General features: G+C 40.5%; 3 protein-coding genes across 5 annotated transcripts; 1 reads left to right on the top strand and 2 right to left on the bottom strand.

The window, feature by feature from the left end:
• The first annotated feature begins 48,178 nt into the window (after positions 1-48,178).
• Positions 48,179-76,136, top strand: LOC139927298 (synaptic vesicle glycoprotein 2B-like). The gene is made up of 14 exons (XM_071919359.2): positions 48,179-48,414; positions 49,839-50,065; positions 57,684-57,864; positions 60,678-60,829; positions 65,158-65,291; positions 67,456-67,545; positions 68,484-68,597; positions 70,832-70,920; positions 71,131-71,206; positions 71,555-71,643; positions 72,456-72,589; positions 74,284-74,484; positions 74,597-74,756; positions 75,953-76,136. Exons 1-14 carry the CDS (start codon positions 48,179-48,181, stop codon positions 76,134-76,136), a joined length of 2,067 nt encoding a protein of 688 aa, XP_071775460.1.
• A 5,020-nt stretch (positions 76,137-81,156) lies between these two features.
• On the bottom strand, positions 81,157-95,756 carry LOC139927295 (aminopeptidase N-like). The gene is made up of 23 exons (XM_071919357.2): positions 95,611-95,756; positions 94,487-94,584; positions 93,189-93,305; positions 92,714-92,900; positions 92,384-92,526; positions 90,548-90,684; positions 89,496-89,622; positions 87,985-88,139; positions 87,786-87,899; positions 87,474-87,617; positions 87,193-87,258; positions 86,846-86,911; positions 86,569-86,741; positions 86,280-86,359; positions 85,115-85,245; positions 84,936-84,991; positions 83,249-83,396; positions 83,036-83,127; positions 82,247-82,357; positions 81,961-82,128; positions 81,626-81,766; positions 81,415-81,496; positions 81,157-81,321 (listed from the first exon to the last, which is right to left on the bottom strand). The coding sequence occupies exons 1-23, from the start codon at positions 95,754-95,756 to the stop codon at positions 81,157-81,159; spliced, it is 2,847 nt and encodes a 948-aa protein (XP_071775458.1).
• A 1,654-nt stretch (positions 95,757-97,410) lies between these two features.
• Positions 97,411-112,296, bottom strand: LOC139927299 (aminopeptidase N). Of its 3 annotated transcripts, XM_071919363.2 has the most exons (22): positions 111,972-112,296; positions 110,703-111,006; positions 110,017-110,159; positions 109,316-109,446; positions 109,158-109,166; positions 108,303-108,429; positions 106,149-106,303; positions 105,752-105,865; positions 105,446-105,589; positions 105,100-105,165; positions 103,953-104,018; positions 103,665-103,837; positions 102,856-102,932; positions 102,448-102,581; positions 102,232-102,287; positions 101,344-101,491; positions 101,118-101,209; positions 99,695-99,805; positions 99,080-99,247; positions 98,685-98,825; positions 97,865-97,946; positions 97,411-97,691 (listed from the first exon to the last, which is right to left on the bottom strand). In XM_071919363.2, the coding sequence occupies exons 1-22, from the start codon at positions 112,294-112,296 to the stop codon at positions 97,536-97,538; spliced, it is 2,922 nt and encodes a 973-aa protein (XP_071775464.1). In that variant the 3' UTR covers positions 97,411-97,535. The 3 variants fall into 3 exon arrangements, with proteins under 3 accessions (XP_071775464.1, XP_071775463.1, XP_071775461.1); XM_071919362.2 differs by lacking the exon at positions 109,158-109,166 and having other exon boundaries at positions 109,310-109,446; XM_071919360.2 differs by lacking the exon at positions 109,158-109,166 and having other exon boundaries at positions 109,304-109,446.
• Between the last annotated feature and the right edge of the window lie 937 nt (positions 112,297-113,233).

A 113,233-nucleotide genomic window follows, 5' to 3' on the forward strand; every position in this document is an offset into this window, starting at 1 on the left:
GGGGGATGATGAAAAGGGAAAATCTGAAATCACCAAATGTTAAATCATCTCTTTTTCACAGTTTCATCACAGTTCTTCAGTTCACATTCATCACCTCCGAATCTTATCACTTTTTGCTAATCACACCCTTCTTTAGGCTAGAGGCTGCTCATCTTAAATGATAAATGCCAATTTTGTAGTCTGAATGGTAAATGTGAAATGATAAAGCCTGAAGATAAATGATGAAACATGGCTGTTTTCATCAGATCACCAGTATTTTAATCAGATTGTCTTTGGAACTATCAAATCACTTGGCAATTTATCACTCAATTTTTAATGCCTGATGATATTGATCACTTTTCTTTTCAACTCGCATTTCCATCATATCTATTCTGTTACTTCCACACCTCAAAGGCCAAGTAGTGCTGCATGTATTGTAGCTGGCAGCTGGCTGTATGCATAGCTCCTTATTAAAGTCATCAGTCAGTCTCTCACTCTCCCTGTCTGTCTTTAAACTCTCGGTGTGGCTTGCCTCTTTTTTTTAAATGAATCATACAGGCAGAAGCTTCTCTGTCTTGACTGGTTAATTCACAGTATGTAATGGAAGGTTGTTGGTGGACTAAGAGCAGATGTTTTTTGTGATCTCTTGGGTATTTTGTGGTTTGTAGCGGACATGTGCGGCATTTGCTTATAACTCAAGTGTTGGATTATGGTTAAATTATGTTGCTCTGATGTGTATGTGGTGTTCTTGTCTTGCCTGAGAGAACATTACTCTTCTTCTTGGACTTTAGTAAGAGGCATTTAACACTGCAGCTCTTGGAAAGCCTTTAACAGAGAGTGAGACTCTGGCACCACCTGCTGTTCTCTGTCTGCACCTTCAGCAGAATAAACTTGAGTCAGGAGGTGATTATGTTTGGAGGTTGTTGAGCTTCACATGTGCAGGACAAAAGTTCCGGTCCTTTGTTTTCAAAGATCGAACAGGAGAAAAACAAGACGAAGGAAAGGGAATACAGATTTGGTGGAGATCAAGTGCAGGAATCAAGAAAAGTACGAAGAGCTCAATGAGGGTATGGTGGTGTTTGTTTCCAACTAATTGGGCCTTAAGGGACAACAGTGGAGACTGACAAGATGTGACAAGACACCCAGAGTTCTTCCACAGTTCAGTCATCCATGCTTACAGTTTTTGAAATACCACCAAATCTACTTTTAAATGTGTTTTTTGGTCAAATTTTGTGGCACTCTTGGTCAGTAATGTCTAACATGTGGCTACATAGATTAACTAGTTTGAGGCCAGATCATCCATCTACTACAATGTTGATGACATCTAGTATAGTGATGCCAACAATGGCTTGGGTGAATATGTGAATGAGTGTCAAAAATGAGGCATAATTTGTGTGTGTTACATCATTTTGCCCAAAACTTGCCCAAAAAGCAGCAACATTGCAAGAAAAGAAAAAGAGAAACCTAAACTTCAATATCCCATAGCATTTTACATAATATTTCACAGTACCATACAGTGCATTCAGCTGAATACAGAGCAGTAATGTGCTGACAGAGGGTGGGTGTCCATGCAGTATACATTCAGATTGTGATGTAAGTTTCTTTCTGTCTGTCTGTGGTTGTGCGGTTGTCTCTTTTTTTTTGCTGGGTCTGTACCTACGGCTTGTCTGGCTGCCAGGCCATCTGTTTGTTTCTCTCTGAAATCGATGTATTTGTCTCTGTCTGCTTGTTTTGTTGCCGGTGTCTCTGCGCCTGCATGGGTACAGGCTTGACGCTGTCACGGTCCTAGGCATTGTTCAGTAGACTTTCAGCTTGATATTCAAATGTGCTCCTCCAGAGGATGGCATTGGGAAAAATGCGGTAAGGGCAACACTGAATGTACCATATTGCATCAGTAGAAAGTGTTTAAGTGGAAAACATGGTAGAGGAATATAATGGCTGAGTTGGGCGATGTCCCAAAATTATCATATACTGGGGTATTTAAAAAGTAACTAAACCCCAAACCCAAATCTGTGGTGAAGCCTGACATCTGATGGTGAAAAGTATGGTATTGAACTGGCAATCTGCCATTGGCTGATCTTTGGTGCCAGGTGATATCACTGCCTCTTGTACTGTATAGAAGGTGACATCACCTGGCACCAAGACCAGCCAATAGCAGAAGGTCAGTTCAGTACCCTACTTTTCACCTTTAGATGTCAGGCTTCACCACAGATTTGGGTTTGGGGTCTCTCTTTGAAAATGTTTGATGTGTCATATTAAATACATCATTTAGATTCTGTTTTCCATTTAAAAAAACCCATTATGCTTTATCTCCTCAGGCAAGTGTCAACTAGCTTTGAAACAGCCACTCAGAGGGGAAGCTGGCGAGGGGATTGAAAAAGAGGACTACTGCAGCTGTTTGGCAGTTTTTTGGTTTCAAGTCAAATTATATCAGAGAGACAGTTGATTTGGACCAAGCTTCAATGGAAATACAAATACAGAGCACTACCATTTGTTGTAGACAATATGGGAAATCCAATGCATTTTTGGAGATGTCTGGTTGTTGAGATTCCATCTACAAAGATTTATTCATGCTGCCCTATGTGTCTTGTTTCAGTAACTTGTGTCAGAATATCTGCAATGTCCTATGCGAAACCATCAACTCTTGTATACCTGTTTCTTGTTAGGTTTATATTTTCCTTCAAAAACAATAAAAATATATTTTAAAAAAAGAAAAAGATTTATTCATGCCATGTACATCCAGAATCACCTTCCACCAACAAGGACTAATAGGACAGTTGATCCTGCTCTGCAGTTCAGAAATTGTACCAACAGTCAGAAACTAATGTGACAGAAGACCCTTCAGGCTTGAAACTCACTCAGCAGTTCAGAAACTACACTACACCAGCAATCAGAGGCTAACAGCAGGCGCTCCTGGATGAAACATCACTCAACAGCTGCATTGTATACAGCAGACTTTATAGACTGTTCTGTAGCTGACCCAATGGTGATTAAAAATTGTTTGCCATTGTAGTGTAACACTAATCTATCAATTTCCAAAAGATTTTCACTGTTAATTTCTTTGTCCTAGTAAGAAGACCCAGCTTAATGTCATGCTGGTCTTGACAGCCGTTGGTTCTATGTGTAAAACAAATTGAGTGAAACACACTAGATTTTCTATCTATTTGATTTCTACTGTACATCTTATTCTCTATTTGTATGTGGGAGGGAGCCGTATGGACACAGCCTGCTGTTTCCATGTTCTTCGATTCATCTCTAAAAATAAGACAACAGCAGAAGGTTCAGACAAGCAATTTGAAGCCGTTATATTCAAGCCAAATATCAGACACCTATGTATTCTACTAGTCTGCTTTGGCAGCAGTAGGTAATATGGAAGAGTGGGGTAATCCTGGATCCTTTTCATCATCAAACACCTTACATCACTTGTAGTTCAAGTTTATGCTTCCATTCCACACACGCTGTTCAGTTACATTTCACACTTCCCTCCTAACTTGACAAGCCTCTCGATTTTCCCGGGAGACTCCTGATTTTCATGCCGCTCCCGGTGTTCATTTCTCCCGACTTCCTTTTGTAGTTTCATTAAAAAAAACACGTCATTTTCTTAAAATAAGTGGAAAAAATCTTCCAGTGGGGTTAGATAATTTTACTTGTGATCTGCCTTATTCTGACTTTTTTCAAGATATTGACACTCATTTCTAGAAAAGTGAAACTGCATTGGAAACAAGTGGAGTTATCGCACCTCACTGGCAGAATTGTTCTCTTGGTTTAAGAAAAGTAAGATTTGAAGGCTGAATATGAGACTAAATGACTCGTTAAGATGGACATTTTCTGAACACCCAGCAAAATGCATTACACCAACAATGTGGTTCTGTGGTGGTTGAGGCAAAATCCTTATACTGACTCAGAGCCAAAAGCACTTATAGCGCAAACAAGAAAAGGAGAGTTGGAAGAAAAAGAAAGATGTCTGCATGTTTCAGTCACCGTGGAAGGATTTCTTCAAGGTATTGAAAGATTTGAATGCGTTTTTGTAGTATATTTTTCCTTGTTATGCTATACATAAAAAGTCACCAGAATGCTGGGAATAGCTTGTCTGAATCTTAAAATGTGGTTGAGGACGACTCCCACACCCTGTGCTTTGGTATTGAAACCCTATTTCTCGACTCTCAAGGTTGGCAAGTATGCGCTCCTCGCTTTCCTCCCTGTCCTCCCACACTCTTTGCTCGGTTCCTCGTGCACAGAAAGGCACTCTGGGTGTAAGAAGAGGCTCGGCGCCCCTCCCCCCCCTGACAGGAGCACATAACTCCAGCCCTCCCCCAGGAATGAGGCTGAAAACTAATGTGGATCACTGCATGCTTCGACTAATGCATGGTGGCTTTACCACTCAAAAAGTCATATGTGGATTGTCTTTTGTATTTGTTTTCGGTACCTTTGATATTTCGCAGTATCTCTAATTTTGTTCCATGCATTGGTGGTTCAGTGGTAGAATTCTCGCCTGCCACGCGGGAGGCCCGGGTTCGATTCCCGGCCAATGCACAATACTGTTTTGGGGGTTGGGGGTACAAACACACATTAAAGAGAAGCATGAAGTCTTGGTTACTGGAATTACTGAGGATATGTGTGGCTGTGCAGCAGTATAGAGAGATATCAAGGACACAGTCTGAGAGTTTGAATCTAAAGTTTGAAAGGTAAAGCCCAGTTTTTAATCTTTGCAGAAGTGTGTACACACGTTTGAGATTCTGTGGTCGTAACACTTGAAATAAAACATCTGTCTTTGCAATTCCAGTTTGAATACTTGCGAGGAAATTTGGAATGCTTGTAATGTTTGCATTAGTCTGATTAATGGTTATAATGATATCAGAGCTGACGTTTCAGCAGTTCATTTTCACAGCTATGAATCCTGGGATTTCTGTCAGCGATGTGTCAGGGGAACAATTTGTGACTTCAGGTTTTGTCATATGCAGGTACTTCTCCCATTTCTGGAAGTTAATATATTTGCCTATACTATGTACCAGAGGAAAAGAAAGCCTCATATATTTTGCTAAGGAGGAGGTGTCACTCACCCAGAGACAGTGTGGGCAGATTTCCAATGTAAAGCAAGAAGCTTTCTTCGATACATGTAGAAGGAATTTGTTCGACCACACAGGGGCGTCATGCAAACTAAAGTATACTAGAGAGAGAGAGAGAGAGAGAGAGAGAGAGAGAGAGAAAGAGAGGGAAAGAGGGAAAGAGGAAGAAGAGAGGGAAAGAGAGGGAAAGAGAGGAAGCATAGTGGGAAAGAGAGGAAGAAGAGAGGGAAAGAGGAAGAGAGGGAAAGAGAGGAAGAATAGAGGAGAGGAAGAATAGAGAGGGAAAGAGAGGAAGAATAGAGAGGGAAAGAGAGGAAGAATAGAGGGAAAGAGAGGAAGAATAGAGAGGGAAAGAGAGAAAGAATAGAGAGGGAACGAGAGGAAGAATAGGGAGGAAAAGGAAGAGGTGCAATATAAATATTTACTTTCTTAAATCTGTTTTTGTTAATCAGTTATCTCCTAAATTAAGTAAATACTGTATATGTATTTGTAATATTGTGCTTTTTGCAAACCACGTTCACTTCCTCACTCATGTCTAGCTGTTTGATGTTCTCCTCCTCTGCTCTCCTCTATCTTCTCTTCAATTTCCCCTCAAAATTATTTCTTAGATAGTAGCCTATTCTGATAAATTTTTCTTACCCGACAGGATGGGCTGCCATAGTCTTTACCACCATGTATACAGGTAGCAGCCTATTCTGATACATTTTCCTAACCGAAACCGGGGGGAAAGGATTCACATACAATGCCAACGTTTCATTATTATTTCGATAGCTCATAAAAAAAAACCATACGAATTAATTTGTAATGTTGTAATTCGTAGCCTAAAATATATTTTAAGAAGGTCCAACTCAGAGGGAAAAAGAAAAAAATCCCTGCAGCTTTGGGGGTGCAGGTGCACCCCCAGGGTCTATGGGCATGATGCCACTATCATCAATATCAATATCATCAATATGGAGATATTTTGACATGCCCTTGATAGCAGCAAGAGGCCTAGCAATGGAGCTCACCGTTTCAACCGACAGCTGACTCTGGAGTCTTCTCTGCTGGTCCAAGTACTACAGGTGTGTAAGAGAGAAATTATATATAGGTCCAAAATCGCCAAACTTATCCTTTAAGGAAATCCAGGAATACAGTTTATAATATGATAAACCACTGCAACATATTTAATGTCACAGCGATACTTTTAAACTCTGCTTGCCATGCTAGCTAGCAAGCAAACTTCAGACTAGTCAGTTCAGTTACAAAGATGCTGTTTTAGCTAGTCAGTTCGGAAAATTGCCAAGGAAATGATAATGACAAGTTAAATTCACATGAAAATATTGTCTTATCGCTCACATTTGGACGAAAATACGACCGAGTGTCTAGTTTCTTTCTTTCTCGCCATTTTCACAACACAATTTGGCAGCTCCGTGGCTCAGATCAAACGTTCTGCGCTTGTCATTTGATTGTGCGTTTGTTTGCTGTGGGGCAGCTTCCCGGCTGGGTGGAGTTTTCCGTTTTTAAGCACTGTGATTGGCCCGAAGGTCCAAACACCGCCCACTCGGCAAACTTGGGGACTTAAAACGAACAGAACTAGTAGCGGGAAAACGGTAGGGACATGGCGATTAGGTTGTTCCGTCGTCAAATTCACTTCTGGAGCCGTTCCGGTGCTTGTATGTATGTAGGGGATAGTCTTTTCAAATGCTTGTTCAAACTCCAATATTGTTTGGCACTTATTTTTTCCTCTACTATCGAGGGACAAAATTTTAGTTTACCAACCCTTGGCAGGTGAGCCAAAAAGTTAATGGGACACTGGGTGAGGAGTCGGCTAAATTGAATGGAATGGATAAAGCTAAGAATTCTGCCTGACTAATGTTAGCTAGCTAGCTTGGCTTCATACAGTTTGCTGGTTGACAATGATGGTATCTATACAATTTAGGGGTAGTTTTATCAGTTTGTACCCAGCTACTAAATTTTACCATTGCTTTGCTCTTTTTAGCCCCGCTACGGTCTGTTCGCCACTTGATGTGTCACGTGCCCCGCAGAGACTCTCAACAGGAGACTCGAGTTCGATTCCCGGCAGAGACGCTTCCACAAAATTCAACATCACGGGGCTGTTAGTCTTGTTCCTACACTGTTAACAGGAGGAGCAGGGAGCAGCAGCTGATTCTGCTCAGGTGAGGAGTATCTACCGGGCCAGATACAGGATGAGATAACAGTGAATTTTATAGTCTGCTTGATATTTAGCTTGTTACAGACATAGATACACTTAAGTTTCATACAGCAATTTTGTCTTCACAGGTGCAGAATGGATTAGGTTTGGGGATGCTGTTTTAGTCCTGGCTGGTAGGGAAGCTGATTCATGACGATGGATGGACAACTCACCCCAACTTTATCCAGGTTTGCTAACTCTCTTTTATCAGTTGGGTTGAAACCAAAGAAATGCCAATTAGGCACAGTTACATATATCATTGAACAAGATTTAGATGTATTGTCATTTACCTGTTTGTTGTACCCACTTTCCCTCAACCTGCCTCGTCTACTTCTACTTTACTTAGTGATTTCCTACTTTTCCCAGAATGCCTTTCGACATTCCCCAGTGAGCTCGCCTGAACTTGTTGCATCCAGTCATTAGTTTTACATATAGGTGGAGATAACAGTAATGACAGCGATAGTAATGGCAAGAAAGTGAGAGAAAAGTCAGAGTCACTTGCCTTACTCAAAACACATGTCTTGTGGCTGCATTGCATTCTGGTCTATTGAGGCTACTGTTGGTGGAAAAACTGGTATCTCTTCCTTCTCTACAACGGATTTCTCCCTGTATGATTGTTGTGTGTCGGTGAAAAATGGCGGCTCTAGAAAGACGCTCATGGTCTAGTTAGCGGAAACATTTTTCTCCGATTACACTCCATTGTATTTCTTTTTATTTACTGGAATAAAATAAAAAAGTATACATGAAGTATGCAAACCACAAATCCACAAAAAAATACAACTTCATATACAGAAATGATGAAAGAAAAGAAGCGAGGGGATAGAGACAGACAAAAAGAGGAAAATCACTTTACATTAAACAAATACTTTATAAAGGTCACAGATGTTCATAGTCTTCACTTTCTTATTGTTTGAGGCAGAAATGGAGACAATGTATTGTTCACTCCTGTGCAAAGCATGTGCAGAGATTTGCAGAACTTAAAGTTTCTTAACATTATAGACACTATTGTTGCAAATTGATGTCTATTCAGCAAATATGTATGGCTCTCATCTTAGAGCACCTACTCTCAACACTACCAGTCAGCCGCTTTGCATCCAAATGTGTGCTCTTTCACTCCACCCTAAGTGTCCCGTTACACTTCTTCCCCCTCTCCTATGAAACTCCTCCCCTCCTGCCAACTCAGCAGCAGCCTGCAGCCTTCAGTTTCTGAGCAGAGGCCCCTGCAGTGCAACGCATGGATGCATTGGTGGTTCAGTGGTAGAATTCTCGCCTGCCACGCGGGAGGCCCGGGTTCGATTCCCGGCCAATGCACAATACTGTTTTGGGGGTTGGGGATACAAACACACATTAAAGAGAAGCATGAAGTCTTGGTTACTGGAATTACTGAGGATATGTGTGGCTGTGCAGCAGAATAGAGAGCAAAACAATGCTGTATTTCTTGAGACCAGTCTTAGTTTTAGTCTTATTTCAGTCTCCAACCTAATTGGTGGAGACTGAGATTGCTTGGAGATCGGTGATGCATGAATACATCTATTTTGCAGTGATTAAGGATGCACAATTCAAATCTTAGATGTATTTCTATGTCCATTAAATATAGAAACTTTTCATCAAAATAAAGTGTACTCACAAGAAAAAGAGAGATGAGACAAAACACGTTAAGATCATTTATACAGTAATACTGAGCATTTGTAGCATTGATGGAGAATTTATACGCAAAATATCTGGACGAATTCACAACTCTAAAAAGTTAGGCACTGAAACAAGTTTTTTCAGATCAGAACATTGTTAATAATCTGTTTCCATAAACTTTGGTTTGCATAGCAGCATTCTTGCCACCGTAATGTGGACAAACTTTGTTGCAGCAGACGCTATGCAAATCAGTGATTAAAACAACTTTGTCCTTTGAGACAAAGCAAATGTGGAGAAAACTCTGGTTATGCCTCTTTTGCAGCTAACAGCTCAGCACCTCCAAAGTACCAAACATTTTTACAATCTCAGTGATATTGATGTGATTCAGTCCGTACCTAATTACAAAAACCGCCTTGGATTTACTCAAGGGCACCACAATAACGCTTGTACATGGAGGGGAGGGGAGGGGGGGTCCTTAATACTGCTGAGGTAGGCATTGTAACAAGGTCTAATTTTCAGAAAGGAACATGCTGTCAATAACCATCAGCCATAATGTCCAGTACAGCCTTGGTCATCTGGAAATTTCGACATTATATGTTGGTAACATATTGAACTGAATTTACATTTACGAATGCATCATAAAGTTATGTTTCATGCTGGTTTTTGACAAACTGAAATTGAAAGGAAATCCCCCCCAAGACATAGCGGATGTAATAGCAGATACTTTTAAAATTTAAGTAATTGGAGCACTTGCAGTTTATAAATGAAGTGTCAACTTTAGGTGATTTTTAACCACATCAACTAGTAACTTGTCATATTTAGAAGCTAATATTCAATACACAGTTGACATCAGGTTTTCTAAGTAGGGGTCATTGATTCCCAACCTCTCCAGTTCCTCTCCAACCCACCATTCTGACACCTCTTTGTGGGACACATAGCAATTACTGACAAGCCCTTCTCCATGTAATTACCCTCTGTGTGTCCAGAACAATCACTTGATTCAGAGTTCATCTGGGGACAGACACAAGGGATAATCTGGAGAACACAAAAGACCGATATGAGAGAATGGTTGAATTTTAAAAATAATGAAAGATAAGTATGCGTGAACTGCTCCCCATTGGGTTTAAAAGTTTAAACCCTTCACACGAAAGCCTTCATGTAGTGTTTTTTCCGTGACATTAATTTACATTTGTAAATGCTGTTGTGTCCTCTTAATTGTTCAATAGGATTCTTCAACCCCCCATCCCATTCGAAACCCTCCACCACCGCTACTTTTCCACTGGAACCACTCCAAAAGCTGGGGAAGACCTGGATGTATTTGCTGCATTTCACCATGAGAGGTCAGTGTTTCATCATGAATGGTAGTTCACTGCTGCAAAAGAGGGTCGATGTTTGATTTTCCATGATGATGAATGATGAATGATTTTCCACCCAGTGTAATTAAGGTATAGTATAGTCGCACATCCCTCTGAGACACACGCACACACACACACACACACACACGCACACACACACACACACACACACACACAGGTACTCATTTCACAAGAGGGTTCAGAATGCATGGTCAGTGCAGGTAGGGGTTCAGTTTCTCTCACCAGCAGGCCGACCTGCCACCAAAAATACCCGTTTTGAATTAGTATTCATACTATTCTATGTCATTGTTGAATATTTATGAATATGTCTGCAGACCAAAGAAAGTCTATATTATTATAAATTCCGCCCCGAAGCAAAATCTAGACATCATTCCTGTGAGCCTCAGTTCAGTCTAGGTCTGTGAACAAACAAGTATCTCTCAAAACTAATTTGCACATTAATATTGAAGCCTTCTCAACACTTATGAATATTAATGAAGTCAGTAAGCCAAGGAGCATAACACAACCACAGAGAAGGGGAGATGAAATAGAAAAAAAACATGTTCTAATCCACTCCGTTCAAGAATAAGGCCCACCACATCTCAAAAATGTGTGTGTGTGTGTGTGTGTGTCTGTGTCTGTGTGTGTGTGTGTGTGTGTGTTATGTGTGTCGGTGAACTTCACTGCGCCTGCGCCCCACACAGCATGAAATATGAAAGACTGCAGCAGCACTACTGAGGAATAATGGATGATACTCCAGCTCTCAACGAGTGTGTGTGTGTGTGAGAGAGCTTTCATCCCTGTGCGTGTGTGTGCATGTCAATGTCTGCAATGTGTGTGAATATATGTGCCAGTACATGCAAATCTGCACCAGTGTGTGTGTGTGTGTGTATGTGTGTACCTGCAACATGCAGGCCTGCATCCGTGTGAGTGAGTGAGTGAGTGAGTGAGAGTGTGTGTGTGTGTGTGTGTGTGTGTGTGTGTGTCTGCCTGCCTGCCTGGGCAGTAATGTCTAGCAGCTGGCAAGCAGAGTGCAATGTAGCACCGTGTCCCTCTTACTGTTCACTACACACACACCACACACCACACACGCACAAGCACAGCATGGTGGACATTTTAGTGCATTAAGTGTCTTGATTAGTTATTGTTTTCACTGTATTCTATGCTACTATACTCTACAGTTCAATTCATTTTAATCCAATTCAATTCAGTTCCAGCTCCAGTTCTATTCCATTCAGCAGCAGAGAAGGAAACCTCATATATTTAGCTAGAGAGCTCAGGATGGTAGGACAATGGATACAAGTATTGCCTAATACCTGCTAAGTCTAAATCTTGAGGATGGCTGAGAGTGGAGAAAGGACAAATGATGACTATGACATTTAGGCTCAGAGACCAGAAAGTTGTTGCCTTGAATCCCACGACTGACTGAAATTTCTGTGGGGGAAGTAAATGAGGAATATTCTCTTCTCCTCTGTGCCCTTTAGCAAGGCAGTGAACCAGCAGCTGTTATAGTGGAGCTGCTCGGTGGTCAAGAGCAGAAGAGAGCGGCTGTACTGGGCAGCTCCCAGGTTTGGAACTGTATGGGGGCAAAGCAGAGTGTTGTTGGAAAAGCGCAAGTGGGTGCAGTAAATAAGTAAAAAAAATAAATAAAAATCAATCGGTTTCTATTTAATTTAGCTCAGTATAAATCCAAGGTACAGCAAGAGTAATTCACCTTAAAAAGCTAGAATAGATGAAGCTAAACACAGTTTTTTTTATTTTTATTTTGTTATAACTTCCATAGGTAATCATTATTTCAAGTTGTGTAAATGATGACAGTATCTAGAATCGCACAGTCAAATCATCTTGTTCCTGTAATACCAATAAGTAATTACCTATTTTTTCCAAATTTATCTGTAATATGCTGTGGGTTTTACAGTGACTGTAGCGGATCACAGTTAAACATATTTGTAAGCTTAATAGGTATAAGAATGTACCATTATGAAGCTAACAGTGGCGGCTGTTGCTTGCTCTTCTACTTGCACACCAGAAGTCAGTTAGTGGTCAGTATATCAACAGGACCAGGGGTGTTGAGGAAGGTAGTCTCACCAAAATCCTCTTTTCCACTGATTCTGGATACTGTAGACGAGAGCATGAGCTAAAATAGCATGAGTGAGTGGAGCAGCAGCCCAATTTTTTATTGTAGAAGAAATGCATTTGACCCACTGTCTAGCTCTGTTATAATGAATAAATAGAAGTGAAAAATATTTTAGAGTACGTTTTGAAAAACTTTTTTCAATGCAAGGCTGATTGGAGCGGCACTCCTCTGCTGGCCAGCTGCCAGTGGAGTCCACATACAGTATCTTCCTTGGATGGTGTGGTGGGGAGGAAAGACTCTTTAGATGACTGTGGGAGACCTGCAGAGTCTCAATCAGTGTCTTTTCCTTTTCCTTTCCTTTTTTTTTCTTTCTTTCTTTCTTTCTTTCTTCTTGCCCGTGTATGTCTGCTTGCTTGTCTCTCTCTCTGTTCTCTGATTAGCAGTACTGCTGACTTGCCAGGATGACAACTGTGTGTGTGTGAGAGAGAGAGAGAGAGAGAGAGAGAAAGAAAGAGTGTGAGTTCATACATTTATATGTGTATGTCTGCGTGTCTGCATGCCAAAAGCTGTATGCTGTGTTTGCCTGTGTGCGTGTGTGTGTGTGTGTGTGTGTGTGTGTGTGAGAGCATGTTGCTGCAGGGCTAACTAGCTATATGAAGGGGAGTCTGCACTACTCCACTGGGGGAAAGCCCAGTACACACACACACACATGCACGCACGCACGCACGCACACACAGCTGATAAGTATTCAGACCTTGCTCAGACTGCATCAAGAAACTTAACGTTCTCCTCTCTCTCTCTCCCTCTCTCTCTCTCTCGCTCTCTGCCTCCCTCCCCCCCCCTCTCTCTCTCCCTCTCTCTCTCTCTCGCTCTCTCAATCTCTCTCTCCCTCTCTCTCTCCCTCTCTCTCTCTCCCTCTCTGCCCCCCTCCCCCCCCCCCTCTCTCTCCCTCTCTCAATCTCTCTCCCCCTCTCTCCCTCTCTCTCTCTCTCGCTCTCTGCCTCTCCCCCTCTCTCTCTCTCTCTCTCTCTCTCTGCATCACTGCTTTGGGATCTCCAGTCTACAGAAAGGGAAAGAGAGCAGAGCAGGGAAATCCCGTCCGCCTTGCTCCGATCCAAGAGAAGATAAGGCAGGTAAATAGCCTTTCCATCTGTTTCATTGCTACTTCATAATCTTCATTATTTATCTTTACTTAAATGAGTGTCAATCATTAAGACTTGGTTCAGTTTTAATTGAGATATCGATATATCGATTTATCCTACTTCATATGAGAAGGCATGCATCACAACCAGAAAAAAGAGCGCTAAGGATTTGCAGTGATCATTTTAAACTACTAATTTCAGGGAAAAATGTGACTGTTTTAAATCAGCCAATTTGAAGCATATATATTAATTACAAAAAGCAGTGATTGTTTGGTTTGAAATTCTCAAAGAGTTAACCAAATGATTTAAAGAAAATTGAGGTAATTCACAGATGATAAATTACGATTCATATGAGGGAAATCAAGGCACAAACGTGAGTTTTTCCAACTCTCCATGATCAGTGATCTTCTGTCTCCCAGCTGTTACATAACCTGCCTCCTTGTGTACCAAAACTGAATACTAAGCAGCTATGGGCTGGGTTCACCCAAAAGACTATTAGCAGCTTCCCACCGACTTTAATTGCCTTGTAATAACTATAATAATGCGATTTTCTGATTATTTCTTGAAATTCTTGAAAAGTTCAATTTGCGGAGATAAGTAGTCACACAAGTTGCAGTGGCATTAAGTGAAACTGGGAGAATCGTTGCTGGTGTGATGATCAATAGTGGGCATTTGTATTCGATTCTATGCTGATCTAGTCTACAGTGTGATTCAATGGAGCTTTAGTGTCAGAGCATTTCATTAGTATCGGTTTCAATGGAGAGTTTTAGTGTCTGTTGCACTGCCTAAACGCTGTTTCCCACGGAGGCTAAGAAAAGACAGATCAAATCAATAAGTTTACACACACACACACACACACACACATGTAAAACACACGCACATATACACACTTACAATAAAACAGCCACTGCTACAGACAGCATACCATATATTTGTGACACTGAATGTAGGGAAATGGCAAAACTGCACCTTTACCAGCGGGACAGTAACTGCACACATTTCCCTCGGTTGATATGGTAAATATGAACCAGTCATTTTGCAGTGCAGTTTTTTTTAATAAACTACACTCTGCTTTCATTGAGAAAGGTTGGAGCTATGGTTAGACTAACATATTGGCCTTTTATCAAAAATTAGATCTGGTCCAGTCAGTATCGTCCACCTCTGATATGACGGACATGATGCAATTTGATTGATTATGTATTTATTGTAGAATTGATCAACACTACACTGGTTGTCTATGGGAAGACCTTAACTTATTCTTTTTTTTTTTGTCATCATCAGTAGTAGTAGTAGTAATATTGTCACCCTGGGTTTCAATGGAGAGTTTTAGTGTTGCATGATGGTCTAAATTTTGTTTCAGAGGCTTTTCCAACCTTACAAGAATACAATTCTTGGGGAAACACTGAATCCTTGTAATTTTTTTTAATTTTTTGGTATGAAAACAGTCCAGTTTAAAGATATTGAATACTGGCTATTGCATTGATGGAACCTCAGTAGTAATAGCTATCAGATGTGCTGAGCCTGAAGCTGAGCTGACCTGAGGTGTTGTACATTGGGCACTTGTAAATGTCAAGTTTCTATTCTACTATTTACAGTAAGTTTGAAACTAAGAAGAACAGAAAAAAAAGAAACTAAAATTGTTATTCTTCCAAGTTGTAGACGCTTGCGATTTTACATTTTGTTAACAGTGAAGACAGACAGATATCTAAAAATGAGCATAGCTGACATCATGAAAGGCAAAAACAAACGAATACTGTGTCATTCTGTGTGTTTGTCTCCCTCTCTCTCCTCCTCCCTCCTTCTCCCTCTAAACCTCTCTCTGTCTCTCTCCCTCCCACTTTCCCTGTCTCTGTCGACCTCCCTCTCTTCCCAAACCTCTATCTCTTTCTATTTCTTTCTCTTTCTCTCTCTCTCTCCTTCTCTCTCAGTATTCTGGTATCAGGTCTGTTCAGAGCAGCTCTCAGGTGAAGAGGTTAATTGTTATTTTGCTCTCTGTCTGCCGTTAACTCTGCTGAAGAGGGCCATATCTGCGGGTACTTGTGTGTGTGTGTGTGTGTGTGTGTGTGTGACAGAGAGAGAGATGCAAGCAGACACAAAGACAGACAAAGAATAATATGTATATATTGTGTATATCCAGTGTATATGCACTGTACATATACTGTATGCTTACTTGTATATACATACACTCTCTCTCCCACTTAATATATAAATAGATAGCAAGACATATAGTATAGGGATGGAACAATATGCTTATCTCATGATACGATTCAATACAGTATAGAGTAGATATAGACTTGTTCCACTCCTACTAATTCTTCAAACCTGGCAGGATTTTTTTTGTTTTTTGGGGGGAAAATTCACATTTTGTTCTTTTTTTCCACTGTGACACATGGAAAGGCCTGACACCAGCATAATAACTACCAATTTTAGTCTGCTGTATAACTTTCAATGGTGTCATTCAACTGCACTGTTCCCCTGTCAGCTGTGCAAAGAACAGCCAAATATAATCCGCGCACGCACACACACATACACATACACACACACACACACACAGAGGAATCTCTGTGTCTGCGTTGGTGGCGTGGTATTTGAATGTCAGGCTTTGTTCTGTATTATTCCACTGTCTGTGCTAAGAGGGATCCAGCTGACTCTGTCTCATAGCGGACGGACGCTGGTTCAGTGCCCACACATGGAGTATGATGCTGCATTTTTTTATACATTAGATTTGATTTGATTTTAGAGAAAGACATAGGGGGTACAAGAGAGAAAGGAGGGATGGGGCAACACAGCAACAACAGGCAACGTAGGAAGTGACAGTCATTATTATTGACCTTTCTTCACTACATGAATTCATCTGACAAGGAGATAAAAAAAATGTATGGCATACCTCCGCCAAATCTATGCAATTGTCAATATATGCCAGTTCCACATGTCAGATTTCCACCAAAAATTTATAATTTCTTACATGCCACATTATCAACTTGTTTCATTTTTATGTCTAAACCGGAAATGGACTCTCCAGTGTCCCCATGTTGTTTGATTGGGCCAATAATGGAGGGTTTGCCTCTTCTTCTGTCTGCTGATAGGCCACAAAGTTTGATGGTGTTACGTGAATCCGTTCAGGAGTTATATGCGGTTTTATGAGAAGCCACGCCCACCTTTGGCCAATCGGTGTGAAAAGTTAATCAGTAATTCTTTGCCCCATGACCAAACTTTCCACAAAGTTTCATGATGTTGCATGAATCCATTCGGAAGTTACATGCCTTTTTATGAGAAGCCACGCCCACTGCCACGTCCCCCTTTGGCCAATCGGTGTGAAAAGTTAATCTGTTCTTCCTTGCTCCATGACCAAACTTTCCACAAAAGTTTCATGCAAATCCGTTCATAACTTTTGGAGTTATCCTGCTGACAGACAGACAGACAGAACAGGGCGAAAACATAACCCTCTTCCAACTCTGTTGGTGAAGGTAATAAATAAGTAATCACAATATAAATATGTAAACACATGGATTAGACCATGCAGGTCCTGGTCAAAGTCTGGACACTGCTCGCTCCCTGTTAGGTCTAATAATATAATATACTAGGTCTAAAAAGTCCTTTATCCAATTGTCCATGGTGAAACAATTCGGCCCTTTAATTTTCCAATTCATCACTATCGTTTGTTAAGTAGAGAAGCAGGCTGATGCCACTATTCTCATCTGCTTTGTAAGTTATCATTACTGATGACCTGCAGTATTTCTGTGAGGGACACATCAGACCAAAATTATTTTATACATGGACAATCTCAAAGCATATGTATTAAGGTGCCAGTCTTTCCACAGCCATGCCAGCATAAATCAGAAGGAACTCGGGAATTCGAACTTAGAAACTCGGGGGTTTGACGATGGACAGTGTTGAAATGATCAGTCTCCAGCAAAACAGCACAGAAATGAACCATGTCTATTCCAAAGCATTGACAAGAAAAACAATCCTCAGTCATTGAACTGCCAACATAGCCGCCAGAGAGCATGTTACGCCCCCAAATTCCCCCAAAGCTACCGTACTAAAAATCTAATCTATACCATTCCATCCAACGCAACACAAAAACTCAGCGTCAGGAGGGAAAATTCAAACTCAGGTTTTATATGTTCGGGATATGTGTGAGGTGAGATACATAAATCAATACCCCCCCCCGTAAGGCTCCTACCCACCGGTACCGACTCTGCTGTTTACAGCGTCTGCATATCTAACTGCTGAGAGCCGAGCGTGTCTTCGGGGCTCAGGTAAAAATACTTCACCTTCAGCAAACGAGCATTGTTCGTCGTGAACAGTCTCGAGGCTGTAGCAGGAGTGATGACTAGCGCTTCTTCTCAATGTATCTACAGAGAAAAAATACATATTCAGCTCCTAAAACACCTTTGTACCACCGCTGGCCTAGAATTAAAGAATCTTCTCTCTCTGTCCCTATTAGCCGACACACTGGTTCACTAAATAAAAAAAAATACTTACAGGTGCTGAATGAATATGCTCCTTTTTAAAGTTGCTTTTGTGCAATAATGACTTAAAAATGTCAATTTTACGACTTTTTTCACTTGGTCTTTTTTCCCCAAGGCAGTTTTTGAATTCTGTTTGTACGTGTACGATTGCTGAAAATTGTGCGTCAAAGGACAGAACTGCAATGATCTTTTTATTGACTGCCACTGAAAAATGTGGCCTTGACGTCTGTCTGCCTACCTGTTTGTATTCAGGGAGATTCTGCGGATGCCTAGATAGGGTGCTGTGCTCATTTCATTCCAAAAAAACGAGATCTGAAAAATGTGACACCCACTTGGAGAACGTGACACCTGACAAAATGATTGCTGGCATGAAAGTAAAACTCTTTATGGAATATTTTAGATGATCATCTGCACTTCTGAGATATTCGGCAACTTGCATCTTCTTGTCTTGGCTCGACGAGTCTAAACTTGATTTCACTTTAGTGTTTCCCACGCATCTATATGTGTGTGTCTGCGTGTGTGTGTCTGCTTGTATGTGTATGTGTTGTGTGTGTCTGTATCTTGCCAGCAGCTGATCATTAGTGGCTAGCAGATGGCTGCTACAATGAAAACACCAAAACCGGTTTGTCTGGTGGCTTCACTACACTATAATAAAACCATTGCATGGTGTACTGTTACCATCCCATAATTGCATAGCATACTGAAGGGGTTCCCGACCTTTTGCAAGGTGATCCCATTGATTTATTGAGGGAATATCCTGTGACCCCAACATCTCCAGTTGGCATCACATGTCAGAAGGTCATTCTGTATTTCTTCATATTTATCTATTTTAGTACATTACATTTATGCACTACATTGCATTACATATGTCATCATATTATGGGCAGTTTTAGCCAAGCAGTGTTGTTGGTCAAAGCCATTCTCCAACTGTGCTCATAGTTCCCATAAAGCACAGCTATTGATTACCATGTCAGCTTTGAGTAATCAGGGAGCTAGTTAGTGCTTTTTCTTGTTTTCTCCTGTTTTTATTCCTGGAGAAAACTTGAGACAGTAAGGAAGTTTTCAGTGATATGTGCTGGTGCCATAATACCCTTGAAGACTTTCTATACTGGGATTATGGGCACTGTGGCGATGCCGATGGTAGAGTTAGATGTGCAGTTATTCAACATCTTCAAATTTAACTGTTTAAATTCCAAGTATTCAGCGTTTCCCCTGGAATTGTATTCTGAAGCAGCATTTAGACCATCATGGGACACTAAAACTCTCCATTGAAAGCCAGACTAATGAAATAGTTTTAGGTGGGTCAGCAGCTCCTTAAGGCAGAGTGAGGCAGGTTTCACTGCAGGTTTTACAGGCTGTTGAGTAAAATCCTCCCACACCACACTGGAATGATTTCTCTGCTCAGACATCTGAAATAAAAATAATAATAAAAACTCACTAGCTGTGGTCAGGGAGGAACGTCCATCATATCAGAGGTGCCAATATCCGATTTTTTAATAAAAGGCCAATATCGGCAAACAGCACATATTGGTGTAACCCAAGCCCGGCTGTACAAACATTTCTTGGAGGAGAGAGCTGCTCCGGAGGCAGAAACAATCTTTGAGTCGGGCCAGCAGGCAGCTGAAAATTCATACATTATCAGACTCAAACTACACATATACATGGTGTACTTCCCTCACTCCGCCGAGCCATAGAGCTCCCCGCTGCATTCATAAATTATCACTGAAACAAGCTGACAAGATGACAGACTGCAGCAGGGAAACAGAGGGAGACAGGGGGGAAGAGAAGGAGGGAGAGAGAGAGAGAGATGGACAGAGTGAGAGAGAGAGAGAGAGGGGGAGAGGTATTTGGGTTCTGCCTGATTTATGATAGAGTGGAGAAAAGTAGGGAGGGAGCAAAATAGGAGAGGGATGGAGAGAAGGAGGAGAGGAAGGCGGACGGCAGTTGGAAGGATGTGGGAAAGCAGCAAAAAGAGGGAAAAGGAAAGAATAGGGATGGAAAAGAGTGAAGGGAGAAGGAGAAGGAAGGGACAAGGAGGAGAAGGAGGGATGGATGCAGAGAGGAGAGGAATTGGGGAATTCACTCTCTGGTTTGTGGTTTTGTAATGTTGAATTGTTTCAGGCTGCGGGTGGTGTACTGCGAGAATGCATGCATGTAAATGGGGTGTGTGTGTTTGTGTGATTGATGGTGGCTCGGCCAAGAGAGATTTGATGACGCTCGCAGGGTCTTACTGTAAAAGTCCCTTAGAATGTCTATCAGATTCTCTGTCACGCATACACACACACACACACACATCTGATTAAAGGAGGACCCTCTGTCTGACAAAGCGTGATCCCTCTCTATCTATTCACAGAGGAGTAAGGGAGGGAGAGAGGGATGGCTTTTGGTTGACTCTCTCTCTCTCTCTCTCTCTCCACTCCCTTTCCCTCCCTAGTGATTGACAATCTCGTTAACCAGTTATTGAGCATAGAGGATGGTGGGCGGGGTTCGCAGAGGCAGAGAAACGGCTTCACTCAGGCTCAGAACACACACACACACACACACACACACGCCAATAATGTATGAATGCAGTTGAGCATTCCATAACACTCACTCTCTGCCTCTTTCTTTCCCTCTCTCTCTCTCTCTTTCTCTCTCTCTCTCCCTCTCTCTCTCTCACTCACACACACAGCAATCAGACATTGCAGTGGTTTTGTTCCGCATATAAATCGCTGTGAGCTGTTGAGCTATGCGGGCCAAGCAACTGGTTTCTGCTCAGATATTATTTATTTTTTACCTCGTTGCTCATGTTGCCACCATACCAGAATTTTGACAATCAATAATACAGTAATAACTTACAGTGAGAACAACTAAGAAAACATATGAAGAACTTGAAGAAAACTGATCAAAAGAAATGTTGTATAAGATGCTTTGCTAAGTTGCTTGTGTTACTTGACTTGGACAGCTTTGTAGAAACTTTGGCACCAGAGCTTCAATATGTTGGTTGAGTGTCTTTGTAAATAGTTCCATATTTGGCTCCTGGCACCAGTTTTGCCAACCAGTTGAGGTGAACTGGGATTCAGTTCAAGACATGGTGGACTGTTTGATGCTGTCAGCACATTTTCAGCTGTTTGACTCAGTTACATTTTGCATTGACTGCTGCAGTCAAGAGCCAGATTGCAGCTCTGTCTATTACAATCCTCCTTCGTCTTCTTCATCACCTTCTTGTTCTAACTATCCCACGTTTACAGCCTCTGGAGGAGACGTTACATCACTGATTACAATATTAAACTGTAGAGGCATACTGTATGTCTTAAAGGTAATGTTCTCAACCCCGCAGAGCATCTACAAGGTCATGATGAATACCAATTGACTTTTATATCATCCAAATGAAAGGATGTGGGAGGCAACTGGAAACTGCGGGTGTCAACACATTTGAGAAACCCTAGTCTGCGTGTGTTATTCAGATGGAGGAAAGCTTCCTACCAGCAGATTCAGCTCATTTATTCATCAAAATCCTTTTCAGTAATTAGTATTTGCTTTAGTCTGGTCTGAGTGTAAAATGGGCAGGCATTGCAATTTGGCAGTCCAATCCAATCCAATCCAATTTGCTGTGTCGTGCCAGACCAGGCAGATCAATCTCAGAAATGCAATTCATTTGGATCCGTGTCAAATAGTCATTTCCCGAGTCATCCATCCTGAGTTTTGTTATTTAAATTCGAGACCTTTTTTGTGTGTGCGTCTCTGTTGTTGCCTTGCTTTGCCGTGAAAGGAAATTGATACGTTTCCGAACGCACCGCGTCTGGTGTAATCAAAATGAAACACAGCGATTGCATGATGGGTGAATGAATACATGATTGATTATAATAATGTGATGCTTGGTCCTCCAGCTGAAGGATGGCCTCTCTGCTCACTGCACCACCCTGCTGCCTAGAAGCAAACCAGAAAGTTGAATAAGAAGGATCGGTGATTTCTGAATGATGGATGCATGTTCAATTTATGAATCGATGAGGAGGAATGAAAGAGAGATCAAAAGAACAGGGAGACATTCAAGTAAATTGACTTCACAGCTGGCCATGATGCTTGTTTCACAGATAAATCATATGTGACAAGCTGGGTGATTGAAAGACAAAGGGACTCAATGCATGGCTGACGGTAGTTTGCAGACTGGTTTGCTGACTGGTTGGTTGAATTACAGTTTTTCTCAGTCGCTTTGGTACATTTCTCAGATCAGAACTGAAATTCTCAAAACTACTTGTTCAACCTCCACATCATCTAGTCACTTCTGCACATCATAAAAGCAATTTATCATTCTTTTGAACAAATTGCAAATGCTTTGGCACATTCATGCAAATGATTATGTACAATTGTCTGCTGTTTCCTACATTATCAATTGCTTATGTCATGTTGATCAAAATGTATTATACTGGTTCTCTGTTGAATAGTCTTACCTCCCAAAACATCTAGGCATCAGTTCATTGCATAAGTCATTACATGCAAAATGGTTGAACCAGTTGTCATAATCTGTCAAGCATATTTTCTATACATTTCTATTAGACTTTTTTTGTAAATGTGTCCTGAATTGATGAATTGCTCTCAGGTGAATCTTGACTTTCACTAATGAAGGGGAATGTGTGAAGCATTAGATCAACCAATGATCAACCAGTTCTCTAAAATAGCTCAGAGGTGCATCTCATGAACCTTCAATTGGCAAGCATGTATAGACAGAGCACAACACAACACAGTGTTACAAGACAGGAACGTCAGGAGGTGTAGAAAGACTGCACTGTAATTCCCCATACAGCGCTGCATGTACAGTTCTGCCTAAGGGGTGTTTCCTATGTTTACATTTCTAATTTTGTATTTTTTTCCTTTGTGCTATGCAGTGCTGTAAAACAGTCTTGTCTTTTTCTTTTCTGTATCGCAATGACATGGTCTGTCAACAAATTACAGTACAAACAGTAAAAGCGTAAATGTGAATCCTGTCCAATCTCTTGCAATCAATCTCCCACATGCAGTAATATGTAACTTTGTACTGTTGAAATTGATATATGCCATACAGAAAAAGTGCAGCCTTGTGCATTTTCAATCATTGTCATTGTCTAATCACCTTAGCCATAGTTTACATCAGAAATACTTAGAGTACACTGTTATATTGACAACATGGCTAAGCATTTTGACTATCTTGTTTGTAAACAATGACACAAGGACTTGTCATTCTGATGGCACTGACATGTTCATTGACATAAATATTTACTTTTGAGAGATAGACTAAGGATTTTGAGCAAGTTATGGGCTTTTGCAGGTAATCCATTGTGTGGTGCTGTTTGTACGAATTGTTTCGAGAAATGCACTTACTGTTTTGCAAATGTTAAGGATAATTCGAGAAATGTACCAAAGCGACTGAGAAAAACTGTAACGACTGAATTAATGTCTGGTTGACCAGTTGACTAATCTAACTGACTGACTGACTGACTGACAGGTTAGCAGGCTGATTAACAGGCTGCTGACAGGCTGACTGACTGATTGGTTGACTGACTGTCTGACTGATTGACTGACTTACTGACTGGTTAACTCACCGGCTGATGATTTATTGACTGTCCATTTGACTGAATTATTTACTGATTTACTGATTGGTTAGCTCACTGGCTGACTGACTGACTGACTGACTGACTGATTAACTGGTTGACTGAATGTCTGACTGATTAACTAAACTATTTTCTTACTGACTGGCTGATTGACTGACTGAATGACTAACTGACTGACTGACTGGTTGACTGACTGACTGATTAACTGGTTGACTGAATGTCTGATTGATTAACTAAACTATTTACTGACTGACTAACTGACTGATTCACTGGCTGACTGATTGTGTGTGAAGTAATCCTCTGCCATCAGAATTATGCTGCATTTATAATGTATGCCATTGGGATTAAGAACCTGCCCCACCCCCTGTGTGTGTGCGTGTGTGTGTGTGCGTGTGTATGTGTGTGTGTGTGTGTGTTTTACATGCGGACAATCTACTGCTATCTACTTCCGATGATCTACTGACCGCGGATCATACCAACCGGTGTCGCTGCGAGGGGAGCGGAGGGGATTAAGGCCAGTCGGCCCGAACCATCTGTCCGTCTCTGTGGGGGCGGACTGTGACCAAATATGGAATGATGGACTTCTGTCATCCCAGCTAGACCTCATGTCCATATTACGAATAAAAGGATTTCATGTTGACGTATCAAGCAACACTAGTTGAGTTCTGTTAAATGATTCAAAGTGATGCATGGTGTTGTGTCAGCAGTTGTGAGCTCCATCCCTACTTGGGACGCTTATCCTAAAATCACACAGACACACACACACACACACACACAGAGCTGCGTGCGTTCCTGTATGAAAGTATCTGCATAGCATTATAATAAATACATTTTCCATTCATAAATCAGAGTCAGACAACACCTAGCAGGGCCTCATCCTATAAAGAAACATTTCACTTTCACTTAGTCTCTCAGATTTACATTCAAATACATAAAATAGGAAACTACATTCAGATTTAAAAGACTTATATAGGTCAGTGTTCAGCTGAGTGAACTTAACTTAACCATGCCGGAGCAAACGGCTCGTTCCACTGCAGTCAGCTGTCTGTAAAGTATTAAGAATTGATGACTTGGTAATGCTAACAGCCGTAATGAAGGGCTGGGTGTGGTTAGAAATGCCTGGATGGGGCAGATAGATAACAAGCGCTGAGGAAATATGGAAAACACAGTGGGTTATAAGGGACAAAAGTAGTAGCCTGTGTATTCTGGCCTAAAGGCAGCGCAACTTTCTGAGCAATATTGATGGGCAACCTTGTCCATTTAGTTGCTTCAGCATTTTCTCAGTGATTATGTATTGCCAACTCCAACTACACTACAGTTGGCTTGTAAGACTAATAATAAACATGAACTTGCTATTACTTTTTTAGAAAACGACTATTATTAATCTTTCTTCTTACGCCATGCCGTGGCAGCCTTAGGGCAAAGTAAACACCAGGTGTGTGTGTTGTGTGTGTGTACTGTGTACGTGTGCGTACTTGTGTGTAACATGACTGTCTCCCTCTGAGCCTGAACGTACTAATGAGCACACAATAGGTGTTCCATATGGCCAGCCCTGGGTGCTTTATACACACATACACACACACCACCTACAGTGCACACGCACACACAAAGACACTTTAGAGCAAGACTGAGACTACATTACACCTGAACTTGTGTCCAAAAGTACCAAGCTTCAAGAGACATTTTTTCCACGCTGAACCGAAACCTACAAAGAATTTGTAACATTGAAATTCGAAAACAGATATTCAGAAACTCCTATTATTATAATTATTATTATGTTAAATTATTCCATCTATTACTTGCTTACTTGCTTAAATATACGTCTATTATGCTTTGAACTGTGGACAACCATTGGAAACTGAGTAGTGACATTTACTTACATTTACTTGTAGTAGTAGCAGTAGTAGTAGTTGTGTAGCAGTAGTAGTAGTAATAGTAGTGGTAGCAGTGGCAGTAATAGTAGTAGCAGCAGTTGTAGTAGCAGTAGTAGTAGCAGTAGTACTAGTAGTAGTAGTAGTTGTGTAGTAGTGGTAGTAGTAGCAGCAGTAGTAGTAATAGTAGTTGTAGTAGTAGTAGTAGTAGTTGTGTATTAGTGGTAGTAGTAGCAGCAGTAGTAGTAGCAGTAATACTAGTAGTAGCAGTAGCAGTAGTAGTAGTTGTAGTAGTAGTAGTAGGCTAGGCTGCACACTGGTTCATAGGGGATTTAAATGTCTGTGATATAGCAGAGTCAGACTGTTAACTGTGCTTTAAAAGGTTACACACTCATCCCCTGCTTATAGACTCACATTTACCTTTAACAAACTCAAATTATTATTTTGCATAAATTTTTTTTGGCCTGCCATGATATTAGTCATGTTGACTTTCACCAATTCCTCTGTCTCCACTGAGAGAGAGCATCGTGTCTGTGTAAAAGCACAGGACTTGTCTGTCTGTCCATTGTACACAGAGCAGCTCAGCAGGCATCTCTGCTCTCACACTAAGTCAACACATCTGTCACTGGGACTGCAACCCCCTCCACCCCTCCACCCCACCCCTCCATCTATCTCTCCTTCCCTCCCTCCCTCCGTCCCCCACCCACCAGCCTCCCATCTGCCACTCTATCCTCCCTCTAACCCTCTCCCTCTCTCTCTCTCTCTCTCTCTCTCCCTCCCCAACAGTCGAAATGGTATGTTCTCACATATACTGCAGTACAGGGCAGGACTTCACCATTCTATATATGATGGGTGGGTGGCAGCAGTGAGGAGTACTGCAGAGAGAGAGAGAGAGAGAGGCCGGCACTATCCTTTCCCATCCTAATCCCTTCGTTGTCTCTCTCTGTGTTTGTGGGCTGCTTAGTCAAAGTGATGCTCCTATCTCCTGTCCTGTTCTAGGCCCGTGTGTCTAAACCCCGGACTAGAATTTCAAGTGCTTACTTTAAAAGATATTTGGTGTGAGGACGGGATGCTGTCGATTGGATGTTAACTTCACTTAACTGACTCCAATCTGGTAAGAGAAGTGATTTTCAATCTGATTTCCAGCTGTTTGTATTGAGTTGGCTTGGTTTGGATTTTAAAAAAAATCCACTATTTTATTTTACAGATCCAATTGTTTGATTGAGTTTTGTCCCAGAAAAGCATCTCAGACTTGATTTGTTGTTTCTTTTATTTTAGTTAGATTACAAAAGCATTGTTAGATCTTTCTTCATCTTATTTGACGATTATTTTTAGGTTTTTGTGGTTGTAACACAGTGACATCCAAGTGGGGAATTATTTATTATCTAGTAGTTTTTTGTTGTTGTTGTCTTTCGTTCTTCGTTTTCTTGAATTCAGTGCCATTCTTAGAGAAAATAACACCCTATATGTAGCGTATATTTTTATGTTTTATTGTACAGAACATTTGAATAGGTTTTTTCAAGTATGCAAATTTTAATGGAAAACTAGTGTTATTTTACATATGCTGGGTTACATGGAATGGCGCATTCAGCTGTTTTTTGATTTCACAGTGGAAATATTCTACATGTGAGATCAAATGCAGAGCGAGCTTCAGACTGAGCAATTTGAGCAGAGTAAATAATGCATCGCAACTCTTAAGAGCACAAGCACATCAAAGAGGCCAGCACTTTGTCTCCAGATGTAGATCCCCAGTTGTATGAAGGAAGCAATCTTTCATCAGTATGTGCAGGGAAGGGCTTGGTTTACAAACTTATGCGATTTATGTATTAAACCTATATCCAGATAAATGTTGCAGAAGTACCCAAAGTGAGCGCAGTGAGCGTCTGAGTAAATAACAAGGTGGAAAGTGAATGAGGACATGAGTGTATTAATAACGGGCAAGAAGCACAAAACCGTCCTATTCAGCAGGGATGGCTTGCCAGCGGCATTATGTAATCAATGCCCACATGCACACATCACACACACACATCTCATATTACGTTCTTTATCTTGCAATACATAGACACACTGCACATACACTCAATAGCATTGGAACAGTTAGCTAAAGTCGTCTTTGTTTGTTGCTGTTGACTCATCTGCAGCGCAACATGGATTTGACACTGAAAGATGAACATGGGGACGAAAGCAGAGACAAGCTTTTTGTTTCTGGATTTTATCGGCCTCCATGTTGAACTACGTTAAAGGGGCAGTGCAATGAGGATCGTATTTCCCAATCACATGGGCTTGTTACCCAAAATATTGTAACTGTCAGTGTTGTGGCCATTCCTCTAAAGCCCTTTGAGAAACTCTCCCTCTGGTTGTTAACAGAATCCCCCCGAAAAAATCCAGTTTACTTCCTGGTTTTTACTGACATCACCCATATTGAAAACATTAGCCACAAAGAAGAACTTAAGCTGCATTGACTCAGGCCTTAAAAGGATCAACTTTAACTCACAGTCCCAATATTTACAATTTTAGCTCACCGTTCCAATACTTTTAAAAGAGCAAATATGTCACAGGCTCAATATTTAGGCTTTTCATTCTGTTAGAACTGATAAAACAACATCAAAAACGCTTGAGGAAAATCTCTGCTATTGCAGAAAAACAACAACAAAAAAAAGTCAAATTCAGTTGTCTGCCCCTTCAAAACAGAAAAAAACATGATTTTTGGTCATCTGATTCCTTGTTTTAAAACCAGCTGGCCTCAGATTTGATGATGCTGCTGAACCATAGTGCAGCTTACTTCTGCTCCAGTTTGATACTGTAGACTGCACTGTACCCAGTGTGTGTGTGTGTGTGTGTGTGTGTGTGTGTGTGTGTGTATGTGTGTGTGTGTGTGTTGGAGGTCTCTTCCTGCTGTAGATAGGAACATGATGCATTATTAATCTTGTCTAAATGACTAGGCTGACTCTGTAGCTTTCTCTCCAGCGTTCCTTCTCCACATCTCTTGTGAGCCTGAGCAGGGCTTCTTTCCCTTTCCGTCCACACAATTCATGAAGTCGATTGGTTTGCAAATTCCAATACTGACAAATTACATGAACACAAAGGCTTTTTGCCAAATAAGCTCTTTGATCATCCTATAGAGAGCTAAGAAGTTTTTTTTTTTTTTTTTTTGGAACATAATTCTGCAGTATAACAAGCATCTACAGGGGATATATGGCAGAAACAGTATATGAATATGAATATGAAGTAGCTAATGAGGAGTAGAACAGCTTCTGTCTTCCTTGGAAGGCTGTCATCCACATCCTGACCTGCGTGTTGAAGCTGTAGTCTGGTGATGTTTAGCTACTGTCCTGTTAAGTATCAGTCTGTCCCCTGAGCTTCAACTTGCCACCGCTGTTCCCTGCTCCTCTTTAGCTTGTCTGTGTTTTGCATATGTTGCCAGGATTTTCCAGATTGTTCTCCTTACCACAATATATAATGTTGCATTTTTTTTGACTGATTCTCCTGCAGTTCAGGCACCAATCTTTGGAACTCTGTTTGTTGACACACACTGCTAATTGGCATTTAACTACATAAGACTCACCAGTGTAGCTTCCTTTGCCATTGTGATTTAGTGACTTCAAAGTGAAAGTTCTTTTTCATGTGGTGTTTCCATCCATCTGTATCTCACTAAGCCAAACACTGTTTCCATTTGGACTCTCTTATTGCACACCTATTGATGCAAACAGCAGTCTACCAATGAGGGATTACATCTATTAAATCTAATTCTATTCAACTTCACTGTTGACTCAATCAAAGCAGATGCCCAGGCTCTTTTTTAAGAGACTGGTAAGGAGCAGATTAGCTGTTGAAATGGTTCGAAATACTCATTGTGCAAAATGATGAAAGATGTTGAAAAACAGGTGCAAATTGTATTTAATTATATGACCCATCTATGCCAAGTATTTTTAATTTAGTGCACGGCACTTCTGTTTTAGGGAGAGCTGTGGTAGGTGTGGTGTTGGTTTATAACTATAGATACCAACTGTAGATAACATATAAAAGTTTTCAATTCATGGTCCAGATAAATCGGACTTTGACGTGGCAGGTGGCTTGACAACGTGTAACAAACCTCTCTGTTCATAAACTCTTAGTAAACACAGTTTAATGAACCTTTTCTGTTGTGTACTTCTGTTCTTATGTGTACACCCTAGGAATAGCATTTCCCAGTTCAATTACATGTCAGCACTAAGTGTTGGTTTCATACAATCAGTTACAGTTTTGGACAAGTCACTCCTGGCCATTTGAAAATTGGTCCAAAAAAAAAGGTCAAAAGTCATTCTAAAAAGAAGATGTTGAAGAACAGTGACTAAATGTTGAGCTGAAAATGGCTCAAGCTAGCCGTTTTATACAGTAGACAAACGGTACATCTTCCAAGTGTAAAGTTTCAGGGGACTGTGATTATTCTTGAGGTCTCAGTAGGTCAAACTGTTGTTGAGCTATTCAACAAGACCACTCACCTCATCACACAAAGACAACATGTAGTTTTGTACACTTGTATCTAGTATTGGGGATATTCAAAGGTAAAAACAAAAAGGTTTACCATGTGAAACATGTATCCTCTATGAGTTAACATCGAAGACACTGTTTCCAGCAAGTTATAGCATGTCTGTACTTCCTCAATATATCACTATATTGAGGAAATGGGTATATATATTCTAATAATTTAAACAGCTACGTTTAACCCATTTTCTGTTGAAGTAGTATGTCATGCTTATTTTTCTCACTTGTCACTCCAGTTTCAATATAGCTTTCTCTAGAGGGCTTGTTAGTCCCGTGGCTGCTGGTGGGTGCAGTGAACCGTCTAATTTGAAGTGTTTTCATTATGTATATTAAAAGTGCCTTCTGTACACGTTTGTCAGTGCATTACTTGAATGATGACCACTGCATCAGCATTTTTTAATCGAAGAGAGCTGTTGAAATGGTTCCAAGGCTGAGAGACAGGGAACCGAATTTAATCAATGAAACAAATATCTTTAAGTCTCAGGACGGTCTCATTTACAAGAGAAATGTCCCAAATGAAAAGCAGCCTATCAGTCAGCTGGACATGTTGAATAAAGAGGGTTGTTGAGTGGGATCCAAATAGAAATAGAGGGTGATGTAACACAACGTCTGGCGGCCATATTGGTGGTCCATATCTTTTGGGCAACAGTGGCTGTGAACAGCTGTTTGAGAAAACTGGAAGAGATGGAGGTAAAGAAAAGCAGAGGGTGGGGGGGAGTGAACAAAATGAACGAGAGAGAGAGAGATGTAAACTCCTGCTCATAACGAAAGGAGAGAGAGAAAGAGGAGAGAGGGAGGAGAGACAGAAAGAGGAAAGAGAGAGAGAAGACATCCCACTCTATGAATCTTTAATACACTGCTCTCATCTCTCACCTCGGCTCCACGTTTCTTTTTCTCTCCTCCCTTTCTGTTACTCTCTCTCTCTCTCTGTTTCTACCTCTCACTCGTCTCTTCCCTCTCTTCTTCTCTCTGTCTCCTTTAGTTATGAACAGAGCAGGGTTAGACCGATATATTGGTTTGTCGATACAGAGGGATGATATTGGCCTTTTATTAAAAATCAAATCTTGTCCAGTCATTGTTGTTTACCTCTGATATGATGGAGGTTCCTCCCTGATCACAGCTACTCAATATGTTTTATTGTTATTTATATATCAGAGAAATCATTCCAGTGTAAACCTGCCTCACTCTGCCTTAAGGAGCTGCTGACCCACCTAAAACTATTTCATTAGTCTGGCTTTCAGTGGAGAGTTTTAGTGTCCCATGATGCTCTAAATGCTGCTTCAGAGGATGGGGTTTGCATCTCTCTCTCTCTCTCTCTCTCTCTCTCTCTCTCTCTCTCTCTCTCTCTCTCTCTCTCTCACTCTCTCTCTCTCTCTAATGCAAAGCAACAACTTCGACTACACATGACAGAGACATGAAATTGGTGTTGGAAAATGAATCAGAGCAACCTCAGCAGATGAAGGATATTTCACATTATTTTTGACCAGTATAAGGAGAGAAGCAGTAAAGAGTGTTTTTGATTTGGACACAGAGTTCCTACTTTACTGACTCGGACTTTTCTGAGCTTTGTATGACAGAGTGACATTAAAGCCTTAATGTAAATATATACAGTATATGCCTTATTTCATATGAAGCCAACAGGAGCAGCAGCCTGGCTCAGGCTGAAGCTGCACAGAATCCATCCTGTTGATCTACTTAACAACATTTCAAGCAGTATTTCCAGGCTGTTCAGGCTGTGAGCTATATTAAATTCTTCATCTTGTTAACACACTTCCCAGGCGGATATTTAGAAAGTCTGAGTGTGCCTGTGTGTGATGGTGTGTGTTTAGACACAGTAGATAAATGAGGAGCAGCCTTAATGTGTGTGTGTGTGTGTGTGTGTGTGTGTGTGTGTGTGTGTGTGTGTGTGTGTGTGTGTGTGTGTGTTTTCGAGACATGGTAGATGAGACAGATGAGGTACTTCCAGTGAGTTCGTTAATATTATATAACCACTGTGACTTACAGCAGCAGAAGGATCCCGGTACTTAGACTACAGCTCCCATGATGCCGTTCATCTTCAGGCCTAGGATGGATGAGCGCCAGCAGCATTCTGTTTGTTTCTGTTGGCTGCTACAGCAAGTCATGCTGGTGTCACTGTTATGGAAAGGTCCAGTATGACACATGAATCATAACCATGGCTTCATACAGAAAGACGAGGCTAGGCTTAAAAAACACACTAGAGGAATACACACTTGCTCCCTGCGTGCACAATCCAACCAAATCTGTTTTGCAAAGGTGCACTGATCGGTGCTGATGCATCTCCCAAGTGCTCACACTCAGATCAGAAAATGAAGCTGTCCTGATATTGATACTTTAATGACCTGAGCTTCGGCGCAATATAAAACTTTTCCGCCGGGAGGAAAGATGTAAAATGCTGATATGTTCCTGCTCTGTTCTTTAGCCGTTAACCTATTCTGAATAAGCTGTTTTTGAGAGTCATCTATCTGGCATGACACACAAACACACACACACACACACACACACACACATACACACATATACTTACTCTCAGACTTTCTTAACAAGATGAAGAATTTAATAGCACACAGCTATTAACATCCTGGAAATACTGTTTGAAATGTCACCAAGATGGATTCTAGCTTCTTCTAGCTGTTTGGCCAGTGTAAAAAAACATAAACTTACTTTAAAACAAACTGTAAATGCAATGAAAAAGATCACTTTGTAATGCTAAAATACATAAAGAAACACTGGTAACAGTACTTGCCAGGCAGCTCCTCATTTATCAAAGATGTCTGTGTGCACACACTATCACACACACACACTCAGACTTTCTAAGTACCCTGCAATTACTCACATGGGCCATGTGTAAAATGACCGTGTATTGGGTCATGTGTAACTATATATACTGCAGAAAAGGCTTCAGTGTTCTGTTTAGCTGACTTGTACATTGGGTCCTGTGTAACTATATTTACTCTAGAAAGGTGTTTTGAGTGTGTTTACTTGACTGTGTATCTATATGTACTTATCTATACTTAGGTATCATGAGTTTTGTTTTGGTGACTGTCTGTGATACAGTTTGGATGAGGGTAATGCAGTAGTTGTTGAAACTCTACATTCTCTAATAGCAGGACTCAGTTGAGTCAAGTGAGATTTCGGATTTCAAAATCACATAAAAGAAAGAACAGGCTAAATCAATGTTAAAAACATCTGTGTAAGCACTTCAAAAGACACGAGTGCAACATTAAACCAACAGATTCATAGGGTCAAAACCTGTTTTATTCTTAACTAAGCAAAACCAAGATGGCTCCTTACTGAGTCTGCCACAAGATCAGTTTAAAGCCACCAAGAAAGACCAGCTGTTTAAATCATTATCAGCTTAAACTCACCAGACACCAGCTTTTTTTGAATAAATTTTCAATGATTTCCATGAAAGGGGAGCATTATACACAAAGGCACATATCCATGTACAGTATCCATGTTGAGTCATTTTTTTAATGCAACAACACATTTCCGTAAGTTTTAAGAACAAGAAGAATGGGCTTTGTCCCCTCTCCTGTTTGTGATGTCCATGGGCAGGATATCAAGACACAGCCGAGGCCTGGAGAGTGTCCATTTCGGTGACATTAGGGTTGCAGCTCTGCTGTTTGCAGATGATGTTGTCCTTGTGGCTTCATTGATCTCTGATGTACACTGGAGTACATAGAGTACGTAGTCCCTTTGTGTGATAGGATGAAGAGCCCAGCGATCAGAGAGGACCTTGGTATTGAGCCACTGCTTCTAGACGCTTAGAGGAGCCAGTTTAGGTGGTCCTTTTGAGGTGTTCCGGGCATGACCGACATGGGTACACCCAGGACATACTGGAGGGACTATATGTCCCAGAATAGCTGGAAACACCTGAGGATCCCCCAGGAGGAATAGGAGGAATTTGCTAGAGAAAAGGTCATCCGTGCTGCTCTGCTGCCACTGCGACCCTGACATAGATAATCGGCTAGAAAATGTTTGGATGAATGGAGAACAATAATAATAACTAGAAAAAGAATAATCACAATAATTAAGTCATCAGCTGGATATGATAAAAAATCCACTGCCTGAGTTGACCGATGTGAAAATGGTTTGAAGCTAGCACTGGTAAAAGAACAGCTAGCAACCAGCCAGGAAAAAACGAAAGTTTCATCTAATATTCATGATGTAACAAGCAGCACCTGCAACATTTATAACCAGGCACATTAGTGTGTGTGTGTGTGTGTGTGTGTTCGGTTGCCTCCATGCTTTAGCGTGTGTGGCTGATGATGTGTGTGGGTGTATGCTGCCTACTTAAGCTATTTGCATGTTCTTCGTCTGTTCTTGGCCTGTGTGTGTGTGTGTGTGGGTGTGGGTGAGTGCGTGTGTGTCCATGTCAGTGTGTATTACTAACCAAATGTAAAACCAGTCAACCATCAGATCTCAATCTGACCCAGCATCTGTCTGAGACAAGGCTCCTCTGCTACACCACTAATTATCCCTCTCTTTCACACACAAACTCAGAATAAGTAGGGAATAAAATAGGTGAGTGGAAGGAGAAGAGATATCGGATAGGGGGAGAAGGAGGGAATAGGAGAGGCGGTGGTGGTACGACAGCAGAATGACAACAGTGTGGACTTTGTGTTAAGATGCGTTCACACCAAGCATGTTTGGAGCGGTTCGGACTCTGGAGCGTTTACTCCTTTACTGTGGTTCATTTGGGCAGAGAGAGAACAATGCCATTCGATCTCAGGTGGCACCAAATAACCAAACTGAGATGCCTGAAAATGCAAATCTCAGTCCTCTTCCAAGAGAACTGTGGTGCGGTTTGTTAGGAGTGAGAATATAATCTAAACTAACTACAGGAAACAACTCCAAAACACAATGTTTTATGATTATAAGGAGACAGATGTTGACATCTGATAACCAGCAGTTCCTCATGCTTAGAAAGCCTCGCATAACAAAATTAGCTGAGGACAAATCACAGTCTGAACTGATGCTCATATTCAGCTATTTCTTCATGTGTTATTTAATGGTATGAACACCAGAGAAGAGACATTACAGCAAAGAGTGCAGACAAGTCCATTATGCTTTGCTTAAGTTAAAGGGACTGGATTTAGATTTCTTTTACCCCCCACCACCAAATCTCTAACCTGGTGGGATGACAGGTTACCAAAACTCTGTCCAATAAACAAGCTACTTGTGAGTCATGTGACTTTTGTTTACAAGCCCTGGTTCACTTCTAACTGGGCAGTGTGAACCTAAACTAACCAAATACAAAAATGCAACAAAGTAACTTCTTTTCCACTATGGTTCAGACCAAAGAAAAAAAACTGTATGTGTGGTCACACTTGTACTTGTCAAGTAGCGCCTGTCATATCCCACATCAGTAAATACGCAGTATGTATACATCTGTTATCAAACCATCACTGTGTCAGTAACATGATTGAGAAAATCAACACATAACACACAATATAATTAGCTTGCTGTTGCATCAGAGTCTGCCTATAGGATGAGTCTGGTTTTAGTTATTGATTGCCTTTTTGTTTTCTTGAATTGAAAATTTAGACCAAGTTGGTTTCATGACCCTTAGACCCACGAAATGCATGCAAACACAATGCAATTTTCAACAATACAAACAATGCTGAGGAATACTGCTGTTTCATTTTCATTCTGAATTGGACCTTAACGTCCCTCTAGTTGGCATCCAGCGGGTGAAAAAAAGGCTTAAATTCAACTTGCTGAAGCCTGCAGACACCCTGCTGGCTCTGCTATCAGATTAATTATGTGCTTTATTAGGAGAGAGACAGTCAATACCACCTGATAAAGCTGGTCTGGCCATGTGACAGAGCTGGACCAATGAGGATCAGAGTAACTCGGTCGGCCCAGATTTTAATTTCCTGTTGGCCAGTTATCGATAACAAAGTGACCTATCAGCATCGATAAAGAGCTGGACGACCGCCAATCAGCATTCAGCTGTCACTCAACAGGAATTTATCACTGCTGAGTCATATCACAGAGACGGTTCTTTCTTCTGTCTCTTTCTTTCTTTCTTTCTTTCTTTCTTTCTTTCTTTCTTTCTTTCTGCTATTTTTGTACCTCTTTCTGTATTCCTCTCTGAATCTGAAGCATCAATTTGCAGACCATTATTGTCGGGGCTCAGATATTAGTTTACATTGCTGATGCTCATAAGAAAGACAAACATGGCAGAAAACAACTAAAGATGATTCATATCGATTGCACTGCCATAGATAATGAATTGAAACGGCACATTACAACAACAGGACCAGGAATCATGTTTTTAAATCTCTTAAATCCCATTTTTAGAGACTTGCTTTTTCTAATATGTGATGGTTTTTATTTATATTATTTTATTACCATGTTGTCCATTGCTTTTTTTATTGTTTTGTTTTGTACTTTATCTTCCTGTTTTATGCATCCCCCCAACCCCTGACTAACTGCTAATTGGTATATTTGCTCTCAGCCTCATGAAATAACAGTTCATATCTACTTCAGAGTTTTAGAGTAGGGAGAAATATTCATCTCTGAGCAGTTCTGAGCTGAATAAATGAAGGCAAGAGCTGGAGAGTAAAGTGGAGTAGAATTTAGTAGTATGGAGGCAGTATAGTGTAAAAGTAGGGGAGAGTGGGGCTAGTTGTCACATGGGTAAGTCAAGTATTTTTTAAAGTCAGTAATATACCTTTTATTTAAGTATGTTTTTGCTGAAGTATTGTACTTAGCTACATTTTAAATCCTGCCAATTACAGACTACAAATTGTGTGTCTTTCCATAAGCAACAGAAACTGGATTGTAAATTGACAAATTGTGGAGCCATTCACAGTGAACGGTCAGTCACATTATTTTGTAATTTCCAAATTTTCCAATTAAAAGAATCTAGTTTTCACTCTGTCCTCTTGTCCTTTTAGACTTGCGTGGAAAAGATCACATCTAACAACTTTCTCTTTTCTAAAAAGTAACTCAATAACTTTTACTCTGAGCACATTTTAAATGAGCTACTTTTTACTTTTACTTCAGTAGATTTTTACACCAGTACTTTTACTTCTACTTTTACTAAAAAATATCAGCAAAGTAACAGTACTTCTACTTGAGTAGGACATTCTAAATATTCTTTCCACCACTGCTGAGAAATACACCGAGTAAAAAGTGTGACAACATGCCCCGGCCTCCCCTACCATGCAGTACCGTAGAAGCAGTAGAACAGAGTAGAACCTAGTGCAACAGCGGGGATTAGCGCGGGTCAGAGTAAAGCCGTACAAACAGTTGAACAAAGTGGTAAAACAAACAAAATCGAGGAGGACAGAGTGGAGCGATAGATCCAGTGAGAATCACCAAACCACTAATGGCGTCCTGCTCTTAGCCTAATGGAGTAATGGTCCACATTTGTCAAGAGCCTCACAGTTGGGAGAAACCACACAACCAGAGGGGATGGAGAGGACACTTCCTTATGTATCATGCTAATCTCCTTTAGTGCAGCTATGGCTTATAAACAAAGTGGGGGAATCCTCCTGCAGAGTGTCTTAGCTTTCAAACGATACACAAATTGAATTAAACAAAGAACAGATACAACAGTGATGTCCTGCAACTTTTGTCAGGTATCGCACAAAAATAATGCATCACCTTGGGATCTAGAAGAAGTCTAGTCCACCATGCAATTCCATAAATATACATTACCAGTCAAAAGTCTGGACCCACCTGATTGAATGCACTATGTTTTTCATTCTCTTAAAGCCATTTTGATCTAAAGGCTTCTGCTTAAATGCTTGAAATGTGTTTCTTAGACAAATATAAATAGTGAAGTTGATCCTATGTATGAATTTGATCCTATGTATGAATTTCTTTCCAAAGCCTTTGCCTTTCCATCAAGGCAAAGGGTGGCTACTTTAAAGAATCTAAAATATAAGATAGTTTTGATTTGTTTAACACTTTTGGCCGCTGCATAATTCCATTTGTGTCATTTCATAGTTTTGATGTCTTTACTATTATTCTAAAATGTGGAAAATAGTAAAAATAAAGAAAAATGTGTCCAAACTTTTGACTAGTACATAGATATTTAAACATCAAAATCCAACCAATTATGAACTAACATATGAACCATTGGATTATATTCATGAATGACTGTGAATTTTGTGGTAGAATCATAACAGAATGCTGCCCGGATTTTGCCACCATGATGCTAAACGTCTAAAGAGTAAATCTAAATGTGGTGGATCTATCACTGAAAGCACTAGTAGGGTGAAACAATTACAAAAATGTTTGTCGCACACCACAAAAACCTCCCAAATAGAAGCGGTGAGTGCTCATTTTCTTTTCTTTCTTTCTCTCTCCATCTCTTCCTCCCCCTGCCTCCGTCTCTCTGCATTAGTAGGGGCGTGGCCTTTCTGTTTGTGAGCTGTAAAAAATGGAGAGCAGGAGAAGTGGAACAGTTATTACACACACACACACACACAGAGATCTGTGTTGTCAATGAGAGTGGTTTGAGCTTTAATCCGCGTGATCAGGGATTACGGGGGTACAGTGAGGGCTTGAACACAGCACGACACACACTCTGTCACACACACAGTGAAATCAGGAGAGGGCTGTCTTTTAAAAGAATGGAAGGACTGTATTTTTGATAGACTGAATTGTAATGAACTGGATTTATCGAAAGAGAGAAAAGAAATGATTATCAGAGAAGAAAAGCTTCCAGGTCTCCATTGTTCTCTATCTAGTCAGTCTGAGCTTGGAGAACAGTATGTGCTGTACCTAACCCTGCAGAGCCTGGGCATGATGTTAATGTGACTCAAATCTTTATTGCCCCAGTAAATTTATCTTGCAGTAAGCGTTTAAAATAATAATCTGTGACATTTTCCTACAAATAAGAGTCCATCCGGGTAAAGCAAAATAGAAGAAAGACGCATTGTTGCTGTCTCTGGCCATCCATGCCTGTTCAATTATCGGAAGTTATTGAAGCCGTGATGCAAGGTGCGTGTGTGTTGGTGTGTGACAGAGAGAGAGAGAGAGAGAGAGAGAGAGAGAGTGGTGGTTGGATGGGTAAGATAAAATACCAAAAAACAGCTGTCAAAAGGATGCTCCCCTCAGCTGACTTCAAGATGATATTATTTTCAAGATATTTTAGTCCTCTTTCCACCTCTACCTGTTCTCGCCTATGAGTTGAACCCATGCAGTCAGAACAGATAGAAAAGACACTTCCTGGTGCATTTTGGACACTTTTGGACGCAACTCATTCAGTCCTTATACACCAGAAAAAGACACAAACTGTATTGAAGATCTCACCATTTCACTGAAGTGGTCAAAGCGGAATACCTGATCGATTCACCATTGAAGACAGTGATTTGAAAAGGAAAGCCTGTTCTATTCACTCTAGTTCTGACTGAGCCATCCACGAATGTCTGAGGAGTCTCGTATCACTCTCTGTTTTAATAATGAGAAGATCAGGCACTCATATTGCCGGATGCTCACCCTCTCATCATTTATCATCACATCCTCTCCCTCTCAGTCCCTGTTTAATTCAGATTCTCTTCCTCTCTCTCATTCTCTCTTTTTCTCATCTCACTCTCATCCACACTTCACACCCATCAGAAAGTGGGAATTTCATGGCCGCACCTTTAATTTTCCGAATAATGCCGCTGTTCAAGCTGTCGTGAATGGGAATGCCCGTTCTGTCGGCTGTTGTTCTGTGATCCGGTCTTCCATTAATGTCTGATGCATGCAGCTCCGGGAGCGCCTGTCCGCTCTCGCCTCCGTTTCATCGTGACAGGATCACAGACGCATTAATAGATAATCACACTACATAGCACACTCTCCTCCCCTGTCTCGCATATTTTCCTCCTTTCTGATCTCTAGCAGTCTGTCTTTCTTCTCTTTCTTCTCTTTCTTCTCTTTCAAGCTGTGACAAAGTGATGATTTAAAAGATAAACATTACAAAAAGTTAGACTGTTTAACAAAACATTCCCACTATATTAATAGATTGGGTATGCAGATTACAGCATCATCTATCTATCTATCTATAACGAAAGAAACAAAGAAAGACACCTCTGTGAGCTGTTGTGCGCACTAACAACACACCAGTGCCAAGCAGTAATTAACATGCAGGTTATTTACCAAACTAAATTTCCACTGAGTGTGTGTGTGTGTGTGTGTGTGTGAGAGAGAGAGAGAGAGAGGGAGAAAGAGAGAGAGAGAGAAAGAGCACTTGTCCACACAGCATGAAAGATCCCTCAAATGGCTGGAGAGTCATTTTGTGGAAATGGATTCTTTTATGGCCAGAGAGAGAGAGAGGGGGGGGGGGGGGGGGTAAAATGTAAAGACAATAAAATGAAGAGGAAGAAACATTGTTTGTGTGTGTGTGTGTGTGTGTGTGTGTGTGTGTAGAGAGAGAGAGAGAGGTAAAGTGTGTGTGTGGTTGGAGGGGTTGCAATCCCACAGGGTGTGTTATTTTTCAATAACCACATACCTCAGAGTGCATTATTCCTTACATGATGGTAGTTTAACATCTAAACAATATGTAGGACTCATAGGGACTCATGCAGGGAATATAAACAGACAGCCATATCCTCTTTTATTGTTGTACCTTATTGTATTGACTCAGTCTTGTTCCGATTGTATAGAGACAGTGTGTAAAACAGGCCGTGCCTATCGTGGGGGAAATCACTGCACCGCTCTCCATTCACCTTGCGTGACTGACTGTACAGCATTGTCGTTATTCCCAAAATGAAATGCTTAAAACAAACTTAAAAACCCTGAAATAAAGTTTTTTGTGCTCATGAGCAAAACAAGGGACCAGTTGAGATGAAAAATATGGATCCAGGCCATGAGGAGAGAGATTTTGCTCTGTATTGACAGTAATCTCACCCTGACTTGTTAGCTAACGTAAGATAGTTAACTTAGCAACAATCCACTTTAATAGCCAATGTCACGTCAGCATTGATTTCCTCCCGATTGGCGCTTTTGCCGGTTTGTTGGTGTTATTGTTTTCCCCCACGATAGGCGTGGCTTTCGAAGTATGACACGCCCCCCCAGTGTCCCTATAGAGGGTCTTCAGCTGATGTAACGCCCTCTAGCGGCCATGTTGGAGGTACTCAGCTCTTGGCCAACAGCGGCTGTAAACGGAAGATTGTGTTTCTAAACATATAACTTTGCCATCTCAATAGAACTGAGTTGACATGGTTAACATCTGTCGTGTTTTTGACTGGGAACTGATCATTTCACCACTGATAAATCTGATTGATTTTGTGTTTAGAAAATGTTAGCTTGTTAGCTAGCTAACTGTATAGTATCTGATCAGCTAACCATCACTGTCTTGATCTGATTTACAGTAGTTAGTAGAAGCTATAGTGCTAGTGGTCGCAAGTTACAGTAACATTAATATCAGTTGCTTTAGCCTGCTAGCTAGTTAGCTAGCTAACAAAGCAAAAAAGCATCTGTTCAGGTAAACTGAGCTGACTCTTCTCAAGCTACTAGTGGTGGGAACTTTTGACTAACTCGATCTTTCTGGCTGTCCAGCTATCCTTATAAGCACAAGCCAAATAGCCGATAGTCTAATCAGAACCGAATTTAGGCTGACCTACCTTTCTTTGCTGTTTCAAGTAGGCTAACCTTAGGTTTGGCCAAGTCCAGTGTCAAATAATGATACATTTGGTAGACTCTCGCTACCGCCATGAATTTGGACTGTACAGCTGTACAAACTCAACACCTTGGCAGACTGTCACGGTTCATTCAGTCCGATACAACAAATGAATGGTTCATTCAGTCCAAAAGAAAGATGTCGATTCAGCAACTGAGCTACTAACCCCACACACTAGCAACTGACTGAACTCCTTAGCATGTTGTTTGGGTGTCATGCAAAAATTACTGGAGTAGTGTCACAATAACCTACATTTTGAAACAAATCTACCTTATGTTTTAATGTTAGGTCTTAATGTTTTGTACTCAGTGTGCGGTCTCTCTCTCTTTTCCAGGGGAGAGCTGGGTTTTCGGTGTAAGTTGGCAGCGACGCCGATTGGCTTCCTGGCTGAGGAAGCATCCATATGGCGGATGTGACCCAGCCACCTCTGAGTCAACAGAAACAGGAAGGAATACAGAGAAAGAAAGCGAGAGGATGATAGAGAGGGGGAGATGCAGAAAGAAAGAAAGAAAGAAAGAGGGACATATAAAGGGATTTCAGCTTTCAGACCTTTTTTGACAGACCTTGTGCATTTAGTGACCATACTTAACACAAGGGAATCATTGCAAGGACAAACAACCAGATGCTCATTTTCTGTGTATGTATGCATTCACTGGCTTTCTGTTTGAGTAAGCCTGAAAAACCCAGTGTGCAGTTATGGTGACTCATGAAACGACTGCAGTGGGCAGGTCCTGGTTTCACTTCTGTTCCCACTATCAGCGTCAGTACCTCTCATTTTGATGGTTATTTCATGACGTATGGACAAATTGCACTTTAATTTCCCCATAAAGATTTGGGTGAGCAATATGTCTAACTGATGAATTCTCATTTTCAAGCAGCGAGAACAAATTTCCAGCCTTGAGGCACTGCTGCTGAATGCATGTATGGGAAACAGTGAACTATATTATACAGTCGAAAAAGTCTTGAATCACAGGAAAATCTCTCATTCCTTCACTTAATATACTCAACATGACCACCGGCAACTTCCAGACACACTGGCAAACTGAATGTCATGTTTATTTCTTGTCTGACAAAGTATATCCAGATTGACAGCTGCTTCCAAAGTGCTAGAGAACTAATGCACTACTACTATGATCGTATGTTTCTTAGTATGGACAAAGCATTTTGATCAATAGCTGCTACATACAGTGCTGGTTTTGTATTTCCACTTTCTATCCTTCAGGTAGCACCAGAAAGCAAAGTCGATATATTAATGGAGATGGCTCAATCTTGATCTGCAACAAGAAAAACATGTAGTGTTCCTTATCTCTATGATTCCAGGCTTTTCAGACAGCCAGTAGTAGAGTACAGATGTAGCCATCATAGAAGTCCTATTTTCACAGGTATCACTTGCTTTTTATTTGCTTGAGTTTTGACTTGATGCATGAAGAGAAGACTTGGGACTTGACTCTGACTTGTACTTTGATGACTTGAAAAGGTTTCTAAAGTCTTGTCTTGAGATCTTGTGTTTGTGTAAATGACTCAGATTGAAAGTGATGAGATTTGTTCCAGCAGACGACTGAATTTAAATTCTGTTTTCTGAATTTGTATGGAATGATTGAATTTATTGAAGTTGAAACTGATTATAGAAATCAAACTCATGATGCTCTTACCAAGTTTTTATCCTATTAAAACCATATTGCATTGAAAAGTCCTAGATATTTAGTTTTCCTTAAGATATTAAATTGATACTGGACTCTTGATTTGTTCTGACTGACTTGCTGTTCTACATTTAGACTTGAGACTTGACATTAATGACATGAACTTGACTTCGTAATCTACATTTAGACTTGGGACTTGACTTGAGACTTGTGCCTCAAGACTTGAGACTGACTTGGAAGTTGACATGCAAGAGTAAATTCCTACTGCACCTGGTGAGAGGGAAGGTTTGGAAAATACTGCACTGCCTCCTGCAGCCTGTTCCTTCTCCAATGCTCTTAAGTACAGCCAAACAGACATATTGTAACTCAAGCCTATAAAAACTTGCTTTACATCTGATGGCTGACAAAATGTGATGCTATAATTTACTTTCCTCGGGCGGTGTAGCAACAGTGCATCACTAATTCACCGTTACAGGCAGTGAAAGGTGGGATTTCTATAACAGAGCTCCTTAGAGTGATGTAGGATAGATTTATGTATATTCTGTCTTTAATAATTGTTAATACTGTTTTGTTCTTCATGGAGAGAATTTGCCAATAATATTCAAGATGTATGAGCTGGGCACAATCACATTTATCCAGTCAAAAATAGTTTGTAGGATGAAACCAAACAAGTTGCAAAACAGTTTCTTTACATGACACTATGAACATGACACATCAAGATGCTGAAAAAGTAGCGATAAATGTTCTTTTGTCCTCATAAAAAACACTTTTTTCTGGAGTATAAATGCAGCCTTGAAATGAAGCCAGGCAGTACAATAAATAATATAAATATATTGGAATTTAACAAACCTGAGACATACAGAACTGTAGTGCTTTATTTTGATTATCAGCAGTGTCTGTGTGTGTGTGTGTGTGTGTGTGTGTGTGTGTGTGTGTATTTCATAGAGACTTCCCCAGAGCGCAGGACTGGCCAGCTGGTGCTAACTATTGATCCAGATTGATCTCTTTCATTAGCATGTGGTGGAAATGGGAGGAGAGAGAGGGAGGGAGAGAGAGAGAGAGAGAAAGACAGAGTGAGAGAAAGTGAGAGAGAGAGAGAGAGAGAGCTCAGGCGGAATAGGCATCTATAGCACTATCTCATACCATATGCACAAGCCTAGCCCAAAGCACTTTTCAGAAGTGTGTGTGTGTGGTGTCATATTGTGTAGTGTTACGCTGCACTGTGTTGTGTGTGTTGTGTCAAACACCACAGGCCTGCAATCTGTCACAGCTATCAGCTTTCTCCTCTGTGATTTTCCAATCTAGCTCTCTGCCCCCCGTGTCTTTCTCTCTGTCTGTCTCTTCCTTTCTCACTTTCTTCAAGCCTTCTCTCTCTCTCTCTCTCTCATATTTTCATTCTTGTTCTCATTCTATGTGTTCTGTCTCTGCACCTTGCACCGTACCTTAGCTTATTACATTATTGATGCACTATGCCAACCTTGTGGTTAGGGTTGTATCTGTTCTTGTAAAAACAAGATCATACATACTGTATATATGCAGGCAACATAAATGCCTTATACTGTAAAGCTGGAGTCAGCCATGTGCCGTAACACTCAGGATTTAGCTGGCAGCAAAATGAAAAGTAATCGGTGTGTGTGTGTGTGTGTGTGTGTGTGTGTGTGTGTGTGAGTCAGATTATCTGCATTCCCAGGTACCTGTATTTTTCATGTAAATTTTTATTATGGTATATAGGGAAATTATATGAAAGGTTATGTGATTTAAGGCTTTGAGAGAGCGAGAGGGAGATTTTGAAAAAAATGTCTCAGCCATGGAGAAGCACATCAACATACAGTATGAAAACACACACACACACACACACACACACACGCACACACTGAAAGAGCCACGCCTGCTGAATAATCACAGCAAGTCCCTCGTTAGCAGATGATTAGAGGGCACAGTCATTAAGAATGTATGTGCGTGTATGTGTGTGCATATACTGTGTGTGTGTGTGTGTGTGTTTGTGTATCTGTTTTTAAAATATTGTATTGACTTAACTAGCCTGTGAGTGTGTTTGTGTGTGTGCATGTGTCATTATTGTCATTAAGACTGTCTGTCCCTGTAATCGCTGCTTTAATTAGCTTAAAGTGAAATTCAATTCATATCGGTGCGACAGCTCCCAGAGGCACAGGAGCCTCAGCAACATTCAAAGTAAGCTGACACCTTAGGGCGGCCTCGCACCTATACAGACAGTTTGTCTTTTCCCATTGGTTGCACATTTTATTGCATCCACATGTCTTTGATTGGCATGTCTCTTTTTCAGTCAGCATAAATTGATTGGAGCCTATAATGTGGTATGGAAATACATTTGTGAGAGGAACACTTGGTCGTCTGAGATTTAGAGTGCTATATGTGAACATTTGAAATTACTTAACACTACTGTAACCTCTGTGGAGGCATCGCTGCCATGTAATGAACCGTCAAGGGTTTGACTGATATGGGTTTTGGCTAAGAGCAGTGTTTTGGATAGAAGCTGCAGATAACCGATATTTTGTAGCAATATTCAATATATTATAAACTTGATCATTTTCATGCCCAGTAAATTCCAAATTATACAAGTATTCAGTGTTTTCCCGTTGGAATTGTATTCTTGTCAGGGTGAAACAGCATTTAGAGCATCATGGGACACTAAAACTCTCCATTGAAAGCCAGACTAATGAAATAGTTTTAGGTGGGTCAGCAGCTCCTTAAGGCAGAGTGAGGCAGGTTTCACTGCAGGTTTTACAGACTGTTGAGTATAATCCTCCCACTGATATAAAAATGATAATAATAAAACATATTGACTAGCCGTGATCAGGGAGAAACCTCCATTATATCAGAGGTAAACAACACTGACTGGACCATGATTTTTAATAAAAGGCCAACATTGGCCCCATCTAATAGTCTAACCACAGAACCATCTGTTGAGTCTAATATTAATAACAATAATAATAATAATACATTTTATTTTAAGCACCTTTCATTTGTACAGTCATGCACAAAATGAAAAACATTAATGGTACAATAAAAAACAAAATGTAAATGAAGTAATGGAGGAGGTGGCTCGGTGTTCCACAGCTTGGGGCCAACAACAGTAAACACTAAATTAACACCCATGGAGCGGAGCTTAGCAGGGGGGACAGAGAGGAGAAGACACCATGGAGGGACTTCAGGACGATCTTATACTGTAGGCAATATTGGACTGGAAGACAGTGTAAGTGCTGGAGGGTCAAAAAATTAGGAGACAACAAACAAACAGGAGAGTAGAGTCTGAAAAAACACCTTGAAGCAGTTGTTTGTTTCTTAAATTTCAGATGTTGAAAAAAATAATAATCATATCTTTCATCTGGACTCGTGTTTCATGGAAAGAGCAGATTTTTCTTTGCTCTGTGTGCAGCCATGGTGAACATTGAGCTGATTGTACTTAAAGACACGGTCCAGCGTTTTAATGCCTTGTTGGCACTGTTTTTCATACAGTCACTTGGCCTTTAGGGATGACAGGATAGGCGAGGGGAGAAAAAGGAGAGGAGAAAGGAAGAAAAGGAGGGATGCAGTAGAGGGTAAACCCAAAGACCCACCTAAATTTCGGTTTACCGACACTTCTATTTGCAGAATAGAGTTTACCCACCTTTATAGACCGCCAGAAAACGTAGTGTTATGTAATTTATCATATACATCATAGTAGTACCAAACAGATGTTTTTTTTAATACTTTTCTGAAAATATAAGTGATTTCTGTTCATATGAGTGGTTGCTGTTGCCTCATGATGAGCACAGACTGGAGGTCATAGTTTCCCCAACTTGTTATTTACCACTACATCACCAAAGGGAAGAACAGAGGAGAGGAGACACAGTAAAAGAGAAGAGGGGAGGGTGAGGGGAGGAGGGGGGGGTGAGGAAACAGAACAGAGAAGTAGAGATGAAAGTGGAAAAGAACAGGTGGAAATAGGAGGGGAGAGGAAGATGAAGGAAAAGAAAGGGCCGGTCAGACAGCCGTGTCACCTCAGAGGCGAGACAAATCTCATTTTCAGCATTACAAGGACACACTCTGCTGTTAGGGAGTGTGTCTGTGTGTGTGTGTGTGTGTGTGTGTGTGTGTGTGTGTTGTACTCTTCCCTTTGTGGTTCCTATAATAACGTAAAGGCCAGTATTATGGTCTGGATTACACAGAGATTGGTTATGCTTCCCTAAGGTCGCTTTATATTGGCTGTCACAGACAAAAGACAGCTTAAATAGAGAGAAAAGAAAGAAAGAAAGAAGGAAAGAAAGAGAAAGAAAGAAAGAAACCTACTTGTACTTGCTGAACTTGACAGCCATTATTGACTGCCGTGCCGTTATTCCCAAACGCTGCTCCTCTGGCCTACAAATAACATGAATTTATGAAAGACCACACTTTTCTAGAGCATGGGGATACATATATGAATACTAAACTTCACTGTGTAATCCCTTTACAGAATGATACATGAATGACACTGCCTGTCTACCTGAAGAAAGTAACTTTTCTAGTTTCTTTGTTTTCTTTGTTTTCAGGTGCAGAGTGAAAATTGAAGTGAAGAACTGACAAGAGTCTGGAGTCGCCACCTACACCAGGACAACAACCAAACCCAAGAACTAAGACTGTCAAAAAACACATCACTGTACAGAAAGTTTAACTTTTGAGCAATATCATGCCAACAAATCCATAGCTGACGAAACTGCACTGCACAAGCTGGTGAATTTGGGATGTTAGCTGTTAACACCATTACTCATAATTAGCATAACAACGCTGTTAGCATAACGCACTCGCTGTAACTTATGATTTTGACATTAGCGAGTTTGCATCATTTGCATTTTTAGCCTAATTAACTCATAATGCTTAACCATTAGATCTAACTGCAGGCTAATCTCACTCGCGTATCTCTGAAATTAAAACTAGCCTTATTGGCATAGGTAGCTAGCCAAACAGAAGTTTTCCTCTGACTGTAAAAATAGCTGCTAGCCCTGTTAGCCTAGGTAGCCAAGATGGCCGACCCATACCAAAACAACGTATACCACCAAGGTGACGGTGACTCCTATGGGACTTACGGAGAAGGGGGCGGCCATGATGGATATGGTTACCAAGGAGACTACCCCCCCCAGGAAGAGGACGCAGCGAGCGATGTGACCGAAGGCCACGATGAAGAAGATCAGATGTACGAAGGGGAATATCAAGGGATCCCCCATCCTGACGAGGTCAAGGCTGCACAGAGAGCAGCAAGGTGAGCGGCAGTATGTTTGTTCTTGTAGGGACTGTGACCACAGAACGTTGGAGAAGGGTATGGCTGTAGACTGCGGTCTTAGACCCCGACCTTGTCAGACCCCAACCTTCTCAGACCCCAACCTTCTCAGACCCCAACCTTCTCAGGCCCCAACCTTCTCAGACCCCAACCTTCTCAGGCACCCCACTTTAAGGCCCCAACCTTCACAAACGCCAACCTTCTCAGGCACAACCTTCTCACATCCTAACCTTTCCAGGCTTCAACCCTCTCAGCCCCCACTTCAACCCTCTCAGGCCCCAATCTACGCAAGCCCCAACCTTCATAGACCCCAACCTTCTCAGACCCCATCCTTTGCAAGACCCAACCTTCTCAAGCCCCCAAACTTTAAGGCCCCAACCTTCTCAGGCTACAATCTTCTCAAGCAGGCCCCTCTGCCTGACATGCACTGAAGAGAATCTGACCATCAAGTCACATTGCGGATGCTTAAATCTTATATTAGATGGAAGGAGAATGACAGATGAGTTAAATTAAAAAGTTTAATTATGGCCGTATGAGTATGAGAGAAGGCTGGCGCCTGGGAGTGCTGTCGGCACGGCTGCAGCCAGATGTTATTACAAACATCCGGTCTGCTTCTGTCTCTTCTCTATTTAGCAATCTGCTTTTATTCTGCTTTTGTTTTAATCTCCCCTCTCTTTCTCAGAGGAAATGAAAGAAGGCGGAAGGCAGCGCAGTCTCAGAGTTACCAGTCCCGTCATCTTTCTACCTTTTAGCCTCATAGTTGAAAGAGCTCTGTGAATACAATGTAGATTTATCAGACTGCCTTTGTCTCTTCCTCTCCTTTTAACCATTTGTCTTTGTACCAGGGCTAAGGCCTGATGATTGGGAGACTTGATTAAGGCCACAGAAAATTTTAAGTCTAACTTTCTCTGTCTCTCAGAATCCAAATGGCTTTAATAGCATATGACAACTATATTTGTGTTGCTAAAGCACTCATGGGTATTAATGAGTTCTTATAAATGTACACAAGTAAAATAAAAATTATGCATACATATACTGTATGTACAAATAAACAATCACACACTAAAACATTTCAGGGATTACATTATATAGTACTCTGTTGAATTGGCCAATATTAATCTTCGTTACTGTTAGTCCGGAAATTGTGACATAAATATACCAAATTTTCAGCAATATCAATTGTATGGCCCTCCTCACGTAATACCGTTTTCATGTTCTCTTTATTTGGTAGGGCTTGGAAGCCCATAATTTTATCACTCAACTTTGGAAACACACATCTCTGATTTGGAGATATTCAGGGCAGTGTAAAATGAAGTGCATCTCATCTTCAATCTCATTTTGTTTGCAGTGTGAACAGAGTATGACAAACTTTTTCATTCTCTCTCTCGCTCTCTCTCTCTCTCCAGGGCTAAAGCCCGAGCGGCCGGCAGCGCAGTTTCTGAATTAGAGGAGTTATCTGAACAGTATGAGGACATCATGGAGGACTGTGGCCATGGGAAGTTCCAGTGGACGCTCTTCATGGTGCTCGGCCTGGCGCTGATGGCCGACGGGGTCGAATGTTTTGTGGTTGCGTTCGTTCTACCGTCTGCAGAAAAGGATCTGTGTCTGTCCAACGCTGAGAAAGGGATGCTGGGTAAGGGATTTGGCGACTTATTGGTGTGGTTTCTTTGCGTGAAGCATTTTTTGTGATAAAGTTTATGTTGCTGTAAGTAGAGAAGGATCTGTGATTGTCCGCCACTGATGAAGGGATGCAAGGCTGGTTTGGTTTCATTTACTTGTTCATAAATTGATAGTTTGTTGTTTCTTTCTGTTTTCTTTGTTTCTTTCTGTCCTTCTGAGATATTTTCTTTGTTTCTTTCATTCATCCATCCATCAACCTGTATTTATATTCCACCCGTACTCTAAAGGTTACAGAGCACTTGCTATCAATCACTCTTAGTGAAATGGGTACAACATTGTATATTTTGTCTGGGACTGTACCAGGGACTGGAGAATTGTAATGAGTTACTTAGCCTCTGAGGTTAGTCTCAGCCCCAGAGATCAGAGGTACAATGCTCTGCCTATATTTCTCTGAGAGTGAACACAGTAATGTGTTTGAAAGAGGGGCTGGATTCATTTACATTAATGAATTCTCCATTAGCTGACTAATCATCCATTTGATTCAAATCAATGCTGTAAGGTAGATCTGATTGGAAATTGCTAAGATTCAAGCCTTGTATATGAATTAAGGTATACTGACATTATACTGATACAGTATCAAGGCAGATACTATAGTTCTACACTCCTAAACTCAAAGCAGCATCTGATCAACATGTAATCAGATTATTCTGCTGTTTTCAACAGATTTACAGTGGATTTTCTGGATGCATGATTTTTATTGAGAAGTTGCCCTGTGCTGCCCCCAGCCTCAAACAATAAATATATTTTCAAAATTCAATTCAATTTTCAAAATAATATTATTCCTCTTATTTCTTATTGATTGATTGGGCACCACAAAACACAGATGAAACAGCTTTTGGACAGTAGTTAGTCAATATTCTTGTATAATCCACGTATGCATTTGATGTAGAGCAAAGGAGGCTAAACAATGTTGGATTTTTAAAATCATCATTCCTTGTTTAAGTTTGCATCTTTTATGATTGAAGATCCTAGAGTCATATTATCAGTTAGATACATGAAGACTTGTTACCTAGGCTACTGAATGTTTGTCACCATGCAATCAATTTTGATAGCCAAGGCAGGAAATGCCCCGGTAAAAGTAGGAAAAACCAATACAATAATACATGTTATGATTAGCAATACAATAAAGATGTCCCATTAAGAGGGGATGGGGGTGGATGAAACTCTGGAAGAAAATGTTCTTCAATTAATTACTCAAAGCACAGTCATGGCAGTGAGTTCACATTTCCTATTACGTTTGATCAACCCAGCAACATAATCTCATTTTCAGCTGTGTTTGCTTTGCCGCCAAAATCGATACAGAGAATGAAGCCAGACAGTTCACATCATTTCCCAAATCCATTTTTAGTATGGGCCGCCCCAGTGGGAATCAGACCCTCAACTCTGACAGTGTTGCTGACACGCTGTAGGATGAATCGCTTTATTATCATAATCATCAACTATTATTTCAAGTTGTGTGAAATGAAGAATCTGTAAGCCAATTGTATTTTTTCAGTAACTAACATATGGAATCAAATTGCTGTGATGAACACTTGCGCACACACACACACACACACACATTGGCAGCCAGTGGACAGTCAGTAAGTTTCTGAAGCTTTTTAGAGTGGCCAGTAAATCCTCAAATTAGACCTGCTGTCTAATTAGCTAATGGCCACTATGGAAGCAGGAATGAATCAGCCTGTTGGCATGTGAGTGTGTATCCGTGGGTTTGTGGTTGTGTGTATTTATGTGTGTGTGTTTGTGTGGGGTATGTGGTGTGTGTGTGTGTGTGGGAGTGTTTTTGTATTTTTAGTGTTTATGTTGAATTGATTTTGTGTGTGTATGTGCATGTATACATGTGTATATGTGGGGGTGTAGGTGTGTGTTTAAATGCTATACCTCTTGCTCTTTAGGAGAGGAGGAGAGGAGAATAAAGGAGAGGAGGAAAGAGGAAAGGAGAGGAGAAGAGGAGGACAGCAGAGGAAAGGCAATAAGGGAGAGATGAGAGGAGAAGGAAGGGAAGGGAGAGGAGAAGAAGAAGAAAGGAGAGGAGGAGAAGAGGAAGAGAGGAAGAGGTAGTTGGCAGAAAGCTGGGTGCTGCAGCATTGCCGAGTAGATTAGAGATTTGGGAGGATTAGGAGTCATTCTTTCCTGTTGGGTCTTTGCTGGTTCTACACACTGATAAAATCCATACAGACTGATGCTCAGTGTGCGCTGGAGGAGCTGAGTATGCAGCAACCCAGATAAATCCCTGGATAGATCTTAGCAACAGTGATAATTATATGAATAATATAATAATGTCTTACAAAGCTGGAGTCAGCCATGCGTCAGAACCCCCAGGATTCAGCTGCCTGTGTGTGTGTGTGTGTGTGTGTGTGTGTATGTGTGTGTGATATCGTCTGAATTTTTCATTTGAATTTTTAATATGGTATAAGAAATAAGAAACGACGTGAAAGGTTATGTCATTTAAAGGGGAATTAGGGCCCACCTCATGTCCACCTCTGATATAATGGAGGTTCCTTCCTGATCACAGCTCATCAATATGTTTTATTATTATTTTTATTTCAGATGTCTGAGCAGAGAAATCATTCCAGTGTGGTGTGGGAGGATTTTACTCAACAGCCTGTAAAACCTGCAGTGAAACCTGCCTCACTCTGCCTTAAGGAGCTGCTGACCCACCTAAAACTATTTCATTAGTCTGGCTTTCAATGGAGAGTTTTAGTGTCCCATGATGCTCTAAATGCTGCTTCAGACGCTTTTCCACCCTGACAAAGATAGAATTCTGGGTTAAAAAGACTGAATAATTGTAATTTTGTTGTTTTTTTTAGCATGAAAATGGTCAAATTCAAAGATATTGCACAAGATATTGTCTTTCAGAAGCTTCAAAAAAGCCATCCAAGCTTCAAAACAAATCCTAACTTCCTTTCCTTTCCTTTCACCCCCACTTTGAAAGTATAGTTTGGTCACTTAGATAGATAAATGGACAGACACACAAAAGCAATTTGGTTTATCTTATCATGCCCTCCTTTGAGCCTGTTTGAGTGTCTGATAAATCAAGTGCACCTGATATATACAGCTTGAATATTTGAAAGCATGATCTAATAGAGTTTTGCCAAAGTCAGCCTTTTTCCTCTCAGTAAGGCACTTTGCAAGAAAGTTGTTGGAGAATAAATTGATATTTGACTTGATTCAATTTGATTCCTCATCCTCAAAACAGCAAATAAGAGTTGAGCACAGTGTGTGTGTGTGTGTGTGTGTGTGTGTGTGCTGAGGCCTTAGGCTTGCCACTGCAGGATCTCTATCTGACTGATTGCAGTAAGAAAAAGAGATGGAGAGACAAAGAGACAGATGGGGAGAGAAAAAGAGGAGGAGGATAAAATATCGAAAGAAGAAGAGGGAAGGGGAGAAATAAGGACGGACAGATGGAGAAAAAAAACAAAAAATGAGCGAGATAGGAAAAAAAAGTGCGCAATTATGCCAGAATTTGTTTTCTCCCAGACAGCCTCCGCCCTGTCTGCTGCTGAGTCAGGTTGTTGCAGAGGGGGAGAGAGGGTTTGGAAAGGTTACAAAGTAGCCCAGCAGTTGTAAAAGCCTTTGGTCATTCATCTTATAACCGCATTCAGTTCAGTTCGATTCACTGTGCTTCACTGGCGTGGAAGCAAGAAACAATAGTGTCAAAGCACTGAGATAAAAGATCAACAATCCCTTTCCCCCCTTGTTTCAGTGTGTTTGTTCATGTGATTCTCCATGACTCAGACATTTTTTTCAGAATCTAACACTCTGTCAAAGCCTTAAAGGGGCAATACATTAGATTTTGATGCCCCATAACACAGCATGATCTGTGGAGGGTTGATCAATACGAATGACTCAACCATGACTTCACCGGGTGCAGAGATTTCTGACTTTCAAAACTCACTTTCCGGCCAATACTCTTTGGAAAAACAATTGGAGTTTCGAGACACTCCCAATGCAATGCACAAATCTCTATCCATTACCCTGATTCAACTATGGCCTACTACTACTACTAATTATGGCCAGGGGGTGAAATCAGTTTGGAACTTGCTGAATAAGCTAAATCAAGCACATTTTAAAAATATTAACATATGTTATTTATTCATTTGTTTGCACAAAATAATGAAAATGAATGTAGGAATTAACCAAAACGAGAGAATATGTATCTTGCTCTAGCTTCTTATATTGAGTGAAACCTTCAAACCCAATATGCCATTGTGTTATGGCTGCACCATTACATCAAATGGAAAAAATCTAGATGTCTTGTGCACCATTTTATACACATTTCCCTGTAATTCAGTGTGACATAGTTGGTCTCTTTGGAAACCTTGGGATCTTGCCTAGAATTTAAAACAAAGCTCTGTGGGTTTGAACAAAGCTCGGCCGCGCAACGTGCGTTCGCAATGATGGACGCTCCGGTTGTTTTCTTTCTTTTCTTTGTTTTTGCGGTCTTGAAAAGTTCACTCTCACCAAGGCAACTCGGGAGATTGTTCTCCGCAAGGACGTAAGTGTCGACTTGGCGTTCTCGGATTGGATAATCGCCTATTATTCATGCGAAAAGTTGCTCTTCTTCTCTTGTCCTCTGCCTCCCCCTCTCTCCCTCTCCTCCTCCTCCACCCTCAGATCTGTTCAGCAGATATAATAAGACCCAAATGAGAAGGCACTTTTTCTCTGTTTCTTTCCCCTTTTTGCACTTTCCCTTCTCCTTTTTCTTCTCTCCTTTCTTTCCTGCCGCTCATGCTCGCTTCTCTCACCTTTCTTCTCTCCCTCTCTTTTGTTTCTCCCCCTCTCTTTTGTTTCTCCCTCTTCCTTTACTGTCTCCTCATCTCTCCCCTACTTCTATCTCACGCCATCCCTCAGTTTTGTCCAGAGTTTTACAGAGAGTGTGTGTGTGTGTGTGTGTGTGTGTGTGTGTGTGTGTGTGTGTGTTCTGAGTCAGCAGAGAGTCAGTCAGAAAGATCGATATTCTCTGTCCTGACCTTGGGAAGAGCCACACAGCACCTCACCGCTCTGAGTTTGGCCCTAGAAATATATTCTATTCTGTATAGATCTTGTCACTTCCCATTCAAACCTCTTAATTTTTAAACAAATCTACTCACCTATCAATGTTGCACTTTGTCTTTATATGAGCTTGTCGTTTTTTACATATCTGGTCATAAACACTGTCAGTTTGCTTTATTAACACAGTGGCCATATTGAATTTATGTCATACTTAAGGTGGGAATTGCCTGGAAGACAGGAAAGCAAATGAAAACTAAGACAAAGTCAGTCTCTGGGAAAAAAAAAAGACCAAAATGAGTGATGAGCAGAGCTGAGAAGGTCCAAATCAAAGGCTACAGCAAGCGGATTGATGCTAATCTTTAACGTTAGCAAATTTTAGCTAGTGTTAAAGCTAGCCTACTTCAGCTAGCATGAAGTAGCTAGCCTACTTCATGTTGTTAACATATTTATCTCCAAACCAACTAGGTGTAATTCTTATTGACTGACTGCATTTATAGTCTTGATGTTTTGTATTAGTAATATCCCAACATTATGCTTCTTATCCTTAGTGGCGCTTCTTTGACAATCAAGTGGTTTCTGTTTGCTCTGTCTGCTAGCTAACAGACTTTAGCAGGTTAAACTGCTTCTGTTAAAACTAGGTGTAGCTATTGGCTACAACCTTAAACCTAGTTGGTTTGAAAATAAACCCAACGCTGACTATGATATCGAAGGATACTTTTTATTATTTTAAATTTTTTGCCCAAAGACCGGTTGAGTCTGCTCCTGTTTACATGTGCTTCACTGTCTTCCAGGTAAGAGTTTCCCACCCTGAATATGACCTAAATGAACTATGACCACAGTGTTAATAAAGTGAATACACTGCAAAATGGTAAGAATAAATCATTTGACAGTGACAACAGGAATGAAGAGCGGCTTGTAACAGCACTAGAAAGTAAGCTGTAAGCCATGACGGTGCCTGGAAACAGTTACAGTTCACACCTAATGCCTATACACTGCTGTGGTGTCCAAAAGTGTGTGTGGGTTACAATTAGTTTAAAATGGGTTAGGGTTTATGGGATGAATGCAGCCAATGGAAGGTCCAAACACTAATACAAATATGTGTGTGCTTTTGTGTGTATGTTAGCGCATAGATGGGGTTTGATAATCCTCGACTCAATATGCTTACTCATCCAATCACAACTCTCCCCCTGTAGCACGGCCATCTGCAACAGCATTGCATCGTGGGATGCCGTGCTGCCAGCGTGCCAGTCTTTGGCAGCAGCTCCACTTGGCGTAGGCAGAGGCAGATGCATTATCTAATTTCTAGAAGATTACTCCACTCTTTGAGGTCTTGAAATTTTTAAGCCAAAATGAACCGAGACACCGCACTTTATCATATTGAAGAATTTCTGCGATATGGCAGTATGTATGGGCTCAATAAAGAGTCAAAAAGATTTTGAGCTTGTAAAAAAGATTCTGAGCTTGTGAAATGATTTTTGCAAATAATTTGAGACTTGCAGTTGTATATCACCATTTGTGAACATGTGAAAACATTTTGCATGAATGTATTTGAATGTGTAAAAAAAGATTTAAGCAAACAAAAATAATGTGTAAATGTGTAGAAACGATTTGTAGTTGTAAACAACATTTTGTGAATGTGTAAATAACATTTGTGGACAAACGATTTCAAATGTGAGGTTGCAAAAAAAATCAGAGCAAACAGATATAGTTTTATGAATGTGTAATGAAAGATTCAGAGCAGCAAACTCTGCGTGAAAAATGTCGCTCAAAGTTGAAGTCTGTTCATGTGACATCCAGGTTACAAGCACAGATTTTTGACCCTGTTTTGCCTCGGGAGTCTACTAGCCAATGAGCTTTTTTACAAGCTCAAAATCTTTTTGACTCTTTATTGAGCCCATACAGTATGCCCCACGAGACTTTAACATTCACTAGGGTCTCAATAATATGAAGCTCATTTGGATGTAGAAGTTCAAATCAGTCAAGTCTTACATCCGTTCTCCCTGGAGTCGCTCCTGGCTGTTCATCTTGATGACATGTGACATCTCCAAACAGAGTTTTGTTTTTTTATTTGCTTTGAATGATTTGTGGGGATGTTGGATGGGTAGAGAATGTTTTCTGTGCAAGAACTTGACAGTTTTCTGATTCTTTGCACCTGTTCTTTTGCTGGAAAAAGAGCAACCATGCTTAGTGAAGCCACCAATGATACTGTATATAAAGATTAAAAAAAGATGCAGTCATCTAACTTCAGTAATTTCAGTAGAACATTATCTATCTGAACATGGAGATGGAGATTATTCGAATTAGTGAGATGTTTAGATGTTTGAAATACTAAAGCAAGATCTCCTGATTTCTGAAACATGAATTGGCTGCTTTGTCATTCATTAACTCATTCATAATTTTGCCATACATCAATTTGTTCTGTAGCATTCTTCTCTACATTTTTTTTTCTTTCTTTCTTTCTTTCTCCATATACTATATTTACTCTCCTTCCTTGACTCAATTGTTGGAGCTTTCTTGTGACACACACACACACCATTAACTCTCTCTCTCTCTCCCTCTGTCTCTCTCTCTCTCTCCAGGTCTGATCGTCTTCCTGGGCATGATGGTTGGAGCGTTCGTATGGGGCGGCCTGGCAGACAAAGTGGGCCGTCGGCGCTGTCTGATCGTGGCGCTGGCTATAAACTGCGTCTTTGCCTTCTTCTCCTCGTTCGCCCAGGGCTACGGCTTCTTCCTCTTCTTCCGGCTCTTCTCTGGCATCGGGTAACACACACAAATACACACACACACACACACACACACACACTTTTCGCTGGCTTTGGGTAAATGAGAGAGAGAGAGAATATAGACTTTTCGGTAACACTTTACTTGAATTGTTGGTTATAACACATAAGTCATCGTAAATACATAATTCCATCATAACTGCATCAGAAAATGTCATAATACACTGTGATTGCCACAGGTGTGTGAGAGCAGTTCACAAAAAATGGTAAAAAAAAAAAAGAAAAAAAAAGACTGCCACTATCCCATGTTTTTCATGGCTTTCCTCATGCATTAATTATAGCAGAGCACCCAGCCAAAAGGGCTACAGGAGGAAGTGCACCTGCTTTACATTTCAAGTACAAAAGCAGCTTTGTTCTTAGTTTGACCACCAGGCACTTTTAAAGCTGCGCTAGGCAAGATTTTATGTAAAAATAAACACCTGTCTTATTAGCGTAAATCACAAAGTGGGGCTGCAATGGAGAAGAGCGTCCCATCTTCACTAATTAAAATTCTGTAGTCAGGTATGGTCGCTTTTCTGCCCTCAGAAAGTGATGAATCCGAACTTCAGAGAAACCCAAGCTGTCTCCTAAACAGCAGTGAGCAGCGCTCCGTCCAGAGAAAGCTGGACTCACCAACGTTAGATCTTTTCCTCTCTCGTCTCTTTGGTATCTTTGATATAAAGCATCACAGACCATTGAAGTTTGAATGTTTTAAACAGTTACCTCTCACTGCTATTTGGCACCATCGTGTAAAGTTGCCTCATGCAGCTTTAAGTTTGGGTGTAATCCTTCAACTGAAGTTAAAACATGAAAAACACAAAGGCAATTGAGTTGCCAGGTTTTCCATGACAACAGCAATATGCACGGCACTCTTGCTGTGTTACTGCACTAACATAGCACAGTGTTCTATCTTAGAATAACTCCAGCCCATAGGGATCCACGCATACTGACAAAGAAATCAGGTCACATACCGAGTAGAGAGCACAGTGAAGATGGTATACAACCACAACACCTTGTATCGCTGAACAGCACGGCTTGATGTTTCACGGCTGGAAATAAAGGAGACGAAGGCAGTCAGGGAAACATATAGCCTGTGGAAAACACTTGCACTTTTCTCGGTATTTGAAATATCAAAAAACATCAGTGTGGTGCACTACTTTGATTGGAACAACAGCATCATATTAGTACATTATGTGTGTGATCGATACACATGTGCGTAGATTAGGACATCTTACACCTCTTGCTAATCTTCAACCCAACATGTGTTTAAAAAGTAACTAAACCCCAAACCCAAATCTGTGGTAAAGTCTGACACCTAATGGTGTAAAGTAGGGTACTGAACTGGCCATCTGCTATTGGCTGATCTTTGGTGCCAGGTGATGTCACCTTCTATAGAGTACAACAGGTGGTGACACTTCTACTCAGTCTGTGGAAAAGGTCACTTACCAATGCGCCATGTACTGCAGAACATGGCAATTTGATATATTATGGTGCCAGCTTAATGATACCATCTGTACGGCTGACAGATGGCTGTAATATGCCGGCCCGGTCACCTCTCTCCCTCTGGGCCGTCCCAGGCTTCAGGGTGTTGCAGGGATCCAGGAGAATTACACTTGGTAGTATAAAAGTGCATCATGAGCCATTCATCGCTCTCAGATATCTGTATTGTCCCTAAAGACACGGTCTCTCCTCAAGGATGGCTCAATGACAGTCAATGCACCATTGTCGGGTTTTGCTGCGCGCTTGTGGGTCCTGTTATGGCTACGAATTTGTTCATAGCTTTGTTAATATGCTTGTCAGTAGTCTATTTAGACCAACAAATGCACTAAAAACTGTCTGTGACTACTTGTGACTGTGCATGAAGGATAAAACTGTCTAACTAGAAACCTCTTCAGCCTATCTGCCCTCACGCATGCTTCCAAACTCACAGACTTTGATTGTACCAAATAACAAATCCAGGTAAGAAAAAAAAATGATGAACACACTTGTGGAAATGTTCATTATACACTCTGATGGTATGCAGGTTTTGTAAATGAGGCCCATTGTCCCTAACTTGGCACACGTGTGTTGAAGATGGCCTGTCCTTCACATTTGTTAATCATACATGCGTGTGTATGATTGTATAAGTGTACATGTAGTATGTAAGCCATGGATTGCCTTTGTAAAAACGCTAAAGAATGACTGAGATACAGTGGATACAAGATAGAAGTGAATCCTAACTGCTTACCCTATTTTATCTCAGAAGTTAAAGAGAAGAAAAATCCCATTTTGCCTTTTAGAGAAGCAAATTTTATATTCACTCTGGTTTCTTACTTAACTTTACCATCCTATAATATTTTTACTTTAGGACATTGTAACTGCAGCAACAAGACTTTTGCTCTTCTTGTAATGTCTGAGTAGTCCTTCTGTTATGGCAAACAACCTAAATTGCATCCTTTAGTGAGATACATTTACAGTTAGGATATCTCTGTTTTGTGGCTCAACGATTTGAAATGGTTCTCGAATGTGAATTTCACCTATAATACATCTGAATTCTGTTTGCCCCAGGCTCTAGTGTAATCAATCCTCCAAGAAAAAAATTGATCAGTCTTACATTTATTTGACGGTTGCAGTGTTGTTGTTTTTGTTTATTAGTAGTAATTCTAATTACTTAAAAAAAATCCTGTATGCAAAATATGATATTATATCATACTAACACAATTCTCTCTCTCTCTCTCTCTCTCTCTCTCTCTCTCTCTCACACACACACACACACACACACTCTCTCTCTCTTTCTCTCTATCCATCCTTTCCTTCTTTCTCTCTGTATTTCAGTATTGGTGGCTCCGTGCCGATTGTCTACTCCTACTTCTCAGAGTTTCTTCAGATGGACAAGAGAGGAGAGCATCTGTCCTGGCTGTGTATGTTCTGGATGGTTGGTGGGATCTACGCCTCATTCACCGCCTGGGGAATCATTCCACGATACGGTGAGAACTTACACAATACTAGAGCTTTAAGTAATACTCGATAAGATGAAGCTTGATCCCTGTGAGGAAACTGGGTCACTGCAGCAGCAAATGGAATAGAATACATAGTACTATGTCAAATGGAGGGTATTTAAACACAACACAACTGACAATTTTAATACAAGAGCAATGTATGAAAAGTATGGATACTGAAATATAGCATTATGAGGGTATGCAAAATAGCAGCAGTAGTACATACTGGGATATACTGAGGTTGATGTATATTTGAAACGATAGGAGGCATCATCCACAGATAAACACATATACAAGCACACAAACATACACATTTATACTGTATATATGAAGTTTACCAAAATGGTGCTATGCTCATTGGTTTCAATGAGGAAAGATGATGTTGTTTCCTCACTGGTTTCAATGAGCATGCAAGGCTAACAACCCAGTTTGAGAGAAATGTAAGACAAATATTGAAACTTTTCCACAGTGAGAAATGTGAGGAAGAAATGTAATTTAACAATATAAGATACAGCACTGTGGTTCTGTGAAGTAGTAGAGCATGGCACTAATGCTGCCAGGGTTAGGGCTTCCATTCCCTGTCAAGATGGTATGCACTCTAATGAAAAAAACAGAAAATCAATTGTCTCACCCCTCCATCACTGAAGTGTATGTGTGTTCTTGTACTTCTGTCGTTATGAGGATGTTCGCATGCCGTCACATGAGGTTAGTTTTGTGTTAGGGTTTGGGTTTAGAGTTAAGATTAGAATTAGGACAACACATATGTTAAGGGAGTGTTAAGAAGGCTATTTGAAAGCAACTTCGTTGTTAGTATACATTTAGCTGTTGATTAAAGCAGTACTTCTATGATGGGGCTCTTCGCGGGCACTATTCCTAACCATCCATCCATTTTGCATTCATATTGTGGTACAGGGCTTACAAAACCCAGCCTCGGCCCATACCTATGAATTCCTCATTTTCATATTTCCTGGTTAATCTTGTGATCTTTAAATTTCACAATTCCTGGAACAAGCAGCAGTTTTCTTGCAGGAGGCAGGAAGAGGCAGTTCAAGCTCACAGGCATCAAGCACTCTAATTGGACTCAGCAAGCATCTGGGGGCTTGGTGGAAGCTTTACGAAACCATGGCTGGCTAAATTTCATATGATTTCCTAGTAATTACCATGAAGCTGAAACACTGGAGGCAGTCAGTTGTAGAAATCCCCCGTACCCAAATAATAATTTGGCAGCAATGGGATTTGAACCCACATCCTTGAAGAAACTGGAGCTTGTGTTCTGGACCTTGGACTGCTCAACCACACTGACACCCTTTCCTTCCGGGGGCTTCTTGGTTTGGGGCTAGAAGCTATTTTTCCAAAGTTGAACCTTTTACAAAAATCTGTCTCCCGCTAGCCATATTCCCATTGAGAGCTTCTGTTATCCAATTCCTCCCCTTGTCTTTCTCAACTGCCTCCTTCTATCCTATGCAAGACTTTTCAAGTATAAGCTTAAGTGTTTGTGAAATTGTAAAAGAACAAAAGATGCCTGATCACAGAAAGCGCGGGCCATCCCGGATGTGGGTTCCTGGCAGTGGCGAACGAATGACGGGAGCTGTGGTTGGCTTGATGGTTTAGGGAAATGCGTCTTTGGGTGCGAGAGGTCCGAGTTCAAATCCCGGATGAGCATTAAGAGCAGAAACCCTGGCACCCTGTGAAACCTGCTGCTTCAGCAGTTGGGGATCGGGGCAGGAAAAGGACTCTGTTGTCCCAAGCTTTGGAACTAGATTTAATTGGGGGAAAATGTCTCCTTTCTCAGACAATTCTTAGTGCAGTGGTTCCCAATCCTAGTCATCAGGACCCAGAGCCCTGCTGGTTTTCATTCTAGCTGCCTAATAAGGACTGATCTAGACCTGGGTACACCAGGTAAATGCAATTAACTACCTGGTAGGATAGAAAACCAGCAGTACTCTGGGTCCTGAGTACCAGGATTGAGAACCACTGCCTCAGCGTTTTAGTCTGGACTGTGAATCCAGCAACCTAAGAACCTTTAGTTGCCATCGACTTCAATTCAATAATTTATTGCCATATCAACCTTACAGTTGATTTGGAATTTGTTTCGGTGCGCTCAACAACAGCAAAACATGTAATCACACAGTACACACAAGAAGTGTCCACAGAAAACACACTGCCACAATTACAATACAATAAATACAATTAGTGCAACTATATGGCCCATGCCCTTAAAGTGACAAATTAAAGTGCATGTGCTTGTTTATACAACCAGTGAAGCATTTAGGATGCGGATTGCTTCAGGGTAAGTGCTATTATGGAAGCGAGATGTTCTGGTCTTAATACTGCGGAGTCTTTTACCCAAAGGGAGATGATTGAATAGAGGGTTTGCCGGGTGTGAGGAGTCCTTTAAAATTTTCACAGCCAATTATTTTTGAAGCTGTGCGCACGACTCTGTCCAGCAGTTTTTTCTCATGGGCTGTAGAATTGCCATACCATACAGTTATTGAGAAAGTGAGCACACTTTCTATTACCGCTCTGTAGAACTGTAACATTGCAACCCTTGACACAATTTCCTTAGCTGTCTTAAAAAGAATAGTCTTTGGTGAGCTTTCTTCTGGATGTTGGTGAAGTTGTCTTCCCATTTCAGGGAGGAGGAGATTGTAGTCCCAAGGAATTTGAAATGATCCACTCTCTCTACCACCTGGTTGTTGATGACCAGCGGAAGTAGCTCTCCCTGATTTTTACGGAAGTCCACCACAAGTTCTTTAGTTTTGTTGATGTTCAGTTCCAGATTGTTATTGCTACACCAGTCGACTAGAGAGGAGACCTCATACCTATAAGCTGTCTCATCATTACAGGAAATCAGTCCCACCAGTGTTGTATCATCAGCAAACTTAGTCATCTTTACAGTGTCAGAGTGTGAGATACAGTCATTGGTGTATAATGAGTAGAGCAGAGGTGAGAGGACACACCCCTGAGGGGCACCTGTGCTAAGGGTCAATGAGTTTGAAAATCTATTGTTGAATTTGACAATCTGCGTTCTGCCCAGTAAGAAGTCCAAGACCCAGAGACATAGAGACTGATGTAAACCTAGCTGCAAAAGTTTGTTATATAGCCTTGTAGGTATGATTGTATTAAAAGCTGTGCTATACTGTAGTCGATGAACAGTACTCAAGCGTAGGTAGCAGGTGCCTCTAGATGCTGCAAGATGGAGTGAAGACAGAGAGATACAGCATCATCCACCGACCTATTGGCCCTGTACGCAAACTGCTTGGGATCCAGCACAGCACTGGACAGATGTTTACATACTATACGCTCAAACACTTTCATTACAACAGATGTTAATGCAACGGGCCTGTAGTCATTTAAACAGCTAACAATGGGCTTCTTAGGCACAGGAATTATTACTGCAGATTTAAAGCATGCTGGTACTTTTACACTGGTTGATAGACCAGTTAAAAATACAAGTCAAAACAGAAGCAAGTTCAGCAGCACACCATTTTAAAGTTGCTGAGGACACAAGATCAGGGCCTGCCGCTTTCCTGCTGTTCTGATTGCGCAGCAGACACCTGACCTCATGTTCCCCAATCACAAAAGGTGGACTCAGGGGGGCTTCCACTGTAGGCATACTCTGTTGGCGGGTTGAGGTTTTATCAAAACGACAATAAAATTCATTAAGTTCATTAGGAAGCTTGGGGTCATCATTACAGGCTGAGTGTTTGGCCTTATAGTTGGTTATTTGCCGTAGTCCCTGCCACACACCTCTGCTGTCCTTATCCTGGAGCTTGTCCTCCAGCTTGCCTTGATGCTTGATGAAATCATAAGCTTAGAATTAGAGTCTTTGTTAACTGCCACCTTCATTCATCACAATAAGCAGTCTGCTTTTTTCATTCAATTCATCAAAACAAAGTTCATCAAGGTGATCTCCATAGAAATGTGATTATGTGGCAGATTACTATGATTCCAAACCACAGGCTCCATGGCCAGCACTCTGAATCCAGGGATCCAGAGGACTTTCTAAATGTAAAACATGGGAGATTTAGAAAGACCTTTTTCTAATTTGCTTACTGAAATCATTAGCGTACAGTCTTTGGAAATTGCTGGCTTTGTCAATGCCTCCAAAAATCCATGTGCAAACAGCTCATCCTAATGGCAAATTGCATACGTTTACAGTAGGTTTCAGTGACAACAAAAGCTGCAGATAGTGTTAGTTTATGGTAAGGCAACAAAATCCACTGAATATGGGAGAGGATTAGGGGTTAGGGAATGACTGTATTCCATGGAAGATCCTCACATCTACAGTAATCAAACGTGTGTGTGTGTTCCAGGCTGGGGCTTCAGTATGGGCACAGAGTTCCAGTTCCACAGCTGGCGGGTGTTTGTCCTGGTCGCAGCTCTGCCTGCCATCGCCTCCCTGGTGGGACTCATGTTCATGCCTGAGAGCCCGCGCTTCCTCCTCGAGGTGAGACTGTGGCCGTGTTCACACCGGTCGGGTTCACACTAGGCAAAGTGGCTTTTCACATCTGGATCAAAGCCCCAGTTCAGAGTTTACCCGACCATTTAAATTTAGGTACATTGTGTGCTTCCCCTTTAAAATAGTGCCCGTCTTTGATTTTAACACACAGATTTGCTTTAGGTTGTTTACTTTAGCCTGAATAAAGTAGAATGTATATTTCATAAAAGACCTTTGTCACATTTTTTGATTGTCATGAATAATGCCTTATAAAAAGTCAACAACCCAGTGGCATATCCTGTTTGCTGCAGTCAGCTAGCTTTTTGTGTATGAATGATGTGAGAAGATCAATTATTTTAATTTGCAGCCACGGTCTTTTTCATTTTGAAATAGGCTTATCTTTGCAATAAATCACGTTTTCTACATTGCTTCTAGCCCAACAAAAAAAAATCACCATTCAAATTTAGGCCACAGGGGCTTTTGACACACTAAGTGAAATCTATTGGCCAGCTTGGCTTGTTTCATTTTAATGCAATAGATGGGCTCATACATTTTCTACAATCATCAATATTTTGGTGGGAATTATTGGTAGAACTGACTTAAGTTTATATAAAGTAGAGTAGACCTATCCACTGCTGTATAATAGATTAGTATGTCATAAGAATATGAAATACATAAGAATCTTAAATTATATTCTTACGATATATATAAGATTAAAAAATAATTTCATATTCTTTTGAATGTCATTAGAATATCACTATCAACTGAATGAAAATAAAAAAATCTTGACTCAACCAAATACCGGTAGTTTTTTTCATATCCACAGTAGGGAAAAGTTCCCTTTTTTTTAGTTATTTGAGTTTCATAGACCCTTAGCAGGCAAGTAGAATTGATTGTTTTTCTTTAAAATATCACCAGCTTTGCTCAACTCATTCCACCTACTCTCAAGAGCAGATATTACAGATATTATCGCATCCCAAAAAACTTATGTAGCAACTCTGAACCATAAGAGTTGTTTTTCAGCTGCTGCATATTGTCAATAATTGCATCAAGTCAGTCATTGCTCAGTCAAGAAAAATGTCTTCACTCATGTAAATGAAAACACAAACAAAGCCAATAGTGGAGTGACAGTGTTTCATATTGCAGTCACATATTGGGTCTATAAGTGACTGCTAGCCAAATATAAATTTATTGTGTAATATAACATAGGCTTAAGGCTTGCTGTTCATTATATTATGTTCAGTGACCTCGCACTTGAAATATAATGGCATATAATTTGGATAACCAAAGTAGCATTTAATATCAGAAATTTACAGACATCTTTCTTTAACTTTTACTTTAACTTATTATTCATGTATCTCTGATTTTGGAGGCAGATAGTAGTATTTATTTGCAGTGTTAAAGCACATCAATCAGCACATACCAAACAGTTTTATAATCGTTTCATCAATTTATCACATACAACCCAAATATGATTTGTGGTTCTCAGCCCTATTAACCTGTACTAATATTGCTAATGAATGCTCTTTGTCCCTAATATCTCAAAATTGCAAGTACTTTCTGGATGGACTGAAAGGACTCACAGTCCACGACAAGTCAGACAGGCTTCTCAATAACCTGAACCATCCCTTTATGCAAATCAAATTACATTTTTATTGAACTTCCTTAACTAAATTATGTAAAGCAAGCTGAAATACTTGAGATTTCAGCCAAGAACAAAGGGCCGCTGAGATGTTGAGCAAATCAATAATTTATTATACATTTATCATGCACTGCCTTTGATCTTTGGGGGTGTAGATCAGTGGTCTAGCATACGCTTTGCATGCATAAGTTCAACTCTTGGTGCTTCTAATTGCTCCATATGGCAGCAGGGTGGCCTGCTGTTAAAGAGACAATCCCAAAACCAGGAGGACAGAGGTTCGACTCCAATGTGTCAGCCAATGTGTCCATTCCTGTCAAAGTGTCCTTGAGCAAGACACTGGACCCTTATCTGCTCTAACCCCTCTGGTCAAATTCAACATGTGCAGTGTGTGTGTGCAAAGAAACAAAAGTTTTAAAGTGCTGTTTCACCTCATTTTCTTTTCTGACTGTAATGTGCGTGTGTTTGGGTTTGTGTGTGTGTGTGTGTGTGTGTGTGTGTGTGTGTGTGTGCGTGCATGTGTGTGTGGAGCAGAACGCCAAGCATGACGAGGCATGGATGATTCTGAAGCAGGTCCATGACACCAACTGGAGGGCCAAGGGACAACCAGAAAAAGTCTTTACTGTGAGTACATGTAAATATACAGTACATAGATACTGTGCCTCTGGCAGCTGGATAATACTATTAGCTATGTAGATATACACTGTATATATAATCTAGAATAATGGGGGAAAAAATGGGTTTGTTGTATACCTAATACAGACTGACATATGAGAATTACCAGAATTACAGCAGAGAAATTCTGAAAGTTACTGTAATTTCCCACCCATATTTATACAGAGAAATACATCAAATATAATTACTTTTATTGAATAATTGACAAGTCATTTTCCGGAAGATAAAATATGAGCACCGTACATTTCTGAGAATGTTATTACAGTTTGCCAGTGCTGTAGGCTACTCATCTGCTGCTATGAAAATCCCACTTGTCTGCGCTCGCCTTCCTTGTGAGCTCAGTGCGTGCGCGTGTGTGTGTGTGAGAATGTGAATGTGCAGCCTTTGTTTTCATCATTCCATAACAGTCAAAGAAGCATAAGCTCATGAACAATATATTTGATAGATATATTTGAACATATATTAGACTTTTTAAACTTAAATAGTCCAACTCTCCCAAAAGATTGTCTGTGTTTTGGTACCAACTGCTGACGGGGTTTAATAATATACAGGAATACCTCTGCATATTAAATCCTTGTGCCTCCCTGTGGCAGAAAAGAGAACAAAATGTTATTGCCGTGTAATTCTGTTGGAGCAGAAAGGCAGTGCATTAGCAGAGCGGCGAGCTATTGTGGCCCTGTCACACACACAGCACACAACTGGGACCTTCTTACAGCTCCCTCCGTACTCATGCACAGTAAACTGTATGGAGCACCTGGCTGGATAATGCACTGCATATGAGCGCCACCACCTGGAAAGCCAAGGGACAGCCTGAGAAAGTCTAGGTGTTTTTTAGATGATTTACCACAGAATGCACAACTGAGGTATGATTTGTGTCCTTCTTTCAGGTGACCCACATCAAGGCTCCTAAGACAGCAGAGGATGAGTTCATAGAGATTCAGAGCGCTACGGGAACAGCTGTACAGCGATGGGCCGTCCGCTCGCTCACACTCTGTAAACTGGTACGTGCCAAGACGCCAAATAGGAACCAGGGATGCTCAGTGGATGTGATGTGGGTTTGATTCGCAGACCTTTCTGTGTGGAGTTTGCATTTTCTCCCTGTGTTCTCCTGGGTTTCCTCTCCACAGATGTATCAAAAGAGTCAAAGAGACAAAGAGTCCAAAGACATATAAGTCAGGTGGATTAGAGACTCTAAACTGTCCGTAGATATGAATAGGAGTGTGTGTGTCTATCTGTGTTAGTCCTGTGATGGACTGGCAACCTGTCCAGGGTGTTTCACTGGCTTCCACCCAATGCATGCTGGGAAAGGCTCCTCCCCTCCATGAACCTAAATACAAATAAGCAAGGTAATCAAAATGAATGAATGAAGGAGACCAAAGCTAGTTGTCACATTTTTTACTCATGGTTGTGTTACTCAGCATTGGCTATCTTTTTGGATCCAATTTCCATAGTTATGAATAGATTTTCTTTTTCATCTTGTGTAATAATTGCCATTGTTAATTTTTATATAACTTATTGCATGCAAAATAATTACTGATCTAATACATTTTGTGACAACTGGGACACACAGTATGGGACATATCGTCACAGTCAAAATTGTGCTGTTTATAGCGATAAACCAAATTACTCTTAACTGCTGTTGTGTTCAATTCAGAGTGTTACAGAGACTGTTGACAATGATGGACAATTCGCCCTCTAACATTCTGAGCTATTGCGACCAAGATCATATAATCATCAGTTACTGTCAAATGCAAATCAAGTTTACTCAGAAGTGTTGCTATGCATGTTATACAGACATTGAGAACAATGAGGAAAGCAAACAAAGAGGGTAAATAACAGTTCTAAAACTGTATTGGAGCACGCAGATAGAATTATTAGAAGCACAATACAGAACTGGATAGTGATTCCCTAATCTGGGCAGGGAAACAGGTGGTGCTGTGTGGGAGAAAGGCTCTGTTATTTTCTTTTAATAGACTTTTTTTGTGATCTTAGAGTATAAACAGACTAGTCGGTGTGTAACATGGCCTGCATGAGTGCATTATAATAGAAGTGCATTGTACCTTGCAGTGTAGAGACGTTAGGACTGGAATGATACTGTCAGATTTCTTTGTTCTAGTCTAACAGAGTCTGACAGCAACATTGTACATTTTTGCAGTATGCATCAGTGGCACCAGAGTGAAGCACTGCAGCAATCAGGTCTTGTTTTGGAAATGCTGGGAGTGCAACACAACCCACAGTCTTTCACATTGTTAGAACAGCACTGCAGCCAGTTAGATTGACAGGTTGAAAGACATGATGCTTGTGAGGGGCTTAAAATCATGACTGATATCTCTATCGATATTTAAGAGCAGGAAATAATGTATCATTTGCAACTTAATGTCAGAAACAAAGGGATTAAACGGATTACATGCTCCTCTATGGGTTGAACAAATTCTCCTACCTCTTGGGCTTATGCAACCTTTAAAAACCAAGTGGATAAAGTCAAAAATGCATTGTCATCAAGCTCAAAACAAGGCTGTTTTTCTTAGTTCCTGGAAAGTTGACATCTTGGAGCTACAAGTTTTTTGCCCGACAGCAACAATATGCTTTAAGGTAGGAGATGTGTTGTGTGTCCTTGAGATTCATTGATATGTAAAACTAAGTGTCATCTGCATAACAGTAAAACCTACATTTATTTAGGCTGTTATGTTGCCAAGAAGGAGCATATACAGTCTGAATTAATGTGGACCTAGCATTAAACCTTGAGGGACTTCATAGCTGACTGAACCAGAAAAGGCGCTGGGGTTGGTGTGGGACTGATTGGTGGTTAATGTAGCACGGATTTCAAGGACAAATTTAGCATTGTGTCTGTTTTCTTTCAACAAAACTGAAAGGAAATTCTCGCAGCACAAAGGGCTTCCTTTGAGTGTCTTGTCAGCCAAAAGTAAAGACCTCAAACTTTGTTTTATGGCACTTGTGTTTGAGTACTCATTTGAGCACCCTGACAGTCTCAGTGTACCATGGAGCAATTTGTTTTCTGGGATGGTGCTCTAAGGGGCCGAGGGCATCGGTGTGTATCAGAGTATCAGTGCTTAAGAAGGTGTCAGACAATATGTCAGACAATATGTGATAGTTTAAAGGCTATGTTGCTTTTGATGGAGCAGCTAATTGAAAATTATGGTTTTGATTTTGCTGTGTACAAGGATAGCTTATATCACACTAACTTTGTGGTTCCTTCTCTGCATATTTGTCCCAGGTACTGAAGAACGTAGCATCTCTCCTATCCGCTGAGCTGAGGTTTGCTACTCTCTTCATGGCCATCATCTGGTTCTGTATGGCTTTCAGGTCAGTTTATTGTATCAAGTACCATACGATTTCCACTATTATTGCAGGCTGAGGTGAAACTAACTTAGTTTAACCAAAAATACACTCTTAAACAGAATGATTATCACTACAGTCTTTCTGTTTGAGATTACCATTATCTGAAGTTATATTCTGGTTATTTTCTGCACCATTTATTGACTCTATGCCCTCTGTATCTACATTGTGTCCCAGTTACTACGGTCTGTCTGTGTGGTTCCCTGACATGATCAAACACCTTCAGAACGAGGAGTACGAGTCCAAAGTCAAGGTAAAGTCAAGACCAACCCAACAACAAAATCACAGCAATACAGAAGTTTTTGCATAATCAGCAACACAGAGGATGGCTATACACCAAGAATCAAGATGGTGTTTTCCTCTTGTTTTAGGTAGATCTCCACTCCAATTGCAGACTTTGTGACAATTACTTTCATTAAAAGCAACATTTTTTTTACTTAACAATTATCTAGTCAGTCCACCATGTACAATAACCTGCATCAGGTCCATTCAGAGCTATATATGGGCACTTGTGTGTCCATAAGTTTTTACTTAATTTTGTTTAAAAATACATGGATGAAACCAAGCCACTGTTCCCCTCTCTCTGCTGTCCTCTGCCCAGGTGTTCCATAAAGAGCGAGTGGAGCGCTTCCATTTTAACTTTTCTTTGGAGAACCAGATCCATAAAGAAGGAGAATACATCAACGACAAGTAGGTCCCACTGCGCCACCTTCAGGAGAGGAGGCCAACTGACAGATTTACTGCAGGCCGGGGTTCGGTTAGGGCTTAGTTTAAGGTCTCGTTTTCATTTCTCATTTACTCTTTTTGTTCTTTAAAGGATCAGTAACACCTTGTTCCAATGATCTTAAGTGTTGTTATTCTAGTCTATCAGTCATTTCATTCTCAGTTGTTATCACAAAGTAGCATGCTACTCTTCTTGTATGTTATGCTCTGGAACCCATGGAACATTAGCTATATGTCTATAGACAACCATTTTACTGCATATGCTAATGATCAGAAAAATGACATATTCGCTACACTGTGAAGACAGTAAACCGAAAAATGGTTTATGCAAGCTTCACATTTTTATTTTATCAGTATATTCTCATACTATACTATATATTCTTATATAGTTCATATGGGTGAAGTTAGTAAACCTTTTTGGGTTTAAGGAGGCTTCACCCCTGCAATAGAAAGTTTTCAGTGCATATACAGTATACTGTGTAACACTACTGTATATTATTAAACTTCTATGCTGTGTGCAGAATTTGAATAGACAGAATGGGCCTTTCTTTTCAAATCAGCATTCCTGAATAGTATATTTAAGATGGTCATTCCACTTTTTTGACTCCAACACAGTATTATCACTGGTGGCCATCTTAGATTTACCCAAGGAGATATACCAGGAAGAGCCCATTCTATCCATTCCGGTTCTGTGTTGCTACAGCCATAGAAGCGAGTGTCCCACGTTTTCTTTGTCTGTCGGTGGGTTTGTTTGTGTGTGTCCCATCCCATCCCAATAGGTTTATCAAGATAGAGATGAAGTCAGTGAAGTTTGAGGACTCACTGTTTGAAGACTGTTACTTTGAGGATATCAAGTCCACAGACACAGTGTTTGAGAACTGCACCATCCGCTCCACTGTCTTCTATAACACAGGTAGGTGTCAGGCTCAGGTGACCCGGGACTTTTAAGGGTCATAAGTCAGATACAGTTGTGGGTTGATAGTGTTTCAGAACAGACACAGTGTTTGAGAACTGCAATATTCGGTCCACTGTCATCACGCAAATAGGGGCTAGGGGTTATATAAACCAGGGGTTAAGGGTGAAGGGTTAGCTAAGGGTTACATGTTTGTTAGGTCAGTTCAAGGGTCAAAGTCACAGAGGCAGTGTTCGAGAACTGTCTGAATTGCTTTTTCTGTTATGGGTGTTAAGGGTTGCTTCAGTGAGTGTTGGTTAAGAATTAAGGGGTCAAGTTCACAGACACAGTATTTGAGTACTGTATCAACTAATTGACTGTTTGCTACAACCAGAGTTGTAAACCTGACATTACTATTAAGGGAATATCTTTAATGTCTTTGACGTGGCTTTTGTTTTCCAATATTTTCCTGTCATCTATTGTGAATTCCATGGCAAATTCACAAGCAGTATCAGGGCTCTCTGCATCCGGAGGTCAGCTATGATGATTGACCTTTCAATAGACTTTTGCATCTTGCCCTATATAATCTACATGGGGTAAACTGCTAGTCTTTGCAGTTGCATCACAAATCTCCTATCAGCCACATCTGGTTCCATCATGGAGGTCCATTGGAGAATTAGCTGTGTGCAAATAATGGTTAAAAATATATAAAAACCAGGCAAGAAGAAGAGAGCTATCTGAGAGAGATTGTTGTGGTGTGGGTGTAGGTCAGTTCAGTAATGTTATAAGTAAAAGTGAATAGTCTGATAAAGTAGATTTGTTTCCAAATGTAGGTTAGTTCTAGCCTTAGTCCTAGAAACCACTCCAAAGCACTATGGTTTGTAGCTTCAGAATGTGCAAAGTTGCCTCATGCAGCTTCAAAATGAGAACTGGAATAGGGTTACAGGTGAGACTGAAGTTTGTGAGAGCTTGAGCGCAACTCGAGAGAACATCACAGCAACACTGTACATTGTTCAACCACTATGTGACACGTGTTTAACCATTTGGACACACTCCATACAAGAAAGGTTAAACAAACGTTTGCAATGCTCAAGTCCTATTCAATATGACTGAAACATGATGGAAAACTGAATCATTTTCCACACCATCAGCGTTTCACTGTAAGACACAACATATTGACACAGGACTGCATTGCAAAGCCATGATACTTATGAATAACCTGCAGTAGCTTGGCTGCTGGGGCAACAGTGTTTTGAAGTTTATAATACATCTTACAGATTCTTGACATCATTTTTTGAACAGGCGAGAGCTTTCTAGAGTCTGTGCTGATATTGTACCTCCTCACACAATATACTATGGAAGCTTTTCTTAAATCTTTTAATGAAAAGAAAGTCTGAGAGTAAGTCAATGTTGTATGAAATTTTAATGATCGCTGTGGGGAATTGGGCCACTGCAGCAGCAAATAGTAATGGGAAAAATAGAGTATGAATCAGAATAGAGGAAATGGAGGTAATGCAGTACACATAGCGGAGTTGACAATTACTAGAATTACTAGTAAGAGTCTGTTAAGCACAAATATAAGAATACAATTACTACTAGAACATGTTAAGTACAAATATAAGAATGATGAAAGCATGCAGGTAGAGAGTGCAGAATATCGGCAGTAGAGAATGCTGAGAAAAAGTGAGAAAAATATACTATCCTGTTCTCGCCAGACCTGTGGGAGGAGAAGTTCGTCGACTGTAGGATGGAGAACACCTCCTTCCTCCAGAACAAGCACGGCTGCCACCTGGACACCATGGAGGAGAACGACGTCCTCATCTACCTGGTCAGCTTCCTGGGCAGCCTGGCCGTGTTGCCCGGCAACATCATCTCCGCCCTCTTCATGGAGAAGATCGGCAGGGTCAAGATCATAGGTGATTTACGTTGAAGTTTGTTCACGTTAATAGATGCTTCGCTGCAGGACAAAGTGTATTTATCAAATCCCCCTCTTTCTCTTTCTCTCCCTGTGCATCCACCGCTCTTCAGGTGGGTCCATGCTAGTCTCGGCAGGCTGCACCATCTTCCTGTTCCTGAGTTTCAGCCAGGCGGCCATCATCGCCCTGCAGTGTCTGTTCTGCGGCGTCAGCGTCGCTGCGTGGAACGGCATCGAGGTGGTCACCGTGGAGCTGTACCCCACTTCCAAAAGGTACCACAGCTTGATGGTTATGAGCGTTGCATCGCCGGTCTTTGTTTGCATCAACAATAATCAATTTGAAATGACAGTTAATATTCTGGGTTTCTGAGATGCTATGCTAAATGAAGAGAAAATATGCCGCTATATTGTTTTATGTTGGAATATTGGAATATGTTTAAGTAATACATGAAGAATTTACACTATACAACAGGCATACCAAATTATGAATAACACACTATTCACATCAGGTAATGCCTGTTGTGACTTACTCACTTTTGTTAATGCCAGGATAAGTAATACATGTTACAGTTAGAGTTTCAATTTAGACAATACTTTGGCATTAACAAACATGCATAACATGACTTAATGCAGTTGTTTATTGTACATTTAATATGAACTTATCTTTGTTAATGTCACTGTTCATGCTTAATTCATGTTAGTTAAAACATCAGTTAACATTATTAACAAACATGTATAACAACATTAATTAATGCAGTTGTTCATGTGCATTTAACATTAACTGATCTTTGTTAATGTTGTTATTCATGTTTAATTCATGTTAGTAAATGCATTAGTTAACATTAGTTAATGAACACTTAATGTAAAGTGTTACCAGTTACATATCTGGTAGTGTGGTGGTGTCATTATGATGTGATGCAGTTTCATTGATTACATATTAATTGTATAATTGTTCAATATTACTCTGGTTTTATTTGGGAAGCTCTTAACCTGAACTGATTCTAATGAGACATTATGATCAGATTCCACACTGTCTGAATGTTGTCACTGTTGGGTGAAAACCTTTCATCTGCAAAATGCCAACTTTCCAGGAACTGGGAAGCCTTGTTTATATAGCTTGACGCCCATGCATTCCAATGAGCATAACCAATTATTCTCATTTTAGTTATTCTTTTTATCCAATGAGCATATCCAGTTATTCTTATTCTCTTGGCTTTCTCTTGGCTTTAGTGTCCCATGCTCTAAATGTTTCAGAGGATTTTATATTGAAAATTCTGGGGGAAAACACTGAATGTTTTATCATGAAAATGGTCCAATTTGAAGATCTTGAGCGTCTGCACAGGAATATCAGCTACTGACAGTTTCAATCCAGAACTATCAGTATGAGTATTGGCCTTCCGTATGACACCTCTGTCTTTCCATCCCTCTCTCTCTCTCTCTCTCTCTCTCTCTCCGTCCCTCTCTCTCAGGGCCACTGCGTTCGGCGTGCTGAACGCTCTGTGTAAGCTGGCGGCGGTGCTGGGCAGCTCTATCTTTGCCAGCTTCGTGGGCATCACCAAAGCCATCCCCATCCTGCTGTCCTTCACCGCGCTGGTCTGCGGCGGCCTGGTGGCCCTCAAGCTCCCCGACACCCGCGAGAAGATCCTCCAGTGAGGTCGTCAGAGGTCACGGGACGGGACAGGGCGGGGGAGGGGAGGGGGGGAGGGGGTAATGAAGGGATGCTGAGGGGGGGGAGAGGTTAGAGCCAGGCCAAAAAGTACAGGGCTGATATTGGAAACTGTTTCAAATATTTGAAGCTTTCTTTGAGACACAGTTGATTTGACTTCACCCGGCGCTTGAACAGACACACAAATGGGAACTTGCAATATTAAATTAAAAAAAAAGTCAAGCACTACTTTTTTTCATCTATTTGAAACACTTTCATCAACGGTTTCATACAGGGAGGGATGGTCTTTCTGTTCAGGATGGCTTGGGTTTAGGTGTGTGAACAAGTTGTACATGTTTACTGTTAACGAAAGTTTGATCCGTAGACGAGACAAAGAATCTATAAAGACACACTTGGAATCCACTGTTCAACATCTTAAAAAACTTGCAGTGCTCTCTTATCAAAGCTGTGGCCAAACAATGACTACTGATGATTTGACCTTTGTCTTGTACTGTTCCAAATGTCTACTTGTTCTGGTTTGAAGTTAGTTCAACATCAGACAGGATCGATACTTACAACCCTATAGCATTTATTTGATAGCTTGAAGTATCAAGACAACTAACTTGCGATAGCTTTGTTCCAGTGCTGTTTCCCAAGCAGTTTCAAAGATCTTATAGCATAAAAGTAATGGAGAGGCTTGAGTTGAAGGCCACCGCCCGCTCCATCCCATACTGTATGTAGTCTGAGCTCCAACCCTCCCTCTTCCCTTCTGATGTATTTTCTCTATGACTATCGTCTTCCCTCCGCTGGAATCCAGTCTTGTATTACCACCATCCTAAGTTGAAAGACAAAACTACAACCGTGTATTAGGGCCATTAGGTGATTTTTGTTAGAGAGGGAGGTAATATTCCAAGAAAAAACTTTCAGAAATGTAGGATCAACCAAGTGGAAGACTTCAGTCTCCACACCACAGACACCCTGAACATGATGCCACATGTCAGTGAGGAGTAGCAACAAAAATGGCATCAAGTTAACTTCTCTAAATAGTGAGATTAATGAAGTTGGTAGGTTATGATTCAGAAATTCAGAGTTTTTTTTCTTGCACATTTCTGAGTTGGGTTTTTTTCTCATAATTTTCTGACTTAAATCTCAGACGCTCTGAGTTTTTCCTCTGAATATTACTCCCTCCCCCCGGTTGCGGTAAAGAAAAATTCACCTACAATGGCCCCGTTGTACAAAACAGTCTTCTACACTGGCAAAATCAGTCTGATTCAGAACTCTTTGCGGCACTGAACTGATCTTCTGAAGAGGGAGAAACCTTACGGAGTCAGATCTTCCCATACGTAGACTGGCATAAAGAGTTCAGACCCGTGCCACAAACTGACCTGGGTCAAATACTATTTGCAGATAATTCTTTTAATGCTGTTTTTTTGTAATATTTATTGATCCAGTTTGTCTGAATGTGGTTTTCTGTCCCTGTGTAAATACAGCCTGTGTAGCTACTCTATATGTTTGAGTTCAGGATAACGCTTCACGCTGGCCTGCACCGCAGCTTTAGAGTATTTTTACAGAACAGATGAAAGCAAAGATGTATAGATGAGTCTGTCTGTCGGGTCTGTTTATGTTGCTTATATTCAATCTGTTCAATATTCTCTGATATTTTCATTCTCTGGAATATCCTATCAGAATCCAAAACATATCTTTTTCCCATATCTCTATGTCTGTCATCTCTTATGTTCCCTATTCAATCCTGTCTTTTTTCTTTATCTCTATCCCTTTTTCTGTTCCACCTCTCTCTTTCTATCTCCTCTCTTAGGATTATTGTTTCCTTACCTCTAATTTGTCAGTTGTCCCCATCCTAAAATGGATAATGTCATAATCTTGTGGAGGAGATTGACAATCACAGTTGGTCGGGTCTTCCTATCTGTGTATATAAATATATTGTTCCTTCTTTTCTTCCCCTGCTTCTCTTGTTTCTGAAATCCTTTCTCTGTTTCAAAATCAAAAACTGCACTCTCAATCATGTCCCTACCTGTGGCTGATCTTTTTTTTTTTAATTTTCTTGTAAAGTTTCATGTTAAAGTCTGTTAAAGAAAGCTTATTACAGAGATATAAGAGGATAATCTATGGGACGGGTGTATTGGGAAATGCTTTTGTTGCATTTGGAGGATGGGTGGGTGGGTGGGGGGAATTATTGATGTGCACATGCTGTTTGTGTGCTGTGACTGGTTGTGTATCTGACTGACTGACCGACTGCATGTCTGTGTGTTGTTCTCTCTTATGGGTAATGTTTCAACGTGTCTTCAACATGGCGTGTCGTTTTCAAATATCGGGGACCGGTTTCCTTAAAAAAGAAAAAATATATTCGTCTTAGCCCTTTGATAGTAACATCCGTTTCCCAAAAGCATCGTTAGCTGGATTTATCCTGGGACAGTTCTGATCTTTTTGTGACATCTGATTGGTAAGAAGAAGTTCTATGGTAACTATCTTATGTGTAGCAGCCAAATGTCCATTGGAAAACGATCTGAATTGGAAATGCTCATCGAAAAATCTTTAGTTCTGTGATCTTCGGACCAAGCCTGTCTTCGTTCAGCGTCTTCCAAAGAGACTCGTTTTCATTTGGATCCTCGTTATTCCTGCCACCGACCAGACAAGAAAGGACCCAACTTCCAACCGGAACCTTCCTCCGCTGTCCGTCCATCTGCTTTGCTTTGGGTGAACCCGGGCTGCAATGCTAGAGCTGAAATGGTCTTTGTGAAACCCAGTCCCCGGATGATGTTTACTGTGTATCTCACCGTACGATAAGAAACCCTTCGCTAGATCGTCGCTTCGTCTGGCTTCCAACTAACCGCCAGCGTCACCACTTTAGTTCCATTGGATGCATAAGCTGTTTCCTGTCTTGTGTGGGAAAGCAATGCGATGGCACACGGGCAACTGTTCCAGGCAGAGGAGACGGGCCTTCAATGGTTGCCCGTGGCTCTAGTGTTTTCTAATGCAGAGCGAGATGTTAGATGTTGCCAATGGTTTTTCTGTTGTTGTGGAACTAACAAACAGCTGCACTGACTGAAGCTTCTTTGGCCGGTTGACAAAAACGCTACACAGCAAAATGACATTCGAAATGCAATGGCACTGTATTCACCCACTGAAGAAAATATTAGATGTTAAGAGGCTTTGACATTTTGAATTTTTTTACGTATTATTTTTCTTGGTCAGTCACTCGTTCGAACATTTCTACCTTTGTCCTTCAGCCACTCCAAAAAATGGCTTGATTAGCATTGTTAGCATTTGCCTTCAAAAGCAATGGGTGCCACTAGCACCACTGCTTTCAATGAGGAATGTATGCTAACACAATAGGTACATATACATAAACTTTTTCCCCACCTCATGATGAGGCTAACAAAAAACAGACTAGAATTCAAAATGTCAAGGTGTCCCTTTAACACAAGTTAATGGCAATAGAGGTATAATTGATTTGTTAAGATTATTTCAATGTAGGTTTCCTTTCGTTTTCATTGCATTAACTGGCTTAACTGACTGCAATGTTGCCTATATGTTGTGTCATTATTTTTTATTAAATGATTTTAAAGATGTGAAAGGAAAGTGTCAGGCCTTACCTAAATGTCAGGAACGAGTGGATCTAAAGAGGTAACTGGGAAGTTTCCGTAACTTCTGCTCCGTGTGAATTTTCCTTCCATATCCCAGTCGACACCAGATCCTCTCCTCCATTATCTTTTAGATGTGTAGCTTTGCAGTTGCCGGTTGTCTTGAACGCACTAGAAACTGATAGGGCAAACTCGCACTAAAATGTTTGTGAACAGGTTACGCACTAAAACGGCCGTCCCACACAAACTTTCAAAATTGGATGCTCAAAATTTTGGGAAGAGCTTTGTGATTTCACTGCATCCGCTGGATTTTCATAGTTATTAAAGGTCACAGATCTGTTTAGACACGGGCAAAAAAACAGATCATCTGTTCTTGTATAAAAGCAAACTATTCACTCCAATTATCAAAATCTGTGTTGGATTGCCAAACAGGGGCTAAAGAGTCAAAATCTATTAGTGTAAGCTCGTCTTTAAAAGTGTTCATAGTAATTTTTGTGACTTTGTCGATGTTTCTAATCTATTACCTTGGCTCTGATATTAACAGTGAAATGGCTTATGAATACAATGTGTTTTTTTATTAGTTCATGTATTTATTCATTCGGCCCTGTCGTCTGTGTCTGGCATCACTGTAAAACAGAAAGAAATAAAAAGCCATAATTTGTTCTTTGTTTTTATATTTTGTATGTTAAGATATTGTCTTTTGATTTGTGGAGGAGGAGAGATTTATTCTGTGCAAAATGTTTTACGGTTTGGTTTTATTTCTGTTTGGTTACTGTATGTTTCCGTGGCTGTGACAAAAGAAACCAATAAAATGAATTCATTAATGCACTGGGTGTCTTGTAGGTTTGGTAAGGAAAACATTACAACGTCATACATGATATTTTAGTGAGGTTTTGTCTTCCTATATGTGCCATGAATCAATGTTCATGTTCATGAATCAATCAACAGCTCACATGTTCAATGAAAGTCATCCAGTCACCTTCAGAAAAAATACAGCCGACTTGGATTTCAGCTTCAACTCAATAGAATAACCGTTTTCATTTTTTGCCAAGGTAAGATCTACTGTAAAACGTTCAGCAGATTTAACTGTATTTTTTAGTTTTAGTCTGTTCTTTCAGAACTGGACCTCATACATCGAAACAATCATATTCGATCTTGGAAATGTGTTTAAGCAGAAATCTACATGAATATGTAAACATTGTACTTGAGTTGAAAAACCTAGAAAAAAAATCTATTAATCCAGTTCAGGTATTCCGATTAAAAGCCTACAACAAGGCCACAGAGGGGGGAAAAGGCTGTTCATATGTGTTAAAATTCCTGAGATGCCTGTAATTTATAGATGGAAACTGAATGCACAGCTTCAATCAGTTGGCAGATTTTTATCATTCAGGTGTACAAACATCAAGATCTATCTCTCTCTCTCTCATCAGTCAGTCTGCCGTACAGTCTGGCTGGTAAACCAGTCCAGGACCTCCTGCTTGTTCTGCTGTAACCAGTTGATGTTAGCTGTGGTCTTCTCCAAGGCCTGCTGCACAGCCAGAGCAGCCGAACCGAACCCCGCTGCGCTGTTCTCCCTCTCAAACTCCTCCAGCTGCCGTTACGCATATGGGAAAACAGTTAGACAGTAGCTTGACATTTATAAACCAGCAAGGTATGAATTCATCTTAGCGAGCTCTGTACGTACCTGCTGGAGTTCAGCTGGAGTAGAGAAGCGCATGGTGACTCCGCTGATCAGAGTGGCGAATGAGAAGGAGCCCACCCCATATCTGAAAGAAGTTAAAGAACTACTCCAAGCACTGCTATGGCTTAGCTTTAAAGACTAACTCCACACTGAAGCACTTTTTTGGAGTTGTAAATGGTTATTTAGTACTATGTAGTTCTGGAATAACACTCACTGTGTGAACATGTAGTTCCAGTTTTCCCTGACAAAGTCCCAGGCCAGGTCCTGTCCCTCTCTGTTACCGGCGACAGAGACGATGACTGAGGTGGCGTCCTGCTTACGGATCATAGCTGGCTGTAAGGAGTAAGACAGATACCTGGAAGAGCGGAGAAGACAGGACAACATACAGTACATGCCTATACAGATATGATCAGACAAACACACTTAGGATGAGGACCTTCCATGGACTACGCTCATTCTTTAACCTAAACCTAAAGTCCTAATCCTAAACTAGCGAGGAGGACCTGCCACAATGTCCTCACTTTGGAGGACTTTCTTCATCTCACACACCTCTTCAGCAGGTCTTGGTTGTTGGTGCAGGCCAGAGCGGACATGAGTTTGCTGGCCTCACTGGCAACGGTAGCGTTCTTGAACTGGGACCAGCCAAACTCCCACTCTGCAGCGCCACCTGCTGCCATGGCGCTGCAATACACCGTCGAACGCAGGTTGGGATGAATCCTGAAGGATCAGGTGACTGGTCAATTAACTGAATTTAATTGTAAAAAGAGTACATTCAAAGAGGGAAGGATAGATAGATAGATAGATAGATAGATAGATAGATAGATTGTGTACTAACACATTATGTTGAGGATCGTCCATCCACTGTTTGAACCATGTGGTAGTCAGATGTTGGCATTCAGCTACTCCAGTGCTGCAGGCCATACGAATAGCATTCACCTGGTTGTACCTGCAGGGGAGAGAAACATGATCTGTGTTGACCAGTTCTTTTTCTCGTGCTTCACTGAAACCATTCAAACCCTCTCCGTTATCTGCTGGTTTGGAAATCCCAGTTTAATGACTCAGAAACAAAGTATTTACTGATAATACTAATTCTGTGTGAACTGAACTCTCAGTCATTTCACAGTAATGTGTTTTTGGCGCGCAATTTCTTTTTCTTCCTCTAGACACAATTTCTGTTTTCCTACTGTCATGAAAAATTGAGATTGAGAATCTACAGCAGAAGGTTTTGAATACATTTTCAGCATTAAAGTCAAATTTTGTTTTTCTACATCAGAAAGTGATGAATTTTAATATCTTGACCTTATACAGTGGTATCTGGGGAGCTGGAGATTTCAGCGAATTTTATAATCCAGTTGCAAATGCGTTTCACGACACGCAGAGGTTGGGGGGTAAAGCATTAATTGCATGATACTAGATACTAGATACTTACATAATACTAGTCCCATGCATTATTTTTCACCTCATCTATAAAATTTCTTTACAGGCAGATCATTTGAACCTCTGACCTTTTGACCCCCCAGCTGGCTTCTCTAAGCTCTAGGTCTCTGTTGCCTATTGTTTGTGTCAGCTCTTGTATGTAGTGTGTATTGCAGTGTGTGTCCAGGCAGGTACACAGCACACTCACTGGTCAGTGTGTCTGTCTGGAACATGAGACCAGTCTGATGTCATGTTCTTGAAGTACAGGAAGAGAGGAGTCACAAGCTTCTTCATGTAGTCCTGGAAGAATTTGATTTTATATTACTGTATTTTATTTAAGCAGTTTAGTCTTGTTGAGTCCCAAACTCTCTCTCACACACACACACACACACACACACACACACACACACAGATACTGTACCTGCATAGGCTGATAGACTTCAGTCCGGTCCAACATGAGGTAGTAATAGTGCATGTTGTCCAGTGCAGACTGCCAGGGCATGTAGTCCGTCTCCCCAGACAGGTAGCTGGTGGTCCTCAGGGCGAGAGAGGTGTGGAGCAGCTTGGCCCTGCAGACAGGAGGACAGCCACATGGTTTACACCATCTAATGCTACTTATTATTAATATAAAGATAGAGGTGGGGACTCGAGTCACATGACTTGGACTCGAGTCACAATTTTAATTGCTTGAGACTTGACTTGATGCATGAAGAGAAGACTTGAGACTTGACTTGACTTGGGTTCTGGGGACTTGGGACTTGACTCTGACTTGTACTTTGATGACTTGAAAAGGTTTCTAAAGTCTTGACTTGAGATCTTGTGTTTGTGTAAATGACTCAGATTGAAAGTGATGAGATTTGTTCCAGCAGACGACTGAATTTAAATTCTGTTTTCTGAATTTGTATGGAATGATTGAATTTATTGAAGTTGAAACTGATTATAGAAATCAAACTCATGATGCTCTTACCAAGTTTTTATCCTATTAAAACCATATTGCATTGAAAAGTCCTAGATATTTAGTTTTCTTTAAGATATTAAATTGATACTGGACTCTTGATTTGTTCTGACTGACTTGGTAATCTACATTTAGACTTGAGACTTGACTTGAGACTTGTGCCTCAAGACTTGAGACTGACTTGGGACTCCAGCAAAGTTGACTTGGTCACACCTCTGTAAAGATAAAATAAAATACTGCGGGTATTTTTTAATTGTTTGGTTCAGTTCATAGTATATTTCATGATGTTTCACAGTCTGCACAGGAAAAGGGGATTTCATCATAGAGATAAAGTTGATACTGTGTTCCAGTGTTTCTTGGACTATAGGGATCAGGACCGAAAATAGGTCTGTTTCTAATTAGTCACCATATGGCAAGAGTACCACTGTGTTTTCATGTCATTTTGGTTTCACACCAAGTCTCAGGGCAAAGCTACATTCACTAAGTTTGGAGGGACTGAAAAAGTTCCCTGCTGGTGTCTTTAATTACTCAGCTGAAGCAGTTCTGACACCTAACACAGTGGGGATTAGCTCCTCCCTGCAGAGGGAAGTACAATTACCTCAAGAAATAGTGTTTACTGTATTCTCCTTTCTCCGTACTCTACTGTTAGTGAAAGCAGCGTATTTGTATTAGTATTAGTATTAGTCAGAAGTGTGACCAAGTCAACTTTGCTCTAGTCCCAAGTCAGTGTCAAGTCTTGAGGCACAAGTCTCAAGTCAAGTCTATGTCATTAATGTCAGGTCTCAAGTCTAAATCCTAGTCTAAAAAACACCAAGTCAAGTCAGAACAAATCATGAGTCCAGTATCAATTTAATATCTTAAAGAAAACTAAATATCTAGGACTTTTCAATGCAATATGGTTTTCATAGGATAAAAACTTGGTAAAAGCATCATGAGTTTGATTTCTATTTACACAATTTTTACACAAACACAAGATCTCAAGTCAAGACTTTAGAAACCTTTTCAAGTCAGAGTCAAGTCCCAAGTCACCAGAACCCGTCAAGTCAAGTCTCAAGTCTTCTCTTCATGCATCAAGTCAAGTCTCAAGTAATTCAAACTGTGACCTGAGTCTGACTCAAGTCCAATCATGGTACTCGAGTCTAAACTGACCTACCTGGCCAGATTGAAAGCATCATCCACAAGTTGGGCCCTGTTGATCAGTGGTATAACCTGCAAAACACGTTTGTGTGTCAAACAGGATATGAAATGCTTTTGGAGAGCAGTAGATACAGACAATTCAATTCAATATAATATAAGAAAGAAAGAAAGTGATCTGAAGTATTGTCTGTGTACCTGGTGCTCTGTATTAAGTTGTGCGAGGAGTCTCTCCCAGTTTCCCAGGTCGTAGTTGACCCGGTAATAACCAGTCACATTGACGTTGGCCAGAACCCACTCACCACCGCTCCTCATCTCCAGGTTTACCGCTGACAGAGAAAGACAGAGGGAGAGAGAGAGAAATACCGAATGAAAGAAAGGGGGATTAAAAGATGAAGAGTGAACATGCAAGACTCAAAGAAACCGCATAGAAACCAATGTAACTAGTTATGTAACATGTTGATCATTACCCCTGAGTTGTATTTATTCTGTATGGATACATACAGAGAGGCAACACTAAGCAGCAGACAGACTCATACATATTCATCTTCGCTCAGAAATTCCCATCGCAATTACACATTTTTACTGCAGAGCCGAATCTCAGCATCTAGTTTGCATTTTTGTCAGCCATTCATGATGTTAGCTATTTTTGGTTGACTGCACTATCAACAGACTGGAAAATGGTAAAATACTGATATTTTTGGAACATCTGAAAGAGAAACTTGCAGCAGCACAAAATAGTTAGCTGTACCCCACAAGAACCTGGATGGCTATATAAAGTATTCTCTTATATTGCTGTCGTCATGTGAACCTCGTGACTCCAATTTTTCAGGTTTTCATGTTTTAATTTAACTGAAGGGTTACATGTTCCTCCATGGATTGAGAAAATTCGGCTACCCTTGAAATTATGAAACCCTTTCAAACCCCCTGAAGAAGTCATTGTCTGTGTGTCTGTATCTGTGTAGCCCTTCAAAGCCAATCTCATTATTATTTCATGCTTTTGCATAATTGGGACTCCACATATGTCTTCAGGTACCCAATAAATATTGATATTTTCGCATCACTGGTGGCTCCCTTCCCTATTTTGATTGCCTCCTCAGCGTCTTGCCTCTTTTTTTCCATGCTATTGCTGTATTGCTCTTTACAGCACCGCAAATGTCCTGTGTAGAACTATTTGAGCATGCAGAACCTTAAAAGGTTTTGCCAAAGCACCAATAAGGGTTCTGCCATGGTTCAAGCCTAATTGGATGTCATGAAATTTCAATGGTTGGGGAGTTTTTCTTCTCAGTACACACCTCCAGACTGAGAACTACAGCAGTATACTGTATGTTGAGGTACTGGAGCTATCCATGTTATTCCGTACCTGTCTTCTCCATCAGCCACCAGGAATCTCCTTGGACCTCACCTGACTTCATCCATCTGACAGGGATCAGCCACTCATAACTAAGGGGGAAAAAATGATGGATTAAACATGAATTCATGGCTGATTCATGAATGAGGTGTGTGAAGAAGGAAGGAAGGAAGGAAGGAAGGAAGGAAGGAAGGAAGGAAGGAAGGAAGGAGGTAAGCCTTATTTCAAGATGTTGCCACTTCTTTCAAAGAAAGAAAAAATCCCCAAAGATATTTTGCAGTGAAGCAGCCATGTTACGTACTTGTAGGGCGATTTGACCGTAACATTGGACTCTGGGTCCAGCAGAAAGTGCTTCTGGGATACGGTTCCCGTGGCGGTATCTATGGTAACCACAGGGAAGCCCATCTGCAGCACCCAGCGGTTCATGATGTCATGAACTCCACGAGGGAGGGACACACCGTTGGCTTCCACTGCCTATCGACAAAGGTAACAGAAAGTATATAGGCTCTTCTAAAGACACATCTTCCAGCAGGTATCGGTGACTTGTAAAAGAGTGAATAATTCATTAAAAATCCTACCTTTTGCAGATTGGCCCACAAGTCTGACCCTACTGTGTTGCCGTAGGCAAAGTGATTGAGGTATCTCTGGAGCAAAATACATCCAAGTTGAGCATACTGTCATAATTAACTTCATACTGAACAACCAGACAAAACAACAATTTATAAATGTCATTACAAAGTGTAAATAATATAATTTGGATGGAGAGCTTGTGAAATTGTGATGGTCAAGAGTCTCATTTGTGATTACTACAGCAGAATAAAATGGAGCTAATATCACCCTTCATTTTTCTGCCCCACGATACGATACGTCACATTTTTGTATGTTATCCCATCCCAAATACATACATAAATATATAAATACATACACTGAGTCCTTGGACAAAGACTGGCTCTGAGAGGAAATCTGACAACATCCTTAACACTGCTGCACCCTGAGGAGTCAGAGGGAGACACACAGACAGAGGGAAGCAAGAGATTAACTGTACCAGAGACTTGTGTAGGAGGAGAAAAGTTCTATCAGTGTTGTTGTAATTCCCACTGGTCGCCAATAGAGGCCGATAAAGCTCATGGATTACTTAGTGCCCCTTTAAGCTTCAGACTCGAGCTGCTTCACCATGTGATCTCTTGTACATCCAGTTCTGTGTACCTTGCTGTATGAGATGGCATCAAACTGCTCAATGATCTGGTCCGGCAGAGTGATGCTGTCCTCCTTAGAAGACAGCGGGTGAGAGGAGGCCAGGGCATCGACGGCAAACACCCTGTGGACGTCGTCTAGTACTATCAAGTCTTTCTGGAGTGGACAAGACAGAGAGGGAAATACACGACTCTGGTGGTTAGTTATGGAGATATACTGTATCTGGAAAGCTGGGAAAAGGATAGGCATCGACTTCAAAAGCAAGTCTTTTTTAGACAGAAATACATAATTATGCAGTTATGTACAGTTGGATAGAGTCCTCACCACGTTCCATGTAGGCTCGGCGTAGTCTGCTCCCAGGTAGGAGACATAGGAGGCAAAGCCCTCATTCAGCCAAACCTCATTCCACCAGCTCAGAGTCACCAGGTTACCAAACCACTGGTCAGGAGGAAGCAACGGCATCGATCAATCAGTCAATCAATCAACTGATCAGTCATAGATAGATGGATAGATAGCAGCTCACCATGTGGGCCAGCTCGTGAGCGATGATGGTGGCGGTGGTCTCTCTGTTTCTGTTGGAGGAGGTCACAGGGTCGTAGAGCAGGTTGGTCTCTCTGTACGTCACCAGACCCCAGTTCTCCATCGCCCCGAAATAGAAGTCAGGCAGAGCTATTTGATCTGTGAGGCAGATAATAAGCTTAGAGCGAGTTAAGAGAGATGGTAGGACTAGAAGCTGAGGTTAGATCTTCCTCTCTGGTTGAAGATGTGTTACTGTTCATGTAATAACTTCCTATCAATGTAATAAACCATTAACCTAATAACACAAGAGTGTAATAATCCTGTTTATGTAATGAAATTCCCACTAATGTCATAAAAATGACCTACCATTAATGTAATTACTTTTTTCCTGTTAAAATAGTCACTATTACATTATTGGTTTTATTACATTAATAGGAAGGTTGATATTTTTCAGATGTAAACCAATTACAGTGATCACCAAACACCTCTCTCTGCCATACATATTCATATATCTTATTAGTTAATTAGTTAATAGTTAATTAGGTTTTAGCCACATTTGTGAATGAATGACAGTTGTGTATTGAATTTTGATTGTTATTAGATTATCAGTCCAGTTATTACATTTTTGAAAACTGAAACTTTAAACTTTCTTGGTCATATAATAAAACAAATAAGGTAATGAATATTACTTCTAACAGGAATAAAGTTCAAACATGATTGGTCAGTGACTTTTATTGCATTAATGGGGCATTTATTATGTTAACAGGATTATTACACTATTAGCTGCAAATTGTTACTATGTTAATGGTTTATTACATTAATTAGGATGCGGTGGTTACAGTTGTGACACAGCTGTAATCACCCTCCTCAACCAGGCCTCCCAAGACCCCCATCCCAGCAAACACCCCCAATCACGCTCACACACACACACACACACACACACACTTACACACATACACACACACACATACACAGACTGACTGAAACCTGCTTATTTACGCATGGACAGCAGCTATGTTCATGTGTACAGAGAATTCTGTTTTCAACCTGACCTTTTTTCTTTGGGTCGATGCCTGTAAACGTTACAACTGGGTCAGAATAACCAGGTAAGCTCATTCTCTGATTATGAGAAACCAGGTTAAGATGCCTGGCTCACTCCCATATTAAACTGCTTACTGTGGCATGGAGACATCTTACTGCTTTCACTTCTGGTTTTCACAGGGCATCAATCCAGTTGTGTGAACTACAGTAAGCAACCTCACATTTGTTCAATCTCTAGAAAAAAAGGGTATAATTCAAGAATAAAAAGCCTATTCCACCACAACCACTGACTGAACAGGCTGGAATAGAGCGTGAGCGGTGGGTGTGAAACGGCCAGCCACCGAAAACAATGGGTGCTGTGTTCACAGGCGGAAGGAAAACGAGGTGCAAACAATTTCACGCACGGCAGCGCGCCGTGCGAATAACTGCACATTCGGCTTCAGCTGAGCAGCGTTTCTCCTCAGATGGCCTCACCTGACTTGGACAGAGGGTAGGAGGTGTTGTAGTACTGCTGAAAAAAGTCCAGTATGGGTCCAGTCAGGTTGAGGGCGTAGTGTCCCTGTCCCGCCTCAATGGCCTTCCTGCGAGCCCAGATACGGATCTGCACAATAGCAATCTCTTATGTGCAGCTATTATCATGTAGAAACACTTCAAAAAGATATAAAACTGTAGCGTTTATCACTGGGGATGTAGCTGCTTTTTAAAAAGGGACCGGCCCAAGTGACAAAAAGTTAAGTAGACACTTTGTAGTAAACCGCACATTTGTCAGTGAACCAAATCTAAACATCCATTTAACTTATTACATCACAGTACATTACCTTCACTAACTAACCTCTCTCTCAGCATGTTTTAATTGCTTTTAGTGGCGTCTTTGTTGTTGCTGATGGTATTTGTTACATTGTCCTTATGTGTGTCTGTTATTCCTGTGCTACTTTACTGTCTTCTCCAAACACGACTGTTTTTATTGTGTTTTTTGTTGCTTTCTGCATAGTCTCGTCCTCTTGTCTCCCTGTTTGTTTGTTTTTCTTTTCATTTGCTCCAATTCTCCATCAAGGGACCAATTCTCCATCTTTTGTCTCATGCCAGGCTGTCATAAAATATGAATTTGCTTTAATTGACTTGTCTGGTTATATACTGTAAAGGTTAAAACTATGTGGCTGTCTCTGCTGTCTACAGAATGTAAACATTTTAGAGCTACGATCTAATAAAATTACTCTAACAGCCATGAAAAGAGACACTATCCAGTTAACACACCTTTTTCTCTGAGAGCATGTCAATCTCATGTCAGAAAAAAAATACTACTAGCCATGTCTTGATAAGGTATACTGTATATAATATCAATGATAAACTGTATCAACACTATTAACTATACTATACTAACTATACTATGTTTTATGTTCTCTATTATGTATTTGTAGCTTTTAACTGTCCAGGGACTACAGATGAAAACACACATTTTCCTCTTCCGATGTGCTGTCAAATAAATGAAATGAAATGAAACACAGTGAAATGTTGCTGTCAGTTACCAGTGTGTCTCCTTGTTCAGCTCTGAGGTGCATGTAGTCGGAGACAATGAGGGCCAGTAAATAGGAAGACATCCTCTTGGTGGGCTCAAACCTGGTCTGTGTCACAGCTACCCCATTAATACTGGTGTTAACAATCTCTGGGAAAAGAGCAAACACACTTGGATGGATTATAGACAGTGAAGGAACTTAAAGTGATAGAATACTATTATTTTGTATAGTATATATCCTTGTCAGTACAGAGTTTACAAATGATTTTCAAATGAATGATCACCTCAGAGATTTTTGGGGGATTGCAGATGCTGTTCGTTGTTTTTTTTCTCTATCTGTATTTCTCAGACAGGCATGTAGTTTAATATCCTGCTCAGCACATTTTAGCTGTGGAGTACCTCAAGGTTCCCTCCTGGGTCCCATTTTGTTTGGTTTCTATATGCTCCCACTTGGTATAATTCTAGACATCATATTTCTCTTCTGTGCTATGCTGATGACACACAGCTGTATTTGCCTGTAAAACCCAGTGATATGAATAGTGTGAATTGTTCTGAGAGATTGTCTAGCATCAAATGATGATATGTCTCACAAACTTTCTTCAACTTAATATTGCGGTTGTTATATATGGCCCAAAAGATTCATCATAACCTGGCCAAATAATTGTTCAGTCTTGTCTCGACAAGTTAAGAAATGTTTCTCTAATATTAGGTCATTTCTAACCATTTCTGACATGGAGAAGGTTGTTGCGTTTATTTCATCTCATATTGACTAGCGTAGCTGTCTGTAGTTTTACCCTAAATCTCTTTCTTGCCTGCAAATTGCCTTCATAATCCAGCATCCAGGCTTTTACCGAGCTAGAACTAAGAACTATGAATAAACCAGTGAACCTGCCTGAGGTAATACAATTACTCCAGCAAACTCTCTATCCTCTTTTAAGATGAAACTGAAGAACTCATTTTTATCACCTTGTATTTGACTGGTAACTTGTTGATGCTCTCGTTATGCTGCAGTATTGTTGGTAATTTAATTGTTTGGAAACCATTATGGTTTCTGAATTTGGCTGACGGGCTTTAATAAGCATCAGCTTAATTATTAAGCATTTCGAGCCTTCCCTTTATTTGCTTCTGCAACAACCCAATTTCCCCAGATGGATCATTAAAGTTTCATCTAATCTAATCTATTGTCAGTAATTTTGTCACACAGTGCAGCACTTTGAAAGGAGACTGCTCAATACATCTGCATTATTTCAGAGTGCAAAACTGTCCTGAAACAGCAGTATTTATCATATTTGGACTGTATTCTGACATTTAATGATCACAAAATATGTCACTCTGTATAGATAACGTCAGAAATGTGTGATTTTTTATTTTTTTTAAGATGCCTATAATGATGATTTTGATGCTAAGACACTTTTCTATTTATGCAATATCACTGCTATTTTCCTCTGCCATTTTCAAATAAGTGGTCTAACTAGTTTGCATGGTGTTGCAAGCAGGCACAAGAGTGAAAAGATTTGGCCGGCTAAAAGATACAGCATGGAACACCATGGATATTCATATATATATTCCCACGATACCACATGCATTTCCTACCACTATGGTGCTTTACCATACACCGCTATAATCACCTGTTAATTTATAATAGTCACCTGTTATTTTCCTACCAAGATGACCGTGTGGTGATGTGACAGAATACCATGAATACATACTGTAGTCTCTGAAATTCTTATGGTTGGATATGGACAAAGCTTGAAAGCTCAGTTAATAGTGAACCTACAGTAATTAACTGCTGCATGCCTAGTCTTTGTACTGTATTTGCATATCTTTTTTAAGCCCACACTGCACTGACCTCTCTCCATGCCGTTGGACAGGGCCACAGTTCCAGGGGAGTGGATGAGAGTGATGTGGAAAACAGCTTTCATCGCCGGCTCGTCAAAACAGGGGAAGGTCTTCCTGGCATGAGTCGGATGCATCTGAGTGGTGGCAACAACCCTGCAGATGAAAAAAACATCATATCCATCAACACAGCTGTTTGCTCACTGACTCTTTTACAGAATAGGGTACTGAATTTATGAGGTATAAAAATCATATTTATGGGCTAATAAGTCTCACTGAAACTACTTCCTGATTTCAAGTGAGGGAAGAAAACAAAGAATGAGAGAAAACTCAGAGAACTTACTTTTGGACTCCGTCTTCTTCATATTCGCTCCTGTAAAAGCCCGCTAAGTCGTCGGCTAGTTCTCCAGTGAATTCAGTATATAGCTGGTACTTCTGTCCTTTGGTTAATTTACCATTCAGTTGCAGAACCAGATACTGAGTCTTCGTCTGCAGCTGGGAAGACTTAATACCGGGAGCAAGCACACCGCCTGGGGAAGAAAGGGGGAAAGAAAATGAAAAGGGAAAGGGACAGGAAAAAAAAAAGAAATAAGTGCTGTACCTAAAATTTCAAGGCTTCCAAGAAATGTGAGAGAAGACAGAAAGAGAATTGGTTTGATTCTTGTTTTCCTTGCCATGTCTTTTCTTTTCTTTCTCTTTTGCAAAACCGGTTTTAAGTGAATGACCAAAGGATGGTAGACGCTGTCCTTGTCCACAACCATCAATTGGAAATAAATATAAAATATAGTTATTTTCTTTTTTTGTGTGTAGGACTCTACCTGTAGCGGTGAGTGTGGCCAGGTGTGTGTTGTCCAGGCTGGTGTAGTTGAGCTTGTTGGAGTGGATGAGGATGAGATCTGTTTCTTCCACACACTTAAAATCTACAGTGGAATACCCTGGTGGATGGAAATAGTAGGACTATTAATGCTAATGATCAGGCTAATGCTAACAATAAATATGAAAGTAGAGGAATAAGGATTCCATGCTGGACTCTGCTGGGCATGTGGAGAGGTCAACAGAGGAGCAGTGACTTAAAGAAAAACGTTGTCATGTTCAACTGATGAGAACACATTCCATGCTAACACTGTAGCATACACTATGTTGAGTGATAGCAGGCTCCATGCTAACACTTTAGCGACACTATGTGAGATAGTAGGCTCCATGCTAACACTTTAGCGACACTATGTGAGATAGTAGGCTCCATGCTAACACTTTAGCGACACTATGTGAGATAGTAGACTCCATGCTAACACTTTAGCGACACTATGTGAGATAGTAGGCTCCATGCTAACACTTTAGCGACACTATGTGAGATAGTAGGCTCCATGCTAACACTTTAGCGACACTATGTGAGATAGTAGGCTCCATGCTAACACTTTAGCGACACTATGTGAGATAGTAGACTCCATGCTAACACTTTAGCGACACTATGTGAGATAGTAGGCTCCATGCTAACACTTTAGCGACACTATGTGAGATAGTAGGCTGCATGCTAACACTTTAGCGACACTATGTGAGATAGTAGGCTGCATGCTAACACTTTAGCGACACTATGTGAGATAGTAGGCTCTATGCTAACACTTTATGTGAGTAGACTCTATGCTAACACTTTAGCATACACTGAGCATATGACAAAACTGAAGTAAGTCTGAAGTCAGAGTTTTCATCCATTTTTATTGTTAGCATAGCTACACAAAAAAAGGGAAATTGACAGAAAAGCAAACCAGAGGTGCCGTTTCTTCTGGTTCTACAAGGTCTCGTATCCAACATTTTCTGACGAGAATTTCTCCAGACCTCCATGAGTTTGAGACGGCATGACTATGCGAGATTAGCTCCATGATAACACTTTAGCACACATGATTATCTTGAGTGATAGTAGACACCTAGCATTGCCTGAAGTAAGATTGACTTGTGTTGTTAGTGGTTTTATATGACCTGTAGATTCCTAAATAAAATATATATATCATTAATTCAATCTGATGTAGCCAGGTTTATTTTTGGGAACTATTTCAGGTGAGCAAACACTTATTCGTCCTTTATGCAAGCAGTGCATAAAACCAGTGTGAGGCCTCCTCACCGGTGAAGATGTAGAGGCCGGTGGGGGGGTCGGGGGTGAGGCGGGGCCACAGGGTCACATTGTACTGGTCAGGGACCAACGTGGTAGGCAGACGGTAGCTGGGGAAAACAAGCCAATCAATAAATAGATAAAGACAATATTTTATACGTTTTCTATTTATTTTCAAAATGGCATCTGTAACAAATTACTAATTATACTTTCTCAAAATCAGGAATGTAACCACTAGATTATTTAAATTTAGTAACATAATCTCATTACTTCGTTAATTTAGAATTGCTTTATTCCAATAATCCATAAAATGTGTAGGTAAATTATTTATTCACATTTACAGGAGTGTTATCATCATCCACTATCACTTCATGTAACAGTGATTTATTTTGAATAGGCATGACTTGTGCTATGTTATAATGAATGAAAAATTATGAAGGCTAGCTCACTGATTAACCATATGCTTCCAGTCATCATGATATTGATGGTGTTTTCATGAATAATGAGAAATATTACTCATGATGAATTTAATTCACAGATCGATTCACATGTTAATTCAATTTATTGGACGAATCTCTGATGCCTCATTTGTAGTCTTGGTGGAGAGTGCATGATGCTAATGATAAATCAGAGATGAGCTTTTAGCAGACCCGAGGTTCAGACTAGGATTACATCATATTTTGGTTTGTCAATATTGCCCTTTTATTAAAAATCCGACCTGGTCCAGTCAGTGTTGTTTACCTCTGATATGATGGAGGTTCTTCCCTGACCACAGCTATGTTTTATTGCCCATTAACCTGCAGTGAAACCTGCCTCACTCTGCTTCAAGGAGCTGCTGACCCACCTACAACTATTTCAATAGCCTGTGTTTTAGTGGAGAGTTTTAGTGTCCCATGATGCCCTAAATGCTGCTTCAGAGGCTTTTCCACCCTGATAAGAATAACATTCTGTGAGACACAATATTATTATTATTATGAATATTTTATTTTTTGGCTAGAAAATCATCAAATTTTAAGATATGAAACTAAAACTAGCAGAAATCATCAGCTATTGGGATCTCCAATCCCAAAATATCAGTATTGTATCTTAAAAAAAACCCCATAGCGGTCAAACTCCACTTCAGACCAATCTCCTACCTGTCCCAAGGAGCTGTGACATCATCACCATCACCCTCATCACCTATCAGGGCAATAGTCCACAACGTGACGATGGTTGCCACGGAGACCAGGGCTAAGATCACACATACGACACCCAGCTTGCTGACTCGGCAGCCTCTCCCCATGACCTCGCAAAAACACCACGAAGATGATAGAACTGCTACAGAAAAATACCTAGAAATAATAATGCCAAAAATGCTAATTACTTAAAACTAAACTTCATGCTAAATAACTGCTAAAATGCAAATAGGCCCGGTACTAAGTCTCGCTAACTCTCGGTGTTGGTGCAGAATGGCAAACAGCACTGAGTGCCAGCATTTAACTGCTGTTCCTCCCTGTCTATTTCTACATTATAGACTCCTCTCACTTATTGGAAGCGAATGGATGATGTATTGGGACGGAATAGCTAACCACCAGCTTAGCAGGGAGCGATAAGAGTGATGAATTATCCGCAATAATGTTTTATGGGACCGTGCAGGTGGCCCGACGAGCATGTTCACGTGTGAAAAATGATAAATCACGCTCGCAGCGGGTGTGAGGAGAATTCACAGGAGTGTGACGTGAAGAGTTTTTGTTGTTGTGTGTCTTATTGAGTTCATAGGTCACCACTTACACCTCGATATACCAGTCAGAGACAAATGCATGCATGACAGACACAGGGAACACAACAGAAGGTCATATAACAAATCTGTTTATTCTTTTTTACAAGAAAACAGTCCAATATTTCATAAATCAGCGGTGTTGAAAGTTGCTGCATTCAAATATCTACAAATATCCAGCACAAGTTGAGAATCACAGTATAAAAAAAGGTCAAAGTGGAGAGAGGAATGAGAGACATCCACACCAATATCCAGTTAAGGTAGGTAAGATATATTAGCATTATGGGATACTGAGGTGTGTGTGTGTGCATAAGCTCAAATTCCAAGGTCGTTTTTGTAATATTCTGTATATTCATATTCATAGGGATATTTGCTGGAGCTTATTTTGGTGACACTTCAACTGTTCCAGCCCTGTTCCTGCAATTATGATTCATCTTATGATTTTTGTTCACTAAAACATAAAAGCAGAACTAGGACTGCTGCTGATTCAGGCTGACTAGGAGGAAAAGGAGATAGCCGTCATAACCAGGAAACATAAAGCTTTTGACTGAGCAATAAATAAAGGAAGGAGTGTCTTGTATTGGAATGCATGCTTGCTATAAATTATTTTGTATTGTGAGAGTAATGGCATAATAGGAAATAGAAATAAGTTCAATTATTTGCCTTAAAATATAAAAATACTGTGAAAAAAAACTTTATTTTGGTGCTTTTGTCACCTGAATTTTGAGTTTGACTCAAAGGTATCATTTAAAAAATATATTTGGTTTGCTTCTGTGTTTTTTTCAGCTGCTGTTGCCGCTGTTGCTGCTGATGATCAAGGTGATGATATACAGTAGATACAAATATATATTATTCTACCTAAACACTTCTTAAGTAACGGCTATTTTAATGATACACAGAATGAATCATGAAAAACATTATTCATTAATTGATAAAACAACCATTGGATGCAGTTAAAAAAATGTTTAACTGTTTCCATCAAACAGGAAAACCACAAAAAAGTTGCATAATCACAGAGTTGTGAGAGTTACTGCACTTTACTTTAGCTCATAGAAAAGCAAAGAGCTGCATTTTAGGTGTCCTAGGTCAAATTGAAGCTCAAGGTTGATATGTACAAGAATTTGTGAAAAAAATAACTCTTCTGTACATTCTCAAATGCCTATAATACACTTTAGATCTAAATTCACTTTCAATTCAAGGTATGTGAAATGCATGTGGGAGCTGAATTTCATTTGCTAAAAATAAAACATTCTTAAATTAATCAAACGGAATGTGAATTGAGTACAGAACAGACGCAGAGCCTCCTTAGGATTTAGACTCAGCGTAGAACCAGTCCAGAACTTGCTGCTTGTTCTCATCAATCCACTTAATGTTGGCGATGGTTCTCTCGATGGACTGCTCCACTGCCAGCGTCCCGGAGCCGAAACCGACCTCAGAGTTGTCCGCCTTGAACTGCTTCAGCTGTCAACACAAAGAAAACACAATATGAGTTTCTGGTAATTTAAGGGTAAAAATCCCTCAAATTGGAGGTACAAGGATTCCCCATGACAGCAGTGGTTTGTTTGATGGTGGGTAAGAATAAACAGCATTCATTATGGAGTGAAAAACAAAAAAAATCTTTAAAAACGGCTAACCTGCTGAAGCTCAAATTCAGTAGAAAACCTCTTGGTGACTCCGTTGATGAGGTTGGAGAAGGAGAAGGATCCACCACCGTACCTTCGAGACAGAACAAGACCAAGACATGAGTGATAACTGGGACATTTCTACGCAAATTAAACTGATATGCACCGTTCACAAGCCTATGTTTTGCAAAAACAACCCTGTCTGGTTTCATCACAGGAAGAAGTGCAAGCAGTGTTAATTTTCTTTTGGATGTAAAGTTCATCACTGCTATATTTTCTCTGTTTGGACCTAAACCCATGCCAATCAACACAATCTGGCTTCTTCATAGAATAAAGTTGCATAGTAATACCAAGGGGAAGCTTGGTTGGTTTATGAGGAGTCAGGAGCGAAGGTTAGCTGAGGCTGTCACTGTTAATGAACAACACTTGTACGATTGTAAAGCAGCCTATCTGCTATTGTGTGATTTTGTTACAATGCATCTTTTATTATGTGATTATGATCCAGGTCAGCCTGTCAAAATCCTAGGTCACAGGAGATTGGATACAGCCTTGCCCAGCGCACCATTACAACTGCATTTATAACTGTAAAGGCCAGTTCACACTGTGAGATTTTTGCCGTCTTCAGATTGGTCCCAACAAAATACTCATGTCACGGACAAATTCTGATACTCAGCTGTCTCGGTTTGTTCAGAGAAACGGTTAGACCGCAGATTGAGTGCCTCGGTCAGACTACCAGCACTACTGTATGTGTCAGAAGCTTCACTCATATTTCATAGGAAGGGAGATAGCAGGCGGTGACGTTAGTAAATGACGAGCATTGTGTTGTACTCACTGATTGAAGATGTATGACCACCGCGCCCTGACGAAGTCCCAGGCCAGAGACTGACCAACCACATTGTTGGCAATGTAGACGATGGTGGAGGTGGCATCCTGCTTACGGATCATATCTGGGTTCAGAGTGTACTCTAGGTACCTGAATAGGGGACAAACAGAACAACAGACATATTATGTGTGTGTGTGTGCTGGTCAGTAATTGTGATTTGGCCTAGGGACGCTACAGGTATCTTGACACTCACGCTCTCTCTACCACTTCCAATCACAACACACATCAGCCCTCCCTACTGCTTTTGATGCTTAACTTACTAGCTTAGTTGCTTTATGTTTTATTATTTATTTTTAATTTTTTTTATTATGACACACTATTGATACGGATGTGTGTGAGCAGACCTGTTGAGCAGCCAGGGTTGCTTGGTGCAGGACAGGGCAGAGCGAAGCTTGTCGGCCTCAATAGCAATAGCGGCACTCTTAAACTGCAACCAGGCAAAGTCCCACTCTTCAGCGCCCCCTGCTGCGATGGCATTGCAGTACACGGTGGAACGCAGGTTGGGGTGGATCCTTAAGAAAAATGACATTGTTTAGATTCAGTGCACTAAGGACATAAAGTTACACTTTAACTAAGCCTCGTCATGGATTATAATGTGTTAAAATAGTGTATAAGCCATTAAAAGTTCGGCCACAGGTTGGGGTGGATGCTAGGGGAGATTTCAAGCAATGACCATTATTTAAATATTTTAATAAAAAAAAAAAAAGGATGACTATACTTGCTGGGTGGGGTGAGTTTTCAACTAAAATTTATAGTTAATATCGACCATGCCATCAACAATTAATAATCCCAGAGTATAATGTGGGTACAGCATGAAAGTAGATAGTTAGGCCTTCCATTCCCATGGACAGTGGTGACAAACTGACTGGTGAAGTAACTGACTAAGTAAGTAATTAGCTAAATACAGTAACTAACTAACTAACTAACTGGTACTAAGGCAGACAGATGCATATACTCACGGGTTGTTGTCAGGGTTGGTCATCCATGCTCTGAACCACCCCTCAACCAGATCTTGGCATTCCTGGATGCCTGTACTGCAAGCTATTCTGATAGCATTCACCTGATTGTACCTGGGGGAGGAGGAGGAAGAGGAGGAGTGATAAGAAAAGACAACATGGAAGAGTATGATTAGGAAAGGAAGGAGGAAGAATAGTCCTATCAATAGGAGAAGAAGAATAAGGAGGACAGGAAGGAAAAGAGGGAGGACAGTTAAAACAGAAGAAGAGGAGGAAGGGGACTACGAGGAGCAAGGGCAAAACTCAGGTGGTTGTAGTTGTATTGTATTGTATTGTATTGTATTATTATTGTTGTATACTCAGTTAACCTGAACAAACAACTGTTTTTTTGCTTTATTAGCTAACTAACTAGCCAGCTAATTTAGCAAAGCAACAGATACTAGCCACTACTAACACTAGCCTATACTAGGTATGTTAGTTAGTGTGCAAATCGTATGTTTTTACAACAAGTCAGTGATGGTTAGCTGACCAGATACTATGGTTAGCTAGCCAACAAGCTGACATTATCTTACTCCATTGTTATAACAAAAATGATCAAATATATCACTGATGAAATTATCAGTTCCCAGTAAAAAATGCACAAAAATTAACCATGTCTATTCAATTGTATTGAGAGCCAAGTTGTACATTTCGAAATGCAATCAGCTGTTTACAGCTATTGTTGCCCAAGAGCTGTGGACCTCCAACATGGCTGCCAGAGGGTATTACATCACCTGAAAGCCCTCTATTGGGCGGAAAAAAAAATCGTTTGACTGAGCAATAGGAAAGGAAAGATGATCCCAATAGTAAGAGTAATTTACGGCTCACCACCATGTTTTTTGCTGACATCAAAATGTACCCATAATGCTGTGCGGGTCTGACTTTGCACAGATGGTGAAAGCCAAAAGTGAAAGCAGTAAGATGTATCCATGCCATAGTAAGTTTAATATGGCAGTAAGCTAGACATCTTAACCAGGTTTCCAATAATCAGAGTATGATCTCACTGATATGTATGATATTTACACGCATCGAAAACCAGGTAACTTGAATTACAAAGGGAAGTCTCTGTGCATGTAAACAAAGCCAGTGATGGGCACTAGCAGAGAAGCACAGGTGTTTTTCCCCTGCACACATGACTAGACTACATCTCCTGTCTGTGCCAAGCCACATCTTTCAGACCACTGGCTCCCACTCATAAAGGCATGAAAAACATTGTTAATGTCACTGCAAGTGAACTGTTGGTGGAGCCAAAACAAAAATCTGCACTCAGCACTGTTGTTAATGACTGAATATTGTCTAATTGGTGAGTGACATATTTTTCGGTGCCTGTATTAAAAGCTTTATGTTCATATGTGTTAGTAGAGGCCTACTGTTTTTGTCTACTCACTGGTCCATGTGTCCATCAGGTACTTTCTTCCAGGTGTCAGTGATAGTCTTGTAGTGGTTAAACAGAGGGGTCACTTGTTTCTTTAGATAAGCCTGAAGAAGAGAGAGATGGAGCTGAGTAAGCACTAGCATGACATCTAGAGTCAGAATACTTAGAGGAAATTATTGGTGTTTTGTTTCTTTTAAGTTTCTTTCCCCATGATGTGTTTTTCTGAGAGCAGGCCAACCTGCATGGGACCGTAAACCTCACTGCGGTCAAACATGAGGTAGAAGAAGTCGAGGTTGTTCAGGGCGGACTCCCAGGGCATGTACTCCGTGTCCTTGTTCAGGTACTTGGTGGTGTTGAGGGCCAACACTGTAGAGATGATCTTTGCTCTGTGGGGAGAAATGAATGGGACCTCCTGGATTTTTGCATACCATTTCAGTGTGGTTCATCTGTGTCCTTAATAGTGTTATGTGTGTCATTTTTTAACATCAGTATATCATTGTCAGATTACTTTTTATAACATGGTATAATTACTGTAAACAAATAAGACCATGGTGGAGGCGATTGGCAGCCTCACTCTTACACCCAGTGGTATTGTTATAGTGCTTGTTATTCTCAAAATTAAGACCCCATTTCCCATCCTCCCTGGCGTCTTTGGCTTTACTGAAGAGGATAAACATGTTGGAAGTGAGTTTTCCATCGGCCTTTCACTCCTTCCACCATCTGCCATGGCCAGAAACTCTGAAAGCTTTAACTGTGTTTGGCTGGAACAACAGCGCCCTCTTCCTGCTTTGTGCTGTAAAGCGATATCCCCTCGTACCATAAAGTAATTCAGCAGATTTCCTACAAAATCCAATCCAGTGGTACACAATATAAAATGCAGTACGGAGGCTGGTAGAGGCTGCCAATCTTCCATGTGATGGTCTCATTTGTTTATGATAATTGTATTAATGTCTCAAAATGAATGTGGTAATAATTTATTGATGTTAAAATGTGACACATATAGCACATTTAAGGGATTGTCAAATGATACACTTCAATGATGATAATGATCATTCTCATCATCATCATCATCATCATCATCATATGTATTATGTATTATGTACTATGTATTAGCAGCAAGACTTACCTGGCCAGGTTGAAGGCATCATCCACCAACTGAGCTCTGTTGATCACTGGAATGAGCTAAAAACAAACAAAAAAAAACATGAATATCCCTTCACTACTACTGCACAACTATCAAGAAGTCAGCACATAATCAGGCCTTTTCATTGGACAATGTTGCCTGAAAAGTTTCCCAAAAAGTTGCTCCTAGTGATAATGTGTCAGACAGCGTGTGTCTCACCGTGTGGTTGGTGTCCAGGACAATGAGGAGTCTATCCCAGTTTGGCTGGTCATAGTTAACTCTGTAGTAGCCCACCACGTTGAGGTTGGCCAGCACCCAGTCATCTCCTGTTGCCTTCATAGCCTCAATTGTGGCTACAGATCCATCAAAAGGGAGATCGGAATTAGTCATCATTCTAACCCACGAGAACAAGAAATTGCATTGCATTTGGTTTGAATCTACTGTGAAGTTTCATTTACATTAAAAACACTGGTCTCACTAGCTTATTTTAGCCCCTCATCAGTGGCCTGCAACAACTTTGCATCTAACTCCAACAACTTTATCTTCATCCATTAGCTTGTCAGATACAAACTGACACAAGTCATTACTTCTGTGCACCAAAACCATGATGGTGATTATATATCCTACCTGATTTGGTCTGCAACCATTGTTGTGGCTGTGTGCCTGTATTATTCATCCACCTGATTGGGACAATCCACTCATAGCTGTGGGAAAACACAAGTATTATCAAACCTATACATGATGCTACATATTTTTTATCTTTACGTGTTTATTTATCTGTCTTTTCCATTGACTGGAAAGCGGAGGATGTATCATTTATATCATGATATACTCTTACAATACAGGAGGATTACACAGGAATGAGGAGAAAAGGAAGGAAGAAAGAAGGAGACAAGGTAAGAAAAGATGACAAGCATAATTGTTTTCTGTCCTACAAGAAAACATACATATATTCCCATATTCTTTCTTATGTACATTATATATTGCATATAATGCTGATATTTTTATATTTACATTTTTTCATGTTTCATGTTTGGCTTCTTTTATTTTGCACCCTATCATCCTGTAACTCATTTTTTTTTCCCACACTTTCACACACATTTCTACCTAATGTGTTTTTGACACCTTGGAATTGTCAGTTGCATTAGTTTAAATACCCCAATTTGTTATATTGCATTTATATTGTATTTTTCCTTGCTGTATACTACAGCACTGCAGGCATTCATGCTCAATTCTGAATTGCTGCTCAGATCTAGTAGTAGTAGTAGCAGTATTATTATTAGTATTAGTAGTAGTAGAAGTAGTAGTAGAAGTAGTAGTAGGAGTAGTATTAAAAGAAAAACAATGATAACTCAGTAAAGGGAGATGTAACAGTGACGCTGGACTCTGGGTGTAACAGGAGGGAAGGATGGGAGGAAGGCAGAGGACGTACGTACTGGTAGGGAGATGATTGAGTAACGTTGGAATCTGGGTCCAGGAGAAAGTGCTTCTGGGTTACGGTTCCAGTGGCGGTCTCTATGGTAACCACAGGGAAGCCCATCTGCAGCACCCAGCGGTTCATGATCTTATGGACTGTTTGAGGAAGCTGGGTGCCGTTAGCCTCAACCGCCTGTGGAAGAGAACAGACAGGAAGAAAATGGTGTTACAATGGTGTTGCATCTTACGGTAAAGGCTATGCTGATGATAAATGCATCAGCTCAATTTAAAACTTAAATTAAACTTACTGCTTGGAGATGGTCCCACAGGTCTGTGTAGACTGTGTTCCCATAGGCAAATTTATTCAGGTAGGTCTGCAGGACAGAAAGAGATTTTAAGTCATTATATTTTGAAGGCATATATTTTTTGTGTAGTGGTGAACCAGCGTTGGGGTCAATTCACTTTCATTTCAGTCAGTACAAAATCTAAAATCTAATCTGACCTCTGCATGCCAGTTTTGAAGAAAATCCACCTCCTGAATTGACTGATTGCCGTGTCAGAAACTAGTACAGGAGGAGATAAGTTTTATCAATGTTGTTGCAATTCCTACCAGTTGCCAATAGAGGTCGATAAAGCTCACAGATTACTTAATGTCCCTTTAACTCATTTGAGCAGATTTGTATTGTGAATTTGCCTTCTTTTAACAAGGAATCTAAGAAACTAAATTGTCACACTGCCATGTAAAGTGTGGGTGAAATGCATAGTCAGAGTTGCCATATGCATAGAGCTCTTGGACTGAAATTCTCCAGTTGAACACATTTTCAAAGGTTAACCGAGGTTCTGCAAATTTCAATCAATTTCAATCAGGCTTAATTTGGACAGGTTACCCTTGTCCAAATTAAGTGTTTATATGACGTTGTTACCAGGCTGCATGTAAACTTAGTCAGTGTGGGATCTGGATCTTTTCAGTCTCCAGTGATTCAGTTTTTAATTCCTGGAATCATTTTGTTCAAAGCTGTATCAGGCAAAAGTGTTCACTGGGTCAATACAAGCATCACTAGCTTATTACAACATTCAGTAGAACAATTAGGATGCATCAGGTACTATTGGTGCCTAAGGCCTGGTTGTGAGAATGTGTTGCATGGCTACATGTGGAAATGTTATTTGATATAATTCAGTCATTCTCTCTGTGACCCTCATTGCTGAATCTAACAGTTACTGTATGCGATTGTAGAGTGTGTGCAACAGGGCTGGGTTCAATCCAGTCACTTCAAAATGTAAAGAGAGTCTAAAATTAATTGGCCAAGGACAGAACATTCAATTTTCAAGTATTGCCTTAACGTTTCAAAATTTGAACTTTGAAAAAAATTATAATTCGAAGGGATTAAAAAGGACTTGAGCCCCAGCCTGATATTAAAATTTGTTCTTTTTTGAGTGAAATATCTTCATCCTTACACTGAGTCCCATTGTGAAGACTTCTTCAGTCAGGAAATCAGACAGCATCCTCAGAACAGACGCTCCCTGAGGAGAAGGAGAGAGAGGGAGGGGAGAGAGAGGGAGAGAGGTTTTTTGAAGTTGTTTTCAAACTCAGATGAAGGATCTCTCTTTTGAGGGTCATTGTGAATCTACAAATATATGAAATATTAATGAACGTTTAGATCCAAAATGATATACTCATGAAACTAATGTCTGTGGGAGAGAAGTTTACAGTGGAACCTGGGTAGAGTGACCTTAAGTTTAGAAAGCGGGAAAAGGCAAACGTGTCGAACTGCTCTTTAGGCCTGCAGATATAGGAGGCTACCTTGCTGTATGAGATGGCATCAAACAGTTCACTGATCTGCGCTGGTTTCTGGATGTCGTCTTCATTAGAGGACAGCGGGTGAGACGAGGCCAGGGCATCGACTGCAAACACCCTGTGGACATCACTGAGCACGATAAGGTCTTTCTGGTGTGAGAGAAATACAAGACCATTGTTATTCAAAGACCTTGTCAAGTCCAAGACTGGACTGCGTGAATATTGAAATGGGCACCCCAGATGTTACTTGGGAAATTGGCACCTAAAATGGGAAATTCTTCACCTATCATCTCCCAAATCCTACATCCTTACCACGTTCCATGACGGTTCAGCATGGTCCGCTCCCAGGTATTCAACATAGGAGGCAAAGCCTTCATTCAGCCACAAGTCATTCCACCACCTCAGAGTCACCAGATTTCCAAACCACTGAAGGGACAGTACAGATCAAATATCAAGAATTTAGGATCAATTGCCGTTTGAGAAGCAGATACTATATTCTCGAATGGAAAAACGTTAAAGTGGTCAGGTTCAAGCATTCTTCTTATGTTGTTTATCTCCATGCTGCTCTAAGATATTGGCTAAATGAGGCATAAACAGCTCCTTAGAGGACAGCAATGGCCACCATAAAAAAGAAGCAAATGGGAGCTATGACATCAAAGTAAGGCAAAGGACAGTGAAGTAATACTATTTTGAGCATTAAAAAACCAACCATGTGAGCCAGTTCATGAGCAATGATGGAAGCGATCCTCTGCTTGTTGGAGTTGGAGGAGAACTTGGTGTCGTAGAGCAGAGCGGTCTCTCTGTATGTGATCAGACCCCAGTTCTCCATGGCTCCAGCGTTGAAATCTGGTAGAGCTATCTGATCTGCATAAGAAAGTACATTAATTGTTGTTAATTGATTGACATGACATGTACTGTAACAGATATAAGGATAAAAAAGATCAATACCTTTGAAAAGAAAATAGTTTTTTATAAGAGTTTCATATGACTTGCAAACAGAAAACAGACTCTAAGATCAGATCATTGTTTTTGAAATCAAGTATCATACATGTTTAAAAAAAGTTTTTAAAAGCCAATATTCTCTAAATGATATACCAGAGGTGGGGACTCGAGTCACATGACTTGGACTCGAGTCAGACTCCAGTCACAATTGTAATTGCTTGAGACTTGACTTGATGCATGAAGAGAAGACTTGAGACTTGACTTGACTTGGGTTCTGGTGACTTGGGACTTGACTTTGACTTGTACTTTGCTGACTTGAAAAGTTTTCTAAAGTCTTGACAAAAGATATTGAAAAGTCCTAGATATTTAGTTTTCTTTAAGATATTAAATTGATACTGGACTCTTGATTTGTTCTGACTTGACTTGCTGTTCTACATTTAGACTTGAGACTTGACATTGATGACATGAACTTGACTTAGACTTGACTTGGTAATTTACATTTACACTTGAGACTTGCCTTGAGACTTGTGCCTCAAGACTTGAGACTGACTTGGGACTCTAGCAAAGTTGACTTGGTCACACCTCTGTGATATACTGTACAATAATGAACATCATCATGGACACTTAGACCTTAACAGACCTGCAACTGTCACAACAGCCAATATAACAATTAGAGTTATCAAGTTTCATCTGTCAATCATTGATACATCTTTTTCTCACATCAATGTGTTCCCAAAGCCCTGTCTTAAAAATGCAGAAAGATACAGGCACCCTTAAGATCTCTGCAGATAAATCTAGCCTCAATAAACTATACATAGGATAGTATAAAGGATCAGTTACATGCACATGGATTAGACTGGATCTAGACTCGCATTTTGTATGTGTTAGGGCTCAAAATGTGTAGCAGAGAGAGATTACATTTACTAAATGTGGGTCCAAAAATTGGATTAAGTTTAGTTGTAGACCAAAATCCTTTCATTGGAGATTGTAGGAATTGTTTATAGAAATAGATATGTTGATTGTATTATACTGTGGTAGCCATTCTGGAAGTCCGACCAGTACTAGTGGTAGGCATTCTTCTAGCCTGCATTAGTACTATAATCACTGGTAGTCTGTGCAGAACTATCTTTGATCTATCATGCATTAGATTTGATTTCGCAGTTGTCAAAGGACTGCATTATCATTAAAATGTTTTTTTGCAGTCCTTTGATAACCGTGAAAAGGTAACGACAAATTATTTACACCATACATTTCACATAAATTGTCAGAAAAAAGAAAAGCAACCACAGAAAATGTTGATTTTTTGTTTTGCCCATAGAAATAGAGCTGGTCATATCACTTGTCTCACACTTTGTGGGTGTGGCCCATTTAAAATGTCACGCCATTCTTATCTACCCACAGATTGGAGTTTTAGTTATACAAAAAACAAATTAAAACGCCAACTCCACACAAACTGCTCTGGAGGTAGAAAGAATCTCATTGGTTGAATTAAACCTCAATAGGCGGAGCCAAAGAACCACAGTGTTTCTGGTTAAGTAAGGTTAGACAGTGAAAAAGGCAAGAGGTAAGAGAGGAGGAAGCTAATATGATGAAGCACTGAAAAATTACATCTAGCCATATTAAATTATCTAGGTTTGCTAGTTAGCCTAGCTGAGCTTCCAAATTCAAACTAGCCATATGGAAGGTAGTTAGCTAGCCATATTTTTATTTATATTTTGACCAGAATTCCTTGTTTGCCATTAAGTTTGCCAGTTAGCTAACTTGAGCTCTGAAAAACGGTGGCTCTTGGCTCTGCCCACTGAGGTTTGACCAATAAGCCTGCCTCAGATTTCTTCTGAGCAGAGACTTCAGAACAAGGCTTCATCTACTTTATCTGTTTTTGACTCATTCAAATCCAAATCGTCATCTGTGATGGGCTTACCAGACTTGGGCAGTGGGTAGGTGGCATTGTAATACTTCTCAAAGAAGTTGAGGATGGGCCCAGTGACGTTAAGGGCGTATTCTCCTTGCCCTGCAGCAATAGCATTCCTCCGAGCAAAGATACGGATCTAAAACCACATCACACATACAGTACACGCACAGGAAAACACACAAAACATTTTAGCTTTAATGCCATTATCAGAAATCTTGGAATCTATTTGGTTTTAAATTACTGTAAGCACAGTAATGGCATCATGTTGTCGTAGTGTTGTTGTAGTCTCTACTCCAAAACACTCAGAGTTGTAGCTTGAGAAGAGTCAGCTCAGTTAACCTAAACAAACAGCTGGTTTTTGGCTTTGTTAGCAGCCAGCAGGCTAATCTAGTAAAGCAACTGATGTTAAAGATATAGAAGGTGACGTCACCTGGCACCAAAGATCAGCCAATAGCAGATGGCAATTTCAGTAGCATGCTTTTCACCATCAGATGTCAGCCTTTACACACATTTGAGTTTAGGGTTGACTCTTTAATGTTAACATGCGACTACTAGCCAAATAACATTAATGTTAGCTGGGCAGGCAAATCAGTTGTGTTTACAACCAGATAGTAATAGTTAGCTGACTGGATAATATGGTTAATTAGCTAACAAAATTACATCCACATACAGAATCGATCAGACATATTATTCCCAGTCCCAGAAATTATTCCCAGTCAAAATAGCACAAAAAATAACTATGTCTCTTCAAGTCTGTTGAAACAGCCACATTGTATGTTTAGAAATGGACTCAGCTGTTCACAGCCACTGTTACCCAAGAGCTGAGTACCTCCAACATGGCCGCCAGAGAGTGCATGGAATCACCTGAAAGCCCTCTATAGGAACTGGCAAAGAGGATAACAGGTCCTACATGTTGCCCATGACCTGCCCATATGCTGTCAACATATGGGCAGGTCATGGGCAGGAAACTAAATTACATCTATAAAAGATGGACAAAGGTCTTTGGGGACTATTACCAAAACTTCTTCAACAGTGTTCTCAATGAAGGCAAAGTCGCTGACAATAAACGCCAAGAGGTACGTGGACATTTTCTTGGTTGGTTCAAAAACTGTGATCAGCACATTCTTGCCATCCATGGTCTCATTTCTTGTTTCTGTGGAAGATAAATGAAATGTGATAAATGTTATTATTGAATTTTGATTTGGTTTGATTTGGTTTTAGGAAAATTAGTAAATAGTTGACATAGCCATTCACATGCATATCTAAACCCAGATGACAACACATGAAAGTAGTAGCCTATTCGTTGGAAAGGTTGCTTTCAAATTTTCCAGTATAAGTTTTTACTTATTTGTAATTATCTGCTTTCAGTTGCAATCAGTAATAGATTAAATGTGATATTATTCTTTTTTGTAATCAGGTTACTGTCATTCTATTCCATCAGTCTTTCCCTGATCTTAGTTCTCTCTATAAATTCAATGATGGCCCAATATTGGCTTCCTTCTACATGTCACTCCTTTTGTCCAGGACTGTAGAAATAATACTGTCCAATCAATCACTGTGAACATCATCATTGGTGAACATTTGTTGAATATGTGTGAACATTTATTCATGTTCAAAATGTTTAATGCTATCCTAATGTCTCATAATAAGAATCACAACCATTTCACAACCATTGGCTCTAACGACAGTAAAGAATAGCAAATCATTGTAGTGGAGTACTAACCTATGTCCATGCCGTTGGACAGGGCTATGGTTCCATTGTCGTGGATCAGAGTGATGTGGAAAATGGCTTTCATAGCTGGTTCGTCAAAACAGGGGAAAGCCTTTCTGGCATCTGTTGGCTGCATCTGAGTGGTGGCAACAACCCTGAGAAGAAAAATACACGGTTCAGTTTTGAAATGTTATTTCTATGGCCAATAATAGTTAGGTTGTATCAGTGATTGTGTCCCATTACTAGAAACATAGTCTCAACTTTCTAGTTTCCGGTTCTGGGACTCTGGACTGCCCTACACCATTAGATTAACATACTGTATGTGAATTCTTAAACTGAAGGTATTGGACATTATGTCAAGTACCCAATATACCCCATATCAAACATCTGAGTGGTGCAAAACCATTTACAGGCATTTTGGGTCGCAGTGGCTCGAGCAAAACCAAATGGCATCCCTGTATCTAAATTATCTAGTAGGACAGTTCCTTCTTCATGGATATGCCTGTCCTGTTTTAGGTGATGATAATGCTAAACACTTTCAAATACATTTACATTACAATTACATCTAAGCTATGTTGCCTTACAAGTTTTCAACTTCTTTTTAGACACCTATGTTCTCAACCGTATAGGAAACACTTTGCTACGGCCTCCAGCATGTTCCATGTTACATTATCTTATCTGACACCAAATGAACATACCTTTTAACTCCATTCTCCATGTATTCACTCCTATAGAAGCCTCCCAGGTCATCAGCCAGTTCTCCCCAAAATTTAGTGTGGAGATGGTACCTCTGGCCCTTCATCAGTTTACTATTCAGTTGTAGGACCAGGTACTGAGTCTCAACCTTGAGCCAGGACAACTTGATGGAAGGGGCTGTGACCCCACCACCGACTGAGGTGAGTCTTGCCTTGTGTCCATCTTGGAGGGTGAAGTTCAGTTTGTTGTAGTGGATCAGGATCAGGTCAGTCTCCTCAACACACTCAAACTCCACGCTGGACTCACCTAAAACAACATGGAAGTGCCTTAAATTAAAATGAATAATTGGGAAGAAGGACAAGATGAAGAAGTTAAAGAGGAGGAAGAAGACGTTGCTGTTTGCCAACTGTGCACTGGGACCCAAAATGGGTTGTTTCTAGAGGGTCCCCACTTTGTAAGAGTAGATAGGGAGTTGGGACCCCAAATGGAGGTGATAAATAACTCATTTTGCCTGAAAAAAGTTGAAAGTTGAAAGTTTAAAAAGTTGCAAATGCATTTAAATATGCAATACACAAAGTCAATATCCTGCAAAAATTATCCAAAATATCAGCTTTTCTGGCAGTAGGGAACCCCATGTATTTTGTGACATGTTAGGATAAAGAATTATAAATTATATTGTCACACTATTATCTAACAATTGCAATAAAAAATAAAAGTAGAAAAAATGGAGATATGAAGTTTAAAGAGCTCAAATAACTCCCATAGTACAGCATCCATAAGGGAGATCTGTTCACATTTAAAGGGGAATACAAATGAGTTTCTGCATACACACGTTATTCATACTGTATACCCTTGGACACAACATCACAGACAAGAACCACTGTTTTGTGGCTTCTAGCTTCAGGAGGAAGCTTTTCATCTTCACAAAGGGGACAAGGCTATTCTAGGCCATCGGAAAAATAAACGTGAATTCTTGAACATAGTGCTATCCCTTTAACCAATGTGGAAGAAGATTGGTCACATGTCAAAAATATTTGAGTTCTGAAATTAATCTCAAAATTCTGAGATTAAAGACAGAATTCTGAGATTTTGAGCATAAAGTCACAATTCAAAGTTTAACATCACATTTCTCAGTTCTGACTTTATTCTCAGAATTCTGACGTTAATCTCAGAATTCTCACTTCCTCTCACATTTTCCCATCTAGCTATACTTATACCTAGCGTCATTCCATTGCCCTTCATCCCCATCCCTGTTCTCCTTAAAGCCTTACCTGTAAAGATGTAGAGTCCAGATACCTCATCAGGAGTCAGTCGCGGCCACAGGGTGACGTTATAGTGATCCGGTACCAGGCTCTTAGGCAGGCGGTATTTGTCCCAGGGTCCAGGCGTTGGGGGCGCCGTTGGACCTGTCGTTGGGCCCGGCGTTGTGGAAGGGGGTTTGGACGTTGTTCCTCCATTCGTTGGTGAGACTTCATTATTTTTGGTCTTCTCCTGAGAGTAAACAACGGACAGAGCGATGATAGTGGCCACTGCTCCCGCGCCCAGGATTATGGCCACCACCCCAACAGTTTTACTGATGTAGAAACCTTTCCCCATGTTGTCTGCCTGTCAGAGTCTGAACTCCACACTAAGAGAGTGGGTATAAGGGCAGCGGGTTAACGTCTATATGTAGCCATGGCTAGAATCTCCCCTCCCATTCACGGCACTGGGTGATACATTAACAGTGAGACTCTAAATATGGATCTGGTGAAGAGAGACCTGACAGTGACAGCAACTTTGGCTGTGTCAGATATCTTCTTATTGACTAGTATTGACTATACTGACTATTTAGCAGGCATTTTCAGTGTAATAGCTTGGAACATTTTGCACTTAACTGCCAGGAAACTCCCGTGTATTTTACCGGCAAGGATAATTCAAGTTTTCTGTAGGGATAAATCAGGTTTTCAAGAGGACTACCAATTCATCTCAATCTAGAAGGTCTTTCAGTTCATCCATAATGCACTTGCCTTTCGGTATTTGGTTATTGAGATACTGAGAAAGTGAGTTTTTGTTTGGAAAAGCAATGCTTGCATAGATCATACCTTTATACTGTTTTGCTGGACAAAAGACAGTGACACAAAGCCATATGCAAAAAACAGACAAAAATACAAGATTCCAAACAAAGGATCCAAGGCGACTCTCTCTTCTTGTGAAAATTAAAAAGGCTTTATTAGCGGGGCTAAATTGCAATTTTAAAAAACACACCAAAACGTCGCGAGAATCATTCTTTTTACAAGAGGAGAGAGGCACATCGGATCCTTTGTTTGGAATCTTGTTTATCATTGACAACAAGCCTTTTTTCCAAAGAACATCTCTCTTAGACAAAAATACATTTTCATATTGACAGAGACAGTCACATAGCCTTGGGGCCTGATTCATAAAGAATTTTCTCCTAAAATATATTGAAATTCAAAAAGTCTTCAAGTAAAAATTGAAGAGAGGTAAAGTTTATAACTGTTTTCCTGTAGTTCTAATATGTAATTTATAGACTGAC

This window comes from Centroberyx gerrardi, chromosome 4 (assembly GCF_048128805.1).
Source record: "Centroberyx gerrardi isolate f3 chromosome 4, fCenGer3.hap1.cur.20231027, whole genome shotgun sequence".
Classification (NCBI taxonomy): domain Eukaryota; kingdom Metazoa; phylum Chordata; class Actinopteri; order Beryciformes; family Berycidae; genus Centroberyx; species Centroberyx gerrardi.

Coding starts and splice junctions, on each gene's coding strand:
- LOC139927298 (XM_071919359.2), top strand. CDS start 48,179: ATGGCCGACCCATACCAAAACAACGTATACCACCAAGGTGACGGTGAC. Junction 71,207..71,554: donor AGTACGAGTCCAAAGTCAAG/GTAAAGTCAAGA, acceptor TCCTCTGCCCAG/GTGTTCCATAAAGAGCGAGT. Junction 71,644..72,455: donor GGAGAATACATCAACGACAA/GTAGGTCCCACT, acceptor CCATCCCAATAG/GTTTATCAAGATAGAGATGA.
- LOC139927295 (XM_071919357.2), bottom strand. CDS start 95,756: ATGGGGAGAGGCTGCCGAGTCAGCAAGCTGGGTGTCGTATGTGTGATC. Junction 90,685..92,383: donor GTCCAACGGCATGGAGAGAG/GTCAGTGCAGTG, acceptor CTCTTTTCCCAG/AGATTGTTAACACCAGTATT. Junction 82,129..82,246: donor GACGATCCTCAACATAATGT/GTTAGTACACAA, acceptor CTGATCCTTCAG/GATTCATCCCAACCTGCGTT.
- LOC139927299 (XM_071919360.2), bottom strand. CDS start 112,296: ATGGGGAAAGGTTTCTACATCAGTAAAACTGTTGGGGTGGTGGCCATA. Junction 110,160..110,702: donor ATGGAGAATGGAGTTAAAAG/GTATGTTCATTT, acceptor TTTTCTTCTCAG/GGTTGTTGCCACCACTCAGA. Junction 97,947..98,684: donor TGGTCATACATCTTCAATCA/GTGAGTACAACA, acceptor TCTGTCTCGAAG/GTACGGTGGTGGATCCTTCT.